This window comes from Dendrobates tinctorius, unplaced genomic scaffold (assembly GCF_039654945.1).
Source record: "Dendrobates tinctorius isolate UK_male_01 unplaced genomic scaffold, ASM3965494v1 ptg000230l, whole genome shotgun sequence".
In the NCBI taxonomy this organism is placed as follows: Eukaryota; Metazoa; Chordata; class Amphibia; order Anura; family Dendrobatidae; genus Dendrobates; species Dendrobates tinctorius.
Genome location: NW_027361897.1, coordinates 1,827,769 through 1,944,023, shown reverse-complemented (window position 1 = coordinate 1,944,023; position 116,255 = coordinate 1,827,769). Strand labels below are relative to the sequence as shown.

The 116,255-nt window shown below is 45.3% G+C and overlaps 1 protein-coding gene and 1 long non-coding RNA gene across 5 annotated transcripts; both read right to left on the bottom strand.

Annotated features, from left to right (window-relative positions):
* Positions 1-43,765: 43,765 nt before the first annotated feature.
* LOC141059674 (uncharacterized) lies at positions 43,766-50,280 on the bottom strand. The gene is made up of 2 exons (XR_012222579.1): positions 47,712-50,280; positions 43,766-44,950 (listed from the first exon to the last, which is right to left on the bottom strand). It is a non-coding gene; the product is annotated as an uncharacterized lncRNA (long non-coding RNA).
* A 3,299-nt stretch (positions 50,281-53,579) lies between these two features.
* WBP1L (WW domain binding protein 1 like) lies at positions 53,580-112,707 on the bottom strand. Of its 4 annotated transcripts, none has more exons than XM_073555760.1 (4): positions 112,506-112,707; positions 66,213-66,315; positions 58,029-58,190; positions 53,580-55,787 (listed from the first exon to the last, which is right to left on the bottom strand). In XM_073555760.1, the coding sequence occupies exons 1-4, from the start codon at positions 112,563-112,565 to the stop codon at positions 55,075-55,077; spliced, it is 1,038 nt and encodes a 345-aa protein (XP_073411861.1). In that variant the 5' UTR covers positions 112,566-112,707; the 3' UTR covers positions 53,580-55,074. The 4 variants fall into 4 exon arrangements, with proteins under 4 accessions (XP_073411861.1, XP_073411860.1, XP_073411862.1 ...); XM_073555759.1 differs by lacking the exon at positions 112,506-112,707 and adding an exon at positions 102,098-102,401; XM_073555761.1 differs by lacking the exon at positions 112,506-112,707 and adding an exon at positions 76,109-76,293.
* Positions 112,708-116,255: the final 3,548 nt, after the last annotated feature.

The following is a 116,255-nucleotide window of genomic DNA, read 5'->3' as shown; positions in this document are numbered from 1 at the left end:
ACAGGTGTTTGGGCCAAGAATCAGCTCAGTCAGGAGGAAGGAAAAAAAAAGGTGAGGAAAACTGCTTTTATATGTGTTAAGTATAGACACAAAAAGCAGTTTTATTTTTTGGGCCGGATATAATGTGACGTCTGCCTGCGGTCTGGGCTGCAGCCAGACAACACCCCGAGAAACACTGATACCCTTTACCCCTATACAGGGATCTGGATTTATAGCAGAGCCCAGGAGGTGCTGTCTGAATAGGAGCAATGACCAGAGCAGGACGGTCGCCAGAAAGGTGTTCCAACACAGGACACAAAGGCAATGATATCCGAGACTAAACCAGTCAGGCAGAAAAGGTATAAAAACGGTAGACAGCAGCAAAGACAGATACCAGGTCGAAGCCAGAGTCATAAACCAGGAGAGTCGCAGAGGTACAGAATCGTTAGGCAGAAGCAGAGTCAGAATCCAGGCCGAAGTCAGTGTCATAAACCAGGAGAGTCGCAGAGGTACAGAATCGTTAGGCAGAAGAAGGGTCAGAAGTCCAGGCAAAAGTCAGAGTCAGTCAGCAGTAATTCACACAGTAACACGCAGGGGAACCAAGAATATATCCGGCGGCCTGCAAGAGCAGTCCCAAGGTATTTGAAGGATCAGGTCATCCCTCACAGGCCCGTGGGCTGATGATGTCATCCGGACCGCCCCCAGGACCAGGCTGGATGGTGATGCACCAGCCCCTTCATGACTGACCGAGGAGCGAAGCCTGCATCCAGCGGACGCCTGCGCAGGAGCCTCATGACTATCGCCGCCATCACTCGGGGTTGAAGCACAGCGCCTCCCAGAGACCAAGGCCAGGACTGCAGGCCACGGGTCAGACGGTGATAGGACAGTCCGGCGCCTCCTAGTGGTCGAGGCCGGGACAGCAGGCCCTGAGTCTGACGGTGATGTGATAGTCCGGCGCCTCCTACTGGCCGAGCCTGGGACAGCAGGCCCTGAGTCTGGCGGTGACGTGACAGTAGGAGAACAGAGAGGAGACGTGGGTTGGAAGAGGAACCCTGCCTATAGGTTCTCAGCGCAAGGCCGGGGCCCGGTCCCCGAGGTTGTATGGACACTTATGGTTCTGCAGCAGACACCGGTGGAGCAGTTGGCTGTAAATGCACTACTCCCATCTAAGACTTGGGGCACAACAGCAACTGAATAGAGAGCCAGGACTCCAGAGAAGGGAGTCCCCGAGAGAGGCTACAGCTGTCTGCCATACGAGTAGAGTTGTTAGGAACATCTGACAGGAGGAACTCCAGAGTACGACGGTACTGGAGCTCTTCACACCTTAAGGCGCAATAGAGGAGTCGTTCAGGAAAGGTACATGTTGGCGGAGTGTTGGAGAGGAGAATCCTGACTTGCCCGGGAGGTTGATTGAGTCTCTGCCTCGGAGGACACGGCACGGAGGCAGGCACTAGTGTGTACCACGAACTGTGAGTAAAGCTTTGGAACTGCAAGCCCTGGTGTCTTCCATTCATTTATGCGCTAACACCATCAGCACCGCTACATCTGAGCACCAGCATTCCTCACACCGCCTGCACCTTTCCTCATCTATTGCAATTACACTGCCATGGGGTTACAGCTTCACCTGTGGGGAGCTACACCATCTATGCTGCAGCACGCCATCAGCCCCAGAGGATCTGCACGCAGCGTTGGCTTAACATCTTGCTTGCCAAAACACCACAGGTGGCGTCACGAACTATTCCATTAACTACATAGACACATCACCATTGACTTGGGCGCCCAGGGCCACAGACCGGGTCACCGCTGCTGTGACACATTCCCCTGACACCGGCCCGGTACCGAGTACCCCACAGTCCTGGGAGGGCGACCCACACTGCTCAAAAAAATAAAGGGAGCACTTAAACAACAGAATAGAACTCCAAGTAAATCAAACTTCTGTTTCCATCTGTGGACGTCGGGCACTCAGGCCATCCTCCTTGAGTCGGTTTCTAACTGTTTGTGCAGACACATGCACATTTGTGGCCTGCTGGAGGTCATTTTGCAGGGCTCTGGTAGTGCTCCTCCTGTTCCTCCTTGCAGAAAGGCTAAGGTAGGGGTCCTGCTGCTGGGTTGTTGCCCTCCTACTGATGTGCCATCCTGGATGAGCTGCACTACCTGAGCCACTTGTGTGGGTTGTAGAGTCCGTCTCATGCTACCACGAGTGTGAAAGCACAACCAACATTCAAAAGTGACCAAAACATCAGCCAGAAAGCATTGGTGCTGAGATGTGGTTTGTGGTCCCCACCTGCAGAACCACTCCTTTATTTTGGGTGTCTTGATAATTGCCAATAATTTCCATCTGTTGTCTATTCCATTTGCACAACAGCATGTGAAATTGATTGTCAATCAGTGTTGCTTCCTAAGTGGTCAGTTTGATTTCATAGAAGTTTGATTTACTTGAAGTTATATTCTGTTGTTTAAGTGTTCCCTTTATTTTTTTGAGCGGTGTATGCTGTTTACGGGACAAACCTTTTCAATCTTCCTCATATAATAATTTTTTTAGGCCATATACACAAGTTTATATTATAAGATTAGATCATTTTTAATAATTTTTTTTAGAATAATTATACCAAAAAATGTATGTTTTTAAAGTGTGAAATAAATCCCACAGGAATAGCATACACACACACACACACACACCATGTATATGGTCCTGAATTTAAATTCGGATTCATTGCCCTGTGAAGTAAGGCACTAGTGTCAGTCATTATTAGTATATATAAAACTACAATACATCGCTATCTACTTAGGCCTCTTTCACACTTCAGTTTTTTGCATTAGTCAAAATCCGCCAAAAGGATGGATGGCGGATCCGTTTTAGTAGTGAAGAGAGAGAGAGAGAGAGAGAATTTTTTTTTTTTTTGTCCGGCACCCAGAAAGAATTTCGGGTTAAATGAGTGTCTGGAGGATCCGCCAGAGAAAAAAACGTTGCAAGCTCCGTTTTGAAATCTTTGAGGATGGTGACGGACAGCAACTTTTGGCGGATCCGCAAAAAAAAACGGATGCAACGGACAGCAATCCGTCACAATCCGCCATTAATGGAAGTCAATGGGGAAAAAAAACGGATCCTCAAAAGAAAATTGAGGATCCGTTTTTTTCAAAACCTGGCGGATTGTGACTGATTGTAAAAAACTGAAGTGTGAAAGAGGCCTTAGGCCTCTTTCACACTTCAGTTTTTTGCATCAGTCAAAATCCGCCAAAAGGACGGATGCTGGATCCGTTTTAGAACTGATGACAACGGATGCCACCCATCCGTTTTTTTGACGGATCCGCAAAATGAAGAATTTTAAAGGAATTGCAGCCTGGAAAAGGAGAGAGAGAGAGAGGGAGAGAGAGGGAGAGAGAGGGAGAGAGAGAGAGAATTTTTTTGTCCGGCACCCAGAAAGAATTTCGGGTTAAATGAGTGTCTGGAGGATCCGCCAGAGAAAAAAACGTTGCAAGCTCCGTTTTCCAATCTTTGAGGATGGTGATGGACAGCAACTTTTGGCGGATCCTCAAAAAAAACGGATGCAACGGACGGCAATCCATCACAATCCGCCATTAATGGAAGTCAATGGGGAAAAAAACGGATCCTCAAAAGAAAACTGAGGATCCGTTTTTTTTCAAAACCTGGCGGATTGTGACTGATTGCAAAAAACTGAAGTGTGAAAGAGGCCTTACACAACAGTTTAAGGAATAGTATTTTCTTTAATTCTTACCCCATCAAATGCATTGCCCATTTGCTATACCATGTATTAATAAATCAGGACCTTCCATCCTACAATAATTTATACAATAAATGTTATAAATTAGCTTTTATCTAAGGCTACTTTCACACATCAGGTTTTCGGCGTCAGGCGCGATCCGGCGTCGTGCCGGAATGCCGGATCCGGCAAATGTTTTGTAAAACCTGATGTGCCGGATCCGGTTTTCTGCCGGATGCGTCTTGTTCTTGACAGACAAAACCGGATCCGTCTCATCCGGTTCATCCGTTTTTCTATCCGTTTTTCGACGGATTACGCCGGATCTGGTTTTTAAAATTGACCCTTGTGGCCTTCCGAACGGGATTGGCTACTGGAAAACTATATATAGCATGTTCCTACAGCCCTTCTTTGACAGGTTGTAGAGGAGAAAGTGCAGGTTGGACAGAAGAAGAGCAAGTTACTGGCGAAGATGGATGTTGTCATTGGAAATATTACCACTAGAAGTTCTGTGACGGTTTCAGTAATGAGGGACAATTTTGCACTATACTTTATGTCACCTCAAGGCAGAGTACACTGGCAGGATGACAGAGTGTGAAAGATTTGTGCCCTAACCAAACTTGTGTACCTTCTGGACCAACAGTATATACCTTTGCCAACCAAAGTTGGCTATCTTGTCATGGTCTTACTATTTTTAGCTTTAGGCCACAGGTGTGTACCTGGTTGTGTTTTATGCAAAGTATTTCACCTTTTAACAAAAGTTGTGTACATTGTTAGGAAATCACCAACAATAAACACAACTTTTCAGGTGAAATACTTTGCTTCAAACACAACCAGGAACACAACTGTGGCAAAAAGCTAAAATTTACCCACAGTTATATACCTGATTTTGAATACCTTTTTACCTTTTAAATACCCTGTATTTAACCTTTTTTTTAAACATATTTCGCCGCAGAAAGAAATGACAGACAACCAGTGTAAACAATAATTTAACTTTTATTTAAAATATTTTTTTTTGTGTAAACTGTTTTTAAAGTTAAAAAAACTTTTTTAATAAAGGTTTGAAACCAACCAAATGGGCATTTTTATTACAAAAAAAACATTATAACTCGGTGTAGTGTGGGGTGGAAATACTGCTGGAGGGGCTGCGGGACACTTCGACAATGGGAGTGTGGAGAGAGGACTGGGATCGTGGTGGGGAAAGAACAGTTAGAGGTGATGGTGTGGAAAAAGCTACAGAATGGGTGGACATGTGGGAGGCAGAAGAGGTGGTGGGCGGTGGAGTGGAGGGTTGGGCAGGGACTGTAGGAGCAGATGATGTTGATGGAAAGTTGTATGGGGAAGGAGTTTGGTACGGGGAAGGAGTTTGGTACGGGGAAGGAGTTTGGTACGGGGCAGGTTGCTGGAAGTGGGGAGATGTCTGGTACTGGGGAGGTTGCTGGTACTGGGAAGGTTGCTGGTACTGGTGAGGTTGCTGGTATGTAATAGGAGGGGGAGGATGGAAAGTGGCTGGAGGGGGTGCAGATGTAATAGGAGGGGGAGGATGGAAAGTGGCTGGAGGGGGTGCAGATGTAATAGGAGGGGGAGGATGGAAAGTGGCTGGAGGGGGTGCAGGTGGAGGAACTACAGTGGTGGGAGGTGGAGGTTTGGAGGTAACCTGCTGTAGAGCACCGTGGCACGAATGCATTACATGCATCTGCTGGGTAGGAGATAGTGTCGCCATGCGCTCCACAACAGACCTGAAAAAGGTGTGGTTTGGCGAAGATCTTGCTTCTGAATGCATGGTTTGCAGAAGTGTCTTCACCTCCAGAATGCTGGAGTTGATCTGCTGAAAGCCTGCGGAGATTTGCTCTGACAAGACTTTTAGACAGTTCTGAAAAGATGCATTCAGATGCAAGAACTCTGGCGCATAACTCTTTTCCTGACCCCTCTGCCGCTGCCGCCCAGTACCCGCAGGTGTACTAGAGGTGGCAGGGGCAGAAGGGTGGGGTAAAGGGAAAGCGATCTCCTCACCAGCAGCTTCATGTAATGTAGGAGGCCACGATGCTCCTGTGCTGGTGGATGGGACAGATGGGTCGAATGTGTGGGAAGGCTGGGAAGGTGCAGATGTACCGGGGCGGTCGAAGTGTCCCTCGGTGCCGGTCTCCTCAGGGATCGCCTCAGAAGGGTCCAATCGTGCAGGCTCCCGAGTGCTGCTCACCGTGCTGTGGAATAAAGAGAAAAAAAAAACAATTAAAATACTGACATGGTATGGCCCTGGCTGAAAAAAAAAAGTTACATCTAACATTTTTTTTCACATGTGGTGTGTAATATTTACCTTCTAGTGACCATTGTTTCCCGGAGGAACGACAGGGCTTGTGCGTACTTGTACTTGCTCCTGCGTCCTCCAGATCCACTCGGGGCCCGCATCTCTTTATTGAACTCCTTCTTGAAACGATCCCTCACAGACCACCACCGATTCACAATTCTGTTCCCTGAAACGAGAAAGGAGTGGTTAGTATACAACATCAGTGTTTCACAAACTCCAGTCCTCATGGTCCCCAGGGGTCATGTTTTCAGGATTTCCATAGTAAATAGAAATCCTGAACACATGATCCGTGGGGACCACGAGGACTGGAGTTCGGGAAACACTGGTTTACATCAAGCAACCGGTACTGTATATACTTACGCTCTTTAATCTGGGCCCGAACATCGAGGTCCTCCCAGCGGCCCACAAGGAGCGAACAGATTTCCTCCCAGAGTCGTCGGGTAACGATAAGGTCAGCGTGGCGGCGGTCAGCCATATTCCAGAGCGGCTCCCTTTCTCTGACGAGATCGATGAGGTGGTCCACATCGAGTCCTCCATCCTCACCGTCAGAGTCGGGAGCACGCTGTGAAGGCTGTTAAAGAAAAAGACAAAAATAACATAATTAGCCTCCACAAAAGAAATGAAATAAAAAGTGCAAAAAAACAAAGCAAAAATATTTATACTTACACGCTGGTGACCGCCGCGTTGCTGTCGCCGACGACCCTGGGAGGCACTGCGAGGACCTCTTGGCCGAGCACCAGATTGGGAAGACTAGAGAAGAAAACAAAAAATGTTATGTCTTTGGATGTAGGCATTTGTTTGCTGTGTGCGGTCTGCAGAACATTGTTTTCTATGTGTTGTGTGTAGTGTGATGTTGTGTTTCTGCGTTTGATGCAAAAAACTTACCAATTGTGAGCCCACTCCAGGTGTCTGTCCACCCCTTCCTTCTTCTTCTGGGAGCTCCTCTTCATCTTGTGAATCCTGTTTTGAAATAAAAGGCAATGAATAGACATATATTACAGAGATGATGGATTTTGGAAATAAAAACTTACCGTCAAACGCTGACGATGCGAGGGAGGGCTCCCAGAAGATGATGTGCTGTCTTCCTGGTGGCCACACTCCATGCCTGTGGGTGGTGTTCCAGCTGCTGCCATTGCTGCTGCTGCTGCTGCATCTATTGGGCGGCTGTTGAATAAAGAGAAACAAAGGGCCAATGAATATCTTGATATTCAATAGCCCTAGTTTGGAGGAATGGGGGATTTGATAATTACCTTCTCTCATCTGCTGCTGGCCTCCCCTCCTCAGCATGTTCCATTTGCTGCTCCATTTGGGGTGGTGGTGGTGCTGCAGTGGTCTCCTGCCTTCTCCTGCTGCGCTTGGTTGCTTTCTTGGGTGGCATGTTGGGTGTGGCTGTGGGTCCCACTGTCTTGCTTTTATATATGTCTTGTGGGCAGAGCTACTGAGCATGCTCAGACCAAAAAAACCGGATCCGACCACCGGATCCGGCTTTCGCCGGATCAGGCGCATTGCGGCGCTCATAGGCTTTCATTGTGTGAAAAAGACGGACGCGCCGGATCCGGCGTGTCCGGCTTTTTCGCCGGAGACAAAAAACGTTACAGTAGCCGTTTTTTCCAGACGCCGGATCGCGACACATTGCCGGATCCGGCGAAAACCGGATGAAACGCATGGCCATCCGGCGCGATCCGGCGCAAATGCAAGTCAATGGGGGGGAAACCGGATCCGGCATTGCATTTCGCCGGATCCGGTTTCTGTCAAAAGCGCCGGATCGCGCCTGACGGCGAAAACCTGATGTGTGAAAGAGGCCTAAGAGGAAGAAATTGGGCTCTCTAGTGTCACCTAGTGTTGGACATTGAAGTACAGAGCTGTTACCTCCAATAGGTAGCGCTACCGAGCCAGCCTAATTCCTTTTGAAAGGGAGCTAATTTACATATCTTTTTACCCAGGGAGCATTGCTTGGTCTGTAAATCTCCCTATGCCAGATTCACAGTCTCCATAAAGACAAACAGTGCTCCCAAGATAATTAACTATTTGCCGTGAGCTTTGGCTCTTATGCTTAAGACATGTTTAAGATGAAAACATCTTACACTTACAGGAAGAAGAATGCAAGAGTCAAAATTAACCATCTGCCAATGGTGTCAGTAACAACTGGTAGTTTAATGTAAACCAGACACTAGTATTTTGCACATTTATAATTAACTGCGAGCTGTTCCAGTAAATGAAGCAGATGCTGAGGGTTACAATTTCATAATGTCAAGTATTTTCTCTTGGCTATAGGATCTAAGATTTTGCTAGAAAGCAGGACCTCTCGGACAAGACTTCAGCTTTTCTCTTTGCAACAAGCTGCCATTATCGTCAGTTACGAGACTTTTCTAATCTGAAAATTGCCAAAAATAATTTCAAAATTGTCATCTTCAGGATCGGTGTTTTTGATGTTCGCAGAAAAATGTGACATATTAATTCTTTGATGTTCATTCCTCTTGGAATCTACTTGTTCAAGTAGAAATCAGATGGGTGAAAAAAAAACGCATCAGATTTGGAAAACCTGGTCAAAAACCTTGACTTTAGAATTCTCTTGGAAAAAAATTCTGTGTGAACATAACCTTAATGTGGGGTTTATTTTAAAAGGCTAAAAAATTGGGGGGAAAAAAATTGGAAAAAAAGAAACAACACACTAAGTAATGTCCATGTGTCTTCATGAAGCAATACCGGCTGTTTCATGTGTATGTCCCAGCATGATCTGATTTTTTTTGCAGGTCAGACTTGGTCTCGCCACGTAACGGGACAGTGCTCCATTTTTACAAAATCTGATTTTTTTCTGCATTCATAAAAATAGACATGGCCAAGAATAAATGGGCTTAACAGGAGCAACACTCAAAACATACTGATCTGCTCAGTACCCTGAAGATTCAGGTCCAAAGCTTGGATGGTCAACATTTGTCCTTGTTAATGTGTTCTTGTGCCGAAACATGCAGGTATCACTACTGTAATTGACTGGCTGCAGCAGTCACATGGTGGATATACAAGGCCCCAATAAAAAGAGGCTGTCCTTATAAAACAGTCCCATTAAATAAACATGGAGACAAGTTGTTTGTGGTTAGGCCTCATACACATGGGAAAGCAGTGGTCTCCACCCACCCTAAATAAGCTATTGGAAACCTGGCCTAGCACAAGAGATGTTCTAGAATTATTAGTTTCCAGGAAATTTCAAACGTTTTTGTAGAAAATTTTCCTGGGCCATGGAGCCTAGGGGAGCCCAAAAGGTACCTTAGGCCCATATAAAATTGAAGTAGGGCCGCTGAGTGCAAACTACTAGTAATGTGCAGGTATTTGGGGTTTGCTGATGGAAAGAAATTAAGCCATAGACTTTTTTAGTCTACGGGTATTAACACATTAATATAAAGTAACGTGCAGATGTCATCCGGCAAGAAAAGGGAATTTTCAAAACCAAACCACTGTTTTTCTTTTGTTTTAATACACACTAGCCATTCTTGATCTTCAGTGAGACTTAAAACGTTCTGGACTGGAATGTTCATCTATCACCAATCTTCACACCTAAAAATGATGTAATGCTTATATCATAGGAGCAACAGCACCAATCAGATTTGCACGTTGAACCATGAAAGTCTTCTGATATAACCCAGACCAGCTACCTCTTTGTAAATTTCCTCTCAAGTTATTTCTCTGAATCTATTAGAAAGCAATCATGGAAACTGCAGAAAGTGTTAATTGAGAATATGTCCTTGTTAGGCCTTTAGGGGCCTTTAAACATTAACTCCTTGGCTGCCGATCGTAGTATTAACAAGCAAAGTTAAAGGGTGTGTCTGAGGCATGAAAGTAAATTAAAGGGAATAAGTAACTTACTAATAAACATTATTGATAAAGTATGCCCCATTCCCTGCTGTTGCTAGCAAATAACCAAGAAGTCATGATGTCCTCTAAGGCATATGCACACAATCCAGAGTTTCTGAGGGTTGGACGCTGCGCACAGTGCTGCCAATAGGAATTTCTGGGCTCCATACTGGCTAAATTTTCAGGGCCCCCTTAGACTCTGCCCAGGCTCCACCCCAGCCCCGCCTCCACCCCTCGAACCATCCACAGTCCCATCACCTTCTCTTGGAAAGACTCCACTTCTGCACCACGTCCTCACTGATCACACATTTACAGTTCCCATCACCACATACATAGCCAGTATCTTTTGTTTTGGACAAAAGATTTTTTAATCTGCCACCAAGACAAGGTAGACTCTTTTGGCCGGGCTCTACTCTACTGTAACTTACTAAACAATTGTTAAAATATCCAATACAATTTCGGTATATTTTTATTTATTTTTCAATTTTTAAAATGACCAATAATGGCACATACAAGGAGCAAAAATCGCCACACCATGACCAGACTACGAATTACCACCATGACCAGACTATATATTTCCACCACTTAGTGACCGAATAATACTACATATAAGGAACAAATACCACCACACCATGTCCAGACCACATACTACCACCACAGAGACCGAATAATAGCACATACAAGGATCAAATACCACCACACAATGGCCAGACCACATATTACCACCACATAGTGACCAAATACTACAATACTGATCATTAATAAAAAAACTCACAATACTAATATCATCATAAGTGCCATTATACACAGGAGATCTGTACTTCATACACAGTGTCAGTGTACAGGTAATACAGTGATCACCGGTGACATTATACACAGGACCTCTGTATATAGTATACAGTGTACAGCCAGATCCTTTCCATTTTACAGCACTAAAAATCAATCTATTTAATACTATGGCTTGTCCGTCACATGGATCACATATAAGTGTGCTCAAAACTCTGCCATTTCTTGTTGCCATTTAAATTTTGTTGCAGTGTGTTAGCAAAGTTATTGACACCAATATACTGTTAAAAATAGTTACCTACAGGCCAGCTATTTAAAACCGGGAACTGGACGTGATGGTGATGTGATGGTGCATGCAGAGGCTGAGGCAAAGGCCGCGGGCAAGCTGAAATTGTGCCACAATAAACATCCACATCTTCTCGCCCGACCTTCCTGTCCCAATTACTAGGAGACCGCAGCACACCACTATTGAACCCAGAGCAGTGTCAAAAGGTTGTTGCCGAGTGCCCGGAGACAACTGATCACACACTTGGACCAGGGTGTGAAAGTGGAAGACGAGGTGGTGGCTGATATAGCAACTGACCCAACCTGGCAGGACATGAGGAGCAAGGACAGCAGCACACAGGGGGAGGGAGGTGTATCACCCCAACAGGCAGGAAGATTCAGTATGGTGGCCTCAGACAGAAGTCAGGCAACCATTCCCTGTAACACCAACACAAAGGAAGTTGCCAGTACAACTGTTAGGTCTTCCCGAGTCTGGTTGTTATTTAAAGACTCTGCCAATAACCCCAAAAAGGCCATTTGCACCACCTGCCAGGCCAGTATCAGCAGGGGTAGCAAAACTACCTGCCTGACCACCACCAGCATGATCAGACACATGGCAGCAAAACCCCCGACTTTCTGGGCCGAACCCCAGGTCCAGGAACAGTGTCAGCGGGTGACACCACTGCTTCCTCCGCTGTTGTGCGTGCAAACCAATCCTTTGTCCATAGTGCTTGTGAAGATGTCTCCTGCCCTGCACCTGTCGTTGCATACACTCCACTAGCACCATCAGCAAGCACGTCCACATCCTTGTCCCAGCGCAGTGTTCAGTTGTCCATACCCCAGTCCTTGGAACACAAGCGCAAATACGCAGTCAATGAAGAGTTGTGGACAGCTCTGAAAGAGCAGGCAGATCTGTGGCTGACACAGCTGAACCTACAGCCAGGCATGGTCGTGTATGACAATGGCCGAAACCTGGTGGCGGCTCTGAGGCGAGGTGAGCCTACTCACGTACCATGCCTGGCCCATGTGCTTAACCTCGTGGTTCAGCGATTTCTCAAAACCTAACCAGAGCTGCCGGATCTGCTTGTCAAAGTATGCCGCCTATGTGCCCATTTTAGAAAGTCAGCAACAGCTTCTGCCGCCCTTGCCGTGCTTCAGCAGCGTTTGCAGCTTCCGGCGCACTGATGTCCCCATGCATTGGAACTCTACACTGTAGATGTTGGGAAAAATTTGTGAGCAGGAGAGGGCAGTTGTTGACTACCAGCATCAACAAGGCCATCGGTATTCAGTTCAGACTCCACACATAAGACAAGAACTCAGGTGTGGACATGGATGTCAGACATACACTACCGTTCAAAAGTTTGGGGTCACCCAGCCAATTTTGTGTTCTCCATGAAAACGCATACTTTTATTAATCAAATGAGTTGCCAAATGAATTTAAAATCTAGTCCAGACATTGACAAGGTTAGAAAAAAAGATTTTATTTGAAATAATAATTTTCTCCTTCCAACTTTGCTTTCGTCAAAGAATGCTCCCTTTGCAGCAATTCCTGCATTGCAGACCTTTGGCATTCTAGCAGTTAATTTGCTGAGGTAATCTGGAGAAATTTCACCCCATACTTACAGAAGCCCCTCCCACAAGCTGATTTGGCTTGATGGACACTTTTTGCGTACCATACGGTCAAGCTGCTCCCACAACAGCTCAATGGGGTTGAGATCTGGTGACTGCACTGGCCAATCCATTACAGATAGAATACCAGCTACCTGCTTCTTCCCTAAATAGTTCTTGTATAATTTGGAGGTGCGCTTTGGGTCATTGTACTGTTGTAGGATGAAGTTGGCTCCAATCAAGCGCTGTCCACAGGGTATGACATGGCGTTGCAAAATGGAGTGATAGTCTTCCTTATTCAAAATCCCTTTTACTTTGTACAAATCTCCCACTTTACCAGCACCAAAGCAACCCCAGACCATCACATTACCTCCACCATGCTTGACAGATGGCGTCAGACACTCTTCCAGTATCTTTTCAGTTCTATGTTTCACAAATGTTCTTCTGTGTGATCCAAACACCTCAAACCTGGATTCGTCTGTCCGTAACACTTTTTACCAATCTTCCTCTGCCAATGTCTGTGTTCTTTTGCCCATATTAATCTTTTCCTTTTATTAGACAGTCTCAGATATGGCTTTTTCTTTGCCACTTTGCCCAGAAGGCCAGCATCCCGGAGTCGCCTCTTCACTGTAGATGTTGACACTGGCGTTTTGCGTGTACTATTTAATGAAGCTGCCAGTTGAGGACCTGTGAGGCGTGAATTTCTCAAACTACAAACTCTAATGTACTTGTCTTGTTGCTCAGTTGTGCAGCGGGGCCTCCTACTTCTCTTTCTACTTTGGGTAGAGCCTGTATGTGCTCTCCTCTGAAGGGAGTAGTAGACACCGTTGTAGGAAATCTTCAGTTTCTTGGCAATTTCTCGCATGGAATAGCCTTCATTCCTAAGTACAAGAATAAACTGTCGAGTTTCACATTAAAGTTCTTTTTTTCTGGCCATTTTGAAAGTTTAATGGAACCAATAAATGTAATGCTCCAGATTCTCAACTAGCTCAAAGGAAGGTCAGGTTTATAGCTTCTCTAATCAGCCAAACTGTTTTCAGCTGTGCTAACATACTTGCATAAGGGTTTTTAAGGGTATTAGCCTTCTTATACAGTTAGCAAACACAAAGTACCATAACAACACTGGAGTGATGGTTATTGGAAATGGGCCTTTATACACCTATGAAGATATTGCATTACAGACCAGACTTTTGCAGCTAGAATAGTCATTTACCACATTAACAACGTATAGAGTGTATTTCTGAATCATTTAATGTTAGCTTCATTGGAAAAAACTGTGCTTTTCTTTAAAAAAATAAGGACATTTCTAAGTGACCCTAAACTTTTGAACGGTAGTGTATGTACCATCCTCCAAAACTTTGAGGACTCCACCTAGATGGTGAGCGGTGATGACGTCATAATTAGCGTCACCATCCCACTTCTCTGTGTTCTGAAACACTCTCTGCTCATACTCAAAAAGGAAGCATTGCAGGCAATGAGATGGAGCAAGGAACCATACAGGGTAATTACACACAGCCCAGCCTCATCTCATCCCAAAGTGGATTGGGTGACAAAGAGGAAGAGGAGAAGAGGAGGAAGAACAGGAGCTAGTTTCATGCGCTATAGACTGTACTACCTGCACAACTGTCATACCATCTGTTCAGCATGGATGGCCTGAGGACAGGGAGGAGGAGGAGAGCATGGTCAGTCGTCCTCTTGGTGAGGACAGGGAATTCTTGCCTGTTAGCAGTCTGGCACGCATGGCTGAGCTTATGTTACACTGCCTTTCTTGTTACCCTCGCATTCTCAAAATTTTGGGTGACAGTCATTACTGGTTGGTGACACTTCTAGACCCACGCTATAAGGAGAACTTTCTATCTCTTGTTCCCAAGGCAGACAGGTCTACTAAAATGGGGCAGTACCAGAAAGCCCTTGTTTCAGAATTATTAAAAAAATTACCATCTGAAAAAGTTGGAGGCAGAGGTCACAGTTCGTTGGACAACCAAGGAGTACAGGCGATAGAGACACAACTCCAATCCAGCAGAGGCAGGGGAACACTGTCAAAGTTCTGGGAGAGTTTTCTCAAACCCACCCATCGCACAGGCCCTCACAGTCTCACAAGGAGTGCAAAGTTTGGGAAGATGCTGAGGGAGTACTGTGCTGACCGTACCAATGTCCTCCGTGATTCCTCTGTGCCTTAAAATTATTTGGTATCCAAGCTGGACATGTGACATGAACTGGCTCTCTACACCTTGGAGGTCTTGGCCTGCCCTGCCGCTAGCGTTTTGTCAGAGCGGGTTTTTAGTGCCGCTGGTGGAATTATACCTGATAAGCGCAACTGAAAATGCAGACAGGCTGACTCTTATAAAAATGAACAAGGGCTGGATTGGGCCAGACCTCTCAACACCACCGAATGATAGCAGCGAAACAGAAACTCAAATCCAGTGTCTTTTTTTGGGAAGTGTATTGCTATGCACCTCTTCACACTCATACATGGGTATACGCTTCCTGATTTTGGCTATATGCTGTTGTCCTCATTCTTCTCCTCATCCTCATCATCCTCCACTACCATCTGTTACGCTGTGGACGCAGGTGACGAGAGTGGACCCACTGGGCCGTGGCGCCGAGCCCTCCCCGAGCGAGCGCACCAAGTGGACCGACCCCTATACAGGGACCGTTAGGGAACAGACTCGGGAAGTTCTAGCGCCACAGCAGCCAGGACCAGGGGTCGGCTCAGGAGGGTGAACAGATGATGAGGAACAGAGGAAGGTCCGGAGAGGAACCAGGATGACCAGGGTCCAGAGGCTGAGGAAGAAGGAGAAAGACGGAGGATGGCAGGGGTCCAGGAAGAGGCGAACTGAAAAGGGAAGGAGACACAGGGGTTAGCAGGAGGCACGGACCGGAGAGTCAGAGGAACACTGGGGACACAGGCGGAAGACACAGGGACTAGCAGGAGGCACAAGACACAAGGAGTAAACTAGTGCGCAGCTTGCAAGGGACTAGCAGCAGGGAGCGCGGCCTAGACAACCGAGAGGCAACTCAATAGTCAGGCGCCTCCACTAAGGGAGGGCGGCCTGAAATACCTGGTGGTGGCCTCTGATAGGTCGGGAGGCCGGTCCGGGTCAGGTCACGCCAGACAGGTGGCTGCCGGCAGAGGCGTGCGGCTTATCCCTCCGGCGCGTGCGCAGAGGCACAGTGCGCGCGGCCGAGGGAAGTGGAGGAGAGCGTCGGGCCGCCGGAAAGCGAGGGGAGCGGAGGCGCGCGTGCAGGACGCGTCAGAGGAGAGAGTCGGGGCAGAAGCAGGAGCGGTGAGTATGGCAGCGGGGGCGGCGAAACGGGGAGCGGTGCTAACAGTACCCCCTCTCTTACACTCCCCTCCACTGCGTCTGGCTAAAAACCTCTTAAGAATGCGTGGGGCATTGATATTCTCCTGCGGCTCCGAAGATCTCTCCTCGGGACCAAAACCTTTCCAGTCGACCAAAAAAAAGGTTTTACCTCTAACTTTTTTCGAGGCCAGAATGTCTTTTACCTCGAAGACGTCATCAGACGTGACAGGAAGAGGAGAAAGGTTCGGGGCCGGGTGAAACCGATTCAGGACAACCGGTTTAAGGAGAGAGACGTGGAAGGAGTTGGGAACCCGAAGCGACGCAGGCAACTCCAGTTTGTAAGATACGTTGTTAAGACGTTTGAGAATCTTGAAAGGCCCAATGTAGCGCGGTCCCAGCTTGTAGGAAGGGTGCTTTAGCCTAATGTACTTGGCCGACAACCAAACTTGTTGACCTGGGAGGTAGGTTGGAGCATCCAAGCGTCTTTTGTCAGCGTGCCTCTTCATGCGCTCCCCAGACCTCCGGAGGGCCTCCTTAGTTTCGGACCAGATCCTAGAGAACTCTTGGGTCAGGGAATCGGCTGCAGGCACACCGGAGGAACCGGACAAAGGTAGAGGGACACCAGGGTGCATGCCAAAGACCACGAAAAATGGAGACTTGGCTGATGACTCGCTGGGATGGTTATTGTAGGAGAATTCTGCCCAGGGAAGTAGATGGACCCAGTTATCCTGATGAGCGTTAGAGAACTGCCGTAAGTAGGACGCTAGTACCTGATTAACGCGTTCAACCTGACCATTGGACTGGGGATGGTACGCGGATGAAAAGTCCAGTCTTATCTCTAGAAGTTTACACAAGGCCCTCCAAAACCGAGAGGTGAACTGTACACCTCGATCGGAAACAATATGCTGTGGAAAGCCGTGGAGGCGGAAGATGTGCTGGATAAAAATCTTCGCCAACTCTGGAGCGGAGGGCAGCGCAGGTAGAGGAACAAAATGGGCCATCTTGGAGAAGCGGTCGACCGCTACCAGGATAGTCGTAGATCCGGAAGATTTAGGCAGATCCGTGATGAAATCCAAACCTATATGTTGCCATGGAACCGAAGGAATCGGGAGAGGAAGCAGAAGGCCGGCGGGTGGTCGCCTAGGAATCTTGACCTTGGCGCAAGAGGGACAGGAGGCCGTGAAGTCTGTCACATCCTGGCGGAGTGAGGGCCACCAGTAAAAACGAGCGATGAGCTCAAATGTCTTCTTGACTCCGACATGTCCGGAAATTTTAGAGGAATGTCCCCAATGCAGTACCTTTTTTCTTTCAGAGTCAGGGACGTAGGTCTTGCCGGGGGGAGGAGTAATCAGTCTCACCGGGGCCACAGTGATGATCTTAGCGGGATCGATAATGTGAGTTGGTTCCTCCATCAGATCAGGGGACTGCAGAGACCGGGACAATGCGTCCGCCTTGATGTTCTTTGGCCCGGGACGGAAACGCAATTCAAAATCGAACCGACCAAAGAAGAGGGACCATCTGGCCTGCCGAGGGTTAAGTCTCTGGGCTGACTGGAGATATGCAAGGTTCTTGTGGTCGGTAAAGATGGTAAACGGATGGACCGACCCTTCAAGAAGGTAACGCCACTCCTCCAGCGCCAAATTTATGGCCAACAGCTCGCGATCCCCGATGGCGTAGTTACACTCAGCCGGCGAGAAGGCCTTTGAAAAGAACCCGCAGGTAATCAGTCGGCCGGACGGGGACCTCTGTGAGAGCACTGCACCTGCTCCGGTGGAAGAGGCGTCTACCTCCAGGATGAATGGCTTATTAGCCTCGGGTCGGTGTAGAACAGGTGCAGTCGCGAAGGCTTGCTTCAGGCAGGAAAAGGCCTCTTCAGCCTCTGGAGGCCAGGACGAGGAGTTGACGCTCTTGCGAGTGAGACTGGAGATGGGTTTGATGATGGACGAAAAATGTGGCACAAATTGACGGTAATAGTTGGCGAAGCCGAGGAACCTTTGAATTGCCTTGACCCCCACAGGGCGAGGCCATCGAAGAATAGCCGACAGTTTCTCAGGATCCATCTCCAGCCCAGAATCTGAAACGATGTAGCCCAAGAAAGGCAAGGAAGACTGCTCAAAGAGACACTTCTCAAGCTTCGCGTAGAGGCGATTCTCCCGCAGACGTTGTAAGACCAGACGAACACTCCTCCTATGGGACGCCAGATCCGGGGAAAAAATAAGGATGTCGTCCAGATACACCACCACGCAGGAGTATAACAAGTCTCGGAAGATATCATTGACGAACTCCTGAAAGACTGCGGGAGCGTTGCAGAGACCGAAGGGCATAACCAGGTATTCGTAATGCCCGTCCCGGGTGTTAAAGGCGGTCTTCCATTCGTCACCAGGGCGAATGCGGATGAGGTTGTAAGCCCCGCGTAGATCCAACTTCGAGAAGATGCGGGCTCCCCGCAACCGGTCAAAGAGTTCAGGAATGAGAGGCAACGGATACTTGTTCTTCACAGTAATGTCGTTCAGGCCCCTGAAATCAATACAAGGACGGAGAGAACCGTCTTTCTTCTTTACAAAGAAAAACCCGGCTCCGGCCGGGGAGGAAGATTTCCGTATGAACCCTCGAGCTAAATTCTCACGAATATACTCGGACATGGCCGTAGTCTCTGCAGGGGACAAGGGATAAATTCGCCCTCGGGGGGAAGTGGTCCCGGGTCGCAGATCAATAGGGCAGTCATACGGGCGATGCGGGGGAAGAACCTCTGCCTCCTTCTTATCAAATACGTCAGAGAATGCCCAGTATGCGGCTGGTAGAGCCTCGGGACCCGAGGAGGCTGGTGGGGGATTGGCCGGGCGGACAGACCCCAGACACTTCTCTTGGCAGGGATGCCCCCAGCAGAGGACCTCACCGGAACGCCAATCCAAGACAGGTTCATGTGTCCTAAGCCACGGAAGACCTAGCAGCACAGCATGGGAAAGGTTGGGAAGGACGTAGAAAGCGATCCGCTCCTGGTGCAAGGCCCCAATTTGCAGACACACCTCCTCTGTTACCAGGAACACAGATTCTCGTAGGGGTCTACCATCTACTGAGGCGATGACACGTGGAGTCTTCAGGGAGATCACGGGAATCTGATACTTCTTCACCTCCTTCAACCTAATGAAGTTCCCTGCCGCGCCCGAGTCCACATAGGCCACCTCCGAACCACGTCTCTGACCCAAAACCAACTGAACTGAAAGGGTAAGGGGGTGAGAGGAGTGAGACACACCTAGATCGGCCTCTCTTACCTGCCCTAGGTGGAGGAGTTTCCCGGTCTCTCAGGACAGGAGCGTAGGAAGTGAGACGCACTGCCGCAATACAGGCACAGACCCTCCATCAGTCTCTCCTTACGGCGCTGTTCTGCCAACTTGACCCGATCCACCTGCATTGGCTCAGGCGCCAGACTGGAGGATGCCCCAGGCGGATGTGGGCTGGACGGCCTGTGAAAAGAAGCAGATGGTCTAAGCGGTCTCCTATCCCTAGCAGTCTCCCTAGCGCGTTCCTGGAACCGAAGGTCGATGCGTGTGGCCAACGAAATTAAATCCTCCAAGGAGGTTGGGGTGTCTCGCTCTGCCAGCTCATCTTTAATTTTGCCAGAGAGACCACGCCAGAAGGCCCCAACCAAAGCCTCGTTATTCCACCCCACCTCAGAGGCCAAGGTACGGAACCGGATGGCGTATTGTCCGACCGTAAGAGTGCCCTGGGTGAGGCAAAAAAGAGACTCCGTGGCGGAAGCCAACCGTCCGGGCTCGTCAAAGACCCTACGGAAAGTGTCAGTGAAGGTCTGGAGACTGGAGACCACGGGATCGTCCCGCTCCCACAGGGGATTTACCCAGGAGAGTGCCTCTCCCTCCAAATGGGAGACAATGAAGGCAACCTTGGCCCGATCGGTGGGGTACTGTTGGGGCAGGAGTTCGAAGTGCAACCTGCACTGATTCAAGAAACCTCTGCACAACTTGGGGTCGCCGCCATACCGAGGCGGTCTACCAAGCCTGGGAGGCGGAGAGGGTCCGGGATCAGAACTGCGGGACGAATCGCGTCCTGCGGCCGATTGAAGGGAAAGCAGCCGATCGTCGACCGAAGCCATGTACGAAAGAATATGGGATTGGGTGTCCCGTTGTTGAACCAGCTCCTGCTGGAGGCTGGCCAGTTGGGAGGCGTTACCAGGGTCAGCGGCCTGCAAGGCCGACAAGCGGGAATCCATGGTCTTCATAAAAGACATAATACGGGTCTGGTTCTCCCTAAGGAAAACCAACTCCTTTTGGGCAGCGGCCCCGGCGGGGTCCATGGCCTGACTATACTGTTACGCTGTGGACGCAGGTGACGAGAGTGGACCCACTGGGCCGTGGCGCCGAGCCCTCCCCGAGCGAGCGCACCAAGTGGACCGACCCCTATACAGGGACCGTTAGGGAACAGACTCGGGAAGTTCTAGCGCCACGGCAGCCAGGACCAGGGGTCGGCTCAGGAGGGTGAACAGATGATGAGGAACAGAGGAAGGTCCGGAGAGGAACCAGGATGACCAGGGTCCAGAGGCTGAGGAAGAAGGAGAAGGACGGAGGATGGCGGGGGTCCAGGAAGAGGCGAACTGAAAAGGGAAGGAGACACAGGGGTTAGCAGGAGGCACGGACCGGAGAGTCAGAGGAACACTGGGGACACAGGCGGAAGACACAGGGACTAGCAGGAGGCACAAGACACAAGGAGTAAACTAGTGCGCAGCTTGCAAGGGACTAGCAGCAGGGAGCGCGGCCTAGACAACCGAGAGGCAACTCAATAGTCAGGCGCCTCCACTAAGGGAGGGCGGCCTGAAATACCTGGTGGTGGCCTCTGATAGGTCGGGAGGCCGGTCCGGGTCAGGTCACGCCAGACAGGTGGCTGCCGGCAGAGGTGTGCGGCTTATCCCTCCGGCGCGTGCGCAGAGGCACAGTGCGCGCGGCCGAGGGAAGTGGAGGAGAGCGTCGGGACGCCGGCCGCCGGAAAGCGAGGGGAGCGGAGGCGCGCGTGCAGGACGCGTCAGAGGAGAGAGTCGGGGCAGAAGCAGGAGCGGTGAGTATGGCAGCGGGGGCGGAGAAACGGGGAGCGGTGCTAACACCATATCACCAGGGTGACCGTGGTCCGTGATGCAACACCCACATAATATTTTTAAAGGGTGTATATGATGCCCATAAAAAAATGGTTATACAGTATGTTCATGTATACCGCCTGGGGTAAATGTTTGTCAGCCCATACACTTAGTGCATGGGCATTACAAGTATAGGAGACCCGCTCCTTTCTATTGGGAACATTTTTTTCATGAGGCCATCCTCTACGTCTCTTCAAAGGGGCATTGGAGTGCCTCCAAATTTTTGGTAGCCCTTTGATTCACTGTATAGGCAAACACGATGGGGGACCCACTTCCTAATAATGGGATTTTTTCATGAGACCCTCTTCTACGTCTCTTCAAAGGGGCATTGGAGTGCCTCCAAATTTTTAGCAGTTCTTGCATTCACTGCAGTAGGGGAGACCCACTTCCTAATAATGGGAACATTGTTTTCAGGAGGCCCTCCTGTAGTGGCAACTAATTGGCTCCAAAGTCAACTCTAATTTTTTTGCTTCAGCTTGGGCCTACCTGAGGATCCTCTGGTATTTTGGTAGGCCAGTGAAACTCTAGTCCTTTTCTTTTGCCTATAAGCAGAGCATAAGGTATTATTAACAGGAACTCGTCATGTCCTCAAATGCTATTAATTTGCAGATATGGGGTTACAATGCTGTCCAGCTGACTTGCTGAAAGTGTGGCTACCAAATGAAAGTTATTCTTCCGGGGGACCGCCCTCTTTCAGTCATAGAGGCGCAGCAGGTGAGGCTTCAGTCACCGCCCACAGTGAGTTAAGCCCCCGTCACACGCAGTGATCTCGCTAGCGAGATCGCTGCTGAGTCACAAGTTTTGTGACGCAACAGCGATCTCACCAGTGAGATCGCTGTGTGTGACATCTATCAGCGACCGGCCCCCCTGCCGGGTATCGCTGATTGTTCTTGAAAGCTCTGGACTGTTTTTGGGTCGTTGGTCTCCCGCTGGCCAGCACACATCGCTGCGTGTGGCATGCGGGAGAGCAACTACCAGCGAGCTCCCAGCTCGTATCCAAGGTAAACAGCGGGTTTCTAAGCACCACGCGGCGCTTAGAAACCCTCTGTGTACCTTAGTTACCAGTGCGCTGATGCAGGGAGCTGGTAACCAAGGTAAACAGCGGGTTTCTAAGTCCTCGACAATATTCTTATGAACAGCTCACTCTGCACAGATGTGCTGCACAGTGAGCTGTCAATCAAAGTACAGGGGCTGCTTGCAGTCAGCGCACAAGCCTGCAGTGGTGACTGTAGCTGCTTCCGGCACACCTCTATGACCTAAATCCGGCAGCTCCTGCGAGGAATAAAGTTAATTTTCTCCCTGTAGCCACGCTGTCAGTAAAGTGGTCGAACAGCATTGTAACACTATTAACCTGCAGATTATCCCTATACTGGCATGCAGGCTAATAGCATTTGGGAACATGAACGTTCCCTTTAAGTATCTGAGATGGTGAATGCCCTAAATATCATGCTGCCTTCCTCTCCAACAAGGAGTGAAAAGAAGACAGGATGAAAATGCACCGTACCTTCTTGTTTTGTGATAGATAGGAGTTGTTGGACTACCACCATGACTGTTATACATTACGTATACCATGATGGCTGACCGACAGGTACACCTCTGTTTTTTGTATAAATCGAGTGTTTGTTTGCTTGGCTTATCTGGCTGTATCTGACTCAATCAGATTCAGTAACACTAAGGCGTCTCGCTGCTTGGTGTACCTAGAAAACCTAAAACAAATGTACATAGGTTCCTAGAAATACAAGTACAGTAGACTGTAATTTGTATTCCCAGAACACACTAATCATTGTCTGCAGTGCAGTCGTTTTTTTGTAAAACTCACATTACATTACATCTACACATAATGCAGCTCTTTAAAAGCTTATTGGAAATGAGAAGACAAGTGATATTCATAGGTCATAGAAGTAACTAGAGTGCGTTGTAATAATAATAGCACATGACAGATTAGTTAAGTTGTCACTTTTGCTTCAATCTTTGTGTTAACTAGTACAATTGCATATAAGATACTCTATAATATTTTTTTTATCTCAGGGGTTTACCTATTCCTTTCCCACCTGTTTCCTGAACTCTCCATTCACTCTGAAAAATATCATCTCAAATCTCTTTGTTAAAGTAAGGTGAAATGCCAGCACAGGGAGACATCGACTAACACCTCTTATTACACTTTATGGAGATGGGAGGCATAAGCGGAGGAGGAAAGTTCAGCACAGTTAGAGATAAGGTAAACTAAGACAGATTTTGCTGCAGCTTCAAAAAAATCAAATTTCAATTCTGAGCTGGATTCACAGCTAGACAGCTCAGTATTGCTGTATAATATCTTCCAAGCTGTTGCTTTTGTCTGTGTGTTACAGAGAAAGAAGAGAAAGGTCACATTTCTGTGATGTGTATGAGAGCATAGCAACTAGTCTCCACCCACCAGCTCAGAGACAACAGAAAATGAAAGACACAGCCTGCAAATGGGAACACTGATGAAAAATTGCAGGATACAATTATACAATAGTCATAAATATTGTTATTCCTTGTGAACACAAACGTGACAGCTTACTGAGAAAATGTTTTATTTTTCCATCATCATAGCTCTACAGGGGCTCGTTTTTACTGGATTGAGTACTGCTGCTATTTAGTTTACCACATAAAGTACTGAAAATTTTGAAAAAAAAAGTTCAAGGGTTTGATTGGTAGAAAAAAAGGTTCATCACTGTTGCTCAGCTTTTGTATTTACGGCATTCCCTGTGGGCAAAATAACATGACCTTTCCCAATATATCTTAAGCCCTGGACAACTCCTTTAACCCCTTCTTGACCTTTGATGTATATTTACATCAATCGTCATCTCCTTGCCTTAGATGTGGGTTCGGCATGTTGCATGCATGCAAGCCCACATCTTTCCCCTCACATGACGACTTATATAATCATTCCTCAATCATTGTAACAGCCGGCAGCTGTTAACCACTTAAATCCCGATGTTAATCACTGACAGCGGGATTTAACATGCGCTGGCAGGAAGCGCATCATTAATTCCACCCATCGATTCCCCTGACGTGCGATCGCAGGGCGCCAATGGTTCGTTATGACAGCCGGGGTATGCTGATGACCCCCGTGCCTATCATTACGATACTCCAGTGAACACCAGCTCATGGATGTCATTCACAGCAGATTATGATTTCTGCTATACTTAACAGTGGTGCAGCCCTGTTATGTGCAGCTTCAAGTCTCCTAAGGGGACTATTGAACCTTCTCTTTTTCCCCTTTAAAAATAAAACACTTTTTTATTAAAATACACGTTTGATATCGCTGCGTTCAGAATCGTCTGATCTATCCAATCGAGAAAAAACAAAACACCAGAATCATGTTTTTTTTGGCCGCCGCAACATGCAAATGCAATAAGAGGTGATCAAATCATCGTATCTTCCCCAAAATGGTATCAATAAAAATGTCATCTCGGGACTCAAAAAAATAAGCCCTCACATAGCGTCATATACTGAAAAATGAAAATGTTGCTTGTCTCGGAAAATGGCGACATAAGCGACATTTTTTTTTCACCACTTAAATTTAAAAAAAACTTATACATGTTTGGTATCTGCGTACTTGGATTGACCTGGGGAATCATACTGCCAGCTCAGTTTTTCCATATATTGAACATGGTAAATAAAAAACCCCAAACAGTTATGGAATTGCACTGTATAATCCTGGATAACACCTTCAACTTTAGTTGTTTTGTTATAGAAAAAAAAAGGCAAATCCTGATTTTGTTTTGTGGTTGCCCCTTTCATGTGAGCAGTCAGTTGTGGCTCATTTGCTCCACACCCAGAAAAACAAGTGGCGCTTACGGTCAGGACGCCTGGGACATTTTGGTCTGCAGAATCCAAACTATGCGATCCCTTCCCCTCAGTCATCGCAGCCTTCACCAACACTGACTGTACAAGGTACAAAGTGATGCCTGTTCTTCGGGGCGGCATGTGAACTTCAGATGTGACCTTCAAATGAACTCACCAGACAAATACATTTCTCTAACAAAGAAATAAAGTGATTTCCCACGATGAAAACCTGCAATACATTCTTTTACGTTTTCATGGTGGACTTGGGTTTTATTTCTCAAGTGATCCCTTTTCTGTTATCGAACTGTGTCCAGCTGTGATCATGAGAAGGTAATAGTCATTTATTTAGCACCAGCAACTCGCACGGGGCAGAACACTGTGATATAAGACATAATAAAAACATATCTCCACTGTATTTATTAACTTTACATTTTCATTTTCCTTTAGATTTGCTAATTATTATTCTACTTTTGTTTTGGGAATATTGGTATTTTTCTTTTTTTTTTCGGCGGCTACTTTTGCAAAAGCATCAGAGGAAAGTGCTTCTATCTTGGTTGTCCACATGGCCATATTCTAAGTCCGAGTGCAGTAGGTGAAAAAAATTTGACAGCACTTGGACCAATTTTTTTCATTAAGACGGTTCAGATTAACGTTTTTCTGTTTTTCACGGACCAAATGTCGGCGTGAAAAAAAAGAAATTGCAGCATACACTAGTTTTCTCCGTATTTCAAATGTGACTCGTCCATTCAAATCTATGGGTGCGCAAAAGCAAATTGGATCCCATATGGATGAACTGTTTAGCATCAGGAAAGATATATGTCTATGTACCGTGTTAGCCAGTAGATAGAAGAATATTTAGAATTGAGAGTCCTCAGTGGTTGATACCTTTTAATGGCTCCAATCTATTCTAAACTCTACTGCCCGACTAATCCACCTGTCCCCCCGCTATTCCCCAGCTTCTCCCCTCTGTCAATCCCTTCACTGGCTCCCCATTGCCCAGAGACTCCAGTACAAAACCCTAACCATGACATACAAAGCCATCCACAACCTGTCTCCTCCATACATCTGTGACCTCGTCTCCCGGTACTTTCCTGCACGCAACCTCCGATACTCACAAGATCTCCTTCTGTACTCCCCTCTTATCTCCTCCTCCCACAATCGCATACAAGATTTCTCTCGCGCATCACCCCTACTCTGGAACTCTCTACCACAACATATCAGACTCTCACCTACCATCGAAACCTTCAAAAAGAGCCTGAAGCCCCACCTCTTCCGACAAGCCTATAACCTGCAGTAACCACAGATCGACCAAACCGCTGCATGACCAGCTCTGTCCTCGCCTACTGTATTCTTACCCATCCCTTGTAGATTGTGAGCCTTCGCGGGCAGGGTCCTCTCTCCTCCTGTACCAGTTATGACTTGTATTGTTTAACATTATTGTACTTGTTTTTATTATGTATACCCCTCCTTACATGTAAAGCGCCATGGAATAAATGGCGCTATAACAATAAATAATAATAATAATAATAATGGCTAACTGAAAAGATGGTAACAAATTGCAAGCTTTCGAGACTACTCAGGTCTCTTCATCAGGCTAGACTAAGACAACATCTGAAGAGTCACATATTTATACACAAGACAGCACAGAAATAACACAATGGATAAGAAAAGTGACGTGAAGCAGAATTGTCATTATGGGAGAGGGATAAACATAAATATTGGAACAGTACATAGATAATGAGTGTGAAAGTTTTATTGCCCTCTGATTGGGGTCTGGTTCTGTGTTGTGTGATGATTCCAGAAGGCCTGAAGAGCAAATTCCTTAATTGATGTAAAAAGACATAAATCCATGTGACACATTCATTCCTGCAGTGAGTGTGTCAAAGGTTGTCATAAATTTGTACTCCCAGACTCTTCTGTCTCTCTGAGACTTGAAGTTACCTTTTAATACAAGTAATTTAATGTCCATCATGCTATGACCGGGGATATAAAAATGTTTTGCCACTGGTAGATTCATTCTTTTTTCTCTTATTGTGTGACGAGAATTTTTCCTTGTTCTCAGTTTTTTTTTGTATGTAGGGGAGACAAGGCATGTCTTAGAAGCACTCTGAAGGTCCCTATAAACATTGTGTAAAAATCAGCCGATGCCACCAATTAGCATACCATCTCATGTATATGAGAGCCTCACGACTCTCCCTCTATGGAGGATGTCCGATTAGAGAAGGATCTGGCTGTTGGAATTTCAATGTCCGATTCTTTTTCTCAATGTGGAGATAAGCTGCTAATGAGCGTTCCTGTCTATGGGGGGGTCATGTGAAATAGCCGTCAGGCAACAATCAGCTGTCAGCCATCATGTGTATGGCCGTAGCTGGCTCAAGTTATAATCCTAAGGCCTCTTTCACACATCAGGTTTTCGCCTTCAGGCGCGATCCGGCGCTTTTGACAGAAACCGGATCCGGCGAAATGCAATGCCGGATCCGGTTTCCCCCCCATTGACTTGCATTTGCGCCGGATCGCGCCGGATGGCCATGCGTTTCATCCGGTTTGCGCCGGATCCGGCAATGTGTCGCATTGTGTCGCGATCCGGCGTCTGGAAAAAACGTCTACTGTAACGTTTTTTGTCTCCGGCGAAAAAGCCGGACACGCCGGATCCGGCGCGTCCGGCTTTTTCACACAATGAAAGCCTATGAGTGCCGCAATGCGCCGGATCCGGCGAAAGCCTGATCCGGCGGCCGGATCCGGTTTTTTGGTCTGAGCATGCTCAGTAGCTCTGCCCACAAGACATATATAAAAGCAAGACAGTGGGACCCACAGCCACACCCAACATGCCACCCAAGACAGCAACCAGGCGCAGGAGAAGGCAGGAGACATCTGCAGCAGCACCATCAGCACCACCCCAATTGGAGCAGCATGCTGAACAACGGGAGGGGAGTCCAGCAGCAGATGAGAGACGGTAATTATCAAATCACCCATTCCTCCAAACTAGGGCTATTGAATATCAAGATATTCATTGGCCCTTTGTTTCTCTTTATTCAACAGCTGCCCAATAGATGCAGCAGCAGCAGCAGAAGCAATAGCAGCAGCTGGAACACCACCCACAGGCATGGAGTGTGGCCACCAGGAAGACAGCACATCATCTTCTGGGAGCCCTCCCTCGCATCGTCAGCGTTTGACGGTAAGTTTTTATTTCCAAAATCCATCTTCTCTGTAATATATGTCTATTCATGGCCTTTTATTTCAAAACAGGAATCACAAGATGAAGAGGAGCTCCCAGAAGAAGAAGGAAGGGGTGGACAGACACCTGGAGTGGGCTCACAATTGGTAAGTTTTTTGCATCAAACACAGAAAAACAACATCACACTACACACAACACATAGAAAACAATGTTCTGCAGACCACACACAGCAAACAAATGCCTACATCCAAAGACATAACTTTTTTTGTTTTCTTCTCTAGTCTTCCCAATCTGGTGCTTGGCCAAGAGGTCCTCGCAGTGCCTCCCAGGGTCGTCGGCGACAGCAACGCGGCGGTCACCAGCGTGTAAGTATAAATATTTTTGCTTTTTTTTTTTGCACTTTTTATTTCATTTCTTTTGTGGAGGCTAATTATGTTATTTTTGTCTTTTTCTTTAACAGCCTTCACAGCGTGCTCCCGACTCTGACGTTGAGGATGGAGGGATTGATGTGGACCGCCTCATCGATCTCGTCAGAGAAAGGGAGCCGCTCTGGAATATGGCTGACCGCCGCCACGCTGACCTGATCGTTACCCGACGACTCTGGGAGGAAATCTGTTCGCTCCTTGTGGGACGCTGGGAGGACCTCGATGTTCGGGCCCAGATTACAGAGCGTAAGTATATACAGTACCGGTTGCTTGATTTAAACCAGTGTTTCCCGAACTCCAGTCCTCGTGGTCCCCACGGATCATGTGTTCAGGATTTCTATTTACTATGGAAATCCTGAAAACATGACCCCTGGGGACCATGAGGACTGGAGTTTGGGAAACACTGATGTTGTATACTAACCACTCCTTTCTCGTTTCAGGGAACAGAATTGTGAATCGGTGGCGGTCTGTGAGAGATCGTTTCAAGAAGGAGTTCAATAAAGAGATGCGGGCCCCGAGTGGATCTGGAGGACGCAGGAGCAAGTACAAGTACGCAGAAGCCCTGTCGTTCCTCCGGGAAACAATGGTCACCAGAAGGTAAATATTACACACCACATGTGAAAAAAAATGTTAGATGTAAATTTTTTTTTCAGCCAGGGCCATACCATGTCAGTATTTTAATTGTTTTTTTTTCTCTTTATTCCACAGCACGGTGAGCAGCACTCGGGAGCCGGCACGATTGGACCCTTCTGAGGCGATCCCTGAGGAGACCGGCACCGAGGGACACTTCGACCGCCCAGGTACATCTGCACCTTCCCAGCCTTCCAACACATTCGACCCATCTGTCCCATCCACCAGCACAGGAGCATCGTGGCCGCCTACATTACATGAAGCTGCTGGTGAGGAGATCGCTTTCCCTTTACCCCACCCTTCTGCCCCTGCCACCTCTAGTACACCTGCGGGTACTGGGCGGCAGCGGCAGAGGGGTCAGGAAAAGACTTATGCGCCAGAGTTCTTGCATCTGAATGCATCTTTCCAAAACTGTCTAAAAGTCTTGTCAGAGCAAATCTCCGCAGGCTATCAGCAGATCAACTCCAGCATTCTGGAGGTGAAGACACTTCTGCAAACCATGCATTCAGAAGCAAGATCTTCGCCAAACCACACCTTTTTCAGGTCTGTTGTGGAGCGCATGGAAACGCTCTCTCCTGCCCAGCAGATGCATGTAATGCATTCATGCCACGCTGCTCTCCAGCAAGTTACCTCCCAACCTCCTCCTCCCACCACAGTAGTTCCTCCACCTGCACCCCCTCCAGCCACTTTCCATCCTCCCCCTCCTATTACATCTACACCCCCTCCAGCCACTTTCCATCCTCCCCCTCCTATTACATCTACACCCCCTCCAGCCACTTTCCATCCTCCCCCTCCTATTACATACCATCCACCTCCAGCCACTTTCCATCCTCCCCCTCCTATTACATACCATCCACCTCCCCAGCACCATCCACCTCCCCAGCACCATCCACCTCCCCAGCACCATCCACCTCCCCAGCACTATCCACCTCCCCAGCACCATCCACCTCCCCAGCACCATCCACCTCCCCAGCACCAGCAACCTCCCCAGCACCAGCAACCTCCCCAGTACCAGCAACCTCCACAGTACCTGCAAACTCCCCAGTACCAGCAACCTCCCCAGTACCAGACATCTCCCCACTTCCAGCAACCTGCCCCGTACCAGACATCTCCCCACTTCCAGCAACCTGCCCCGTACCAGACATCTCCCCACTTCCAGCAACCTGCCCCGTACCAGACATCTCCCCACTTCCAGCAACCTGCCCCGTACCAAACTCCTTCCCCATACAATTTGCCATCAACATCATCTGCTCCTACAGTCCCTGCCCAACCCTCCACTCCACCACCCACCACCTCTTCTGCTTCCCACATGTCCACCCATTCTGTAGATTTTTCCACACCTTCACCTCTAACTGTTCCTTCCCCACCACGATCCCAGTCCTCTCTCCACACTCCCAGTGTCGAAGTGTCCCGCAGCCCCTACAGCAGTATTTCCACCACACACTACACAGAATTACAATGTGTGTATTTAAATAAAAATGACCAGTTTTATGGTTTCAGTTTTATAGTTTCAAATTTTTATTAAACATGTTTATTAACATTTTAAAAAAGTTTACTAAAAAAAACATTTTTCAATAAAAGTTAAATTATTTTACACTGGTTGTCTGTCATTTCTTTCTGAGGTGAAAAAGGTTAAATACAGGTTATTTAAAAGGTGAAATGGTATTCAAAACTAGGTATATAACTGTGGGTAAATTTTAGCTTTTTGCCACAGTTGTGTTCCTGGTTGTGTTTGAAGCAAAGTATTTCACCTAAAAAGTTGTGTTTATTGTTGGTGATTTCCTAACAATGTACACAACTTTTGTTAAAAGGTGAAATACTTTGCATAAAACACAACCAGGTACACACCTGTGGCCTAAAGCTAAAAATAGAGACCATGACAAGATAGCCAACTTTGGTTGGCAAAGGTATATACTGTTGGTACAGAAGGTACACAAGTTTGGTTAGGGCACAAATCTTTCACACTCTGTCATCCTGCCAGTGTACTCTGCCTTGAGGTGACATAAAGTATAGTGCAAAATTGTCCCTCATTACTGAAACCGTCACAGAACTTCTAGTGGTAATGTCATGGTAATCTTGCAAGGTGGTTTCTTCAGAGGTGTCCTCAATGGAAATGGGTTCCTTGCAGATAACAAAATTGTGGAGTACCACGCACGCTTTGATCACCTCGTCCACAGTTTCTGTCTTGAGGTTGATCGCAGTCAATAGGACCCGCCATTTGGCTGTCAGAATACCAAAGGTACATTCAACCATTCTTCTTGCTGGTTTCAAAAGGTGTTCTGACAGCTGGAAGGCTTCATCCCCTACACAGACAAATGGCATAGGTGGACCAGATGTTTGCGGCAGCGGTCTAGGTGGTGGGAACTGGAAGGTGTTTCCATACAGTTTACGCCCCATGGCAGACAGTTTGAAAACTTGAGAGTCATTGGAGCGGCCATAGGCCCCAATATCAACCGCAATAAATTTGTATTCCGCGTCAGCGATGGCCATGAGGACAATTGAAAAATGTTTCTTGTAATTGAAATATTCCGATCCCGATCCAGCTGGCTTTACAATGCAGATATGTTTCCCGTCCACAGCGCCCAAGCAGTTTGGAAACTGACATATCTGTTGAAACTTGTCAGCAATTTCAATCCACCTCTCTGTTGTGGGCTCTGGTAAAAACTCTTCAGCTAAGGAGTCCCACAGTGCACGGCATGTGTACTTCACAATTCCAGATATGGTGGAAATCCCGAGTCTGTACTGGAAATGCAGTGACGAAAGGGATTCTCCAGTTGCAAGAAATCTGTGGGGAATTAACAAACAATAAATTAGTTTTATATCACAGCATTACATACCAAAACTGACCTATAACACTTGGAGATACAAATTACCACCAACAAGATTGCAGTGAAAGTGTGCTCTGATGCGATCACATCCAATAAATGTGGCTTACCTTAAAGTCACCATCAGACGCTCTGCGGGTGAAACAGAGAAGCGGCAATAGGTGTCCGCTTTTCTTATGAGGTGTGCAATGCGCTCCACCAAGTAATCAAAATTCTCCATTTTCATCCTAACATATCCAAAAAATTTATCCGGGTTTCGTCGAAGGTCCATGCAGAGTGTAGAATAGACCCCACGCGTCATTCTCTTGGCTGTGATGGGGTGGATCCACAAACGTCGTCTACGATGCCTGATGCGCTGCTGTCTCGCTCTCTCCTTCTCCAGAACAATCACCCTCAAACGATTTGCCTCCGCTATAAAATCCGCCAAATTCTTCAAAATATTTCCAATGACAACATCCATCTTCGCCAGTAACTTGCTCTTCTCTCCAACCTGCACTTTCTCCTCTACAACCTGTCAAAGAAGGGCTGTAGGAACATGCTATATATAGTTTTCCAGTAGCCAATCCCGTTCGGAAGGCCACAAGGGTCAATTTTAAAAACCGGATCCGGCGTAATCCGTCGAAAAACGGATAGAAAAACGGATGAACCGGATGAGACGGATCCGGTTTTGTCTGTCAAGAAAAAGACGGATCCGGCAGAAAACCGGATCCGGCACATCAGGTTTTACTAAACATTTGCCGGATCCGGCGTTCCGGCACGACGCCGGATCGCGCCTGACGCCGAAAACCTGATGTGTGAAAGTAGCCTAACCCAAAAAGCAAGATGAAGGTTTCCTGCTCACTAGACACTCATCCCTTCATGTCATTTGGTGTGGTGGTCAGTAATTAGAGATATGATACTTTTGATGAATTAATTTCCCGTCAAACACGAACAGAAACAGAGTCATAAAATACTTGAACAATTGTAGATGTGGTATATGGTTTTTAAACATCACTTATTAACAAAACATACAGAGTCCTGTGGTCTACCACCTTTGCACAATTAATTGCCAGTAAGGAAATATAGAAAAAAGAAAATTTATGATGGGTATATTTCTGGAAAAGGCAAAGATTGATAGGAATTGTACTAAAGGACATCATTATGTGACCGATGAAGGACTCCGTGGTGGAGGTGACTAGGAAAGTGAACTCCACAAATGTGGATATCGAGAAAAGCCCTAGCCCAGTCTGCTTCTTGTTTATAAATAACTAGCTGAAGAGCCCGGCACTGCCCGGGCATAGTAACTAACTGTGGATAGTTATAACAAATTATAATTATCCTCCATCCCATAGTCCCGTGCCCATATACCCAACATACCTATCCTCCATCCCATAGTCGAGTACCCATATACCCATCACACATCCTCCATCCCATAGTCCCATGCCCATATACCCATCATACATATTCGCCATCCCATAGTCGAGTGCCCATATACCCATCACACATCCTTCATCTCATAGTCCCATGCCCATATACCCATCATACATATCCTCCATCCCATAGTCCCGTGTCCATATACCCATCATACATATCCACCATCCCATCGGCCTGTGCCCATATACCCATCATACATATCCTCCATCCCATAGTCCAGTGCCCATATACCCATCACACATCCTCTATCCCATAGTCCCATGCCCATATACCCATCACACATCCTCCATCCCATAGTCCCATGCCCATATACCCATCATACATATTCGCCATCCCATAGTCGAGTGCCCATATACCTATCACACATCCTTCATCTCATAGTCCCATGCCCATATACCCATCATACATATCCTCCATCCCATAGTCCCATGCCCATATACCTGTAACGGGGCCTACCCAAGCTGGGGTACCTCTTTCAGTACCACCCCGTGTTTTCGGAGGTCCGCTCTGCGTTGGCTGGAGTCTGAAAGAATGACGCTGGCTGGAATTCCTTGGTTACATGGGCGCATATAAAAGATCACTGCTTCTCCACGTATTTCCAGTCTGACGACACTTTACCCACAGGGCACAGAATATATCACACAGATACAGGGGGCAGGCCAATAGAAAAGCGGCAGGCCACACATGCATTACAAAAGCCGCAGGTGACCGGAGCCTGCCGATGTTTACTGTGGGAATAACAAAGGTGGGGGGTGGGCGGACAAAAGGAGAATATCGTGTCCCCTCTGCCCAGGGGCGCAGCCTGTGGGCTGATGCATTAGGGACATGCCTCTCACATAGAACCTATTATACATACATATAACTGCACAACATATTCTGGGTGCTGAGTGGTTCTGTAACACGTAACACGGCTCCCCTTTTCAGCGACGCGATCAGCATACACAGTCTGATCCTCAACGGATCGGTTTGGGGATGACCGAAGTTTATGGGGTTGGTACAAGTTCCGTTTGTCGACTTAGTCCATCGGCGTTACCATTTTGTTTGCCGGGTCTGTGGTGGATGGTGAAGTCCAGAGGTTGTAGGACTAAACTCCACCGCAGCAATCTGGCGTTGTCTCCGGAGACCCGATTAAGCCAGACTAGGGGATTATGGTCCGTTAGGAGGGAAAACTGTCGTCTATACAAATATGGTTGCAACTTCTTGAGTGCCCATACTACCGCCAGGCACTCCTTCTCGATGGCCGCATAGCTTACTTCACGGGGCAGTAGTTTCCGACTCAGGTAAGTTACCGGGTGTTCTTGGCCGTCCGGCCCGACTTGGCTCAGTACTGCCCCCAATCAAAACATAGAAGTGTCTGTGTGAACAAGGAAAAGTTTAGTTGGATCGGGTGCGGCCAATACAGGGGTATTGGTGAGGGCGTCCTTTAGTTGGCGGAAGGTTTCCTCACACTCTGAGGTCCAGGTTACTTGGCGGGGTTGGTTCTTACGGGTCAAATCAGTGAGGGGCTTGGCTACGCTGCTGTAATTGGGAATGAATTTCCTGTAATACCCCGCTGTCCCTAGAAAAGCCATGACCTGGGTTTTAGTGTGTGGGATGGGCCATTTGGCTCTGGCCTCAATCTTGGCTGGTTCTGGTCGCTGTTTCCACTTCCCACCCAATGCCCTAAATACTGAACCTCTGCTTTGCCCACATGACACTTGTTTGGGTTCAGGGTGATTCTGGCCTGGTGGATCCTGTCCAATACTGTCTCTAGGTGATTTAGATGCTTTTCCCATGTCGCACTGTAGATGGCAATGTCATCCAGGTAGGCACAAGCATAGTCCTGGAGACCATCCAGAAGCCGGTCAGCCAGCCTTTGGAAGGTTGCCGGGGCATTCTTCATCCCGAATGGCATAACTCGAAACTGGAATAAGCCGAACGGGGTGACAAATGCCGACTTGGGAATAGCGTCAGGACTAAGGGGAATCTGCCAGTAGCCTTTGCATAGATCGATGGTGGTCAAATACTTTGCCCCCGCCAGCCGGTCTAACAACTCATCCACACGCGGCATGGGGTATGCATCCGTCACTGTTTTCTCATTGAGCTTACGATAGTCTACACAAAACCGTGTAGTCCCATCCTTCTTGGGCACTAACACTACGGGGGATGCCCAGGGACTATCTGACTCTTCAATGACCCCTAAACGCAACATCTCTTGTCGCATCCCCTCTCGTACAGACTCAGGGACGCGGAAGGGGTTTTGACGCAGGGGGGTCTGATCCTGGGTCTCAACCTTGTGTTGTGTCAGGCGAGTGTACCCCGGTCTCTCTGAAAACATCCTCTGTCGCAGCCTCAACAACGCCTCCGCCTGCTGTCTCTCCCGGGGGCTTAGGTCTTCACCCAAGTGTACCTGGTCCCATGTTTTAGACTGAGTTCTTTCCCCTAAGACATCCGGCAAGGGAAGTCCGGCTAAATCCTCTGCTTCAGGTGCACAGATGGCCACTACCTCTTCAGGGTGCTCCCGGTAGGGCTTCAGCATATTCACATGGAACATGCGGATAACCCTGGGGTCGTCACAATCGGCGACATTATAGGTTGTGTCGGCTATCTTCCCCACTACCTGGTAGGGCCCCTGCCATGCAGCTTGAGACTTATTCTGCTTAGTGGGCTCTAACACCAGGACCTTCTGTCCTATTTCCAAAGTGCGCTCTCTGGCCCTCCGATCGTACCATACGCGCTGGCGCCGCTGAGTTGCCTGCAGGTTCTCACGTACAACCTGGGTCAGCTCCTGTAGGGGGTCCCGGAATTCTAGCACATAGGGTACAATAGGTACCCCTTCTATGAGGCCCTCCCCTTCCCAGTGTTCCAGCACTAAGTCTAGGGGTCCCCTTACCCGTCTCTCATATACCAGCTCGAACGGGGAGAACCCCGTGGATTCTTGGGGCACCTCCCGATAGGCAAACAGGAGGTCTGGCAAGAATTTCTCCCAGTCCCTGTAGGTCCTGGTAAAAGTCCCAATGAGCTGTTTTAATGTCCCGTTAAAGCGTTCACACAACCCATTGGTTTGCGGGTGGTACGGGGCGCTTCTAATGGACTTTACGCCGCACAGCTTCCACAGTTGGTTGGTCACCTCTGCCGTAAACTGGGTACCCTGGTCCGAGATAATCTCCCAGGGAAATCCAACCCGTGAGAAAACCTGGAGCAGGGCGGCCGCCACCGTCTCTGCCAGTATGTTAGGTAACGCAACCGCCTCTGGATACCGTGTGGCATAATCTACCACTGTCAATATATACTTTTTCCCAGAGGGACTGGATTTGGCTAACAGCCCTATCAGATCGACCGCTACTCGGCTAAATGGTTCCTCCACAATGGGGAGGGGGTGTAATTTGGCCTTGCATCAATCCCCCCTCTTCCCAATGCACTGACAACTGTCACAGGTCTGGCAGTACTGACGAACATCATAGGTTACCCCCGGCCAAAAGAAGTTTTGTGTCAGACGATGCCTGGTGCGACTGACGCCGAAGTGCCCGGCAAAGGGTATATCATGAGAGATTCGCAGTAACTCCTGCCTATACTTCTTTGGAACTACCAGCTGTTGTTTTATAGTGGGGCTCGTCCCTGTGTGGTGCTGCTCTGTGATCTGGTAGAGGAGTCCCTGCTTCCATACAAACTGTTCCCCTTCCAGTACTCCTCTCCCCTCCTGTGCCTTCCCACGATATCCCTCTAATGAAGAATCCTCAAGTAACGCCCTCTTAAATTCATCTGGGGTGGCCCAAGAAATGTGTCTGGCTATGGGAATACGTGCAGGGCTGGGATGTCTTACCTGGGCCTCCTCTGAGTGTGATTCCGCCTCCGCTGCTCTGTGATCCGGTAGAGAAGTCCCTGCTTCCATACACACTGTTCCCCTTCCAGTACTCCTCTCCCCTCCTGTGCCTTCCCACGATATCCCTCTAATGAAGGATCCTCAAGTAACGCCCTCTTAAATTCATCTGGGGTGGCCCAAGAAATGTGTCTGGCTATGGGAATACGTGCAGGGCTGGGATGACTTACCTGGGCCTCCTCTGAGTGTGATTCCACCTCCGCAGCTCGAGCTTGTCTCCGCGTGGTCACAGGATAGGTCTCAGCCACAGGGGCCACCGGGAATGCAGACAACATGGGCCCCAAGTCATTTCCAAGCAAGACGTCTGCAGGCAAATCCTCCATCAAGCCGACCTCAACAAGGCCATCCCCGACTCCCCAGTTCAGGTGAATCCTGGCAGTGGGCAATCGATGTATAGCTCCCCCTGCTACACGGACTGCCACTGTCCGGTCCATCTTCTCTTGGTCCCGGACGAGATGAGGCTTCACAAGGGTCAAAGTTGCCCCGGAATCTCTTAGTCCCTGCATATGTTTCCCATTAACCCACACAACCTGTCGATGCTGTTGTCGATTATCTGCTCGGGCTGCCTGCACGGGGTCTACTTCATGCAGCACTACCTCCATCTCTTCCACCCCTTGGTTAATCGTAGCCCCCAATGCCGGGTCAGCTTCGCCTTGGTAGCAGTGTACAGCAGCCCGGCTGAAGGTAGCTGTTCCCACCTTTGGCCACTGGGTATGCTGAGTCCGGTTGGGGCATTGTCTTTGCAGGTGGCCCTGCTGACGACAGGTGTGGCATCGCGCCCCAGGGGGACTGTGGTAGACCGGGTTTCTAGCTGGTCCCCCTACAATCTTCGGTGGTTTGGGGCCCTCCAGGCAGGCCCCTAGTGACCACCTTTGATCCGGACAACTGCGGCCTCCTGGCATCATGATGTTCATCGGCCAGATGAGCGGCTTCCTCAAGACTCGTTGGCCGCCTGTCCCGAAGCCATTCCTGTGTCTCGGGGTTTAGTCCATTATAGAATCATTCTAACAGGAAGAGCTGGAGGACGTCCTCCTTAGTGGTTGCTTGGCTCCCTTGTACCCACTGTAGCAGTGACCGCCGTAATTTACAGGCCCATTGAGCGTGGGTATCGGTTATGCGTTTTATAAGTCCGCTGAACTTTTGGCGGTAGGCCTCTGGTGGCAGACAGCGGGATTTGATACCCCTTCTACAGGAGGAAACCCATCATACATATCCTCCATCCCATAGTCCAGTGCCCATATACCCATCACACATCCTCCGTCCCATAGTCCCGTGCCCATATACCCGTCATACATATCCTCCATCCCATAGTCCAGTGCCCATATACCCATCACACATCCTCCATCCCATAGTCAACCATTATGAGCGGCGGGGCTTGCAACCTATGATGACATCAGCGTCGCCATGGCAACCATTATGACATCATAATGAGGGGCGGGGCTTGACACACACACTTTTTACCCATTATGTATATAGGGGCAAAATTGTTTGGTGAATTGGAACGCGCGGGGCTAAAATTTTGCCTCACAACATAGCCTAGGACGCTCTCGGGGTCCAGACGTGTGACTGTGCCAAATTTTGTGGCTGTAGCTGCGCCGGTGCGGATGCCAATCCCGGACATGCATACATACATACATACATACACACACTTGAGATTTATATAATAGATGGATATGACTGGCAATCAACCTCCTCCAGCTTTCCCATGTGCAAAGGTTTTTTTTATTATCTCTTTTAGATTGGAGGAGGCAATAGACAGGTCTGCTCACATGCAGGAGGAGAACCTGTATTACTTATATTTGAGTGCCACAAAATTATGTCCACAACTCATTTATTACAATAAAGATAAAATGGACAACCCCTTTAAACTGGTCCAAGTCTAGAGTGGTTAGTCTTTGTTCTCATTTTATTCCTAGTTGTTTTCGGAGTATTCCAGTGTTTTGTTTTTTGTTTAATCCACCTGTCACGGGTTTACCATGACAAAGACGTACTAGAAGACCGCAGCGTCTCAGTTCATGTACTCCTAATTAGAAGTACATCTCCTTCATATTAAATGGTGCAGGTTTCAGTTAGCAGTGCAGGGGTTAAACTATTCGGCTTAGTCTCTGACGCCTCCGTGCTTGGATGATCTCAGCTGTTCAGTATTGGCAACTCCTTTCTCCTACATACTTTATATTTTCCTCTGGCTATTTGGATTGCCAGTGTTATGTCTTGTACTGAGTGGTGTGGAGTGGAAGAGTCAGTTGTTGGTAGACTCATTTGGAGTATTGTTCTGTGACTGTTGCTTGGACTTTTCAGCTGTTTGCAAATCCTCTTCCTCTCCCATTTAGTTTACATTCCTTTTCTCCCCGACATTCCCCTCTGTTGTCTGTGAGTGCATATTTGTATGATTGGTGATTTTTCTTTATCTCTGTACGTCTTTCCTTGTTTGTCTGGTTTATGTATATTCATACACTATCACTCCCCACTTCCATGGGTGGGTGACAGATATAGGGCTAAGGCCGGGATCACACATGCGAGAAACTCGGATGCGTCTCGCATGTTAATACCCGGCACTGCCGCCGGCACTAGGACAGGAGCGTGCGGCTGCATGTATTTCTATGCAGCCGCACGCTCCGCTCCCGAGAACCGGCGGCAGTGCCGGGTATTAACATGCGAGACTTGTCCAAGTTTATCGCATGTGTGATCCGCCCTTACTCAGGAATTCAGCAAAGTACGTGGCTCCGGCGTCTCCGCCATCAGAAGCATGGAGGCGGGGAGCACCTAGTGTTAGGGACAGGGAAGGCACTGGGTAATCTGGCAGCAGAGTCATGACACCACCATACAGTTCTAGAGATGTGGAACTGTACTGTTAATTTAAAATAAAAAAAAGTAAAAAACTAGAAAAAAAATACATTGGCACAAAATGAGAGACTGGGTGACTTTTTTATGGTTTCTTCATTCTGTCATTTAGAATTTTTTACGCTCCTTACCTATTTGAGACCTTGTTTTTATACAGGTTATTTTCTTCTCATCTTACATAATGTACAAGTAAATATATAGTTGTATTTGATTTACTGGAATTATTAAGAATGTGGAAATTCTTAAAAAAAACCTACAATATTTTGTTTCAAGCTTATGCAGTCACAGCAATCGCATTCTGGGGGTGACTATTGCTTCCCTGCTCATTGATATAGGCGTTTAGCAGGCAGTTCTTGTCTGTATTCAGAATTCCTATGTAAATGCAAAAAAAAAAAAAACTTTGAAAAAGTGTTTCCAGGAACTATAAAAAAAAAAAAAAACACTCAGGATTATAAAACGCAAAAGACAAGGAGCAATTCCCGAAGAATCTTCTGCTTGAGAACAAACATTTTTGACTGCCGGAAAAAGACAGGGCCCAATTAATCAAGACCAGCTTGATTATTATTTATTTATATAGCGCCATTAATTCCATGGTGCTGTACATGAGAAGGGGGTTACATACAAAGTTATAGATATCGTTAACAGTAAACAAATTTACAATGACAGACTGGTGCAGTGGGGAGAAGACCCTGTCCTTGCGGACTTACATTCTATGGGATAGTGGGGAAGAGACAGAAGGTCGGGGGTGCAGCAGCTCTGGTGGTGATGAGGCGGCACCTTAGGCGGTGGTGAGGCGGCAGAATGGTCATTGCAGGCTCTAAGCTTTCCTGAAAAGATGGGTTTTCAGGTTCCGTTTGAAGGATCCGAGGGTGGTGGATAATCAGACGTGTTGAGGCATGGAATTCCAGGGGATAGGGGATATTCGGGAGAAATCTTGGAGGCGGTTGTGTGAGGAACAAATAAGTGTGGAGGAGAGTAGGAGGTCTTGGGAGAATCGAAGATTACGTGAGGGAAGATATTGAGAGATTAGTTCAGAGATATAGGGAGGGGACAAGTTGAGGATGGCTTTGTAGGTCAGTGTTAGTAGTTTGAATTGGATTCGTTGGGGAATTGGGAGCCAATGGAGAGATTTGCAGAGGGGAGAGACAGGGGAGTAGCGAGGAGAGAGGTGGATTAATTGGGCAGCAAAATTGAGGACAGACTGGAGTGGTGCAAGAGAGTTGGCAGGGAGGCCACAGAGGAGAGTGTTGCAGTAGTCAAGGCGGGAGATGAGGGGGTGTGCTCGAGTCAAACCCTCCTGATTAGGCCTGTTTCACACTTCCGTTTTTTCAAATCCGTCAAAATCCGTTGTTTTCCGTAAAAAAACGGATCCGCCATTTTTTGCAGGATCCGTTTTTTTTGTCCCATAGACTTCCATTACGGTTACCGCGGATCCGTCAAAAAAACGGATCCGTTTTTAAAAAAACGGATCCGTTTGCATCAGTTTCCGTCAAAAAAACGGAAACGGATCCGTTTGGCGGACACAAAAACGGAAGTGTGAAACAGGCCTTACTGAAGAGGGTAAAAGCTTTCTTGAATCAAGATCATTGGACAAGTGGCATGCAGGTCACCACAAATCCTCCAAGGATTGTGGAGTAGCGAACGCGGCCGCTCATAATAAATTTGCAACATCTCCAAACTCACCCCAGTTCTGCCCATTTCGGCAGAGATGGGAGAAACTGTCATAAAGACGCCTGTAATCGCAAAATGTAGGCACAACTCTGAGGTGTGCCTAAATTTTGCTACTTTTCAAAGCTTTTGCGTCAGAATTCTGACATGAAGGCTTTGATGAAACAGGCCCATAGTGTTTACACAGTCTAAGAAGGTTTCACCAAAGATTGTTCTTTTTACACTGGAAAAAATTAAATCTTTTTCTAACAATTTCTAAATCAATTCCTCATGATTTCAAGATCTTTGCTCGCAGTCCTTCTAGAGGAGCCATCATTGTTTACTTCCCGTGTACATAAATCTGTCCTGGTCATGTGCTGATCGCACAGGTGCTGAACATGCTAGAATTACAGGACAGTAATCAGAGCTGTGGCTTTAAAATCCTTGGAAATTAGCATGACTGCAAGCAAAGTTCCACATTCATCTGCTGTTTGGACAGCAAACTGAGGAATGGTTACAAACCCACTGGGACAGTCACAGAAATTTCAGCAACAGATCCACCACATGTGAATGAATATACGACTACTCGGACAACCCCTTCTTAAATGTGTAATCTGAAAAACAGGACAGGGGAACCTTTCTTTCTGCCATTTTATTATTTGCGCCATCCTTTAGGAGCCATACAAAATTATCTGTATGAAAATTACCCTGCTAGATTTGATCAAACATTTAATGAACTCCCCCCTAACATGACAGCTGAAACAGCTTCTCTTTGGTGAGACGTGTGATGTTATGTGGTATTGAACATGTTGCTATTTACTGGTTTTCCAGATTTTCATCGGTCTGGAGAGCAGATAAATTTTGTAAAGAAGTTGCAGCGGTAAGTTGTACTGAACCAAGATGTGTATTACACTGCAGGTCTCCTCACAGGGGAAAATTCTTCTGAATATACATTACCTAGGAGACACCGAGACTGCTCTATATACAACATATAGGAGACACTGACACTTTTATATATTGGGGTGCAAGCAAAACCAAAGGAAAAACAATGTGTGTATATACCCTAATGAAAATAAATAAGTAAAAAAGCAAGTGCATTAAACATAGGGTACTTGGTAAACACTATTTTGATCAAAAAAGTATAAAGCTGTCCCACCACGGCAAGGTGTACCCATTTGAGACAGTAACTACACCAACGGTAAAACCTACCGAGTGTGAATAGTGGCAGAGTCTCTGGGTCCCAAACGGACACCCAGCTTAAGAGGGACTATAAATGAACTACACAGCTCAGTAGAAAGGAGGCCACACCCTATTTGTACTGAATACAAAAATACTTGTTTTTTTTTGTGTTCCTTTTTATATTGTGGTGCAGTAACCTCTGTTAAAGCCACAGGGAGCCGTATATGCTACTCAGAATATGCATGTGGGGGTATGTCTGAACGCCCAAGATAAAGCCTGTATATGTGTGGCTGTATGAAATAGGACCTGTAGTGAGGTCATGACTATGTCATCCATACCTCACTTGTGGGTGTGGTCTCATACTATATTGTGTGTCTCAGGTCTGGTCACAGGGGGGTGTGTTTTGATCCTGAGTGGTCAGAGTGCAAGGTCCAGCAAGGCCTGTGTGTTGGAAGTGTCTGGGACCGAACTTCCTGGAAGAGCACATGGAAAGGGCCGGACCTGGTAGTCTGTGATGGCTGTGTATGGAAGCTACTGCCCTGCTGTGGCTCTGCAACTATAGACAGCCTAGTGAGCAAGACACTGTCTGGAACAGTGATGCCAGTGCAGCTGCTTCCCTGATAACCCGTGAGGGATAAACTGTGAGTAACACTGACCGGGGTCAGTAAGACTTTGTATGCTTTACCTGGTAACGCTGCATGCGTGCTGGACATGGCACAGCCTGTTTGCCCACAGGCCTGAGAGAGTGAAGCTCTACTATGGGCATTAAGAACTCGTCTGTCTGATGTAAGACTGTTTGCCTTGTGTTCCTGTGACATTGGTTTATGAAGGAAATAAATCACAGACTGTTACTTTAAGCAAAAGTGTTCCTGTGTGCCTCAATATCGCCACCAAGCGAGTTAATCCCCGCCCACTCATAGGGTGGATCTCTACAATATGTAAGAAAAAGTCCTACTGAGAGCTGGAAGAGTCGGGAAGAAGTTCCACAGACGATCTCTTATCAAGCTGAGGTTGAAGGTTTATTCGGAGATACACGGCAAAACAGATACAGAATAACAGAGGAGCTGGAATATGCGGGCAAAAACAGGAATTCAGACAGGCAGAGATTTGCTAGGAAGTCTGGCGATGGTAAGGCTCTGTGCCCTGGCCATGGTGAGGCACAGTGGCATGATGGCGATGGAATGGCCCCGATCGACAGTAACAGGGGCTTCTTATACATTATCAGAACAAAGAAAGCTGCATTTTGCCGCAGAGGGCGTTAACATTATAATTCTAAGGCGTTTTCATGGTAATCTACAGAAACGTGGTTTAGAAAAGAGAATATAATGACATAATACGAAGATATTAATTAACATTTCTTCAAGCAACACTAAAACCCATAAGTCATTGGTATCTATGGCTACTGTCCTAAAATCTTATCATTGTCTCCAGTCTAGGTCCCTAAATTCTTACATCCTGACATTTTAACTACTCTACTCTTCGCTACCACACTATCACGTATAAGCATACTGACCATATATTTGGTAACCTGTGACCCTATTGATTGAACCAATCTTCCTCTACGCACATCGGCTGAGGTTGCTAGGAGACATGATCTCATTTTCCATCCTCCATTTAATACATTTTATCAGCTCTTTTGTAAAAGTTGAATCTTCTCTAACTTTCAACAAAATGGCTGCTAGAGACAACATGGCCGCTCAGTATATTATGACTGACCATTCTCTTACAAGTCCCCCTCTTGTACTCTATCCAGAGTACAACATACAGTACTGTAATATTCATGGGTGAATTATTGAAAATAAGAATATGGAGGTAATTCAGCACTTTATGCACGTGTGTGTGTAAGGCAAAAGTCCCTAAAAATAGAACAAACACATAATAAAAAAAATAATTCAAATAGTCCCGAAAAAAAATAAGTTGCACAATAGTCAAGTCTTTTGGTCTATTTCTTCTCATTCTTTGTCTTCTGGATTTTCCTGATCTAAATAGTCCCGAAAAAAAATAAGTTGCACAATAGTCAAGTCTTTTGGTCTATTTCTTCTCATTCTTTGTCTTCTGGATTTTCCTGATCTTCTCCCCCTCTCACACTATCAGAGTCCCACTGTATAGTGTGAAACATCTTCTCCTGATCATCCAATAGGTTCACGGTCCCAGGAGTCGAATATGAAAATCTTCAGCTGACCTGGAGGAAATAGAAAAAAAAAGCAGAGTATCAGTCCTTACCAGAAATCTCAGTAAAATAATTAAGAAGTCTACACTGATTGATATGAACCATTTTAATCACCTTTTTAGCTTGAAAATTTGAGCAAAGACTTAACCATTGTTGTTGGGATGTAAAGCACTAGTCTATCATTAACCCGTTTGTAGTACAAGCACTCCCCCTCAATGGGCAGGGACTCAAGGGAATTGAACAGAGATGAGTCTCCATCCTTCTCCTGTGCTTTTACGAGATATTGAAGAGAAGAATAAACAAGGGGGGGGCTCTCTGGGTTTTTTTAGTAACTGCAGCGATGACTTCTTGGGGATATTTGTCCTCGCCTGTGAGTGCAGCTTCCCTGGCTGCGTGATCTACATATGCATTGCCAAGGATGTGAGGGTCAGGAATTAGCCTTTGGTGTCCTTTAATTTTGCAGAAGGACCATAATTTTGGGAATTCTTTACCCCGTTGCTCAATTTGTTTTAGAATGTCTGCATGCTGCAAGGGCTTGTTCTGAGAATCAACCATCCCCCTAAGGGCCCATACATTAAGATATAGAGTGAGTGACGACACGACATATGCGCTATCACTGAAGATATTCATTGGCTCTGGACACACGAGAATGACCTGTAGAGCTGCTTCCAACTCAGCTCTTTGAGCGGAGAAATGACCAGGGAGTTTATACTGCAGCAGCAATGGCTTAGCTGGAAACCACACAGCAAAGCCTGTGACGTAATGCCCCTCATGCCAATAGCGAGCTCCGTCAATATAGGCACAGGGGATTCCCTCTTGAAAGTCTGCTCGGAAGGGAGAGGGAGTAACATTAGCCTGTTCAATTTGACAATTGTGACTTTTTCCTGCATACTGCATCATCTGGGCTAAGTGATATTTCTCACCCACCTCAACTTGTAAGTCTCTAGTCTCAAAATCAATGATCCATTGGGCCATTCTCTCTGAATTGATACCTGAAGCTTTTCCCTTCAGCAAAGTTTTTAAAGTGACATGCAGGGTTTGTAGAATTAAAGGAGCAAATCCCACTATATGCTTCACTTGATTCATAGTCCAGTGCACGCCCAGTAGGTGCTTCATGCACTGAGTGAATCCTTTTTCCACGGGAGTCAGCAACCTGGAGTAATAACCTAGGGCATACAACTGACTAGACACTTCTGGGCTTTCTTTGGGCCATTTTTGTAGGAGCACTGAAGAAATAGAGATATCACCGGTGTGAGTCTGAATGTAGAAAGGCTGGGAAGGGTCAGGGTTAACCAATGCAGTAGCTGCCGTAAGGGCGCGCTTCAATCCCTCGAAAGCCTGTAAGGCGGCTCACTCTACATTAACAGGGTCAAAGTCATTATCAACATTTTTCAATAAATCATACAGTGGTTTAGCCAAATAAGCAAAATCTTCAATGAATTCTCTGGAAAAATTAATAAGCCCCAAAAATTTTCTGAGTTCAGTAATATTAGTTGGTATGGGGACAGCCTGAATAGCTTTAACCCTATCATGCATGGGCTTCTTTCCTTCTGCTGAGACAGACACACCCAGAAATTTAACCTCTGATTTCATCAATTGTACTTTATCTAGACTCATTTTGAGTCCTGCCTCTTGTAAAGCCTGACAAACATTTTCAAGGGTTTCTCTGTGTTCACCTTCATCGACAGTTTGAATCAATAAATCATCCACATTCTGTAAGACTTTGTCTCCGTAACCAAGGGATTCTAACATCTGAGCCAATGCCTGATGGAAATACACAGGAGAACTGTGAAATCCCATGGGCAACCGCGTGCGAAGCGGAGTGCAGATTCAGGTGTTAGGGGTACTGAGAAAAAGCCATTTGCAATATCCAAACAAGAAAATACCTTACAATCAACTCCTCAGCTGTGACATAACTTCAGGGACAGATGCAACAAGGTGGGCTGCTGAGGGAGTGTACTTATTTACAAGTCTCAGGTCTACTACCATTCGAAAACTGCCATCTTCCTTTTTTACAGGTAGAATAGGACTGTTACATGGAGAATTACCTTTCACAACAACACCTTGTTTCTCCAATTCACTGACTGCTACCCTTATGTAAGGGATTGCATCCTCCGGAATACGGTACTGACGCTGGAAAGGTGGCAGTTTTTCACCATCAATTTTAACCTGAGTTTGCATTAACCCACAATCAGTTTTCTTTAAGATCCACAATTCAGGGAACTTTTGCTTCAATTCATTCTTTAAAGCATTATTGTCAGTGTTTTCAACATTTTCACCAGTACATACTCTGAAACTAGCAATGGGTAATTTATGACTCTCCTCCTCCTCTACAGGGACAATTACAGAACAGATAGTGGCTTCTTTCTTCCGCCACAAGACTTTGTTACATAAATCAACAACAATTCCCATTGCTCCCAAAACATCAGTTCCCAAAATAGTGTACCGTAACTGTGGGTTTACCCAAAAAGCGCATCGAAGACCCCTTTGCTTCGATCCCCCTGTGTCCTGAAATCTCAGGTTTACTGGACGACTTTTTACTGCTTGAATACAGGAGTCCTCAAATTCTACAAAAGTGTAGTCTCAGGCAGTCCAGGGGGTGACTGCAATTTGTGTGATGTTATTGAAACTGAGGCTCCTGTATCGATGAGGATGTCTTCCCAAGACAGCCCCTCCATTCTCCCTCTGACATAAGGTCTACCGTCCCTGCCCAGGGAAAGGGGGGCAAGGAGGGTAAGGGGAACAGGGGGAGCACTCCATTAATCAGTGTTACCTGTCATGGGAAGCCCGAAAAATCCATCATCCCCATCTGGACACGGCTTCCGTCCAACAGCTGCCACCTCCGCCCCAAAGAGATCCTTGGTCAGGGTCCGGTCCTCATGTTCCCGCAGCTCCTTAATCAGCGGAGCATAGGGACGAGGAGGAGTGACCCCTCCCTGAATAGCATGGACCTCCGGGCGCGGATGAGTGAAAGCTATTGGGGAGGGAGTAGGAGCAGAAGGCTCCTGTGAGACTGGGTTAACCATTTGAAGACTGTTGTACTGCTGATACTGCCTAGGGTCATTCACTGCTGGATACGGAGGTCTAACTCCGAAAGGTGGTCTAGAGAACTCCCGGGTCTGTTGGGGGTTAAATGGTGCCCGGGGTTCTTGGGGAGCAATCCCTGGCTCAAGGTTGGGACAAAAACGTCTAACATGTCCTAAATGTCCACGAAAATAACACAAGGGGGGACCTCTCATAGGATCCTGTGGGGGCTCTGCCGAACGGGACCTGCCCATTCTCGGCAGCTGCGCATACCCCCCCGGAACTCCTGGCCTCCCCTAATCAACAGATACACCCCGAGGTGAATGGCACGCAAAAACATTAGACTCATCACCCTTCACCTCGGACTGCATCGTCCTAACAAAACACTTTCCTCCCAATTAGGCAAATTTTTTATAAATTTAAGATGGATCAGGAACATTTGGTCAGGGATATTTTTCTCGGGGTTGAAGCAGCTTCACACCTAACCTAGGGTCTGCATGTGCTGGAGCTGTTGGGACAATATATCTTTCCTCAACTGTATCTGCATAAGCTGGAGCTGTTGGGACACTATATCTTGTCATGTACTACTTCACTCATTCTCCTAACTCTTCTCCAGTCTACAAGTGTATTTACATCAGCACTGTGTTTTGAAGCTGCAGTGTCCATCTGTGACATAACTGCTCTCAGCTGCTGCTGCTCGCACCCCTCCTCACTGTGCTTTGCTGCTAGCTCCAGCATCTCGCTCAGCTGTTCTGATCTCTCCCTATATGCTGCCCCTCCCCGGGTGATCATGTTAACATATTGCTGTGTAAGCTACCTATCAAGAGCCTGATCAAAAGTTATGACTGTCTTACACAAAGCCACTACTTGGCTATTAGCTTAACCTAGCGAATTTTTTCTATCTAGTTCCCTGTTCTCTGTGGTAAACCATCGCATACAATTTAACCACGTGGTTTCCACATTAACCCCCTCCAGCTGGGGTGTGCCAGCATATTTCTCTGCCTGCTTCCGTAACCACTCCATATTTACAGTGGTCTACAAGGACGAGTTTTACTCTGTCCTAGTATCAACAAATGCAATTTAAGCAAAGTTAGATACTCACACCTCTCAGATGGAAGACCTCGCTGCAGCTGTTTGGGGTCGACCAGATATCAAAAGAGGTGCAGCCGTGATTCCAGCCTCACTCGTTACGCTTGCCAAGCGTCTCCCCACGCCCTTTTAAAGCTTCTTGCTACCCGGCACAACAAATTCTCACGTCCTTGTAGATAGCTTCTTCTTAGTTACTCATCTTTTTATAGTCTTTTTCTTTGTCCGTGGTTTTATTATAAAAAAATCGGGCAGGCGGTTTCAGAGCGATCACGAGAGGTTCTCCTTCAGGCTGGCTTCCTTTGACCGGTTTAACGTATGGCCATACGCGTTTTTTTGTTTTTTCTTCAGTCTTCTAACCTCCAAGCCCTCATCTGCAGCTTCTTCCGGTGGTCCTTCTGGAGGCAGCTCTCCGGAGCCGCTCCTCCTGGCTGGCAATCGCCACTTGTAAGAAAAAGTCCTACTGAGAGCTGGAAGAGTCGGGAAGAAGTTCCACAGACGATCTCTTATCAAGCTGAGGTTGAAGGTTTATTCGGAGAGACACAGCAAGACAGATACAGAATAACAGAGGAGCTGGAATATGCGGGCAAAAACAGGAATTCAGACAGGCAGAGATTTGCTAGGAAGTCTGGCGATGGTAAGGCTCTGTGCCCTGGCCATGGTGAGGCACAGTGGCATGATAGCGATGGAATGGCCCCGATCGACAGTAACAGGGGCTTCTTATACATTATCAGAACAAAGAAAGCTGCATTTTGCCGCAGAGGGCGTTAACATTATAATTCTAAGGCGTTTTCATGGTAATCTACAGAAACGTGGTTTAGAAAAGAGAATATAATGACATAATACGAAGATATTAATTAACATTTCTTCAAGCAACACTAAAACCCATAAGTCATTGGTATCTATGACTACTGTCCTAAAATCTTATCATTGTCTCCAGTCTAGGTCCCTAAATTCTTACATCCTGACATTTTAACTACTCTACTCTTCGCTACCACACTATCACGTATAAGCATACTGACCATATATTTGGTAACCTGTGACCCTATTGATTGATCCAATCTTCCTCTACGCACATCGGCTGAGGTTGCTAGGAGACATGATCTCATTTTCCATCCTCCATTTAATACATTTTATCAGCTCTTTTGTAAAAGTTGAATCTTCTCTAACTTTCAACAAAATGGCTGCTAGAGACAACATGGCCGCTCAGTATATTATGACTGACCATTCTCTTACACAATATACATTACATAGGAGCCATCAGGGCTGGAGTCTATGAGAGATTATCTATCAATCACAGGAGACATGGCAGATGCAGCCTATACATCACAAGAAACGTGGGGATACGACATATACATTACAGGAGACATTGGCCTGCTTTGCAATCTTTCATCAATTTTTCTCTGCAGTCAATATCCAGTGAGGTTAGCTACAGTGCCATGTGTTACAAACTTCTTGATTATGTTGCGCACCGTGGACAATGGAACATGTTTGGAGATGGACTTGTAACCTTGAGATTGTGTATATTTTTTTCAACAATTTTGGTTCTCAAGTCATCAGACAGGCATACAAATATTCACTCACATGTAACAGAGGAATGCACCGGGTTGTGAAAGTAGGGGAAAAAACCCACCTCTTCAAGAAAGCTTACAGCCTGCAATGACCCCGCTGCCTCCTCACCACTACCGGAGCTGCTGCAACCCCCCAACCTACTGTCTCCTTCTCCACGATCCTGTAGCATGTAAGCCCGAAAGGGCAGGGTCCTCTCCCCTCTGTATCAGTCTGTCATTGTTAGTTTGTTTACTGTAGGTGATATCTGTAATTTGTATGTAACCCCGTCTCATGTACAGCACCATGGAACCAATGGGGCTATATAAATAAAAAACAAGAACTGAGAAGGATAAGGAATTACCACACACACAAACCAAGCAACAGACACTAATAACTCCTCCAACTCTCCTTCTCATATGAACTCCTCTCCCACAATTAGCCATGCAGCAAATGCTAGCTCTGACTAGGATTAGTAACAGAGCCCAGATTACAAAGGGAAAAGGAGTGGCTAACCGAGCACAGGGATTTCTAACATGGCCGATTAACCCCTGTTCTGCCAGAAGAAATAAACCCATTTAAAATGAAGTGCTTCTTCTCCGCGCCGGAGTAGCAGCAATCAGACGCTCCAGTCTTCTCGCTCCGCACTGTCGCATTTTCAAAAGCTCTATCAATTGTGAATTTTTAAAAAGTCAAAAAAATAAGGAGTAAATGTAGTTTAGCCTACCCCAGAGTGATTATACATGCGCTAGTTATGTGGTGTAAATTTCGCACCAGTGAAATGTGCAAGTTGTTGTGATAAAAAGGTACAAAACACAGGCAAAAAAATATTTTTGACATTGCGCAAAATATATGAGCCACCTGCGCCATTTTGAAGAATTTGGTACGAAAAAAAAGTCATCGAACACAAGACAAAAAAATTAAGTTATAAAAAAAAAAACAAATGATAAATTGGGTTTCTGACTTACCCAAGTTTATGCTATTTTTCAAGGGAATAAACAGAGGTCCTGCACACGCTGCCGAATAGTACACAGTACATATTGTACTTTCCTAGAAAACCAGAGCTCATCTGATATGTTCAAATTATCATTTACCCATGGCCATTAGTACACAGACACAGGGACCCCTGTAAGAATCCAGAATCTGTACTGGAGCTGAATAAGCCCTTTTGTGTAAATGGTTGTAAACAACCAATAAAGGCAGATGTTAAGGGGGTTTTACACATAGCGATATCGCTATAACGTCACCGATTTTGTGACGTTATAGCGATATCGCTATGTGTGATACTTACCTCCGACCGGCTCCCCCGCTGCTCGCTCCATTTCTCGTCGGGCACTTCCTGCTGGGCTTCCTGCTGTGACGACGAGCGACACTGGACACTGGACGCGGGCGGGAGGACGTCAGGATCGCTGTGTGTGAAAGGTGAGTATCGTGCGCTGCGTCGCTGCTGCATCGCTGTGAGGTCTGCCTGTGTGACAGCTCACTAGCGATCATTTAGCGATGCACCAGCGATCCTGACCGGGTCGGATCGCTGGTGCATCGCTAAATGTAAAAGGGCCTTTACACTGCCCGTACAGTAGTCATCTGCTGTGCGATAAGTCTACATCTCCCTGTCTAGTTGTTTTCGTCATCCAAAGTTTATACCAATATGATAATGATGCAATACATAGATGAAGGTGGACAAAATACAAATTGCCATTCAAATGGTAAAAAAAAAAAAAAAAAAAAAAAACAAGTTACAAATATAATGATTTAAGAGGATTAGAGAAGGATCCATCTTTTGAAGCTGACTGTATGCAATCATGCTCCAAGCCATCCCATAACAAGAAAATACCTTAGAAGTAACTTGGAACTGCATTACTGGTATAGTAAAAGTGTTAAAAGAATGAAGGTACTTAGCGCACAAATTGACCAATTCATGAGCGCCCATCAGCTATGACAAGGCGTAGCCCTTTGATGGGACCCTACCCTTATATGCTTCTCCCAGGCTAAAACCATGCAAATTTAAGAGCAGGCAGGATCCAGTTCTAAAGAAAAACATAAGCCGATAGGAGGAGTACTCGGTCAGAAAGGAGTACACTACAAAAAGAAAAACAAAAAAACTGACTCGCACCTCCAGCCACTCAAGCAGTCATGATTATTCACAATAATAAAAAAAAAAAATATATATATAAGGCTGCTCTCTAAAATGCAAACACTGAATATATGAAATTTGAACTTCATTAGTGCAATAAAAAAATGTGTTAAAATGGGGTACGCCTTGTCATGGCTGGTGGGCTCTCATGAATTGGCCAATTTTCAGCGTTTAGCTGTATTTTCTTGGTTATATTGAATAGGATTGATGGCTTGTACCTGTTCACATTTGTCTTATTGGAGGTGCTGGTCAGTGTTTTGATTTCTGCAGGACACAAGGTGTGCAGTACTTGCAAGCTCTTTACTATGAAGCTGGCTGGATTGTTGATCAGCTTCAGCGTCCCTGTGCTCTTTTGATGCTGCAGAGGTAGAACGGCCTCTGAGGTCAGAATCGGAGAGGGCACAATTTGTGCCAGTGGTTCATCCATGCTGCTGGCCAAACTGACAATCAGGAGAAGTTCTCGCCTGATGATTGACAGTTTAGCCAGCAGCATGGATGAAGATGAAAGCCAAAAGGCTTGGGAGCAGTGACGACTAATCAAGAGATAAATTTGAGCTCAATAGGAACCCATATCCATTGTCAGAAAATTCTGTTTTTGTTTTAGCAATCTATGGATTGGTTTCAGTAATGGATCCACCACGGATCAAAACTTCAGGGACGACACATTAAAATGTTTTCTAAAAATGAATTTGCACTTTAAATGCCCCAACGTTGGCAAGAACCTTTAAATGGATGAAACCCATTAAGTATATATTTTTATGCTATAACGCTTACAACATTTCTTTTGTAAAGTTCTCATGGCACAAATAATCCTGAGTGTACAAAAGCAACAAAAAAACACAAGCACCATTTTATTCTCAAAAGTTTTTTTACTTTTATTGTCCAACAAAATGACGAAATCCAGTGCAAGAAAGTTGTCAATGTTGATCCATGTTGCCACAGATATTTTAATGCAAATATCAGAAGTGCACATTCATTTACAAAATAATGTAAAAATTAAAAAATTTTTCCCTAAGCGTAGAGCAGACATTGTTCAAAATACAAAAAGAGAAAACAGAGAAAAAAACAAAAAATTTGCACTTTCCATGAGTCAAATTGTAACATTCAACCTTCTTAATGGTGTCAGTCAACAGTAACATGTGTAGGGCGGTGACCATCTTAATGCCTATAAACCGACCCCTCTCATACATTTTCTAATGAAAATTCCCATCTCTTCTGAAACGGAAGGGAATGTTAAAAAAAAAATAAAAAAAATGTACAAAATGTATAATGTAGCAGTAACATCTTAACCTTACCGCATGGGATACATACTAATCACATGGTGACCACACTAAAACATTTTTTTCCTTTTGTGGTCAATGAAAAAAATTGCAATCATTTTAAACATGAGAAAAAAAAAAATACTGCTCAAAAAAGAAAGAAAAAAAACAAAAAAACAAAAAACGGTTGCTGTGCTCATCTTGGACAATGGATGAGGACCTGGTGTTATACGGGGGGGAGGGTGAATCATCTGGATCGGCATCATCACTGGGATTTCTAAACCATGCAAATATCTATGTGCGCTACAGAGACCACCACGAGTGGAGGGAGAGGCGACCATAGTAGGTGCGGAGCAGACCAGCTGCTTTTTAAATTTTTACTATGACGTTCATTCAAGGAAAACCAAAAACTTGGAGCTTTTTCGTAGGAAAATGAGAGAGAAAAGCTTATATTTAAGGCTAGTAAAAATGACCCATCTTCAACAATTACAAGACATTTCCGACTTGAGGTGAAGCCTACTCCATATATGTGACCCCACGTCATCACAGAGGCGTCACCTCTCTTTGGAAAACTTGATTAGGGCTACTTGTCTGCGCAAGTAAACGTCCATATCCCCTTGCTATAAAAATCACCGATGTGCCCACAATATTGGCGCATTCTCCTGCTCTTTCCTTCTGTTCTAGTCACAACTTTTTCAATTTCCGAAGCCCCAGGTGCATTGTCAAATCTGGGCGTTATCTACTGCTCTCCGTCCAATGGAGGAATCGTTGTGGAGATGTCTTCCTGTGTTCTGAAATTTTTTTTTCGCTTCTCGAATATGATTACAGTAAAATCCAGACATTTCTCATACTGTGGCCTCCACCTGTACTCTTCAAGCTCCAGCTTCTACTCATCACCAAAGTTCTCATTACCAAAGCCCCAAAGAATAGAAAAAAAAGGCATCAGTAAAGCACGTGTTCTTACTTTAGCTTTGGTAGAACATTTCCAAGTCTTTAAATGAACAGAACAATGGAAAAACAAAACAAAAAACAGGTGGAACAGAACAGTCGCTGAATCATAAGCTTCTGTCCTACAGGACATGGCTTCAGCCACGGGAACTGCTACTGTTCTGAGAATTTGGAGAGTCCTGTTCATTAATTGTGTTTAGCAAGCTCAAAGGCTGACGTGGCAATGGTGGATGGTCATTACTATCACAATGATCAAAAATCCCTTCTTCTTCGTCTCGGTGGGGACGAGCATCACAGGAATCACAAGTGTCACAGAAGCTTTCCCCTGTGTCATCAATTAAGCTATCAAGCTCTTTAAAGTCATCATGATGGCCTCTACTGCATAGACAGACTTCGATCCCTGAGTCGCCAGTGAACCTCCGATGTCTCCCTGGCGTCTTGTCTTTGCCGTCAAAGAAGCCGCTCTGTTCGAAGCAGTCAGAGCTGTAGTCCTTCAAGAGTTCTTTCGAATCCTTGTCTAAAAAGGACACTTGATCGGCCATCTCCTCCGACTCTGCTCCGCAGGCAGGATCGTTGGAATCGTGGCCGTTTGGCTTGGTTGCTACTCGTTCCAGACACGTCGTAGAAGGTTCACAGTCCACAACGCTGGGTGGTCTCGTTGTGCCGCTACAACTTGCTGCAGCTGGAGAACTTGTTTGGCTGTTCTGGGGGTTTCGGACGACCTCGGCGGTTCCTGTGCTCGAACATGCTGCAACGCATTGCTGGTGTAGGACAGTGTATGGTGGCGGGGGAGTAGGAGGTCTGTTGACTACTTCTTCATAAGGAGGTAGCAGATAATTTGGCAAAAATCCTATAGAAAGAAGAAACAGTCAATAAACGTAAAACTATTACGGTGCATTAAAAATGAAATTAATACAGCGCATATAAACAAAGATCAATATACACACATTTATTGAGAGCGACCTAGATTAAAAAAGGTTTGTGTGTGGGATATTGAATTTCATTAAAACATATACTGTATTTCATTTTTTTTTTTTTTTTTTTTTCTTTTAGAAGACCACCCAGCTATAAGAGATCTTTCCAAACAGGTGTCATATCTGCATGTCATTATAGGGAATCTGTCAGCAGGTTTTTGCTATGAAATCTGAGGTCAGTGTGATGTAGGGGCAGAGACCCTGATTCTAGCTATGTGTTAGTTATTCAACTGTGTTTTGCGGTTTAAAAAAAATAAAAAGCTAAGTTTTATCAGCAGGAGATTATCACTACAAAACTAGGTGTTTTGTGCCTTCTGGTCCATCCTCGCCCCTTCCACTGATTAGAAGCTTTCTATCAATATACAGTTTACACAGAAAACTGCCACTCAGTGTTGTGCGTGGGGTTATACACAGATCAGCATTTTGAGCTCTGCTAGATCTGCAGCAGAGGAAAGCAATTTGATCACAACTGCTGCACCCAGTAAACTAAGTGATAGATCGCTGGAATCAGGGTCTCTGTCCCTACACGATGCTGCTTCCAGATTACAAAATAAAAACCTATTAACAGATTCCCTTTGACAACGTACCTGTATCTACTTCCCATTTGGATGTGAATTCAAAGACTAGCGCAGTGGCCGAAAAAGGAGATCTTACAGATGAATGCACCATTACTTTTGATAAAATTCATTTAAGGACTTTAACATCTCACAAATATAATACTATACAATATTCTAGCAAAAAAACAAAAACCTGAATGTCTGCAGCAGAAATCACATCCACTGGTAGGCTACAAAAACACATGGAGCGGAAACATCTCCTGACCGAGTACCACAAATTCTATTTTCAAAGCTGTTCATTCTGTGACATCCAGAGAGATTAAAAAAAAAAAAAAAAAAAAAGTAGGATGGACACATCTGTATGTCAAAGAGGTTCTGCAGAAGCTGGGTTGAGTATTGCAAAATATATTTCTCCACAAATCTGGGCTTTTGTATGGACTCCAAAATCAAGGTAGTGACAGACCAAGGCTAGACAAATGCCGGGAATCAGAAGTTCAGTAAGGACAGATGCTTTTTTTTCCTGATATTACTTATACTTCTGTGAATCCTCTCCAATACTTTGCATGTTCTGTAAACTTTACCCGCGGAGGTAAATCATTAGGAGCCTTCAGCATTTCAGACCCTTTAACGACTTCTGAATGAACTCCGGAGCGATTCTTTATCGGACACTCTATTGATCCTGCATTTCCAATGCCTAACTCACACAAACTAGAATTACTTGTAGAAATTCGCAAATATTTTGCATGCTACAGTAAGTCTTCACACCTTTGACGGGGCACCTCCTGACATTCAGACGGGGAATAAACAAGGTTATAAACTGATCCAGTTTCCTGCATACCATGGCTGTGCCACACTAAGTCTATATATATTCACTGACCCCTGACCTTAGGACAAGGCAGAAGGTTTTTTTTTTTTGTTTTTTTTTTTAACCTATTGATACCTTTTCACTTTTTCTTGAAGTGTAACTAAGACAGACCACACACACTAGATAGCTGATGGTTAAAAGGGCCCCTGGTCACCCACTATTCGTTCTGATCCCAGTAAAACTATTTTGAATAGGGAGAAGGGGGTCAGCCACTTCCAGACGCTTCTGTGAGCTACACAAGAACACAAAGATCATGCATGCTGAAATACATCAGCCCGATCCCTTTTCCGCACGAGACACCAGAGTCGGACAAGGAAGCTGAAGGCTCTCATACATGATAGATCAATAGAATGTGCCAGGTTAAGAGTTAGAGCCTGAATCTGTGTTTTTGGTGATGAGATAATGTACTCAAATAAGGTGTTATCTGAGCATGCTCGGGTGCTCGAATAATATGTTCGAGTCCCTGCGGTTGCATGTCTCACGGCTGTTAGACAGCCGCAAATGCAGGGATTGCCCATGTAACCGCAGGGACTCGAACATATTATTCGAGCACGCCAAAGACACACGGTTAGCACCCGAGCATGCTCAGATAACACCTAATGAGATAACAAGTAGTGATGAGCGAACGCTAGGTTACCAACGTGTTGCCCATTCCAAAGCTGGAATGAAGGGGTATATTAAAGAGAACTACTTACGGAAGTAAAATGGCACAGAAGAGTAGCTGTGTGCTTCCCGATAAGCTATGAGGTTGATCTCGTGCTGCCGTTGCTGTGCTTGCAGCCTGTGCTTCGCTCGCCGATGATGGCATACGCAGCAACAGCTGAGTATTATGATTATTGTCCACACCAGCCAAAACCCTGGAGGAGAAGAGAAATGGAAATCAGTGACCTCAGGGGGATCATCAAATACAGCCTACAAGGCAGGAAAAAGTGGCTAACGCGTGGGAGGGTTGTCCCCACGAGACCACATCTCAATAGACATTGCCCCGCTCGGCTCTCTAGCATAGAATCTATGATGAAATAGGTGGCAAAGGGGAATAAAAAAACGAACAAGTATTGTCCTGCTCCCTTTATAATAAAGATATGAAGCGGTCACCAGCCAAGATCTGCATATGTCTAGATACAAAGTGATACTAAGTTCATGGAGAGTGTGGGAATAGAACAGAACTGATTCTGCGGAAGTTGTAGAAAGGAAAGCCCCCTTCACACATAGCGAGATCGCTAAAGTGTCACCGATTTTGTGACGCAACAGCGATATTGCTAGCGATCTCGCTACATGTGACACTTAACTCCGACCGGCCCCCCCGCTGGATATCGCTAATCGCGCGAGAACAGGATGGTCCATTTTCTCATCGGAGGCTTCCTACTGGTGCCGACGAGCGACGCGTGCGGAAGACGTCATCCTCGCTGCGTGTGACAGGTAAGTAACAACCGCCGACCGCTGCTGCGTCCCTGGTGGGATCTGCCCGTTTGGCAGCTCACTAGCGACCACTTAGCGATGAGCCAGCGATCCTGACCGGGTCGTATCGTTGTCGGGATCGCTGGTGCATCGCTAAATGTAACAGGACCTGAAGAGCAGAGGGAGGTCATTACCGAGTTGACGTGAAAACTCTGTCTACAAATGTGAGTTTTTAGGGTACATTTATAACTCTGGACACTGGGAGTTGGGGGCTTATTCAGGTGTCCATTTTTCTTCTACGAGTGCTCTATAGGTACGAGTGCTTCCTGTGAAAACTTATAGTCTAATAGAGGGCTTTGCAAACTGAGTGGTCTGCACAAAATCCTTTAGACATGCCTGATTTTGATCAGTCTCAAATTAAATTTGCCAATGCTCATTGGTCTGTGAAGAAAAACAAAAAAACAAAAAACACTATCTGGGGTAGTGCATTCCAGAGAACTGGCGCAGCACAAGAGAACTCTTGAAGATGGGAGAAGTAGGTTTGGATTATGGAGGATGTTTTTCGATCGCTGGTCTCCCGCTGGTCAGCACGCATCGCTGCGTGTGGCAGCGAGAGACCAGCGATCAGCGACTCTGGTTTCTAATGTAACCATCGGGTATCCAGGAGCCGCGGCTCTTAGATACCCGATGTTTACCTTGGAAACCAGCATGTACGCCGGTTTCCAAGGTAAACAGCGGGTATCCAGGAGCCGCGGCTCCTGGATACCCGATGTATAAATTAGAAACCAGCGTCGCTGGTCCTGATCGCTGGGGCTGTCTATGTGATAGCTCACCAGCGATCAGCGTAACGATGTCCCAGCGATCCCATCCATGTCGGATCGTTGGTGGGATCACTGGGACATCGTTATGTGTAACGGGGCCTTTAGTCTTAGATCATTAGCAGAACGGCGGGGCCAAGCTGCATTGACAGGTCTAAAAGTATGTATGGGATTGATAAGAGACTGTGTCTTGAGAGAATGACAATTTCTCAGAAAAATCCCTTCCACAATTAACGATTAATCCCGTCATGTAAAAAAAACACCATGATCTTTCATACAATATCACCTCTATAATCCCAGTTCTTCCAGCCCCCTTCACACAAATTTCATATGAATATAAGGGCAGGGTTGTTTGCTTCCTATGAAACTGATAGAAATCAGAAAATTGAGTATCTGAAAAGAAAAATGGTTTACTAACCCCACTGCGATACAAAGATGTGGAATATGTACAGAGCACATATCCTTCTGTATATTTATACTGACAAGCTGCCCCAATGTCTCACCCCAACGGGAGACAACTGCCATGAGGACTGACGGAAGCAGCGAGTGAGCATGCACCTCTATGGGACTATCCTGTCCATACGTGATAAATGCATTTCTGAGATGATAATAATAATACATTTTATTTCTATAGCGCTGACATATTCCGCAGCACTTTACATTTCAGAGGGGATTTGTACAGACAATAGACATTACAGCATAACAATAATCATATAGATTATAACAAATACCAAGAGGAATGAGGGCCCTGCTCGCAAGCTTACAGTCTATGAGGAAAGAGGTAGACACGAAAGGTGGGTGGTAACCGTTGCCCTGATTGTATGGACCAGCCATAATGTTAAGTGTGTAACAGTACAGACACAGAGGGCTAATGGATGCATAAAGCATGTGGGAACATGATGCAGGGAACCTGGTTATGGTAAAAACTTTTGGCTGTGCCACACAGGGATAGATTAGGTTAATGTGTTGAGGCGATAGGCCAGTCTGAATAAATGAATTTTCAGGGCACGCTTAAAATTGTGGGGATTGGTGACTAATCGTAATGACCTGGGAAGCGCATTCCAAAGAATTGGCGCAGCACGTGTATTGTCTTGGAGACGGGAGTGGGAGGTTCTGATTATTGAGGACACTAACCTCAGGTCATCAGCAGAATGGAGGGCACGGGTAGGGTGGTATACTGAAACAAGGGAGGAGATGTAGGGTGGTGCTGAGCCATGGAGAGCTTTGTGGGTGAGGGTAATAAGTTTGTACTGGATTCTGGAGTGGATGGGTAGCCAGTGTAATGACTGGCACAAGGTAGAGGCATCGGTGTAACGATTGGTGAGGAATATGATCCTGGCAGCAGCATTCATGACAGATTGGAGGAGGGGGGGGGGGGGGAGAGTTTGGTAAGAGGGAGACCGATTAGAAGAGAGTTACAATAGTCGAGACGAGAATGAATAAGAGAAACAGTAAGAGTTTTTGCGGAGACAAAAGTAAGAAAAGGTAGAATTCTAGAAATGTTTTTGAGGTGCAGATAACAAGAGCAAGCCAGTGATCGAATGTGGGGGGCAAAGGAAAGCTCGGAGTCAAGTATGACCCAAGACAACGGGCATGTTGCTGGGGAGTAGTAATGGAACCACACACGGAAATGGCAATGTCGGGTATAGGTACATTAGTAGCGGGAGGAAACACAAGGAGTTCAGTCTTTGACAGGTTCAGATATAGTGAGGACATGATGTTAGACACAGCGTTTAGACAATCGCCGGTGTTTTCTAGAAAGGCAGGCGTGATGTCAGGAGAAAAAGCGTATAATTGGGTGTCATCAGCAAAGAGATGGTACTGGAAACCAAATCTACTGATTGTTTGACCAATAGGGGCAGTGTACAAGGAGAAGAGGAGGGGGCCTATGACTGATCCTTGAGGAACCCCAACAGTAAGGGGAAGATGAGAGGAGGAGGAGCCAGCAAAAGATACAGTAAAGGAGCAGTCAGAGAGATAGGAGGAGAACCAGGAGAGAACGGTGTCCTTGAGGCCAATGGAATGGAGCATAGAGAGGAGGAGCTGATGATCCACAGTGTCGAATGCTGCAGAGAGATCCAAGAGAATTAGCATGGAGTAATGACCATTTGATTTAGCTGTTAGTAGATCATTACAGACTTTAGTGAGGGCAGTTTCAGTAGAATGTAAAGAGCGGAAACCGGATTGGAGAGGGTCGAGAAGAGAGTTATCCGCTATCTCTTTGATAAGACGGGAGTGGACCAGGCGTTCTAGGAGTTTAGAGATGAAGGGAAGATTAGAGACAGGTCTATAGTTAGCGGCAACGTTTTGGTCGAGGGATGGTTTTTTAAGTAGTGGATGTATGATGGCATGCTTAAATGAGGAGGGAAAGATACCAGAAGAGAGAGAGAGGTTAAATATTTTAGTTAGGTGAGGGGTGACAGCAGGGGAAAGGGACTGGAGGAGATGTGACGGAAATCGGTCACTGGTGGAAGTGGTTGGGCGAGAAGATGCAAGGAGCCTCCTTACTTCTTCTTCTGTGACTGGTTCAAAATCAGAGAGTGAGCTAGATGCAGTGAGGGAGGGAGGACAGTGCATGGTATGAGGTGATTGGGAGATAATTTCCTGTCGGATTTGGTCAATTTTTTCTTTGAAGTAGCTGGCCAGATCGTCAGCTCGGAGCTCCGTGGTTGGGGCCTGTACTCTTGGGTTGAGTAGAGAATGAAAAGTGTCAAAGAGACGTTTAGGGTTATTGGACAGTAAGGTGATGAGGGTGTTGAAATAGGTTTGTTTTGAGAGGTGAAGGGCAGTGTTGTATGTTCGAAGCATAAACTTATAACGGATGAAATCTTCGGATTTTGATTTATAGGAGGTCCAGGTGGTCAGACTCTCGGCAATCACAAGCATAAATAGGCTGTGGCGCTGCAACTCATTTTCATGTATAATGCTTCAAGGGGCTTCAGTATTCTTGTTCATTTTACTTTTTTTTTATTTTTTTTTTTGGGGAGCTATAAGGGCAGCTCCCTGAATTCTCTGAAGACCCCAGGAGATCATCCAGTCTCCGTTGATCTGAGCTTACTGGTCCCATACTCACCACACCAGAAAAAGCCAAAAATGCCCGATCAGCCAGTCACTGGCCCCAATGAGGACCCACCTAATCCCAACTGGCAGATCAGGAAGCTCCAGTAACTTCCTGCGTGCCCCGGAACGAGACCAATAAGCACAGACCAGCAGGGACATGGTGAATCTTGGAATGGGACTTGCGGGGGATCAGTGAAGAGGGAGGTGGGGATGATAAATATATTTACTTTTTTAAAGCAGTCGGAGGCATTTCAGCACGGTGGCTCAGTGGATAGCCTTGCAGCGCTGGAGTCCTGGGTTCGAATCCCACCAATGACAACATCTGCAAGGAGTTTGCATGTTCTCCCCGTGTTTGCGTGGGTTTCCTCCCACATTCCAAAAGACATACAGTTAGGGAATTTAGATTGTGAGCCCCATTGGGGACAGCAATGATAATGTGTGCAAACTGTAAAGCGCTGCGGAATATGTTAGCGCTATATAAAAATAAAGATTATTATTTATTATAGACAATCCCTTTAAATTATGAACACTATAAAAAGATTACAGATAAGTGAAAACAAAAGTGCAGCAGTAAACAGAAAAAGGTCAGACACTAGCAGTCCTGGCAGAGTTAAAATTCTACATGTACAAGCCTGTGGCACGCTTTTGGGGCTGGGGCCTGCAATAAATGAGCTCCAGCACAGATTGATGATATTTCAAAAATATCTATTATATGTCCGTGCAGCCCTATATGCCTTGTGGGGGTTGATGGAAACTCTTCCACATTAAGCACAGTATCTACTTTTATACCAGACCTCCACCTGCTGGCAGATCATATTCTTTAATCCCCGGCCACTTCAATGTGATTTCGAGGCTTGTTGATAACTTCACAGAGGAATAATATATTACAGAGAACATGTTTATAGCTAGTGAGGCGGTGTGCTGATCATGAGGAAAATCTGGAACTGTCAGGTCTTGTTTACTAGATCTGAGCATCCAAATACTTTGTACACCCACCACAGATGGAGGCATGGAGGGGGTGCGAAGAAGTGCCCCGACTCTTTTGATCATGTTACATTCTGCCCAGAAACAGGAGGGAGATTCAGAGAACACAAAACACATAAAATATTACCTATCCCCTTCTGTCAAATAACTACTGTTGTGGGCATATACATATATACACTGCTCAAAAAAATAAAGGGAACACTTAAACAACAGAATCTAACTCCAAGTAAATCAAACTTCTGTGAAATCAAACTGTCCACTTAGGAAGCAACACTGATTGACAATCAATTTCACATGCTGTTGTGCAAATGGAATAGACAACAGATGGAAATTATTGGCAATTATCAAGACACCCTCAATAAAGGAGTGGTTCTGCAGGTGGGGACCACAGACCACATCTCAGTACCAATGCTTTCTGGCTGATGTTTTGGTCACTTTTGAATGTTGGTTGTGCTTTCACACTCGTGGTAGCATGAGATGGACTCTACAACCCACACAAGTGGCTCAGGTAGTGCAGCTCATCCATGATGGCACATCAATGCGAGCTGTGACAAGAAGGTTTGCTGTGTCTGTCAGCGTAGTGTCCAGAGGCTGGAGGCACTACCAGGAGACAGGCCAGTACACCAGGAGACGTGAAGGGGGCCGTAGGAAGGCAACAACCTAGCAGCAGGACTGCTACATCAGCCTTTGTGCAAGGAGGAACAGGATGAGCACTGCCAGAGCCCTGCAAAATGACCTCCAGCAGGCCACAAATGTGCATATGTCTGCACAAATGGTTAGAAACCGACTCCATGAGGATGGTCTGAGTGCCCAATGTCCACAGATGGGGGTTGTGCTCACAGCCCAACACCGTGCAGGATGCTTGGCATTTGCCACAGAACACCAGGATTGGCAAATTCGCCACTGGCGCCCTGTGCTCTTCACAGATGAAAGCAGGTTCACACTGAGCACATGTGACGGACGTGACAGAGTCTGGAGATGCCATGGAGAGCGATCTGCTGCCTGCAACATCCTTCAGCATGACCAGTTTGGCAGTGGGTCAGTAATGGTGTGGGGTGGCATTTCTTTGGAGGGCCGCACAGCCCTCCATGTGCTCGCCAGAGATAGCCTGACTGCCATTAGGTACCGAGATGAGATCCTCAGACCCCTTGTGAGACCATATGCTGGTGTGGTTAGCCCTGGGTTCCTCCTAATGCAGGACAATGCCAGACCTCATGTGGCTGGAGTGTGTCAGCAGTTCCTGCAAGATGAAGGCATTGAAGCTATGGACTGGCCCGTCGTTTTCCCAGACCTGAATCCGATTGAACACATCTGGGACATCATGTCTCGCCTGGCGGATGCTTTAGTCAAGGTCTGGGAGGAGATTCCTCATGACAACATCCACCGATTCATCAGGAGCATTCCCTTGTTGTTGTAGGGAGGTCAAACAGGCACATGGAGGCCGCACACACTACTGAGCATCATTTCCTTGTCTTGAGGCATTTCCATTGAAGATGGATCAGCCTGTAATTTGATTTTCCACTTTGATTTGAGTATCCTTCCAAATCCAGACCTCCATGGGATATTAATTTTGATTTACATTGATCATTTTTATGTTTTCTTGTTCTCAACGCATGCCACTATGTAATGAATAAAGATTTGCAGCTGCGATACTTCATTCAGTAATATCTAAGATGTGGTATCTTAGTGTTCCTTTTATTTTTTTTGAGCTATATATATTCTAGATTCTTTAAGCAAAAGAAAGAGAAAAAAGAAAAAGTGGTGTGAGAGACAGTGGCACAAGAGGAAGAAAGAGAGGGGCAAGACAAACAGAAAAGGGGCAAGACAAAGAAAGAAAGAGACGCAAGACAAAGAAAGGCTCGCAAGACAAAGAAAGGCTCGCAAGACAAAGAAAGGCTCGCAAGACAAAGAAAGGCTCGCAAGACAAAGAAAGGCTCGCAAGACAAAGCGAGAAAAAGGTGCGCAAAACAAAGCGAGAAAAAGGCGCAAGACAAAGAGGCGCAAGGAAAGGAAAGAAGCAACGGCAAAAGAGAAAAAGTGAGGTGAAAAAAAGAACTAAAGAAAGCAAGAAAAGTAGTGAGAGAATAATTGAAATAGGGAGAGTGGACAACAGAGCAGAATAGAAAGGCAAGAAATAATGGTGCCAAAAACGGAAAATCAGAGGGGGAGACAGGCAGCCAGCAATAATGTAAGATTGGAAGGCATTGTTTCTTTAAAAAGGGGTTTACAGAAGCACAAAATTATACATTTCTTTTTTAAAGTGATTTTACTCAGCAGAGGTCATCTTATGTGTGGGCACATGAGGTATCTGGTTGATTATTAATTTTAACAGCTAAACCAGGCCCCTTCTCGGTCTCTGCATATATCGTCCGCTTCAATCAGGCCTATATCACGAGGAACATACAGAGAGGGGTATGACATGCTCTCCTGTGTCGAGACCAACACTGAAGCGAGAGCTGCTAAGACAATAGGAGAAATTATATCACCGTTCGTGCACAATGGAACACAAAGGTTAGGGTTAATTCAACATTTGATGATCCAGAAACTGATAATCTGAATCATATGAAACATGGTGAACATACGCTTTACAATAGCAAATGAATAGGAACACCGACTTACACCATAGCTCATAGTAGTAATTGCAACACTGAGATTGTCCGCAGCAGTGACCCGTTTCACATATGTAACTCTGATTGTTGACCCCGATGCAGGTTTCCTTATCCTACAAGAAAATAAAACAAAAGTGTAAAAGTACATAGAGGAAATCACTCTAGAGAGTGTTATGCAGACATGCAAGCACCAGCATACAGGGTTTTTTCCCCCTTTTTTTTTTTTTTTTTTTTTTTTTGTGGGGGGGGGGGTGTGCAAAAATACCAGGACCCCATTAGACCCCTTATAAATGTAAACCAGGACACTGAGAAGCTCCGTACAAAAACCCCACACAAGTATACTGTATATGAAATATTGGCTGTGAATCATTAGAGCAACATCTGAATGTTTTATGATACAATTCAGCATGCTTTTCAGCTGATGACAAAGCCTCCAGGGTAAACCGGGGGTAGAGGGTACATTTAAAGAAAAAACAAAAATCCCACACTTCATCCAACAACAATCTTAGGAGTTAGCAACAGATTTTCAATGTCACTGATTTGCGTCAAACGGAAAAGAAATAGTTCCCCAAGGATATGGTCTCTGACCAAAAAAAAAAAAAAAAAACAATTTAATAAAACGATAAATGAAAACTACAGCTAAATAATGTAGAGGCATAAAAACAACAGCATACATCTGATATCTAAAGCTCATTGTTTGTGTATGTATGTATGTATGTATGTATGTATGTATGTATGTATGTATGTATGTATGTATGTATGTATGTATGTCCAGGATTGGCATCCGCACCGTTGCAGCTACAGCCACAAAATTTTGCAGTCACACGTCTCCACCCTGAGAGCGTTGTAGGCTATATTGTGAGGCGAAATTTTAACCCTGTGCATTCCAATTCACCAAACAATTTTGCCCCTATCTACATACTGGGGAAAAAGTGAACGTATGTATTGGCATCCACACTGTCGTAGCTACAGCCACAAAATTTTGCACAGTCACACGTCTGGACCCCGAGAGCATCATAGGCTATGTTGTTAGGCGAAATTTTAACCCCGCGCGTTCCAATTCACCAAACAATTTTGTCCCTATCTACATAATAGGGAAAAAGTGAAAGGAAAAGTGTTGGAGGCAAATTGACAGCTGCCAGATGTGAACAAGGGGGACTTAAAGAATGAGAGCAATGGCGCCCAAGAGTATATACCGTACAGTTGCTAAGGTGGGGCCCTGACATGGGATACTCACCACACACGGGGATATGAACACACACACAAAATGCGTCACACACTACCACGTGCTTCAACACAAACACCACCCTCAGCACACATTTCACCACACATACACCAACCTCGCCACATAAAAGTCAAAACACAAAAGTTGCCACTCAAAACTCGCCACACTGTCCCCGAGCTGTTTAAAAGATGAAAAATGAGCTGTGATTGGTTGCTATCAGCAACAGTTTTCTTTGTAGACAGCTGTGGTAACTGAGGCCTATTATTCTTATCATTTCTATGGTGTTATCGTCCTTCTGTAAAGCTGGAAATAACACAATTTATTACCGTGCCAACACAGACCACCCTCTGACACAGACTGCAGGGGGAGCCCAGTATCACACAGGATAGGATTAGATACACGGCTCAGCAGTCAGTATCACACAGGATAGGATTAGATACACGGCTCAGCAGTCAGTATCACACAGGATAGGATTAGATGCACGGTTTTTATGTGCAATATAATCATTATAATTTGTTATAACTAACCACAGTTGGTTACTATTCCTAGGCAACGCCGGGCTCTTCAGCTAGTATAAAATAAAAATGTAATGATAAAAAGTAGAGTTCACATTTATTAAAGAGGTTGTCCACTACTAGGCACCCAATCAGCGCCGGCGTCGCTGTCCTCGCCTTTGGAAAAATTGAACATGAAGAGGAAGTCCGTGCTCAATTCGACAGGAAGCGGGGACAGAGATGCCAGCGCTGATTGGGTGCCAGGGGTCACAACATTAGACCGGGAGCCCCGGGAGAGTGAGTGCCAGCACCGCAGGAATGTCGTAGTCACAGGAGGCAAGCATAGGCATAATTTTTTAGTGGGCCAAGCGAGGATACGAGAAGAAGTTGGCCAAGCAGTGGACAGCTTCTTTAAGTCTATGGAAAAGGAATTCTAATCTACCGCGTACTATGTTTAGAGTTTGATGGGAATACTCCTTTTAAAAGGGAAAAAAAAAAAAAAAAAAAGAGTAGATTGCCTATCTCAGAGATCCTATCTCAATATGTAGCAGGTGTATTACTAATATTAGAAAATACCTCCCATTTGCCTCCTTCTTTAAGCAGAAGATCGATACGATCAGACAAAGCTTTGGCCGGCAGCCCCCAATGCCCCTCTTAGCCGCTCAGCCCTGTCCTGCAAAAGCCAGCTTCTCCACCATGACAGAAGATCAGCTCTCCACCCTTCTGTCAAGATCACACCTCACCACTTGTGCCCTCGACCCGCTCCCGTCCCACCTCATCCCTAACTTGGCAACAGTCTTCATCCCAACTCTAACACACCTCTTCAACCTTTCACTTACAAATGGTGTCTTTCCCTCATCCTTCAAACATGCCTCAATCACACCCATCCTCAAAAAGCCCTCCCTTGACCCATCCTCTGTGTCTAACTATCGCCCGATAGCTCTTCTCCCTTACGCCTCAAAACTACTGGAACAGCATGTCTTCCCACCTCTCCTCCTGTTCCCTCTTTGACCGGTTATAATCTGGCTTCCAACCGCATCACTCAACTGAAACTGCCCTAACTAAAGTCACTAACGACTTACTAACAGCCAAGAGCAAGCGACACTACTCTGTCCTCCTTCTCCTGGACCTGTCCTCTGCCTTCGACACCGTAGACCATTCCCTCCTGCTACAGATTGTGTCATCTCTTGGCATCACAGACTTGACCCTATCCTGGATCTTATCATACCTAACAGACCGAACATTTAGTGTCTCCCTCTCACACACCACTTCCTCACCTCGCCCCTGTCTGTCGGTGTTCCTCAAGGTTCAGTCCTAGGACCACTATTATTCTCCATCTACACCTTCGGCTTGGGACAGCTGATAAAATCCCACGGTTCACAGTATCACCTCTACGCCGATGACATGCAAATCTACCTATCTGGACCCGACCTCACCTCCTTACTGAACAAAATCCCACAATGTCGGTCTGCTATCTCAGCCTTCTTCTCTGCTCGCTTTCTCAAGCTGAACATGGACAAAACAGAATTCGTCATCTTACCCCCATCTCACTCTACCGCTCCACCAGACCTATCCATCAATGTCAATGGCTGCTCGCTTTCTCCAGTCCTGCACGCTCGGTGCCTTGGGGTGATCCTCGACTCTGCGCTCTCTTTCAAACTACATATCCAAGCCCTCGCCTCCTCCTGCCGCCTCAATCTCAAAAATATTTCCCGGATCCACTCATTCCTCAACCACGAAACCACAAAAACACTAGTGCATGCTCTTATCTTCCGTCTCGACTACTGCAACCTCCTACTCTCTGGCCTCACCTCCAGCACTCTGGCACCATTCCAGTCCATCCTATACTCTGCTGCCCGACTAATCCACCTGTCTCCCCGCTATTCCCCAGCCTCCCCCCTATGCCAGGCCCTTCACTGGCTTCCTATTGCCCAGAGGCTCCAATTTAAAACCCTAACCATGACATACAAAGCCATCCACAACCTGTCTCCTCCATATATCTGTGACATGGTCTCCAGGTACCTACCCGGCCGCAACCTTCGATCATCTCAAGATCTCCTTCTCTACTCTCCCCTCAACCGCATACAAGACTTCTCCCGTGCTTCCCCCATACTCTGGAACTCTCTGGCCGAAACACATCAGACTCTCACCATCAACGGAAACCTTCAAGAAGAACCTGAAGACCCACCTGTTCCGACAAGCCTACAGCCTGCAATGATCCTCGGTCTACTGAACCACCGCACGACCTTCTCTACCCTCTCCTACTGTATCCTCACCCATCCCTGTAGACTGAGCCGGAAGAAGAGGAAGAAGAGGAAGCTAGCTGCTAGTGTTTGTAAGCATGGATACCTAAGGTCCTGCAATGCCTGCACATGAGGAAAGAAACAGCGAATCTGAAAAACTATATTGCATTTCTAATTGGAGGTATTTGTTAATATTATTATTATTACACCTATTACATATTGGGATAAGTTCTTGGAGATGGGAACAACATTTTAAGACGGCTTAAAAATAAATATAGACTTAAATTTAGCACTGTTTTATTTTTTAAAGGGTTTGTCCAGACTTCTTTCTTCAGGAGCACACCACTCACCAGCCTCCTATTATGGCTGCAGGGGAGCAGATGCTTCTGCTTGATTTGCAGTTGATGCCAGCAAACATAGCTGTGCCGCTGGCCAGAACCGTGTGCGCTCTGAAGCTGCTATGTGAGGCAGCCTTACCTCTGCAGTATCAGAAGCACAGTGAGGTTGAAACTGTTCAGGTTTTGGAGCTAAAAGCACTGTGCAGTAATCCTGGCCAGCCTCAGGATTGCGCATACAAGCTCGGAAGAAAGGAGCTTGCAAGCACTGTGCATGTTCAGACGCTGCTTCTAGACCACTGATGAAGTCAAAGAAAAAAAAAAAAAAAAACACAGACCATTCCAAATTCCAGAAGCAAACACATGATTTTTAGACCAAAATACACCAAATGTATGAAGCCTCTGTCATCAGCTCTGTATACAGGTGTTACCAGTCTTTACAATCCTGTCGGTGATAATGAGTCTGCTATATAATGTTCCTGAAAGGACAGGAAGTAGGAGTCTAAAATGAACCCAGAGGACGATGTGAAGATTGCAAAATTACTAATTTTTGCTATGTAATAAACATAGTGATATGCAAAAAAAAAAAACACACCTTGCCAGAGATTTTTGTTTATATAAAAATACACGTATAACCTATGGGCAGAAGAGTGCACTGAATCATCCGGCCACACCAAGGTTGCTCTGTAGCCCCTTATAAGCATTTTTGATCAAACTTAATTTTCTTCAGGCAGCTATTACAACGCAAGGACCATGCCCCCATATGCAAATTTGCTGGGGGGTTTGTAATCTGTTGCCATTTTTCTGCAGTTACCTGCAACAAAGCATGAAATCTGCTCTGAATTTTTTTGCTTTTGCTGCATTTATTTGATGTGTTTTGCCTTTTTGTGCATATCTGAAGCAGTGCTTTTAAATTAATTTTTTAATGCAGAAATTATAGAATTCTGCACTTAAAAACACAATTACAAACCCCACAATATTTATGTCACTCAGGTATGTGGCTTAGAGGTGAAATTTTTATATAGGATATATCCCGTACAAGGCTTTGTGATTAGCTTATACTTTTAGTTTGGGCTTAGACTCCCCTTTAAAGTGAACCTGTCAGCAGGATTTTGCTAAGTAAACTACAGACACTGTTAGGTTGGCGTTGTTATACTGATTAAAATTATATTTGGGGTGAAGAAATCCGTCTTGTGTTTTTTGTGTAATCAGTGTTAGAAGTTTTCAGTTAATGAGATGCTCGTACTCCGGGTCAGGACTGTAGGCAAAGTCTTATCTTCCTGCTCTAAGCCAGAGAAACCAAGGAGAGACCTGCCCACAGGCTGCCTCAAAGCACAAACAGTCTGTCTCTCTGTTTCTATGATGAACAAGCATATCATTAGCGGAAAACTTCTAACACTGATTACACAAGAACCACAATATAGATTTCTTCACCCAAGGTATCATTTTGATCAGTGTAACAGGGGCAACATGACAATGACTGTAGTTTACTTAGCAAAATCCTGCTGACATCTTCGCTTTAAAGTGGTTGTTAAAAAAGCTCTACAGCTTTGAAGGGAACCTGTCATGTTCCCAAACGCTATTAAACGGCAGAATGGTGGTACTTTATTCCACCCGAAAAGCCTTGGGCCTACAGTCAGAGGAGTGTTGGGGCGGCTTTGGTCAAAGGTCAGTATGACCATTGGTAAGCATACGCTGCAGAGACATCTGTCAATCACAGTGTGGGGGTGTGGTTAATGCCGCCTCTCACTGAGCGGTGACTGAAGTCACAACTCTATGACTGAAAAACGGAGGCTTCCAGGAGAAAAAAAATTATTTCTGCCTGGCAGCCGAAAGTAGAAATGGACCAAAGCAAAGAACGGTTTAAGTAGTATGAAAATGGGCATCGATGCTACTGTGCTGAAAGCAGTAAGATGTGTTTTGCTTTTGCTATATGGTAGACATTTCAGCTAGGGTTACACAAAGACACGGTCTGCCACATGGAGGTCATCAGGAATTCCTACGGTAATGGATTGCAGCCTGAGACTTACATGTTTCCATATGTGTTATTTTTTTTTATGCTCGCTGGTTGCAGGCGATTGATTCAATTGCCATAGACTTCAATACAAGTCACCTGTGACTTATCTGCACCAGCTTTAATTTTAAATAAAAAAAAAAAAATTGACTTGCCTGAAAATTGCAGTGGCATGTCACCATTTAGTCCTTGTCTTGTCATCATAAAGAATAAATAACCCTTTGTTCCAAAAACCGGACAGGTGACAAGTGTGCCTGAAGCCTAAAGACTCAGTCACACAGCCATACATACGGTCTTGCATATGTATAGCTCTTGCCAGAAACAATACCAGATCCTTTGATTAGGGTTTCACGTGTTTATTTTTGCGTGGATTGCATGTGGGCATGAATAAATCCTAATGCAAAAGAAAAAAAAAAAAATACAAAGTTACAATCTTGCATTTTTTGTCTGTCTACTTTCTTCTATTTTTTTTTTTTTGGTCATAGGCACTTGGGAGTAGCCTGCACTATTTAAAGCTTTTAACCTTTTTTTGTGATAAAAACCTATAGTAGTAAAAGCCATTAATTGAGTGAAAACATCCAAACATACAGTGCTGCTACTGAGACTGTGATATCACAAGAACTTTACACTGAGGAGCATGTGCTAGGGAAAGTATGTCTGAAAGGAGGGATGGAAAAGATTGCTGTGCTAAATGTGCAGTTCAGAGAAGGTTCGGGACAAATACTTGGCAGGGCTCCTATTCCCGATTGGGAACCAGCAGAGTCATTCGCTACTGTTCCCCTTTCAGGTCGCGGACTGTAAAATTATTTACTTTCTTATTTGGATAGTGGCTGCCGAGCTCACCGAAAGGCACACATCGAGCACAGGGCAAGGTCTCTCATGGTGACCCAAAATGGTGTTTTTCTACTAATGTCATTTAACTCCTGCTGGCCAGCATTCTATTAAAATAATCTTATAAAGAAAAAAAAAGCACAACAACACACAAACCAAACAACATTTAGGAATTACTAAAAAAAAAAAAATAAATAATATATTGTAGCTGCATTCTTTGAAAAGAGAAACTACACCTAGGAACAGGATTATCGGTGCCACAAATGTAAAACGAACCTCAAGGGTTTTTGTTTTTTAAACAACTTATTGGAAAATACATTTTTTGAGTTTTACCAAGAGGGGTGTGCCATGGGCACGGCCTGCAAGCTGCAGCTGCGTGACATTTATAAACGTCTAGTGAAGCAGTTTTGTCTTTTGCCTATCACAAGTTTGTCAGGAAAGACTTTGGTCTTGTTTTGTTATTCTCAACCATGAGGCTAAGTTCACACTAAGGCTGTGTGCACACGCTGCGGAAAAGGTGCGGATTCATCCGCGCGGATTTTGTACAATCCGCAGGTGAAACCGCAGGTCAAAAGACCTGCGGTTTTACCTGCGGATTGCTCTGCGGTTTTGCCCTGCGGTTTTTCATCTCCTCAATGGAGGAGATGGCAAACCGCAGGAGAATCCGCAGAAAGAATTGACATGTCAATTCTTTCTGCGGATTGAAAACCGCAGATAATCCGCGCGGAAAATTCCGCACCGTCTGCACTGCGGTTTTTGATTCCCATAGGGAATCATTGTACTGTACACCGCAGCAAAAACTGCTGCGGGTCCGCAGCGGCCAAAACCGCTGCGGAACCGCAGCAAAATCCGCAGCGTGTGCACACAGCCTAAGCGTTTTTGCTACTTTTTTATGCTAATTTTCAGCTGTGTTTTAAGGCCCCGTCACACACAGCGATCTCGTTGATTTTGTGATGGGGATCAGCGACCGCCCCCCCCTGCCGGGTATCGCTGATCATGCTCGATCGTCCTGGGCCATTTTTTGATCACTGGTCTCCCGCTGGCCAGCACGCATCGCTGCATGTGGCAGCGAGAGACCAGATCAGCGACTCTGGTTTCTAATGTAAACATCGGGTATCCAGGAGCCACGGCTCTTGGATACCCGCTGTTTACATTGGAAACCGGCTTGCTCGCTGGTCCTGATCGCTGGAGGGGCTGTCTATGTGACAGCTCACCAGTGATCAGCCTAACAATGTCACAGCGATCCCATCCACGTTGGATCGTTGGTGGGATCGCTGGGACATCGTTATGTGTAACGGGGCCTACAGTACCAGCAAAGCCTATGAGATTTCAGAAATCTCATGCACTCACATTGCGTTTTCTGTCATCAGTATTTTGCATTGTTTTTTGGTCATAAAGCATGTCACTTCTTTCAGCGTTTTTCAACCACTGACTTGAATGGGTGGTGAAAAAACGCTGAAAAAAATGCACCAAAAACGCAGGTATCAGGTTTTGCTGCATTTTTTGTACCAAAACCTGATTCTATGGAATAGGACTTTTTTTTTTTCAAAACTAAACTTTATCAGCTTGCAAAAGAGACAAATCTAGCATGTCAAAACTTCTGCAAAAAAACAAGAAAAAGTTTTTTTTTCCCTCAGCTGCCAAGAAACCAGATTTTGCTACAGAAAACAAAAACGCTGAAAAAAATATCTAGTGTGAACTTACCCTAAAGGTTCACACATATCCAGGACACTTGGTCCAAGGACAGACTGCAATGCACAGGCCTCATGACTCAAAGCAATTTTTTGAGGCAGATTTTGATGCAGAAAGTTCTGCAATTGTCCTATTCATCTGAAACAATTCAACTGCAGAAATTTCAGCAATGAAAATGTTGGAATTCACGCCTAAAATTCACAAAACAGGTCACTTGTGGCCGATTTTCTTTTCTGCTGTGCAAGGATGAGATTTCGGCCACGTTTCTCAGTACTTGCAAGCCAAAAACAGGAGTGGTGAAATGAGAGAAAAAGAAGTATAAGGGTAGGTGAACACGGTCAGTAAACGCTGCATACTTGGAGACAACGATTGTGAACATGACCATTCCGTCCCCAGATATAATCCTATCGGTAGCGTGTCACCCGTATACACGGGGCGATGTGCTGCAGATAACGAGGATTTCTATGCCGGCATAAAGGCGCCGATCACCCAATGTATGACCATTTTGCTCGTGACTGCAACAATGTTTATACGAGCACATAATTGGGAACGAGCGTTCCTATGTAATCTCTAAAATAATGACCGGTGGTATCGTCTTCTTGGTGTAATAATGAAGCACATTGTCAATCATGCACCGATAACGAGCCAAGCGGGACCCAATGGAGCGTCCATTTCAGGCTTCATAGACCCTGCTCTCATGTATCTCTAGTACTATATGCCTTAAACATTACATACAGTACATCATTGTACGCGGCTCCTCAGGTCACATAAGACCACGGAGATTGGCAAGTTAAAATATGAACGGTGATAAGACGGTAAATGCGGTAGAGCGGTTTCTACTAGACGGTAAATGGCGCTGCACTCCCATTGTTGACCAAAAAGGTTACCCAAGGTTCCCGTAATCAGTCAGATAAGGGTCTAGTCTCCAGAAACACGGGCGAGCAGAAAACGCTGACTCAGGTCTGTGTTGTGCTCGGATAGCGCAAACTTCTCTGAAGTGCAAGTTTCAACCCCCCTCGGCCCCAGGGTGACAAAAACTGTGTCCCGGATCACGAGTCTTCTGTCGTCTTACCTGTCTCAGGCCTAGAAGAAAAGGCATCCTGCAGGCTCATTCTCCAGATCAGCGTGCGATCTGACAAAGAGCTCCAGAAGCAGCAGCGCTTCCTCATGTGTCCCGGCAGCCAGGCCTTTATTGGCAGGCACTATTAAGTAAACAGGGTCCCGGGACACAGCAAGCACTAGCTGGACTCCACTCCCCGGCCTGACAAATCCGAGACAGCTGCCAAGCTGGAAATGACATCACTTCAGAGGCCAAAACAGCTGTTCATTAACCATTTCAGGACCTGGCCTGGGGCCTGCAGTTCTCTAACACACTCCGGAAGGAAGCGAGGCGACTGTACAGACTCGTAATGTGGCCGAGCCCAAACGTCGCTCGCCAAGCTGACATGTAATGTCACAATGCAACATAAAAAGTTCTTGTTTCATCGGCTCATTTTGGGCATTAATACATTTCTATTTCTTTTTTTACATTGTACAGTATGGATGTCGCTGCTAGAGGAGCACGTCTACAAACATTCACGACGTGTAGGAGCCTCCGTCGCAGTCGTAATCGGGGGCTTCTGTCTAAATCTCAGAAAAATACTATTTAGACAGAGCTCAAACACATCCACCGAGTGTAATGAGGCAAACGGAGTACAAAGCGTGCAGATTTGCAATTTTTCTCGCAAGTGTCCACCTATTAAGGCCGAATTCACACACCCGTGTACGGACCTGACACGAACTTGGATAGCCTCATATGTTCGAGTCAGGAGTCCCACGGCCGGTCGTCCCTGACCCATGGGTTCCTAGTTGGACTGTGTCAACCAGATATGTGAATGCAGCCTTGGGACTCATTCAGATGACAGTGATTTTCTTTTAGTCCACCGTCAGTATTTTACCTCATTGTTTGTAAGCCAAAATCAGAAGAGGAACAATCAGAGGAAAAGTATAATAGAAACACGTCACCGCTTCTGGATTTATCACCCACTCCTGGTTTTGACTTACAAATACTGATGTAAAATACTGAACGTGTGAATGTGGCTTTATAAGAAAATTGGACATAGTTTCATCAGTGCTTTTGCTCATAGTGCCATCAAGGTTTGGACAGTGTACTTGTCACCTTTTTCATCAGTTTTTCTCTGAAGAACAAAAAAAAAAAAAGTTGAATGTTTGAGTTTCTTCTATTGAACAGTCCAAGAAAAATGAACAGCACATGGTGGATGGCATGAGATTTTTGTCACCCATAGACTTGCATTGGAAAGTTTGATCCAAGACACACACACACACACACACACACACACACACTTTCTGTAATAACCCTGCCTCCATCACTGACAGCTTTCTGTGTGCACTGTGCATAGGCAAAAAGCTGCTCATAAGTGGTTGGGGTGGTTTATACAGAGCACATGAATACGGAGGACTACATGGCAGCAGGTCTAGTGATAAACTCAGTTTTATCAGCAGGAGGTTATCAAAAAACTACAGCAACCAGTATGTGACACATTCAGAGCAGTATGATGTAGAGACAGACATAGATATCAGGTGGCAAAGACCTGATGACGAATTACCTTTAATTTATTAATCCGTGCCTAAAAAGGAATAACATACAATGCACGAATACGTCGGTTTCACATTTCCAAATATGAACCGCGTTGTCGGGACCAGATGCAAACTCAACTACCCCACAGGTATATACAAGGCTGTTGAATTTGCATTAAGAGACCTGCAGCCGTCCTGGACATCACGGTGCATATTCAGAAGTGAAATCGGACTTATAGTGGCATGTAAAAGTTTGGGCACCACTGGTCAAAATGACTTATTGTGAAAAGTTAAGCAAGTTGAAGATGAAATCATCTCTAAAATGGCTAAAAGGAAAAGATGACACATTTCCTTTGTATTTGCATTTTAGGTGAAAAAAAAAGTTGTTTTTTACATTTTAAAAATTACAAAAAGGAAAGTTAGCCGATGCAAAAGTTTGGGCACCCTTGGATATTTGTGTGATCAAATAACTTTGACCAAGGTTTCAGATCTTGATTAGTTTTAGCATTATGGCTTGCTCACCATCATTGTTAGGAAAGGCCAGGTGATGCAAATTTCCCAGCTTTATAAAAACCCAACATTCTCTAACCTTGTGCCAAAAAACAGCAGCCATGGGTTCTTCTAAGCAGCTGCCTAGCACTCATGGCTTTTAACGGGAACAATGGAGGTCAACATAAGGTCTGGAAGACCAAGCAAAATTTCAGTGAGAGATGAGGGTAGGATTGCTAGACAGGCAGATCAGAACCACCGCTTGACTGCAAAAAGAATTTAAGAAAGATTTAGCAGACTCTGGAGTTGTGGTACATTGTTCTACTGTTCAGAGACACCTGCATAAATATGGCCTTCATGGAAAAGTCATCAGAAGAAAACCTCTCCTGGGTCCTCACAATACAATTCAGCATCAGAAGTATACAAAAGAACATCTAAACAAGCGTGATGTGTTTTTCAAAACAAATCCTGTGGACTGAAAAGTCTAAAATAGAAACAACTCTTTGGCCACAATGATCAAAGGTATGTGTGGAGAAAAAAGGGCACAGAATTTCAGGAAAAGAACATCTCGCCAACCATTAACCCCTTCCTGACATGAGACGTACTATCCCGTCCACGGTACCCGGGCCCGTATGACCGGGGACGGGATAGTACGTCTACCGCGATCAGCGGCGCCCACGTGGTGAGCGCCGCTGATCGCGGCCGGGTGTCAGCTGATTATCACAGCTGACACCCGGCACAATGTGTCAGGGGCGGTCACGGACCGCCCCCGACACATTAACCCCTTGCACACCGCGATCAAACGCGATCGCGGTGTACCGGGAGTTAAAGGGAAGCATCGGCAGGGAGGGGGCTCCCTCCGTGCTTCCCTGAGCCCCCCACGGCAGCGCAATGTGCAGCGCTGCTGCGGGGGGCTCCTTTCCTCCAGGCCCCCGAATCCAAGATGGCGACGGGGGCCTTCGGGGGCCTGGGGAAGCTGGCTTCCTCTGTGCCTGCAAAGCGCAGGCATGAGGAAGCCTTGTGCACTGCCTGTGACAGATTGCTGATCTGTCACAGTGATCTGTGATGTGACAGATCAGCGATCTGTCACAGGACAGTGATGTCCCACCTGGGACTATGTAATAAAGTAAAAAAAAAATTAAAAAAAAGTGTAAAAATAAATTTAAAAAAAAAAAATCGCCAAATAAATTAGTAAAAAAAAAAAAAAAAATATTCCCCAATAAATTCATTTTTTGAAAATAATTAAAAAAAAAGCAATAAAAGTACACATATTAGGTATCGCCGCGTCCGTAATGACCTGCCCTATAAAACTGTCCCATTAGTTAACCCCTTTAGCGAACCCCTTAAAAAATAAAAATAAAAAACGAAGCAAAAAATAATGATTTATTATCATACCGCCAAACAAAAAGTGCAATAACGCGCGATCAAAAAGACGCATATAAATATCCATGGTACCGCTGAAAACGTCATCTTGTCCCGCAAAAAACGAGCCACCACACAGCATCATCAGCGAAAAAATAAAAAAGTTATAACTCGCAGAATAAAGCGATGCAAAATAATTATTTTTTATATAAAATAGTTTTCATTGCATAAAACCGACAAAAACATAAAAAAACGACCTAAATGAGGTATCGCTGTAACCGTACTGACCCGAAGAATAAAACCGCTTTATCAATTTTACCGCACGCGGAACGGTGTAAACGCACCCCCCCCAAAAGAAATTCATGAAACGCTGGTTTTTGTTCATTCTGCGTCCCAAAAATCGGAATAAAAAGCGATCAAAAAATTTCACGTGCCCGAAAATGGTACCAATAAAAACGTCAACTCGTCCCGCAAAAAATAAGACCTCACATGACTCTGTGGGTCAAAATAAGGAAAAATTATAGCTCTCAATATGTGGTGATGCAAAAACTATTTTTACAATAAAAAGCGTCTTTTAGCGTGCGACAGCCGCCAAACATAAAAACCGCCATAAATAGTAAATCAAACCCCCCGTTATCACCCCCTTAGTTAGGGAAAAATAATAAAATAAAAAAAATGTATTTATTTCCATTTTTCCATTAGGGTTAGGGCTAGGGTTAGTGCTAGGGGTGTGTTGGGGTAGGGTTGGGCTAGGGTTAGGGCTAGGGCTAGGGTTAGGGTTAGGGGCGTGTTGGGGTTCGGGTTGGAGTTAGAATTGGGGGTTTCCACTGTTTGGGCACATCAGGGGCTCTCCAAATGCAACATGGCGTCTGATCTCAATTCCAGCCAATTCTGAGTTGAAAAAGTCAAATGGTGCTCCTTCCCTTCCAAGCTCTGCTATGCGCCCAAACAGTGTTTTACCCCCACATGTAGGGTAGCAGCCTACTCAGGACAAATTGCAAAACAATTTTTGGGGTCCAATTTCTCCTGTTACCCTTAGGAAAATAAAAAATTGGGGGCAAAAATATCATTTTTGTGGAAAAAAATGATTTTTTTATTTTCACGTCCGAGTGTTCAAAGTGCTCACCACACATCTAGATAAGTTCCGTGGGGGGTCTAGTGTCCAAAATGGGGTCACTTGTGGGGAGTTTCAATAGTTTAGGTACATCAGGGGCTCTCCAAACGCACATGACACCCGCAGACCATTCCATCAAAGTCTGCATTCCAAAACGTCACTGCTTCCCTTCCGAGCCCCGACGTGTGTCCATACAGTAGTTTTCTCCCACATATGGGGTGTCAGCGTACTCAGGACAAATTGGACAACAACTTTTGGGGTCCAATTTCTCCTGGTACCCTTGGGAAAATAAAAAAATGGTGACTAAAAGATCATGTTTGTGGAAAAAATACGAATTTTTTATTTTCACGCCCGGGCGTTGTAAACTTCTGTGAATCACTGGGGGGGTCAAAGTGCTCACCACACATCTAGATAAGTTCCTTGGGGGGTCTAGTTTACAAAATGGTGTCATTTGTGGGGGGTTTCCACTGTTTAGGTACATTAGGGGCTCTCCAAAGGCAACATGACACCCGCAGACCATTCCATCAAAGTCTGCATTCCAAAACGTCACTACTTCCCTTCCGAGCCCCGACGTGTGCCCATACAGTAGTTTTCTCCCACATATGGGGTATCAGCATACTCAGGACAAATTGGACAACAACTTTTGGGGTCCAATTTCTCCTGGTACCCTTGGGAAAATAAAAAATGGTGACTAAAAGATCATGTTTGTGGAAAAAATACGAATTTTTTATTTTCACGCCCGGGCGTTGTAAACTTCTGTGAAGCACTGGGGGGGTCAAAGTGCTCACCACACATCTAGATAAGTTCCTTAGGGGGTCTAGTTTCCAAAATGGTGTCATTTGTGGGGGGGTTCCACTGTTTTGGTACATCAGGAGTTTTCCAAACGCGACATGGTGTCCGATCTCAATTCCAGCCAAAAACGTCAAATGGCGCTGCTTCCCTTCCGAGCTCTGCCATGCGCCCAAATAGTGGTTTACCCCCACATGTGGGGTATCAGCGTACTCAGGACAAATTGCACAATAACTTTTAGGGTCCTGTTACCCTTGGAAAAATAAGAATTGAGGGTGAAAAGATCATTTTTGTGGAAAAAATATGATTTTTTAATTGTATGGCTTTATGTTATAAACTTCTGTGAAGCCCATGGGGGTTCAAAGTTCTCACCACACATCTAGATAAGTTCCTTAGGGGGTCTAGTTTCCAAAATGGTGTCATTTGTGGGGGGTTTCCACTGTTTTGGTACATCAGGGGTTTTCCAAACGCGACATGGTGTCCGATCTCAATTCCAGCCAAAAACGTCAAATGGCGCTGCTTCCCTTCCGAGCTCTGCCATGCGCCCAAATAGTGGTTTACCCCCACATGTGGGGTATCAGCATACTCAGGACAAATTGCACAATAACTTTTAGGGTCCTGCTACCCTTGGGAAAATAAAAATTGGGGTGAAAAGATCATTTTTGTGGAAAAAATATGATTTTTTAATTGTACCGCTGTACGTTATAAACTTCTGTAAAGCCCTTGTGGGTTCAAAGTTCTCACCACATATCTAGATAAGTTCCTTGGGGGGTCTAGTTTCCAAAATGGGGTCACTTGTAGGGGGTTTCCACTGTTTAGGTACATCAGGGACTCTCCAAACGTGACATGGCGTCCGATCTGAATTCCAGCCAATTTTGTATTGAAAAAGTCAAACGGCGCTCCTTCCATTCTGAGCTCTGCCATGCGCCGAAACAGTCGTTCCCCCCCACATATCAGGTATCTGCGTACTCAGGACAAATTGCACAATAACTTTTGCAGTTCAATTTCTCCTGTTACCCTTGGTAAAATAAAAAAAATTGAACCGGAAGTATTTTTTTTATGAAAAAAAGTTAGATGTTCATTTTTTTTTAAATATTCAAAAAAATTCCTGTGACGCACCTAAAGGGTTAATAAACTTCTTGAATGTGGTTTTGAGCACCTTAAGGGGTGCAGTTTTTAGAATGGTTTCACTTTTGGGTATTTTCTATCATATAGACCCCTCAAAGTGGCTTCAAATGTGATATGGTCCTAAAAATAAAATGGTGATGTAAAAATGAGAAATCGCTGGTCAACTTTTAACCCTTATAACTTCCTAACAAAAAAAAATTTTGGTTCCAAAATTGTGCTGATGTAAAGTAAACATGTGGGAAATGTTAGTTATCAAGTTTTTTGTGTGCCGTATCTCTGTGATTTAAGGGCATAAAAATTCAAAGTTGGAAAATTGCGAAATTTTCAAAATTTTCGCCAAATTTCCGTTTTTCTCACAAATAAACGCAAGTTATTTGAATGAAATTTTACCACTATCATGAAGTACAATATGTCACGAGAAAACAATGTCAGAATCACCAGGATCCATGGAAGCGTTCGAGAGTTATGACCTCATAAAGGTACAGTGGTCAGAATTGTAAAAATTGGCCCGGTCATGAACGTGCAAACCACCCTTGGGGGTGAAGGGGTTAAGCATGGGGCTGGATCAATCATGCTTCGCGGTTGTGTTGCAGCCAATGGCATGGGGAACATTTCTAGGGTACAGGGAAAAATGGACTGAATGAATTTTAAACCAATTCTTAATGTAAACATAACACAAGCTGTAAAAAAGCTGAAGTTGAAAAGAGGATGGCTTCTACAAATGGGTAATGGTCCTAAACATGTCAAAATCCACAATAAAACTACCTTAAAAGATGTAAGCTGAAGGTTTAACAATGGCCCTCAGAGTCCCCTGATCTGGACATCATTGAAAATAAAACATCTAAATACCAATACATGCAAGACGACCCAGGAATCTCACAGAACTGGAAGAATTTTCCAAGGAAGAATGGATGAAAATCCCTCAAACAAGAATTGAAAGACTCGTCTGGCTACAAAAAGTATTTACAAGCCATGAAACTGGCAAAAGGGGGTACTACTAGGTAATAGCCACGCAGGGTGCCCAAACTTTTGCATAGGCGTATTTTCCCTTTTATAATTTTAAAGATGTAAAAAATAACTTTTTTTTGCCTAAGGAAATGTGTCATCTTTAACTTTAGGCCTTTTAGAGATCATTTCATCTTTTCAACTTGCTTAACCGTTCACAATAACAGTAATTTTGACCAGTGGTGCCCAAATTATTACATGCCACTTTATAGGTAAAGATTATCCAGAACGACGACAAAATGTTTACTAAAAATATACTATATCTTCTTTTTTTCTTACATGGTGTAAATGTCGCTTTTCTCCTGAATTTGTAGTTTTCGTTTTTCTTTTATTTCCAGTTCCTGTGCCATTCCATTTTAAAAAAATATGATCTCTCATACCTGTAAGTAAATCTAGGCTTTAAAGCCAAGTGGGCGTGGTATTCAAAAAGACTCCCAAAGAGAATAGTTGAGGACGACACCTAGTTGGCTAACGACACTAGAATTACATACAAGAGACCTTATCTAAGGAACGGGGATTCCCAGAAACAAAAGGAAACAATGCCATATTGAAGAGAACAGTGGAGTATTTATGAAAAGTGACAGGCTGCCCAAAAAAGTTTAGCTGGGATACTTGGAACGCTCAAGTAAAAAACAGAGCCAGACGATTTCAAATAGAATGAGAAATTTATCAGCAACAAAGACCAGGGAGCTACAAACAATATGGTGTTGAAAAGAACAAGAACTAGTTCAAAACTTCTGAAGGTCTACCGGATGCACAATCCCTTGCAGTTACTACAAACAGGATACTTTTTTTTTTTTTTTAATGCCATATGGTCTGAAAAAGAAAATGAGCGTTTCCTAAAAAGTCTTCACCCACCTTAAAAAGTTGTGTGCGCCCTTATTGTATTTTTTATTAGTATACCCTTATTGTATTTTTTGTGTTACTGCCCTCTGGGAGGCCGCGTTACTAAACCTATAACACTGAAAAACACCTGTTAGGGCAAAACTAAAAAAAAAGTCACGCAATGCATCGCAGCCAAATTAAAATACAAAATCTCAAAGTAAAGTGTTTTACGTGTTAGTACAAACAGTCCTTTATGGCATATAGTGTACTAGTTTGGACATGCTTCTTCGATGCTATATTTGGGAATGTTTTTAAAGCAAAGGAAAAAAAACAATCCTAAACAGTATTATCACATTCTTAAATAACATGGTGGGAGACTGAAACAACAAAATAGCTGACTGGATTAGAAAGGCTGGTGAGAGTTTAACACGTATACCCGATGTATCGTTTCACAAACAACTTTCTGCACTACACGGGCATTTTCCACAGCTAAATCTCAGGAATGTGTAAGGCGACCAAACTAACCCCAAATACATCAACGTGCTACGCAAGAGTAATAACAAGGGTAAAAAGTCCATAAAAATCACTTGGCGTCACAACAGCTGCTGATTAACGTGTTTTTCATTTAGAATGGTCACTTTCATGGGACTAAAAATAAGGCGTTAATAAGAATCTGACAAAGTGTTAAGGGAGGCGAGGTCAGCGATTCGGGGTGAGGAGTCCTGTCAGCAGAACGATCAGCACTCCTTAGCCAATATTTGAGCCATATCTAGTAGTGCTGTACAAAAAGACGACTCTAGATGAATGCCCAAAATGAGATATTAGAAACGGGCGTCGCTTATCTCCTACGCATTTCAGGCAAAAAAAAATTGGTTTCTTGTATTTATGCAGGACGGGAGGGTGGTGGGCCCAGAAGATGGATCTCTTTTGTCCTAAGAAACTGGAAGAGGACATTAAATTTACCACTAGCCACCAAAATGCCATCAAAAATGCATTAAAGTACATTAAATTAATTTTTTCCCCCCAGAGATGGTCAATCCCTTTGCAGCCGTAACAGATTCCTCTCTTCTGGGAAGGTTTTCCATAAGGTTTTGGAGGCGTCCGTGGGACTTTTTTGCCCATTCACTCAGAGGAGCATTTGTGGGATTAGACATTGGGCATGGCCATCCCAACCAACATCAATCTCCGCTTTAGTTCATCCCAAAGGTGTTGGATGGGGTTGAGGTCGGGGCTCTGTGCAGCCGGTCAAGTTCCTACACACCAAACTTCCCAACTATGTCTTTAAGGACCTTGCTGTGTGCACTGGGGAACAGAAAAGGACCTTCTCCAAACTTTTCCTACAAATATGGAAACTACAATTGTCCAAAAGGTTTTGTGTGCTGAGGTATTAGGGTTTCCACTTCACTGAAGCCAAGGGACAAACACCAACTCCTGAGAAACAAACCTATAAGCATTTTCCCTCATTTACCAAATGTTGCTCATTGCAGTCATGCAGGTAATGTTCTCTTACTATTAACCAAACCCAGAATCACCCAGAAAGAAGAGTGAGGAATCCAGTGGTAGCCGCATTACACCACTCTGACGCTTAGCATTGTGCTTGGTGATGCAAGGCTAGCATGCAGCTGTTTGGCCATAGAAATGCACAGCAAGAAGCTCCAGACGTACAATTGTTATGCTGATATTAAGGCCAGAAAGGGTTTGGATTCTGCAGTTATGGAGTCAGCAGAGCATTGGTGACTTTTCTGCCCTCGAATCCTCAGTACTTGACGACTACGCTCTGTAACCTTACATGGTCTTCACTTTGTGGCCGAGTTCAAGTGGCTCCTGAATGTTTATAATCTTTCATAATATTACTCACAGGCGATGGTAAAATATTTAGGAGGGGAGAAATTGTGACACCGGTGACGTCCTATTATCACGCTAGTGTCCGTGAGCTCTTTGGGACGAGACACTTCACAAATGTTAGTAAAGACAGATTACATGGCGCGGGGCTGGTTGTTGTATACTTGTGGCAACTGGACTGAATAAGAATCCAGAATTCAATGTTAAGTGATGTGTCAGCGTAGAGGCGTAAGACGTCACTGCCATAAGCCTGTGGCCAGTGGCTGCCATTGGTATTGTTTTGCAGAGAGCTAGTCTCTGCGTGATAATACAGTTCAATTGAATGTGCGACTATGGACGGACGCACATTCACCTGAAATATAGCGCTGCCGTCGGCAAACCCTGGACTGGGCCGCTATTGTGAAGGGGTCTACAGTGTCTGCGGGCCGCATGTGCAGAAAGGATGCCAAGGGAAAAGAGGACAGGTGAGAAGAGTCTGCTTTTCTTTTTTCTCTTTTATGTGTATGTGAAGAATGGCACAATAGGTTGATATACAGTGCCTTGTGAAAGTATTCGGCCCCCTGGAACTTTTCAACATTTTCCCACATATCATGCTTCAAACATAAAGATACCAAATGTAAATTTTTGGTGAAGAGTCAACAACAAGTGGAACACAATTCTGAAGTTGAACGAAATTTATTGGTTATTTTATATTTTTGTGGAAAGTCAAAAACTGAAAAGTGGGGCGTGCAATAATATTCGTCCCCTTTAACTTAATACTTTGTTGCGCCACCTTTTGCTGCGATTACAGCTGCAAGTTACTTGGGGTATGTCTCTATCAGTTTTGTGCATCGAGAGACTGAAATTCTTGCCCATTCTTCCTTGATAAACAGCTCGAGCTCAGTGAGGTTGGATGGAGATCGTTTGTGAACAGCAGTTTTCAGCTTTTTCCACAGATTCTTGATTGGATTCAGGTCTGGACTTTGACTTGGCCATTCTAACACCTGGATACGTTTATTTGTGAACCATTCCATTGTAGATTTTGCGTTATGTTTGGGATCATTCTCTTGTTGGAGGACAAATCTCCGTCCCACTCTCAGGTCTTTGGCAGACTCCAACAGGTTTTCTTCAAGAATGGTCCTGTATTTGGCTCCATCCATCTTCCCATCAATTTTAACCATCTTCCCTGTCCCTGCTGAAGAAAAACAGGCCCAAACCATGATGCTGCCACCACCATGTTTGACAGTGGGGATGGTGTGTTCAGGGTGATGAGCTGTGTTGCCTTTACGCCAAACATATTGTTTGGCATTGTTGCCAAAAAGTTCGATTTGGGTTTCATCTGACCAGAGCATCTTCTTCCACATGTTTGGTGTGTCTCCCAGGTGGCTTGTTGCAAACTTTAAATTACACTTTTTATGGATATCTTTGAGGCTTTCTTTTTGCCACTCTTCCATAAAGGCCAGATTTGTGCAGTGTACAACTGATTGTTGTCCTATGGACCCATCTTTTCAGGGAAGCTTACAGCCTGCAATAACCATTCTACCGCCTCATCACCGTCTCATCACCACCAGAGCTGCTGCACCCCGACCTTCTGTCTCTTCCCCACTATCTCATAGAATGTAAGTCCGCAAGGACAGGGTCCTCTCCCCTCTGCACCAGTCTGTCATTGTAAATTTGTTTACTGTTAAAGATATCAATAACTTTGTATGTAACACCCTTCTCATGTACAGCACCATGGAATTAATGGCGCTATATAAATAAATAATAAAATAATAAAAAAAAAGTTTTGCCACGAAAAATGCTGTTTTATATATATATATAAATTCTCATTTTTTTCTAGGTGTGGCCCATATACCCAGCTGAGTACGAGACCCCTGATGCAATGTATAAGGAGATTCATGCCAAATTTGCAAACAAAGATGCAAAACCAGTTCTACCTCTCAACCTTCATGTATAATGATTGTCCAATGTAACAAAGCATCTGCTACTAATATACCTGTTATCTTGATTACATTTATTAGTGCCTACATGTTATGGCAAAACAGAAACTAATAACAAGAGCAATCTCAGACGTGTAGACCGAAAGGAGTGTCTATTATGGAAATATGGGGACTGCCAGATTGTGCGTCCTGATGAAGAGACTGTCGGCAGCCAGCGAGCCCGGCAGAGCGCGTAGCCACAATAATACTCACAATCGCCTCCCGACGAGGTATTTATAGAGAAAACATATCTGGAAGTCCTGGGAAGTTTGCAGTAAATATTTTACAGAAAAAAAAATGAAGGGGGAGGATGGGGGGGAAGTCACTGACGAAAACCGAAAACAGGATGAATGGGCAAAAGGGGACGAGGATTTCATGGGAAAATCAACTTTGCAAAGGCAAAACAGTGGGCAATTATAAAAACAGGAATCCTGCCAGCTGTTTACCCCAACAAAACCCAACGTGAACTTTATATGGGTTACATGGAGATAAAAATAGACCGACACGGACTGCTGAAAAATGGAGATTACTAGACGGGTCCCGATGAGTCAGACGCAGTGGTCCCCTGAACACGCAACATTCTACAGGCGATCCACAAATTTTGAACTACGGTGATGGCGCCCAATATATAGCAATCAGTGTGCTATAATACAGTGGTCCTAAAAAAGGACCATGCCATGCTGCTGAGCAAAGAAGGGTTATGCACAGGGGCGGACATACCATTGCTACAGCCTGTGCACCCACACAGGGGCACGAGAGGTAAACGGCCCATTTCTACCTCAAAAGCAGGTGGAATCGTGCATTAGGAGGAGCTATTGGACTGTAAAGCCCCCTACACTGTCTGCCACTGGTTATGTGATACATTGCCCTGCAGACGCTCAACCCAAGAAATAAGAAAAAGTTTTGACTTTAAGGAATTGAGCAGCATTGACATTTCTCGGCTCCAAAATGGACATACCGTATGTCGCCGAAATCCTTGGATTAATCAGGAGGGCTCCAATCATTGTAACAGGTGAAGATGTATGTAACACAAGGCACATTATGCATCCTGCCAGCACTATAAGTGCTATAACATCCTTTCAATTACTATGGTTTACATGCCCTGAACTGAAAGCCTGCATGCCTTTTGACAGATAGAAGAGGCAGAGAGTCAAAGTCTTGCCCTACTTTTTGTAATATGTCTCATGTCTTTACTGCTAGACGGATTACACTTGACAACAGGCAGTGGACGGCTAACTACACAGAAAGGCAATGCCTAGTAGCCAATACTTAGCTTAAAGGTTGTGTTGTGCCACTGAAAAGTCTACACAGTGATTTGCATGTTCTGGCGTTCAGTTTGGGGCTAGAACGTCATTGGACAAAGAATGCTGGGAAGTAGGGGAAAGGAAGTTCCAACACCTATAGTGCTGAAAAGCAGCCACCTAAAGAAAAAGAAGGGAGGCAAGCATAATAGAATGGTAGGGGAGACAAAAACAGTTCTGACTTGTGGGGGGTTGAATGCCGCAAGACTAAGCTTTTAGATTTTGTGCAAAAAGACAATTAGACTTTAAAATAGACCACGGACTCTCCGTACATAACTTGTATTGGAGAAGATCATATCACAGGGATTCATTGTGAATTATATGGGGCATCTTTCCTTCATTTTACCTCCAGCATGTTGGGTTCAGCATTGAACTTCACATAGACGGGATTACAGGTTGGATCTGGACCCTGCTGTTTGAGCTTTTTAATGCCGGTCCCACCAGGATGCGGGTAAGGTTTTGAGAGGTCTTATGGTGCTGGATGCACTTGCGTGATTTTCCAGACTATCCCGCGTTGTGTGGCTTTGTGTCCCCATCGGCGTGCCATGCAATCCCCTCTGCCAATTATGTACCGGCATCGTACAGACAAATTAGCCACAGTAGCTATTCATAAGCATATTAATATGTACATTCTTGATTATGTAGCGTCATCATTTGATTGTGTAACTACTATACATACACGTGACACTACACCCATGTGGTGTTTATCACATGTGCAAAGCTTCTGGGAGCCGATAACATCTGCAATGGCTCCATCTCAAGTCTCCATGTATTTACATACCAAGTGTGATAGTCATGGGTGACTACGATACAGGTTGATCAGGGACGGATACTAATAGACAAGTTATGGCTCAATCATCTATGGATCGGTCCTCCCAATAACAGATACAAATTTTATTGTCACTAAGTATAATGTCGAGCGATTTGCGGCTCCTAACCTACGACGTGGGTTGCTGCGAATTAATGCCGCGCTCAGACAAACATCTTGCCATTCACATAGTACAACGCTGGCCCTCTACCGGTATCTAGGAGCCTCACGCTCAGTAACTCAGAAGCATGAGCTGACACAAATTTTTTAAAGATGTTTTCACAACTCTTGTTAGAACCTTGTGATTATCCAGCGCTAATAATACAGATTTTCCACATGCCGTAGCCATAGAATCATACAATACTGCATGGTGGTGCCACTTGACATCTATGAGACAACATTATGCCGATGAAGTAGAGTCATCCAATTAGTAGCCCAATCACACTAACAACATCAGCATTGAAAAGTCCCATAGTGTACCCATAATAATCAATCCCATAAAATAATTCCAATGGTGCCCATTTCTTTGGCAGTTTCTTCGGTAAAATTTGGACAACCCTCTACTCACATGTAAGCAGTCACATGAAGAGAAGACCAGTTTGGACACAGACGTATTCTGGGCCGGTGCCAGAACTGTCCACTGTATTCCTGCCATTGTTTAGCATGTTATTGGGCAGTGCACCTCTGCATCCATTGTATGTTACATGACAATGCGTACGGGGCAAGATGGACATTGTACGTTGCCGATTGGGAATACTATTAACGTGAATAATGATATTATGCCAAGTTCTAGGTACATCTCCGAAACCCAAGACAAACAGCTACACAGCCTGCAGACAAATCTAGTTATACTTGGCCTAGAGCCCAGTGCCAGGTAGACCTGCCAATCGGCTGAAGAGCAAACATATGGGAATAGCATGCCACCGGAGGAAGGGAATGAAGAACCACACAATGAGAGATCACGTTTTTCACCTGAAAAAGTCAACAATCATGCTGAGCAAATGTGTCTTACCTTAAAAAAAAAAAAAAAAAAGAAGTGACCATATTGAAAGCTGCAGTAAAATATACACAGTTTTTAATGCAGTTTTATCTAAATGTGTACGAGAAAAATATAGATGGTAATCCAACACATCTTGGTTGACATGTGCCCAAGGTGACGTGTTGGATAAGGCTCAGGACACGCATCCGCTTCCTAAATGTCGCAGCCGCTTTACGCTGCATCATTAGAAATTAAGAAAGTCCGTCTGTTCCACTAAAACTCCACATAAAAAGGAAGTGGACAGAACAAACACAAAGTCCCAAAAGTTGTCTTAGAATTAAACAAAATGTATTGACAAAAAAAATGATTTAATTACAAATCTATAGTAACCTCAAGAATTGAGGGACACGAGATGCTACTGGCTCCTTTAAACACAGTATGGGGTAGGTAGAGTAAAATTTGCTAATCTAGGGCGAATTATACAAAATTTATTAAAGTGCAAAAGGGAACAGTAATATGATACTACATAAATAGCATCCATAAAGTGAAGTCCCCTGAAGTGTGGACAAAACGCGCGTTGGGGTGGAGGGGCACGGCACGAGCTCCACACACTAAAGTAAGTAACACTGCGTGGAGTTTTCTTTATAATTTAAGTTGTGGCGTCTTATGCAGAACATGGTGGAACTATAGAGCTACTCAATTGATTGGTCTATTCAACAGGCTTCACTTTGCTTATGGACGCTATTTGTGTAGTATCATATTACTGTTCCCTTTTGCACTTTTCACTTTAATAAATTTTGTATAATTCGCCCTAGATTAGAAAGTTTTACTCTACCTACTCCATAGTGTGTTTAAAGGAGCCAGTAGCATCTCATGTCCCTCAATTCTTGAGGTTCCTATAGATTTGTAATTAAATCATTTTTTTTGTCAATAAATTTTGTTTAATTAATTCTAAGACAACTTTTGGGACTATGTGTTTATTCTGTCCACTTCCTCTTTATGTGCCATTTGAATTGACAAATTATTTTTGGGATGACCTTGCTTGAGATAGTCATTAGAAATTAATAGCTAAGGACTTGTGTAATATTCATGGTCGCGCAATTTCTGCAAGTGCAGACTGTGCATGCGTCCTGGCAGTTTAGAGGGGTTCTATCATCATAGTCACCGATTTCCTCTGATGCAGAAGTGAGCGGGGCCGGATGGCAACATTCATTCTTAATGCAGCGGAAAGCCACTGTGACATTTCGGAAGAAGCTTCTCAGTAGATGCACTCTGGATGCATGCTAAATGCGCCAAAACACCATGTTTGACCCGATCCTGACAATTGGAATATGGGGAGATATGGCAAGTGTAAATTCATCATTTATCCTTATAATGCTCACGTAGTTGTCCAAAAACTAGCATAACAATAAGCAACTGTAACTTCCATACAATCTGTTCACGTTATGACAGTTGTAGTGAGTGTCAAATGAAAAACAGATGGTCAGATAACCACCCTAGAAAATCGCCCCAATTCGGAAGCAGATTTTGACCACGTGGCGCACTACCTTCCCATTTGAATACATGGGAAATTCATAGGGTAAATTCTCACGCTGCAGATTTGCTACAAAAAAGTCTGTGGAACAAAATCAAATTCATTAACCTGAATAATTTTTTGTTTTCCCCTCAGATGAATGGGTCAGTTGAAGAATTTTACAGGTTCTTAAATTCACCCCTACTAAGATTTAACAGCAGCATGTTGATGGTTTACCAGGTGGGAACAGATTTGCTGAACTACAAAATTAGAAAGATCAAGAAAAGTAATAAAGAAAGATTAAAGATTTTACATTTCCCGGCTCAAAGCTGGTTTATCAAAAGGTAGAGCTACACGTCCATTTCTTGGATTTTTGTAACACGGAGAATAGAGCAGCTGTGCAGTAAATGGACCCCAAGGTTCATTGCCACCCAACAAGTTTACAGCAATTGGGGGGGGTCGTACGATATCGATGTGACCACTGAAGCTACATTAAAAATTGTAGCGATAAATAAAATGTGCAATGTTACTTAAGCTTTTCCGCCAGATGCAATGTCAGTGATGTCCATTGCAGCAACGTGATTCTTTACCTCAATTATGGACAGTTGGGCAACCCCATCAGTAAGAGAGTTCTGGGGCAAATAGCGTTTTATTTAAAGGGAATCTGTTAGATGATTCATGGTGCTCAAGATCATAGGCAGAGTGAATCAGAGACAAACTCAATTATTGAAGATGTATACATTTCAGAGAAAACAAAGTACAACTAGGGAAGGGGACGGAGTGATGAAGATGATTAGTCAGTCACAGGAGAATGTCCCCGCTGCCTTCTTCCTGCACGACTCTGCATGATTGACAGGTCTCTTTATTTTGTGTGTACAGGGAGAGACCTATCAATCTACAGTACCAGGGTGCGGACAAGTCACTGGGGACATATGTCCATTACTAGTCATGCAGATCACCTCATACCCGACGCGCGTTTTAAATGATGTATTTTCCGAAATGGTGCAGCGTTGCTTGAGTGAAACATACATATTTTCAATAGCAGAGAGAGAGGACGCACTCTCCAATTCATGCAGTAATTCTGCGCAGTAGCAGAAACTCGCTGGCACCTGAGCAGAAGATCACTGCAGACACTGCCCATAGGAGGGCGGACAGGGTTCGCGTAACCACATGCGTGCATGGCGCATGTGCGAGATTACAGCGCCAAACAGGCTGATGGGAGGGGGTACCATTACAATGAAATCAGGAGGCAGGGATTTCTTCCAGGCACCGCACGCCCCGAAGCCTGGAAGAAATCAACACAATGAAAATCCAGTCTACAGCACAGACGGAGCAACAAGGCAAATTTCACATCCATAGCCTGATCACTACCAGAGGAAACTATTCCTGTGGCTCATTTCCAATAAAAAAAAAAAAAAGAAAAAGCCTTTGAGTTAACTTTTATTTATTCATATTCAAAGGAAAGCTTCAATCACAAAACGTCCTAATGTTTTAAATATTTTTTTTAGTTACATGTATTTGTGAAACATTATTGGCATTTTATTTTTAATTATATCACGCACGATCTTTACTAAAAATTTAAAAAAATGATTAGTCCTCTTACAATTTTCACACTGCCCACTGGGTCTCTTTTTTAGACTTACACTTTCTGTTCTTTCAGGAAAAGTTTTCTACTTTTTTTTTTTTTTTTTAAATACAGATTGTGATATGGGAGGAAAAAGCATGGCTAAAAATGGGAGAAAAAAAAATGTACACAAAAGTTATAGGAGAGCATTTTCTGATGATCGTTGCCCTTTAAAAGCTGCCTTTAGTGCTGCCCCTTTTTTTGTATCCACCACATTAACAGTGCCTAGGATAGTATAGGATAGTATGCATGCATAGGGGCGCTGCTGGAATTGAAGGGATCCTAAGGTGGCCGGACCGCTGCTTCCACTACTGCTGTGGCCGACGGTCAGCCAGTCCTGGCGAAATCCGCAGGTTCCCACATCATTTATCAGATTTTTTTTTTTTTTTTAAAAGGTAATTCCCTTTTTTCTTTAAAGGGAGCACAGACATTCACCATAAGAGGAAGGGAGCCTTGGGCAATAATGGTAACTATAAACATGACTAATGAGGTTCGAGGCATTGCAGCTATTGCAGGCATATTGCCTCATGTAAATGGTAAAACCGCTCCAATATTAGGAGACAATAGACAGGGAAAGTCACCTGCTACAGATCACACAGGCACGGCACACGCGGCCCGGACAGGAAAACGGGTCAACAAAACTTTCCATTGAACCTGTAAACTTCCAGCAATAGCTCTATCAATGGGGATGTCCCAAAAATGTTTCTACTTTGCTAATAAGCTTATTTATCAATGCATAACATTTAATGGAGTAATGTTTGGGTTTTTTTTTTTATAAAATGAACAGATCCACCGGGGTTGCCATTTTTATTTGCTGTATGGGTCAGTTTACATTAACCAACTGCCGGCACAACCAGGGTGTGTGCACACGTTGCGGATTCACAGCAGTTTTCCATGCAGTGTACAATACGATGTTATCCTATGGAAAAACAAAAACCGCTGTGCACATGCTGCAGAAAATTCCACGCAGAAACACAGTGGTTTATTTTCCGCAGCATGTCAATTCTTAGTGCGGATTCCGCAGCGTTTTTACACCTATTCCATTATAAGAATCCGCAGGTGTAAAAACGCAGGCGAAAGCCGCACTAAATTCGCAGACATTTTGACCTGCGGATTTGGCACGGAAAAATCCGCACACGAATCTGCAACGTGTGCACATACCCCAAGGCCTTTCACAGTTTTTTGCCATCAGTCGCAATCAGTCGTTTAGAAAAAAACGGATCCAGCGACTGATGATGCTGGATCCGTTTTTTTTTTTCCTCATGTATTAGCGACAGATGGCATCACGTTTCGTCTGTCGTTCACTGGATCCGTTGGAAATTTTGTGTCAGTCAGGCGGAGACTGACGGACAAAGTAACTTTTTTGTCTGTCTAAAATTTGGACAGCGACGGATCCAGCGCCGTTCATCGCTGGCTATAATGGAAGCCTATGGGCGCAGGATCCGTCGCTGTCCATCAAATGACGGAATCCAGCGACCGATTCCGTTTTTTTAAAACTGAGCATGCTCCAATTATTATTACCAGGTAGGGCAGTCGGATCCAGCGAAAAAACGGATCTGTCGCATCAGTTTTTCAAAATCTGCGATGGATGTTTTTTTCCCCAAAACAGCCGGATTGCGACTTACACCAAAAAACTGATGTGTGAAAGAGGCCTAGCCTTTACCGATCGGCGGTCGTTTAAATGTCAGTCTATACAGGCAGACCAAGGTGAACAATGCACACAGTGATCTATAAAATAGCGCTCCGTGCACACAGGCTGCCATTGTTCTCAGCAGAGAGTCCCAACAAAGCCGAGAATGAAGATCATTTCGCTCATTCGGTGATCGGCAGCCTGTTTACACAGCAAAATAACTACAGAAATGTCCAAAAGCATATTACTGCAAGTACATAGGACCCGTCACAGCAAAGTAATAGTGAAATGAGTGCTCCTAACGCATATTGCAGTGTAAATGCCCCTTAAGCGTGACACACCACAAATGCGGCAATCTCGGATCATAGACTGCTGTTGTCATCTGACCCCATCTCCTATACTGGGGCTGTACCAGCTGCAAAACTAGGCGAGCTTCCTGGGGTGTCCAGTTCATAGCTGTAGATGGAGACCAGCGCCATTTTATTATAACCCAGTTCTGTGCGTTGGTTACAATTTCCTTTTGCTACCTGTATCTGTGATCTAAGTGGAGCAGTCATGTCATTACAACACTCAAATCACAGTAGTTACTGAAGACCACGATTCCAGGCATCAGGCCGGCGGCAGGGATTTCATCCAGTGAGGTGTGACGCCACTGCAAAACTGATGCCTGAATCAGGTGAGCGCTCACAACCTATTCTGCGATCGGCGTGCCTCAGTGAGATGACTGCTCGGTTCATAATAATTGTCCACTGAGTAGTGATGAGCGAGTATACTCGTTGCGCGGGTGTCCTCCGAGTATTTTGCCGTGCTCAGAGATTTCGTTTTCATCGTCTCAGCTGCAACTTTCCACATCGAGATCTCATTGCAGTCACCAAAAAAGAGGCACTGAACTGTGCAAAAGGACAAGAGCAGATGAAATTTAGGGTTAAACAACCATAAGGGAGGAAATTAAAACATTAACACTCTACATTTTTTCAATTGTTGAAAACATAAATATAAGTTTGCACCGGGAGGTTTCCTTATAGTTATGTCGACACACGGCCAACCTGTATTGGAATTTTTGTTTGCTGCAAACCTGTATTCACAGTCCATTGCAGAAAAAAAAAAATCATTTCACAAAAATCGCCGCCGATATTGCAGTCTGTGAGCTCAGTATCAGCCAGCGTGAATGGGTCGCTCCAAAGAGCTTCTCTTACTTCAGAGAAGTCAACACATTGAGAACCCTACTGCATTCAATAACAATTGTGTAAGATTTTTTTTCCCTTATACAGCACAGAAGGACTGGACACTTTTCGCCTCCCTCAGCATCACCGCAGAGGCTAGCAATTCCCTACAGTGGGGAAAATAAGTATTTGATACACTGCCGATTTTGCAAGTTTTCCCACCTACAAAGATTGGAGAGGTGTGTAATTGTTATCATGGGTACAACTGTGAGAGACAGAATCTAAACATAAAATCCCCATAATCACATTGTATGATTTTTACATAATTAGCATTTTATTGCATGAAATAAATACTGGATACAGAACTTCATATTTGGTACAGAAACCTGTTTGCAATTACAGAGGTCAGATGTCTCCTGTAGTTCTTGACCAAGTTTGCACACACTGCAGCAGGGATTTTGGCCCCCTCCTCCATACAGATCCCCAGATCTTTCAGGTATTGGGGCTGTTCCTGAGCAACATTGAGTTTCAGCTCCCTCGATTTTCTATTGGGTTCAGGTCTGGAGACTGGCTAAGCCACTCCAGGAGCTTTAAATGCTTCTTACGGAGACTCCCCTTAGTTGCCCTGGCTGTGTGTTTAGGGTCATTGTCATGCTGGAAGACCCAGCTACGGCCCATCTTCATTCAATGCGCCTGAGGGAAGGAGGTCGGAGGTTGTTGGCCAAATTCTCATAATACATGACTCTATCCTTCCTTCAATACGGTGCAGTTGTCCTGTCCCCTTTGCAGAGAAGCACCCCCAAAGTATGAGGTTTCCCCAACCATGCATCACGGTTTGGACGGTGTTCTTGGTGTTGTATTCATCCTTCTTCCTCCAAACACGATGAGAGGAGTTGATACGAAAAAGTTCTATTTTGGTCTCATCTGACCACATGACCTTCTCCCATGCTTCCTCTGGATCATCCAGATGGTCATTTGTGAACTTCAAATGGGCCTGGACTTGTGCTGGTGGTGAGCAGCGGGACCTTGCGTGTCCCGCAGGATTTTAATCCATGATGGTGTAGTATGTTACTAACAGTAATGTTTGAGACTGTGGTCCCAGCTCTCTTCAGGTCATTGATCAAGTCCTCCCGTGTAGTTTTGAGCCGATTCCTGACCTTTTTCCGAATCATCCTTATCCCACGAGGCGAGACCTTGCATGCAGCCCCAGACCGAGGAAGACTGACAGTCATCTTGTGTTTCTTCCATTTTCTAATATTTGTGGCAGCAGTTGTTGCCTTCCCACCAAGCTGCTTGCCTATTGTCCTGTAACCCATGTCAGCCTTGTGTGGGTCTACGATTTTGTCCCTGGTGTCCTTAGACAGCTCATTGGTCTTGGCCATGGTGGAGAGGTTGGAGTTTAATTGAGTTCAGACATGTGCAATTAATACAGGTAATGAGTGCAGAGTAGGAGGGCTTCTTAAGGAAAAACCAGCAGGTCTGTGAGAGCCAGAATATTCTTGCTTGTTAGTAGGTGATCAAATACCCTTTTCATACAATAAAATGCAATTTCATTATTTAAAAAGCAGACAAATGGGATTTCTAGATTTTTTTTTTTTTTTTATTCTTTCTAACATATGAAGAGTACCAATGGATACAGACCTCTCCATTCTCCACTACGCATGTCCGCTGTGGCCAGTCAGCAGGAGACTGCTGTAGAGAGAGAATCAGAGACCACTGAGGAGCACTATTGAGGCAGTGTAGCGGCAACTCATCAGATAGGGACTTATCACATACTGGAAATAAACGTTATCGCGCAGGTACAAACCACAATTTGCTAATAAGTAAATTTTCAAATATTCCTTATAACTGCAGGAAAATTTCTGCAAAAATTTAATGGGCTGTAGTAAATTTCCAAGTTCTTTATGTCTGTTCTGCTCTGCAGGCACACCAGCTAATAACAGGTTGCATTCTGCTGACAGATTTGCATGGTTATTGTTGGAGCTCTACCCTGAGTGATGGCTTAGGGTGGCATTATAATTGTTAATTGATATTTATACAACTTCCTCATTGTATTTGTATCGCTGCAAAGTTTCCGGTACGGGAGGAGAGTATGGATTTATTTTATCGGGGCCGAACATTTACTTTAAGAAGGGGATGTCCTAGTAGTGGACAACCCCTTTACGTAGAAGGGCACTGCATGGTCGGACGCAGTAAATAGGGCAGTACATAGGAGGCACACATTTATAAGAATATCTCAGCACAATCATTTTTTTTTTTTTAAAACACATCCAGTTGTGGGACATATTATTCCAAAATCAACTGATTAAAATGTTCTTTAAAAGGAACACAATCACATAAGATGCCGGAAAGAGAGGTTATTTGGGAAGTCAGCCATCTCTCATGACTCTGCTCCGGCCAAGAACTCATGAGTTTTCAAAAGGGGCGAGCGGAAGAACGAAAGGTTTGGGTGTTAAAGGTTAAATCGTTGATCCTTATAGTCCCTACAAATATTGTTTGGGGGGGGAAGTAGGGAATCCCTATAAAACAGACTGTGGCCGATCCTGCCGATATCAGCGGGTACGGGCAACATTGTATAAATATGTTTGGGTGCCCCTAGTCCAACCAGGCATGCGCACCATGGTGTTGGCATACAAACAGACGGCGGGCGCCCACGTTCTGCTTCATTTTTGAGTTTCGTCACTTCTGTTATGGCTTTCAGAACACTTCCAGATGGTCTTGTTTGCATATGGAAGTGAATGTTCCACAAAATCTGCTGCTCTTATTCAAGATGTTTTTCGGAAACATACAAATAAAGGGGAGACACCTAAAGTAAGCTAGCCCCAGCATGGAGGATGTGCAATTTCTACAGCTGCCATGAAGTGTAAAGACAAAAAATATATAAAAAGATCAAAATAATGACACCAAATTCTTACTAGAGTGAAACTGCACAAAGAAGACTGACAAGCTAATCAGCGCTCATATAACAGGCCAATAATAACCTGCATGGGGAATGAATGAAAGTTAATACAATCGTATGGTCCCCATATGGTTTGCATTTCTTTGCATGTTAACTTGGGCCAATGATTGGAACCCTGTTTCTTATGAATGCTGTTTCATCTGTTTAATACCCCGAGTGAAAAAGCCACGGGTGTTCTACCAACTAACCAATTTCAGGTCTTTCTGATCCCAGGGGTCCCCTGCTGCCGGGTAGACACAAACAAGCAAAAAAAAAAAAAAAAATGCCGGACACACGATACCTGCATATTCTTCTTGGAATAAAGAGCATTAAACCTTAAAGCCAAAGGAATATTACATTTTGTTATAACTCAAGGATTTCTCCAGCTACTAAAAATGTTCATTTAGACTTAGCCCAGAAAAAAAAAAAAATGATTCCATCTACTGGACCTCCACAGACACGCTATTCAGACATGTCAGGAAATTATATTAACAATACCAACACTTCATATCCCTTAAAATGCATTATTCCTTAAGTCCATATCGCTCCTATAAAAGCACCTCACAGATCTGTCTAGATGGACGTCCCCAAATCATGTCCAAAAAATAGATTAAAGCTATATATTATATATACACACACAAACCTGTGTGTGTTTGTGTATATAATTTTTTTTTTTTTTTAATAAGAAACAATATACTGAAAAATATTTAAAAAAATAAATATATATATATTTTTTTTTTTTTAGTATTTTTATCAGTATATGGTTTCCTAGAAAAAAAAAAAAAAAAGTTTGTGTTATCCCTTTAATATGTCACAAAGGAGGAAAAAAACAGACCGGGTTTTTCAATGTATCCGCGCTGACCACACAAGGACAGGATCATTCTTCAAAGCTTTATTGTGCCAACGCGTTTCGTGGCAAATCTGCCACTTCCTCAGGGCCAAAGTATTACCGTATCTGTTTACAGCAGTGGTTTTATACAAAGCCTTCATGATATCACAATTACAATTATGGTTTTACATGGTGAATATCCACTTTATATTTTGTCTCATTATAGAAAACTCTTTCAAAAGGTTTCTGCTGGGTCCTGCTGCCAGAACATAGGAACATTTTCCTGCAGCGGTCATGCCACGGTTGACGACACAATGATGCTTCATCCTGTAGTTGACGTCTGGTCTACGCAGACGAGAAGGTACCGGGCTGGTGGTCAAACTGGAGCCCCCAAGACCCAACTGGCTATCATTAGGGGGAAAATGGATGGATGCAGCAAAGCAGAGCTAGAATATAGCTGGGGATAGAATTAAAAGTCCAAAGAAAAAAAAAAAATGTTGAAATGATTTTCCGTAATAACCAATATAAAATTGAAAGTGATTGTGACAACTAATACAGTGACCACTATGAATCGAGTTGTCAACTAGCTTTGCTACAATCCAGAAGCAAATTTATCCATCCAAGCAGAGATCTATCCTCCTCTGCTGATCGACACACGAATAGACAGACTTCCCAGAGCTACAGCGGAGACTATTGGCGGACATCCAGGAACAGCAAAAACAGAATCCAAGTGCAATATATATTGGGAGAAAGCTCTGGATATAAGCTAAAGGCCGCTCATACTGGGTGTGAACAAGCAGCCCTGGTATGGAGTCCGCTGTGAATTGATCCCATAGTTGCAGGGCATCCTCAGTTGTTGGGCGTACACAGGCTGCCAGATAATCTTCTGAGTAAACACTAGCCGACCAAAAAAAGAGAATAAAGTAAATATGCCCTAAGCAAAACCACAACAAGCCATCTCTATGCCACAAACTATGAACGAGCAGGATCAGGTTGCAGGTCTCACATCGGCCGCATACAAAAAGCTATATACAAAGTCCACTTCTTCTATTGTCTAGGTCACATCTCCAAATGAGGTTGTGCAAGGGGAAGGGAGAGCGCAATGCGGCAAGAAAATATGTCAAATAGGGAAAAGGTCAAGGCAACCTCTAAAGCGGACCATACACATTCGGCCGGGTTCACGTTACCTTTAGGACACTCGTTTGAGGCTGCGTTGAGGCTTCCATCTGAAGCAGCGGAATTTGAGGAAAACGTCTGGAGCTGGTCACTACAAGGAGGTGGACAGTCACTGTGTGCTCCATTTGCCCTTGGTTTTTGCAGAGTCCAATTTTTTTTTCCCATGCGAACACAAAAGTGTGGGCGACCATTTTTCAGGGCTTCAGAAGGAAGCCCCGAACGTGGCACAAACACGTTGCCCAAGTGTATGTGTACGCGCCTTACACACAGATCGTACCGACCCTCTGATTTCTGCAGGACTGGACCACTATCTAGTGTGTATTAGGCGAGTGACTCTCCCCCCCATGTCTAGGAAAATAAGAATTGGACAATTAGATTTCAGCTGACACCACAAGGGTCTTGCATTGAATTATGGACCCCTTTAGACAGTTTGATCAAGGCTATTAAGCAATAATTGGCTACAGGAAAGCTAGTCGGCAGGCGTTTACTAGCTTATAAGTCAATGAACATTCTGTGCATAACCAATTTAAAAAAAAAAAAATATTGGAAAGTGAGGGTGGGGAGTTTGGAGAACAGGCTGCAAACTTTTTCACATGTAGCCGTTTTGTGCATAAAAATAGCATTTTAAAGTAGAAGCTGAATAGATGTGATTTCTAAACTCTTAATTTACACAGTGTTTTTTTCCCCTGTTATGCGGTTATGGTTTATTGAGCTGTGCTCCACCCCGAATTTCCAAATACCGGTAGTTAATTTCAACCAAAACTACTAACCATTGTCCGTTTCGGTAAAAAAAAAATGTCATAAAATAAATCCAATCCCTACCACCTCTCTCTCTTGAAGTCTGCCATTAGGGAGAGTCAGCACAACCCTACACACATTAAATAGCTGGTCCCTGCTACCAAAATCTGCTTACTTATATCCCAACACCGTGTGCTGCACACTGACAGCTCACAATGTCGCTCAATTGTGTGCTAGTAATGTATCCACAGGAGGATGCTAACATGGTGAATTCCTTGTCCTGAACACTAGTTAATACAAATCAATCTGACTTATCAGTCGCTCAGTTTTCTGGTTTTTGGGGTGGAAACTTGTCATGTTTTAATGAGGTCATAGGTTTTGCAATGTCACTTATGGCACGGGGCAGGGTGACGAAATCACACAGTCATCCTTTTTGACACAGACATATTTTGTAACGGCATCATGTCTCTATCATGTAGAACTAGCACCTCACATTTTCAGCCCAGCTTTGTCCATACTGATATTTGCAGTTTTTGTTGGTGCTTTACAGATAGCCTAGTACTGCGGTACACGCTATTGTCAGGGTGCTGCACCCACGTCCATTACTGGTGCACTGACAAACAGCCCTCAAAACACAAGTTTGGTGGAACAAGCCCATATGTAAAACTTGTATCCACAGCCCCCCAACCGTTGCAAATTTGTCTTCCCTCATCCCACCATATGTGCCTCCACAATGCTGTCTTTACTTTGACCAAATGACCCCATCTCGAAAGTTACAAAAGAAGGGCATCTATCAATGTCGCCTTATCTCCACCCCCCATGCCAATAAAATAAGGCTGTTTACAATTCCATCACTCTTTGGGTTTTGTCAGCCCCACACCCAGATTCTCCTGCCTTTCCCACCACAGAGACCTATGTAATGAGAAACCACAGAGATTAGGAAAGCATTAATGCATGTGCTATCCAAAGACCTTGGAGAACCCTACAGATCCCTAGCTAATAAACTGAGGGTCAAAGGCCCCTTTCAGAGAAGTTTGTCTGTGTACTTTCAAACATATGTAAAAAAGAAGTTTGCAGGATAGGCTTTTTTTAACAAGTGATTTTAGTGTCCGTAAGGTAGGATAGGTCATCAGTAGTAGACTGGTGGTAGCCCGACTGACGGCATCTCCGCTGATCTGTTGGTTGAAGGATGCCGACACCTGGAGAGTCTCCGCTAGCCTACATGCCTCGTTCATCACAGGCACCTGGAGCATGTCTTTTTGCCCACATGCTGCGTATCCTGCAGGTTCAATAGAGAATTTAGCGCCACATTCAAAGACCCTCTTCCACACAGATCTTGCTTGAGAAAGGCAACTAACACTGAAACGTTGCAGGAATATATCTGTCCACCCCAGGGTCATTTTTTTGTTATGCGGTGGTGTTTTACCTCATTTCATTTGACTATTGGTGAATAAACTTATCATAGTAATACAAAAACTTTTGCACTCATATTTGGACTTTTTTCTTCACCACAACCTCAATTAGACAGTGAGCACCCCTTATATATTTTAATTGTTGGTTAAAGGCGTCATGACGCATTGTACGTGGCAAAGCTTTATACATTGGGAGGGAGCCCTTCACAGCCAATACAGATTCATCTACAGTGATAGATGTACGATTCCTGAGGGTCTGAACGCCGAGATGCCTGCCGAGGATTCCCGATTCCAGCTGAGGGTCCTTTATGTGTATGAAGTGGGTAACGTGTATGTGTTACCGTAGCCCCCATTCACAGTCTATGAGACCGATGGTAAAGGCGCCGGGCTACCCAAGCATCGCTCCTCTGTAGCCTATATTTGGCTCACAGAGGGTTGTCTAGATAAAACGGATACAAGCCTGTGTATTTTCTAACAAACAAAAACCCAGGGGTCCGGGTAATGCCTCCATAATATGTTATAAATGCAGAGAGGAACCCGTCAGGTCGCTTTCAGATGTTTAAAGGATGACTAGAAAAAGTTTTTTAATAATAATATCCGTGTCATTTTTGAAGCAGTAGGCACTTCTGCTAGGCCAGAATATTTCATTATTTCATTTTCCTGAAGTGTCTCTGACTTCACAAACGAAGCGGGTACCTGCATCAGGTGGGCATCATGTGCACATACCCAAGAAAAGAACCCTGAAGGTGCAGTATGGGCTGATCGCACCGTATGACGTGCCGCAGCACTACCGTCTATAAGAGGCCTTAGGCTGCTTTCCCGAGATCATAATATTGGTACTTTTTTGTATCCTTAATACGGCAATGTGACCGCAGGAAATGGCAAAATTACCAATAAAAAGAAAGATCCAGAACTGGAAGAGACAACCGATCAGCCATTAGTTAAACAGTACCGAACAATAGGGCCAACTTTTCTGCTGATGTATGGGTCTGATTTATGTCCCAAAGCTTACAGGTGCCCAGGTGTATGGAAGTCATGCGTTACCCCCGCCTGGTACACACTACGCATTGGGTTTCAAACACAATTTACAAAATGTCTGCAGAAACGCGCTCTATAATAAACAGCACTATTATAAATCAAACAAGTCATATCACGCGGTGCCAGGACGGGCTGACGCAAGATGCTGGCAATGGTCAGTGCTCAGGATGTGACCTCCACATATTATTTTAGTCAAAGTCATTGAAGTATCACGTGTCATATTAACATTCTGTAAGAAAGAAAGCAAAACTGCAAGAACACCACAAACAGCAGGGGATTTCCATTTCTGCGTCAGGCTCTGTTCACATTTCCAGTTGCACATTCCGTTTAGCTCATTTACAGGAACAGACACAAAACTCACGAGTAAAAGGGATCTATTGTATAACTGGTTGGAGATACCGTAGTTTTAAAACTGGAAGACAAAAAAAGATCTTATTCTTCTGTTCTAAAAAACGGCACTGAACCATCATCGCTTCCAGCCCGGTAAAGGTCATCGTAACAACAGCACTGGAGCAGATTCCGGGAGTAATTAAGTAGTTTTTTTTCTTACTTTTTTCTTTCTGGCATTCCAGTAACAGGGAACTCCTTTATATCTGCAGCATATTAGTTTATGCTGCGGATTTTCAGGCGGATTTCATCTCTGTCAATGAGCGAAGGGAAATTCACCGCAAAACCCGCAACAAACGCTCATATTACTGGTGCAGATTTTCGATGGTAATTACCGCTGAATTTTCCTGATAAGGTGTGTCCCGTGCAGATGCCCCACAAGTGACACTGGCAATGTCTTGGCTTTCTCTATAAAGTCGGAATAACGTGTGTGTATATGTCGCTGTCATGAGTAAAAACCACGATACACCGCCAGAAGGACTCCTGAGCCAAACTTCATATACGCCTACGAGTCTGCTACAATCGGGTCAGGGAACCAGTGACCGGTCTGGGAATCACAGATTTGTTTGAATGTAAAGTAAGGCTGCGGCTACTGACATTAGCCGCTACACAAGTCGCTGAAAGCTTCTGCTATACTGCAGCACAATGCATGTGAATGGGGGCACAATGTGAGAAAATTACAAAAAAACCAAAATGGTTACAAGTGTCTGCAACTTGCTTGTTGTGACCAGCACCGATCTCTGCCGGCACAGCTGGTGACTGACCGTTCCTGCAAGTGATTCAGCGGCTTCTCTTCTGCACGGTTGACGGGACGTGACTACCCACATCATGACGATTGGCAGGCGGCTCCCCACTGCCTAACTGTAGGATGCCGGCTGTCAATCAGCATAACATCTGTCGACAGTGCAGCCTGGAAGAGGAGGAGATGCTCTGTTAACGCAGAATCGCGGGCCGGAGCGGTCAATGACCTCTCTGTTCCAGAGCCAGGTAGAACAGGCAGGAAGTTAGCAAACACCTGACAGATTCGTTTTTTTTTTTTTACTATTATACCAAAAATGTAGCCCTGGATACACCCTTCAAATCTTTATTTACATAAAACTGGTAAATCCTTTGAAGAGCCTGTATAAAAACAAAGACAGTGTTATTGGTGCCACTTATGCAACGACATTCCTGTGTCTCCACATCCTCCATGGTGGTAACTGTGTAGACAGATACTGGCTGATGACGACATGATGCGGTGGCTCAGTGGTTAGCGCTGGAGTCCTGGGTTCGAATCCCACCAAGGACAACATCTGCAAGGAGTTTGTATGTTCTCCCCGTGTTTGCGTGGGTTTCCTCCCACACTGCAAAGACATACTGATAGGGATTTTAGATTGTGAGCCCCATGAGGGACAGTGATGAAAATGTGTGCAAACTGTAAAGTGCTGCGGAATATGTTAGCGCTATATAAAAATAAAGATTATTATTATGATGCAGCTTTACATGAAATGCCCTATTATAGTGATGGCCGGACCGTACATGACAAGCACGTTCTACCTCTAATCAGGGCTGTGGAGTCGGTAAGCCAAACCTGCGACTCCGACTCCTCAATTTCCCTTACACCGACTCCAACTCCGACTCAACGACTCCGACTCCCACACATATTGCTTATATTTAAGTGAAAAGTTTATTGTAGTACAATGTGAACCTCAGACATTTAATCATTTTTATGATCCAATAATCAAGACATTTAGATAGAACAGAATATATATTGGTGTACTACCCGGTTTTCATTCTTTTTGGTACAGATACGATATGGATAGACAGATATGGATAAATGGATAGATAGAGCAGATTTCTAATCTGCTTTTGCTATTGAAAACATTATCTAGGAGCTCAAAATCCTTTCAGGTGATGCAGTTTTTTAAAAAGATGATCAGCTTTTGCAGCTGAAAAACGTATCCTCAAAAAACACAGGAAAAACGCTGTGTGTGAATGTAGCCTTAGATCAGGAATAGAACAGTCATTTATAGGACATTTCATAACTTTCCCAAACTCCTATAAAAAAATATTCAGCACATCCTGCATGGAATTACTGTACCCAATTTATTATATATTTTAGGAGTCGGAGTCGGTCCATTTTATACCGACTCCACCAAAATGAGCACCGACTCCGACTCCACGACTCCGACTCCACAGCCCTGCCTCTAATGATGGCCGGACCGTACATGAAGAGCACATTCTACCTCTAATGATGGCCGGACCGTACATGAAGAGCACATTCTACCTCTAATGATGGTCGGACCGTACATGATGAGCACGTTCTACCTCTAATGATGGCTGTACATGACGAGCACGTTCTACCTCTAATGATGGCTGTACATGACGAGCACGTTCTACCTCTAATGATGGCTGTACATGACAAGCACGTTCTACCTCTAATGATGGCTGTACATGACAAGCACGTTCTACCTCTAATGATGGCTGTACATGACAAGCACGTTCTACCTCTAATGATGGCCAGACCGTACATGACGAGCACGTTCTACCTCTAATGATGGCCGGACCGTACATGACGAGCACATTCTACCTCTAATGATGGCCGGACCGTACATGACGAGCACGTACTACCTCTAATGATGGCCGGACCGTACATGACGAGCACGTTCTACCTCTAATGATGGCCGGACCGTACATGACGAGCACGTTCTACCTCTAATGATGGCCGGACCGTACATGACGAGCACGTACTATGTCTAATGATGGCCGGACCGTACATGACGAGCACGTACTATGTCTAATGATGGCCGGACCGTACATGACGAGCACGTACTACCTCTAATGATGGCCGGACCGTACATGACGAGCACGTACTATGTCTAATGATGGCCGGACCGTACATGACGAGCACGTACTATGTCTAATGATGGCCGGACCGTACATGACGAGCACGTTCTACCTCTAATGATGGCCGGACCGTACATGACGAGCACGTACTATGTCTAATGATGGCCGGACCGTACATGACGAGCACGTTCTACCTCTAATGATGGCCGGACCGTACATGACGAGCACATTCTACCTCTAATGATGGCCGGACCGTACATGACGAGCACGTACTATGTCTAATGATGGCCGGACCGTACATGACGAGCACGTACTATGTCTAATGATGGCCGGACCGTACATGACGAGCACGTTCTACCTCTAATGATGGCCGGACCGTACATGACGAGCACATTCTACCTCTAATGATGGCCGGACCGTACATGACGAGCACGTACTACCTCTAATGATGGCCGGACCGTACATGACGAGCACGTTCTACCTCTAATGATGGCCGGACCGTACATGACGAGCACGTACTATGTCTAATGATGGCCGGACCGTACATGACGAGCACGTACTATGTCTAATGATGGCCGGACCGTACATGACGAGCACGTACTATGTCTAATGATGGCCGGACCGTACATGACGAGCACGTACTACCTCTAATGATGGCCGGACCGTACATGACGAGCACGTACTATGTCTAATGATGGCCGGACCGTACATGACGAGCACGTACTATGTCTAATGATGGCCGGACCGTACATGACGAGCACGTACTATGTCTAATGATGGCCGGACCGTACATGACGAGCACGTACTATGTCTAATGATGGCCGGACCGTACATGACGAGCACGTTCTACCTCTAATGATGGCCGGACCGTACATGACGAGCACATTCTACCTCTAATGATGGCCGGACCGTACATGACGAGCACGTACTACCTCTAATGATGGCCGGACCGTACATGACGAGCACGTACTATGTCTAATGATGGCCGGACCGTACATGACGAGCACGTACTATGTCTAATGATGGCCGGACCGTACATGACGAGCACGTTCTACCTCTAATGATGGCCGGACCGTACATGACGAGCACATTCTACCTCTAATGATGGCCGGACCGTACATGACGAGCACGTACTACCTCTAATGATGGCCGGACCGTACATGACGAGCACGTTCTACCTCTAATGATGGCCGGACCGTACATGACGAGCACGTTCTACCTCTAATGATGGCCGGACCGTACATGACGAGCACGTACTATGTCTAATGATGGCCGGACCGTACATGACGAGCACGTACTACCTCTAATGATGGCCGGACCGTACATGACGAGCACGTACTATGTCTAATGATGGCCGGACTGTACATGACGAGCACGTTCTACCTCTAATGATGGCCGGACCGTTCATGATGAGCACGTTCTACCTCTAATGATGGCCGGACCGTTCATGACGAGCACGTTCTACCTCTGATGGCCGGACCGTACATGACGAGCACGTACTACCTCTAATGATGGCCGGACCGTACATGACGAGCACGTTCTACCTCTAATGATGGCCGGACCGTACATGACGAGCACGTTCTACCTCTAATGATGGCCGGACCGTTCATGACGAGCACGTTCTACCTCTAATGATGGCCGGACCGTACATGACGAGCACGTACTATGTCTAATGATGGCCGGACCGTACATGACGAGCACGTTCTACCTCTAATGATGGCCGGACCGTACATGACAAGCACGTTCTACCTCTAATGATGGCCGGACCGTACATGACGAGCACGTTCTACCTCTAATGATGGCCGGACCGTACATGACGAGCACGTTCTACCTCTAATGATGGCCGGACCGTACATGACGAGCACGTTCTACCTCTAATGATGGCCGGACCGTACATGACGAGCACGTTCTACCTCTAATGATGGCTGGACCGTACATGACGAGCATGTTCTACCTCTAATGATGGCTGGACATGACGAGCACATTCTACCTCTAATGATGGCTGGATATGACAAGCACGTTCTACCTCTAATGATGGCCGGACCGTACATGACGAGCACATTCTACCTCTAATGATGGCCAGACCGTACATGACGAGCACGTTCTACCTCTAATGATGGCCGGACCGTTCATGATGAGCACGTTCTACCTCTAATGATGGCCGGACCGTACATGACGAGCACGTTCTACCTCTAATGATGGCCGGACCGTACATGACGAGCACGTTCTACCTCTAATGATGGCCGGACCGTACATGACGAGCACGTTCTACCTCTAATGATGGCTGGACCGTACATGATGAGCATGTTCTACCTCTAATGATGGCTGGACATGACGAGCACATTCTACCTCTAATGATGGCTGGATATGACAAGCACGTTCTACCTCTAATGATGGCCGGACCGTACATGACGAGCACATTCTACCTCTAATGATGGCCAGACCGTACATGACGAGCACGTTCTACCTCTAATGATGGCCGGACCGTTCATGATGAGCACGTTCTACCTCTAATGATGGCCGGACCGTACATGACGAGCACGTACTATGTCTAATGATGGCCGGACTGTACATGACGAGCACGTTCTACCTCTAATGATGGCCGGACCGTTCATGACGAGCACGTTCTACCTCTGATGGCCGGACCGTACATGACGAGCACGTACTACCTCTAATGATGGCCGGACCGTACATGACGAGCACGTACTATGTCTAATGATGGCCGGACTGTACATGACGAGCACGTTCTACCTCTAATGATGGCCGGACCGTTCATGACGAGCACGTTCTACCTCTGATGGCCGGACCGTACATGACGAGCACGTACTACCTCTAATGATGGCCGGACCGTACATGACGAGCACGTACTATGTCTAATGATGGCCGGACTGTACATGACGAGCACGTTCTACCTCTAATGATGGCCGGACCGTTCATGACGAGCACGTTCTACCTCTAATGATGGCCGGACCGTTCACGACGAGCACGTACTACCTCTAATGATGGCCGGACCGTTCATGACGAGCACGTTCTACCTCTAATGATGGCCGGACCGTACATGACGAGCACGTACTATGTCTAATGATGGCCGGACCGTACATGACGAGCATGTTCTACCTCTAATGATGGCCGGACCGTACATGACGAGCACGTACTACCTCTAATGATGGCCGGACCGTTCATGACGAGCACGTACTATGTCTAATGATGGCCGGACCGTACATGACGAGCATGTTCTACCTCTAATGATGGCCGGACCGTACATGACAAGCACGTTCTACCTCTAATGATGGCCGGACCGTACATGACAAGCACGTACTATGTCTAATGATGGCCGGACCGTACATGATGAGCACGTTCTACCTCTAATGATGGCCGGACCGTACATGACAAGCACGTACTACCTACTCCAACGATGGCCAGACTGTACATGAAGAGCATGTTCTACCTATGGTGCGGGCAGGACCCTCACTCCTGTAACTGGTGAACTGTGTGTTATTTTGTATTGTCTGTACATTTCCCTGCTAACTGTAAAGTGCTGCGGAATACATTGGTGCTAGAGAAACTGATATATATAAATAACCACGCAACACATGACAGAATTACCACGATGGACGTCATACTAGCGGCGGCGGCTATAAAGCAAGATACTCGCAGGTGAGATCAAATACCAGAATTTGCAGCCGACAGCGTGACACAGTAACAATGGCGCAAAGTCGCTCCCCAGTAGCGATCAACCCAACTTCACAAACACGCTCTGTGATTTATTTTTTTTTAAATGGCACGCAACTTAGACGGGTAAATGCAGCCACTAGAGCCGGGGACAGACGTGATCACTGGCACTGCCATGTTGTATGTTGCATGATGTAAAGCAATGCATGATGTGGCTGATAACATGCAACAAATGCATGACTCCCCCACTATCCCCAGCCTGGAGGCAGAGTGCCAGGTTTCTTGCCTGTTCCCCTTCTCAGGACTCCCAGCCCTGTGCAGAGGAATGTGATTTTCCACCACTTACCTGAGGCTCCATACTGCCGGACGTGCTGCTGGGGACAGCCTGAGACAGCAGGAGAGCCATCTTCACGTCCTCTTCCCTTTCTTGTCCCTGACTCCAGTCCTTCCTGTGAGTGCTGCAACACAACAGCCAAACAACCCCTGCAGCAGCAGCAGCGCAGCCCAGCGAGGCAGGCCACCTAACTTGGACCTGCACTAAGCCAGGCAGCTCAGCTCCGCCCAGCTCCCTGATCTCAGACGATGATTGGCTAAAGGCGATGCATTTTAAAGCTAACAAAGAGAGCAACGCTGATTGGCGAATACCGGCATAGGAAGTTACCAGTGATTGGTTGATTCACTGTCAGGCTTCTAGCGCCATGTTGGAGGTGGCATAAAAGATAGTTGTGGTTTTTTTTTTCAGATAATAGCTTTTTATCTCCAGGCCAATTTTCACGCGTGTGCACTTCCGAGATCATACGGGGAATGTGTCACCTCAGCATCAGTGCGAGTTTGCAATATCACTCCTCGTTTTTTATTAAAGCATTTCATTCACACTAAGCGTTTTCCGTTGCCGTTTATGACCCGTTTTCTGTCAATGGACAATAAAGAATGACTATGTGATATCAGTAGGAGAAAAAAACTGCTGATAAATGCTGCCTCATACGTGTGTTATGGTAATTTTCAATAAATGTGTGCTTGAAATGAGCAGTCGGGTGTGAACGAGGCACACGGGGCAGGTATATCAGGGCGGAAACAGTACTACACATTCCTGCCTCATTTGTGGAGCAGTATGGTGACAGCTCACTCAGCCTGTGTTCACACCATGAGGATTATTTGGCATTTGACTTGATCTCGAGCCATGGAGACTTGATGGATGAACGCTCTGTAGGAAGCTCGATCTTGTGCGAGCCTAGATCGGTCCACCAGGTCCTTCTCCATCGTCATCTTGATATTATAAATCCATCGTGTTGCTGGTCTTCCTCTTCGCCTCGTTCCCACCATGATGTCCTTCTCCAGTGATTGCTCTCTTCGTATGATTTAGCTTGTCATAGCTTGGTGATCCATGCTTCGAGTCTGGCCTGATTTTTTCCAAAATTGATCTGTTTGTTCTTCTTGCCGTCCATGGTATTGATAACATCCTTCTCCAGCACCACATTTGGAAGGCGTCAATCCTTCTTCTGTCTTGTGTCTTTATCGTCCAGGTTTCACATCCGCATGTAACCACAGAGAAGACCAAACTATGTTTAAGTTGTGTCTTCGTCATCATGGGAACGTAGCTTCAAAACGCTGGAGTAGAGCTCCATGGCACACTGCGGTATTAGTACAGCATGCCAGACCGGCTAATAGAAGAGCCGCGGATGCCGGCAGGTAAGAGCGATGAGTATTTAGGTTCTCACGGCTCCCATCCAGCAACCACAGATTACGGACATGGCCGATGGTCCGGATCCTGCTAATTGATTCCCAACAACTATATCATTTATGCCTATGAAACCGGTGAGTTCGGGTCAGGAGACCTGCCTGCAGTCCAGACATCATGGTTCAAACAAGGACCAAGAAAGTTAGATGTGTGAAACCAGATTAAGGCCGGGGTCACGCTTGCAACTGCAATACGAGAAACTCGCATCAATATCCGGCACTGGGACCGGAGCGCTCATCTGCATAGAAATACATGCTGCCGCACACTCCGGTCCCGAGTGCCGGGTATTGAGGCGAGAGACTCGCGCAAGTTTCTCGCATTGCAGTTGCAAGTGTGACCCCGGCCTAATACCACTTCCGTCATGTGAATTTGATGCAATGGCACATTTTGATTTGCCATTCTGCAGCACATAATATAATTAGTGATCATCCCGTGTTTTTTTTCATGTAAGGCCGGGATCACACACAGCGAGATATGGCCGAGTCTCGCAGGTTAAAACCAAGCTCTGGCGCCGGCACTCCGGAGCGTGCAGCTCCATGTATTGCTGTGCGGCTGCACGCTCTGCTCCGGATTGCCGGCGCCAGAGCTTGGTTTTAACCTGCGAGACTCGGCCATATCTCGCTGTGTGTGATCCCGGCCTAAGAATGGTGTTGCCGTTACTTGGATGGCAGGTGTTTTTTTCACACCTTGACGGTATGTGCTGACGATCCAGAACTGGCAGCACTTTGGACACAGCGCGTGTTCACTGCGACCAAATCGCCGCCGTCTATTGAACGGAGGTGAATCCACGTGTGTTCACTTACCGTGTCTAATAGATTCTAGGGTGAAGTTTTTCTTGCAGAACCTCGTGCCTCCGCAAAAGAAATCGGTATTCTGAGGTCTGGAGAGACACAGCGCATGTCCGTCTCCGCGGGTGAGCCACGGGTGTCTGTGGATAATGGGCATGGGATTTCTTGAGTGAGCAGTGACTGAAGCCACGCCGGCCCTCCCCTATGACTTAAAGCCTGAGGCTGCTGGTAGTAAAGTTAATTTCCTCCCAGCAGCGGGGTAAAGGTTCCCTTTAGGTACCATCCAAAAAACAGAAGAGACTAGTACATTCTGCATTTTTTTTAAAATGCTGGCAATCAGTTGATATAGAAAAATGCTCATCTAAATTGGCCCATTCACGTACATTAGGCCCTGTGCTGACCCTGTGCTGTCTGTTTTGTACACAGATCAAAAACATGAAGAACTCAATGACAAAAAAAAGCAAATCCTCACTCAGCCAAGGGCTCCTGTGTTCTCACTCCGCTCCAGAGTACCGGCGGCAGTACCGGGTATTGACATGCGAGACTCGTCCAAGTTTCCCGCATGTGTGATCCCGGCCTTAGAGACCCAGTCTGGCTGCAGCTTAACTCCGGGAGAACAAAAGTATTATTAGGCCAAAATCAGATATGCCGGATCCTTAAAGCCTCATTCAGACATCAGGGTTTTTTCCACACATGAGAAAAACAGACTTTTTTTATCAGTGATTTCGATTAGAGTTTCATAAAATTTTCAGCAGAGTGTCATCTGGGTTTCATCAGTTTTTATCATGTGAAAAAAAAACCAAAAGTTTCTCCACCTTCTCCTATGTAACAGGCCGTGAAAACAAACAGCACTCGGATGGCATCTGAGTGATGTCTTAATTTTCCATGGATCCATAGACTTCAATTGCCTTTTTGAAATGAAACTCGGATCTGCGATATAGCACGGACCACCTGATCTGCCAAAAATCACAGATATCTAACATATAACAACCCCATACACTATCACAGGTACGAGTGCTATGTGTGAAAACCACAGATAGCACTCGAAAGCGAAAAACGGACGTCTGAATGAGCCCAAATTCCCACGACGACAACTAATTGTCCTGGGCCCTCATACACATTAGACTGTCAGTTGAACCCTTCAATTCCAAACCCGCCGATTCATCATCAGAATTCTAACTGATATGCTATAAAATGTTTACACAGCTCGTAGATAAAAGGGTTGTCCTGCCTTAGGGCCCCGTCACACATAGCGACTCACAAGCGATCCCGAAAACGATATCAACTTGTCAGGATCGCTGGTGTGTTGCTACATGATCGCCGGTGAGCTGCCAAACAGGCAGCTTCACCAGCGATCAGCACCAGCGATGACAAGCGCTGGCGTCGCTGTGTACCTTAATTACCAGCGCGCTGGTGCAGGGAGCTGGTAACCAAGGTAAACAGCGGGTTTCTAAGTGCCGCGCGGCGCTTAGAAACCCGCTGTTTACCTTGGCTACAAACTCCAGCTCGCTGATCGCTGGTCTCCCGCCTGCCACATGCAGCGATGCGTGCTGGCCAGCGGGAGACCAGC

What these genes read in the sequence shown, in the direction of transcription:
- WBP1L (XM_073555759.1), bottom strand. Translation starts at nt 102,277, where the DNA reads ATGGTCGCCCACACTTTTGTGTTCGCATGGGAAAAAAAAATTGGACTC. An exon ending in TTACTACTATGAGCTATGGT is followed by an intron (nt 58,191 to 66,212) that starts GTAAGTCGGTGT and finishes CTTCTCCTCCAG; the next exon opens with GGTTTTGGCTGGTGTGGACA. An exon ending in TTCTGTGCCATTTTACTTCC is followed by an intron (nt 55,788 to 58,028) that starts GTAAGTAGTTCT and finishes TTCTTTCTATAG; the next exon opens with GATTTTTGCCAAATTATCTG.